Source organism: Bombyx mandarina, chromosome 23, assembly GCF_030267445.1.
Source record: "Bombyx mandarina strain Sakado chromosome 23, ASM3026744v2".
NCBI lineage: Eukaryota > Metazoa > Arthropoda > Insecta > Lepidoptera > Bombycidae > Bombyx > Bombyx mandarina.
Genome location: NC_143229.1, coordinates 6377300 through 6498789, shown reverse-complemented (window position 1 = coordinate 6498789; position 121490 = coordinate 6377300). Strand labels below are relative to the sequence as shown.

At 35.6% G+C, this 121490-nt stretch overlaps 7 protein-coding genes across 9 annotated transcripts; 4 read left to right on the top strand and 3 right to left on the bottom strand.

Annotated features, from left to right (window-relative positions):
* The first annotated feature begins 1324 nt into the window (after positions 1-1324).
* Positions 1325-38254, top strand: LOC114248276 (D-beta-hydroxybutyrate dehydrogenase, mitochondrial). Of its 3 annotated transcripts, none has more exons than XM_089737358.1 (8): positions 1325-1436; positions 8937-9076; positions 14252-14431; positions 27360-27563; positions 29336-29489; positions 31813-32000; positions 34222-34395; positions 36431-38254. In XM_089737358.1, exons 2-8 carry the CDS (start codon positions 8966-8968, stop codon positions 36587-36589), a joined length of 1170 nt encoding a protein of 389 aa, XP_089593484.1. In that variant the 5' UTR covers positions 1325-1436; positions 8937-8965; the 3' UTR covers positions 36590-38254. The 3 variants fall into 3 exon arrangements, with proteins under 3 accessions (XP_089593484.1, XP_089593485.1, XP_089593486.1); XM_089737359.1 differs by having other exon boundaries at positions 1343-1505; XM_089737360.1 differs by having other exon boundaries at positions 1343-1518.
* Positions 38255-50729: 12475 nt separating this feature from the next.
* Drep1 (DNA fragmentation factor-related protein 1) lies at positions 50730-54388 on the top strand. The gene is made up of 3 exons (XM_028181484.2): positions 50730-51530; positions 51611-51746; positions 52643-54388. The coding sequence occupies exons 1-2, from the start codon at positions 51052-51054 to the stop codon at positions 51723-51725; spliced, it is 594 nt and encodes a 197-aa protein (XP_028037285.1). The 5' UTR covers positions 50730-51051; the 3' UTR covers positions 51726-51746; positions 52643-54388.
* On the bottom strand, positions 54381-55108 carry Ggamma1 (guanine nucleotide-binding protein subunit gamma-1). Its single transcript, XM_028181488.2, has 2 exons — positions 54974-55108; positions 54381-54889 (listed from the first exon to the last, which is right to left on the bottom strand). The coding sequence occupies exon 2, from the start codon at positions 54798-54800 to the stop codon at positions 54588-54590; it is 213 nt and encodes a 70-aa protein (XP_028037289.1). The 5' UTR covers positions 54801-54889; positions 54974-55108; the 3' UTR covers positions 54381-54587.
* Positions 55109-61726: 6618 nt separating this feature from the next.
* On the bottom strand, positions 61727-67053 carry mgr (prefoldin subunit mgr). Its single transcript, XM_028181485.2, has 4 exons — positions 66805-67053; positions 66284-66526; positions 65307-65461; positions 61727-63576 (listed from the first exon to the last, which is right to left on the bottom strand). Exons 1-4 carry the CDS (start codon positions 66871-66873, stop codon positions 63480-63482), a joined length of 564 nt encoding a protein of 187 aa, XP_028037286.2. The 5' UTR covers positions 66874-67053; the 3' UTR covers positions 61727-63479.
* Positions 67054-67631: 578 nt separating this feature from the next.
* On the top strand, positions 67632-80870 carry Ufl1 (UFM1 specific ligase 1). The gene is made up of 6 exons (XM_089737357.1): positions 67632-67956; positions 68124-69109; positions 69720-70158; positions 75569-76027; positions 78802-79013; positions 80552-80870. The coding sequence occupies exons 1-6, from the start codon at positions 67874-67876 to the stop codon at positions 80668-80670; spliced, it is 2298 nt and encodes a 765-aa protein (XP_089593483.1). The 5' UTR covers positions 67632-67873; the 3' UTR covers positions 80671-80870.
* A 2948-nt stretch (positions 80871-83818) lies between these two features.
* kar (monocarboxylate transporter 10-like protein kar) lies at positions 83819-95542 on the top strand. Its single transcript, XM_028181478.2, has 3 exons — positions 83819-84378; positions 90874-91974; positions 92048-95542. Exons 1-3 carry the CDS (start codon positions 84123-84125, stop codon positions 92104-92106), a joined length of 1416 nt encoding a protein of 471 aa, XP_028037279.2. The 5' UTR covers positions 83819-84122; the 3' UTR covers positions 92107-95542.
* A 4236-nt stretch (positions 95543-99778) lies between these two features.
* On the bottom strand, positions 99779-118291 carry LOC114248264 (uncharacterized). Its single transcript, XM_089737650.1, has 9 exons — positions 118284-118291; positions 117897-118182; positions 117473-117576; positions 116876-117030; positions 114679-114847; positions 113541-113676; positions 102561-102906; positions 100640-100970; positions 99779-100268 (listed from the first exon to the last, which is right to left on the bottom strand). The coding sequence occupies exons 1-9, from the start codon at positions 118289-118291 to the stop codon at positions 100064-100066; spliced, it is 1740 nt and encodes a 579-aa protein (XP_089593776.1). The 3' UTR covers positions 99779-100063.
* Between the last annotated feature and the right edge of the window lie 3199 nt (positions 118292-121490).

Genomic DNA, 121490 nt, shown 5'->3' with positions numbered 1-121490 from the left:
GTTAAGTAGTCATCGGAGCCTATAGATAACAACGGAAATACCCCCAATCACTTTGAGATATGACTTCCGTTTCTGTAGTAAAAAAGATGCCCTTTGAAACGAAAGGCACTACTGCTTCGCGGCAAAAAGGCTCACAAGACGTCCCACCACCTGCAATTATACAAATTATAATTTTTACAAGTTTGATTGAAGAGGCAGTGGACAGGGCGAGCACATTGCTCGTAGATCGTATGGTCGCTAGGGCCAGAAAGTTCTTGAGTGGCGACCGCGTACCGGAAGACGGTTAGACCTCCTACAAGATGGGCCGACGACCTATTGAGGTTCACGTGGATCCAGACGATGCAGGCAGCGCGGGACCGGTCTTTGTGGCGAGACGTGGGGGAGGCCTATGTCTAGCAGTGGTCGTCTGTGGGCTGATAAGAAGATCTTTATTACATATCTTATTATCATGTTAATACATTAACGTGGGAGATTCGTGAACACCGTATTTTATTACAAAAATGAGTAATTTAGTGCGAAATTCAAAGACCAGTACATTAAAGTACATTGTATAATTCAAACATCAGTACAGAGTGTACATTGTTACGATTATAACGGACGTTTTATCCTTTGGGCCACGATGACTTGATTTTGTTCTTTCAGTTTGTATACATGTATGTATTCCATATAATAATATTCTAGCGTCATTTATCCGAATAAGTAGAAAATTGTTTAGTTTTCATTTTAAACCGAGCTTCACTTCACAACGATAATAAGACTAAAAATGACTTTCAATCTCATCATCATCAAAATCATCTGTGATGTCGGAAACCAAACTACCAAACACAAAATCATATTTTAACCAATTAGTGTTATCTAGTGGACTGTGTGCCGAAGATCCTAAAATAGGTTCTTAAAAACTTTAAAATGTCAATGTAAGCTTCGTTTCTCAACCTTGATTTTTGACCCCTTTGAAACTTGTCAGTAAATATAAATGAATAAAAACAATACATTAGCCGGAGATGCGGCAGCTGTTTTACAATAAATTGTACATTTTATTCGATGCAATCTGAAAATCACTGCAATTATTTTGCACTTACGGACTACGTTTAGTAAACAAAATGTTTTTTGCTTATTCTTTTCGGAAATTATATTATTGTTGAATTTCGTCGATTTAATGCATTTGTGGATTGCCAAGATGTACTCTGAAGCTTCGAGTGAATATCTGATTTTACCATCTACGCGAAAACGGGGTAATAAATAATAATGCGCATGTGTTCTAATTTCGGACTATGCTTGTACGCGTGAATGCGTCGGAGCAGAGCATAGCCGTCGGTGCTTTTCGGTACAGTAGAATCTGATAGTTGCGTAGTACCGGTCGCTGCACGCGAGCTACGTCTGACACGAGCTTATATCTCGCGAGTTTCTCGGCAATTCAAAGACATCCTTTTTCAAATGTACGTGATTATTTAATTGATTCACACTTTTTTGTTTGTGAAAATTAGAAAGAGTTTTTTTGTGGTGTGGTAAGATATTTTTGTGAGTGTCTCTGGTTGTCTTTACGTCCAACAATATTGAAAGTTGTTAATCTAAAATATGCCTCACATTATAGCTTATATCTCAATATCCATACTCGATTAAATAAAATTTACATATTGAATTGATTTTAATACTATACTCAGGTAAATTACAAGTCTTCAGATTAATCTAGAACCACTTATTGTCTGTTAAGTAAATGTGAGTAATATTCTGTACTGTATTGTACTGTATTTTAGCGGTAGGCAGCGGCTTGGCTCTGCCCCTGGCATTGCTGAAGTCCATGGGCGACGGTAACCACTCACCATCAGGTGGGCCGTATGCTCGTCTGCCTACAAGGGCAATAAAAAAAAAAAAAAAAAACGTAATGCAGAATACGTTAATGCTGGTTGATGTAACGGCGTAAGCTAATTGAAATATTTTGAAACATGTTTTCTGTCCCTTTTGAAACTGTAATTACAAGTACATGCGTTAAATTATGCTTTGTATGCCTTGAAAGGATTTTTTTCCAAGAATATGTAAGCAAAATAAAATTACTAAACAATAAAAATTCAGTTTATACACCGCACTCTCACTTACAAAAGAACAATAACTTAGTAAAAACAATCGAAACAATTTTTTTATGAAAGACCATGGCAGAAAAGAACAGCGATCATATATAATACCTTCAACTGAAAGAGTAAAGCTTATAAAGCTTCATGTAATTCAAAAGTTATAAGCGTGAAAAGAAATGAAATAATAAACATTATTTTGTAAACTTTTCAGGAAACACTAAGAGAAAGAAAAAATGAGTTCCTTTATATGTAATAGAAGCATTTCAAACAACATCATTCTTTTCATTATTTTCCTCGTGAAGCTGAATTTTTTAAAGACGGTCTCATTTCAATAAACAGAAAACATCGCGATTAAAGCAAAGAAACAAACAAACCCAAAATGAATCGTTTGAAAATAACAACAAACTCAATCAGCAATCTTTTTACAACATAAAATTTTCACAAACATTTCTCATTTTATATTACTATATTATATTTTATCCAACAAATGATGTTAATGAATAGTACTAAGGTTTATTTCTAAAGACAGAAACAAAATCTAAATTTACTTTAAAGCCCAGACTATGAACTCAGAATTAGATACGATTTGGGTCTATGCCAGTTTTCTGATTCCGTCATCGATATTGATTTCCAGTGAATATTGACGTTTAATAATAAACTATTCCTCTGAGGTGTACCTTCAAGTCTAATATCAATTTATCGAGAAACTTGTATAAATAAACAACGCCTACGAAAAAAAATAACACATTTTAAACATTGAGTAACAAATACATAATAATATGTATATTTTAAAAGTCAAACATAGTATGGATACGAACCATTACTTTTTTTTTTATTAAGCTATTAATAGTTAATTAGTGTTGACAAATATATATCTTTATTCGTCTTGTGTCTGTCACATTACATCAAAAATCGATACAACAATTCAGAAATTTACGCTGGTACTCGCAAAGCAGTATTCTTTACAGGAAAATGATAACGGAGTTCTTGTGGCCTCATCTGGGCATCTCATAGATCCGTACGACACGTGATTTCAACAAGACATCGTAATCTGTCACACTGTGCATGAAACAATCTATATGATCAATCGATTGCGATTTATTTCTATGGGATTTTATAAATCAGGCTTATGCGAATAAAACGGGAACAATTACTGAGTTTAAAGTTCAGGCCCCAATACGTCATAGATGAGATACAAGTTATTTAAAATTTCATAAAAGCAACAAAGGCCTAACATCAAAGCCGCGGTGGGCATTTATCTGATATTTTATTACATACTTATGTACATAAATGGAACATGTTTACATTATATTGCAATTAAAAAAAAAATGTTTTATTTTTTAATGAAAAGTTTGAGACGGCCTGGATACTGGGTGGTAATGATACCTTGATAAATGATAGTTTAAGTAGTAATTAATTCAACTAGTCGAAAACTGACCAGCTCTTCGACGACCACAAAAACTGCAAGGTATTCGAAACGTCGCAAATATTATTCCACCAAATAAAAATATGTTCGCGTTCATTAACCCAAAATACATTCGAGACAAGAATAAGTACAACCAGATCCCGATTCAGGTTCCGTAGTACAATAGAGTTTATAGGTATTTTAAAATAACAACGTGATCTTACACAACATTCTTTTTTCAAACAATGAAATGGTTTTTTAAAAAATGTATCACTGATCCTCTAACGATTGTTTATTGATCCCGGCGACCTCTCACGGCCGGCGTCCCGGAAAGCTTCATCCTCTCTCCCCTCCTCTTTAGTTTGTTTACTAACGGCATTCTCCAGTCGCCGCTGACCCGACTAGCCATATTTTCTGACGACACGAGCATTTACTACTCGAGTAGAAACAAGTCCCTAATCGCGAGACAACTCCAGAGCGCAGCCTGTAACATCAACATATTTGAAAGGGCAAATTCATAATAATCGCCTTATCGTTGCCGCCGCTGACTACTCCCTGAATCCTGATCACGCAGGAGCCAGTCACCGTTGATGCCACGTCCTTACGGATCCATCAGATCCAGTAACCCTGGCTTCTACGCTTTTAATCAGTCCAGTAGTTCAGGAGAAATGTGTGAATAAAAAATATATTTATTACTTGCTCTTCTTTAGTTGTCCTTTTTATGTATGTAAATATTAATGCTTATATGAGCCGAGCCAGTGGGTCACCTGATGTTAGTTACCGAAGCCAACGTAAACTGCTTGAGACTCGAGTTTTAAGGCTCAGTTTTTTAGGAAAAAGGGCTAATCCACCCTTCAAACAGAAACGCATTACTGCTTCACGGCAGAAATAGGCGGGGTGGTTGTACTTAGATCTGCCGGCTCACAAGACGCCGTGACAAGATATGTATTTTTATTTAATGTAAAATAGACACTTCGTTTTCCGTAGTTTTGTTTTCATTTCGTTTCATTTTCTTTTAAAATACTTTCAAATCAAAGTTGCTTTTATTAGGACTGATTTTTAATTAAATGAAACTTATTATATACAAGCTACTTTGAAAACCTGATTGGATATACTCGTATTATAAAAATACAAACACTGAAGTATTTATTTTCAACAATGTCCGTTTTGTTTGTATTTCATTTTATCTTGTGAATAATTTGTAAAATAATTGAAAATTAATAATGAATATTTATCCTTCAGTCAGACAATCGACATTAGTCGAAGTTGATTTCAATCTAATTAATCTACTGTAGAATTTGTGTATACTAGGCTGCACTAAAAGTATCGGGAATGGAATATTTCCACTGTTCCTGTCATATTAAAATCTTTTTAATTGAAAACTCCTTGGTTTTAAAAATCGAATACCATTTATTTATTTAAAAAAAGATTCTCGGTCTTGTCACGAGGTTTTGTCAAACTTGTTTAGTCGTTGAGAAAATGGAATTGACTCGAGAAAATTCAAGAGCGATGATTTATTATGACTTTCGAAGTGGTTTAACACAAAAACAGTGTGTTGACCGGATGATTTCTGCATTTGGTGATGAAGCCCCATCCAAAACCACAATTTATCGCTGGTTTGCTGAGTTTCAACGTGGACGTGTCAAGCTCAGTGATGATCCCCGTCAAGGTCGTCCAAAAACTGCAGTCACCCAAGAAAACGTTGATGATGTGCGTAAGCTGATTGAGGAAGATCGACATGTGACATACCTTGAAATTCAGGCAACTTTAGACATTGGCATGAGTTAAATACAAATAATCTTGCATGAACAATTAGGTGTAAAAAAGTTGTTTTCCCGATGGATACCGCATTCGCTCTGTGAAGAGCAAAAAGCGGCTCGCGTTACTTGGTGCGTCAGAACTCTCGAAAGATTCCACGCAGGATCCTCAAATGCTGTATACAACATTGTATCAGGTGACGAATCCTGGATATACGCGTACGAACCCGAAACAAAAAACTAGTCACGAGTTTGGGTGTTCGAAAATGAGTTAAAGCCAACAAAAATTGTTCGTTCACGGAGTGTTGCAAAAAAAATGGTGGCCACGTTTGTCTTCAAAACCGGCCACGTTACGACTATTCCTCTTGAGTGACAAAGAACGGTTAATGCAGAATGGTATGCTAACATTTGTTTGCCACAGGTCGTTTCTGAACTCCGTAAAGAGAACTGCAACCGCCGCATCATCCTCCATCACGACAATGCGAGTTCTCACACCGCGCACAGAACAAAAGAGTTTTTAGAGCAATAAAACATAGAATTATTAGACCATCCGCCGTACATCCCCGACCTAAGCCTTAATGATTTCTATACTTTCCCTAAAATAAAGAATAAATTGCGTGGACAGAGATTTTCATCACCTGAAGAAGCTGTGGACGCCTACAAAACGGCCATTTTGGAGACCCCAACTTCCGAATGGAATGGTTGCTTCAATGATTGCTTCCATCGTATGGAAAAATTTGTCAAATTTCGCGGAGAATACTTCGAAAAGCAATAAATACATTTTTAAATAGTAATGTTGTGTCACTTCGTTAATTCCCGAAATATTCAGTGCCGCCCTCGTAGTTCTGATAATTTTTGGGTGGGTTAAAGTATACGGTACTGATTACATTTTACTGTAACACGAACGCTGTATCATGACGCTGCTAAAAGCTGCGTTTGTTTTCAGTGAATCTTTGAGTGGATGACTTATAGAAAAATATCTTGAACACAATTTTACTTTTATTTCTACTATGTTTAAAATTTCAAATTATTTTACTAGCAGTCACAACCCATTATGATTCTACGACGAATCTAACTATTCCGGGCTTGAAAAAGCCTTTGTTTCAGTACCAGTGAGATATTGCTCAATTAATGAAATATCACATCACATGTAAATCTCTATGAGCTCCGCTCAAGAACAGGCATCAAGTGACTTAATCCATCAAAAATAATACACACAAGACGTCTGAAAGCCCCCATAATACGAAAACCTCACAGCGATCGTTATCAGAAAGACTATTAAATTTATGGGAGCTCAAATAAAATCTTTTCGCGTTTGGTATTCTTGTAACAAATCGTTCGGGTAATGGTTACAACCTTTTGAATGACGGTCACATTTCGATCGTATGTTAAATCGAGGATCGCCCACACGTCATCTATCAAAATTCATATAAATCTGGCAATGGCGGGTTTTAGGTCGGCCGGCGCACGGAGACCGTTCGTTTAAAAATAAACTTGCGTCCGAACTGGGCCCGCCCGCTGTGCTCGCCACAGAACGATTCGCGACATTTACATCCACTGCACTTTCTATTTACAGCACAACACCCGGGCATCAAACAAGATTTTTTTTATCTATTACAGTCATGATCAAAACATTTTTTTTCTCCTTGATTTAGGTTTATAACAGATTTAATTCCGAAAAGTGTATTAAAATACCCCTTAAATGCTGATAATCTCCAATTCCGTTTTTAGTATATTTATTATCGTTTTTTGTATACCGTACATTTTAAAAACTGGTATAAATTAATATTATTTTATGTTCTATTGAAATGTTCGCTGTTTTCAATTCCAAGTGCTGTATTTGTCTTTTATTAGATATATGTCTTTGTTCATATAATCGTAAATTGTTGTCGTTGTGTATATTTAAAAACAATCAAAATCATGAGCTTATTTTGTTGTGAAAACATAGCTTATGAATAATTTAATTAGGAATCTGGAATACAGTAAGTAAGAAAAATAAGTAAGGGTCATTTGAAATCTTAAATAGGCAATAAACTGATGCAAAGGAAGTAACCCTTTACCCTCTTAGCTTGGCACTCTTGACATTTATTAAAGTAATTTGGCACAGGTTGAATAGTGCATCTTCAATCTAGATACTTTTTATTTGGAATGAAGGCATTGTCATATACAAGAGGCCTTTCCATCTATCTACGGGTTAAGTTTCACGTAGACGAGTTTAACGAGTAAGGTATTTTGTATTTTGTCTGCTGTGATCGATCAGTTTCAATCAATTGTACTTTTCATCAAACTGCCTTTCACCTTTCATATATAAAAGCAGAGACAAACTAGTTACGTACCATTGTCTCCTCTGAGTGTCAACTGATTTTTTTGTTGTTTACATTTTTCACCAACCATTGTCTCCTCTGAGTGTCAACCGATTTTTTTGTTGTTTACATTTTTCACCAACCATTGTCTCCTCTGAGTGTCAACCGATTTTTTTGTTGTTTACATTTTTTTGCAACTGATCTTTTTTGTTCAAAATTTGCACTGTCAGAGGTTATGGTGGAATTTCAACTTATAAATAAACATTCACATCACATCGCACGATACACAACACATCATCATCCGATAGCCATTTAATAGACTGTCCACCTCTGGACTTAGGTATCACTAATATAAAACTACTGTGAAAAAATTGAGTTCACCCCCCGCTATAAATACCATCTTAAGCTTTATCAAAATACATTTATTACGTTTCGAGATGATTTTTTTTTTTTGTCAGGAGGAAATCGCCGGACTCCCACCCTCCACTGGGGATGGAGGGTGAGGCATGTCGGAGTCGAACCGACTAAAACCCCCTGTCGCTCAACAACCAACGTCCAACCCTCGCATGAGACAGAACTCATGAAAAGGCAAGGGGAGGAGAGTGAAGCGTTTAGTGCGGAGCACATCTCTCCCATCATCCTCCCCCTCGGGACGCCGGGCCAGCGATCGTCGGCGCCACGACCACCAGCCCTCTCGGTCGGCAGGCTGTCCGAAGCCCGCTTAGATGGCGCCGGTTTGAATAGGTTATCCTACGAAATACCCCGCTGGGTGAGAACCAGCGTGGGTCGAGGATAGCCTGCCTTCCATCACCCGGATGCTCTTGCGTAAAACGCGTGCAGAGCAGCTTGCACGTCGTCTTCTTAGGCCCCCTTCGCCGGGCCCCAGACCGACATATGAGGGGGACCTGAAACACTTAGAGGGCCAGGGCTAGGGCGACATCCGCCTCCCTGGCACCTCTCGACGGCGGCGGGCTTGTGCGTCTCTCACGCGCCCCGCCGCCTCCTTCTGCTAGATGGTGCACTCGCAGAAGTCGAGCATCGCCTTCCACGACTCGTCGTTGCCGAGCATCGATGCCACAACACTCGGCAACGACAAGTCGTTTCCTATTTTTGCGACCAGGACACGGCGCCACCCCTCCCATGCGGGACAGGCAACGAGCGTGTGCTCCGCCGTGTCCAAGTCGCAACCACAATGGTAACACTCTGCCGTCGGCTCGGCTCCGATCCGGTGCAGGAACTCACCGAAGCTTCGAGATGATAATGACAAAAGCAACATAGCGGGTAACAGTATACATCGCAGCTACGCCACTTTGATTTTCGAACAAATAACAAATTTTCTAGTTTTAAATGTATATGTATTTCTTTTACAAAAGTGTAATAAAGAGATTAATTTTGTTGACAGTGTCGTGCTCGGAGCAGTAAGTGGGAATTATGGTTGCCGGGGACGTAACTCGGCGAGCGTCGATCACGGCGCCGTCGATGCATCGTCGGCCTTCAGCACGTCGAGGCTCCCTGATTAAAGGCCCGTCGAACCCGTCTCAGGTAAGATAAGGCATATTTTTTGTATGAGCACACAGCCCATAACATTATTGGCCATAACACTTTTGGATCTGTTAATAAATTTGTATATCTTAATTCTCTAATAATGACGTAACAGCAGAAATAGTTAATAAAGAAATACTGTCAGCGAATAAATACTACTTCGGCCTGCTTAAATATTTCTGTTCCAAAATTCTATCACGAAATATCAAAATTATTCTTTATAAAAACCTACCGACACCCATTCTTACTTATGGCTCAGAGACATGGGTACTCAGCAAAAAGGATGAGAACCGTCTACTTGTATTCGTGCGTAAGATTCTAAGGCGGATATTCAGTGCTGTGCAGGAAAACGATATATGGAGGACACTCTATAACCACGAGTTGTATGATATTTACATAGATCCTAATATCGTAAAAACTATAAAAATTGGACGCCTACGATGGGCAGGATATGTAGTTCGAAATGAGGAAACCAAATTTCCAAGACAACTACTATATGATAAACCAGAGGACAGCAGAAGTCGTGGCAGGCCCAAACTCCGATGGTTAGATGGCGGTAAGCAGGACTTCAAAGTTGTCGGTGTTAAAAACTGGAAAGAGAAAGCCCTGAACAGAGCAGTCTAGAGAGACATACTGGACTGGGCTAAGGGCCAGCCTAGGATGTAAGGCCTAAGATCAAGATGATGATGAGTCGATATTTTTGGTAACATAAAAAACTCCTTCAAATACTGCCGAATCTTTATAGAACACAATCACTAATTACGAAATTTCCTTAGTCACTGAGTTATGAACCCCCTGAGACATGGAACCAAACGAAAAACAATTACGGCGACGATGCTTGCGCTAACATTTATGTGCAAACTTTTCACATAGGTAAACGTATTTTTAAATTGAAACGTTTATTAAAACCTTATTTATAAAACCTTTAAACTTTATTTTTATTAAAACCTTATTTATAAAACCTTTAAACCTTATTTATAAAACCTTTAAAACCTTATTTTTATTAAAACCTGAAACATTCTATAGCATATTTATATTACTCCACCGAGGATCACTAGATAAAATAATACTTTGCAAATGTTACATGATATTTTTTGTTTCTATTTCCGAAGATATTTTCAAATGGAGCTCGGGTAAAAAAATTATATGATTCAATTTTTACAATTCTTCGAAATTATTTTAACTGAACAATGAAATGTCTTTCAAGGGATTTAGATATTTTTCCAGTATCTAAAATGTTTCTTGTGAAAATCTTAAATCAGCCCAGCGTGTGTAACCCAAATATGTTTATTGTTTTGAATTTTATCATGTCGATTCTGGCGCTCGGATGAGAAAACGAAAATAACTTGAGTTTGCAAGAGAAATAAGTAGATTAATAAAAGCATTTGTATTTGAGCAAACATCTAATAAAAATGAAAAAAACATTTTACAAACTGAAAAGTACTGAAATTTTTCGACGTCTATCTATTAACCTCTTTTTGTGGGACGCCTCGACTAAAACTAGATTAAAATAACACTTAGGCAAACATTATGGTACAGTTTTTAAAATTAGCGGTCTCATGGCAGTTATACATGTAATTGCTCAGATATAAACTTAAGTACGTTCATAATTAAAGAATATTTTTTCGAAATAGGACACTTTGTTGCATTCCAAAAATAGCTACACTATAAAATATATTACTCGGTGCTCATATCACTAAAAGCTATCTCTTTCTGGCAACCATTATAGCGAATGTCATAATTCATAAGACAATACAGAATATATATATTATGTTGTAGTATTACATAGTCCTATTTTTGTTTCATTGAGAAATGATAAGAAGTAAATGATACGTGCCCTAAATGATACACGAAAAGCATATATGACGGAGAGGTTGGTTCCATTATGTTTTAAAATGATGACGTCAGCGTTGCTGACGCCGTTCTCTTCATGATTACCATTGCCTTCCATAGTGACAGTAAGTAGTATTCACTTTTCCAATGAGTTCCATATATTTAAAGTGTATAACAATAATAGCAGAGCGCTCCGCCTCGTTCGACTGCTCGAGCCGGAATGTTTTGTACATACAATTGACACTCGTATTAATAGTAGAAAGTGGGGATAGCTTAGACACGAATTCTCTTGAATACAGTCTTAAACAGTTGTTGACATGCGTAACATTAAGGAAAAAGATAACTTTAACTATTTTTAGTTAACTAAATAGTGACGTTGCGCCGACGTATAGAATAAAAATATAACATATAATACAACTCCTGCAAAAGGAAACCAAAGGAGTAATGAACAGTAATAGGCAAGTAAGGTTTCTTGTACATTCTTTTCAAAGAAGATTGTTAAGTACATTTATGGACTGTATTTAAAAAATACAAAATGTGTGCAATTCACACGTGGTAGAAGTGAAACCTTCCAAAATTAAAATACAATTATCCTAAACGTCTTAAGTATATGTAAAATTTTGTCATTAGTAAATAATTGTAAGGTAGCGCCCTCTGTGAATTGATATTTTAATTTCACGTATAATCCTAAATTAAAATTCACTACAAGAGCTTTCATGCACACGTTAGTATTAAAAAATCTCACAGATGGCGCTGTATTAAATAGTATGTATATTTCTGTCTCATTCTTTGCTGGCTTCATCCTACACATTTTTGTATTTGTGTCTCTTACCTGTCGTTTTTTCCGTTGCATCCGGTTTGAAATCACAACGATTCTAAAGAAGTTTTCACTTCAAAAAGTCAAGCTAAATAAACACACATAAGTATCTTAAATGAAATCTAAACATTATTTACGATAAGAGGGAGTATAATTCGTAGCCAGTCGAGCTAAGTACTGAATTCTGATACAAGTACATGTATGTATATAAATTAAAAACTTGTGCAAATAATTTTAAGCATTTTTTCTAAATGCTTGTGTTTTATCAAGATAGACATCGGTACGTACGGGGATGCGGGTACTGTGATGAAGCTGTGCTTTCAGTCTTTTCTTTAGCAAACATTTACGCGTCTCTTGTATAGTCCTAAGGATCCTGTGTATGTAAACATCTATCAGTAATTAGACAATTTGTTAATAAGCACGATTCTAGTTATGGCTAAAGTTAAGTCAGAAATGTATAAACTTGCGACGGTTGTTAAAATATTTAAGTAATGAGGTGTTGTTTTCAGTTCTGTAGATGACGTAGTGTCACATATACTAAATATCTTTGACTATCTGAAAACTTTATTTAATAATAATAGGAATGATCCGGGTGATTAGTTCTATTAGCTAAAATCGTAACCACAACCGTAGTGTCTCGATCCCTGAAACAGATTAGTCATTTTATTTAAACATATCTGTATATAAAAGTGGGGCTTACCCAATGGTCTAAGATATCATTATAATGTGCGGTCAATAAGTTGCCAGAACACCGGAACATTTTACTACAAGACGGACGATATTTCATCTATTTCCTGTGATAAGGGAAAATATTCAACAACAAAACATACATCATAAAAATATAAGCGTAAATCAAAAAAAATTTTATTCTTCAATTTCATTGAAAAACTGATTTACGATGAGATCGTGCTATTATGTTGAGGACAATACCTTTCCTTTCAATACGAAAAGATATAACGGACTGCCTATTTCTTTATTTATTTATTTAATCAACAATGTTTCAACAGCATTTAACTAGACACAAGGTACAGAGGATGTTTTCACAAACATGAGCCAATTAGAGAAACACATTATGTTTCCAAAAAATGTTAACATGATTAATGAACACAGGTAGTCCAACTAAGGTAAAGGTAAGGCAGTTAAATAGGTAGATAAATTTTGTCAAATGATAACTTGCAGAATAAGTTTGAATCTGATTGTGTTGTGTCGATGTGTAAGTGCGTGTGAGTGTATAAAGTGGTTGGTTTACATGGACGCTCGAATTGATTATGAACGTTGATTGTTAATTGTAGAACACCCAATTTATTTATTATAATTTATGTTTACGCTAGATTTATAAGCAGTGATACTGCAATATTTTTATGGGTTAAAATACTCGTAGATTCAGGGATAAAGTTTAGGAATTATAGCATGTTTTTGAAGTTTTGCGTGAGACGTTTAGACGTTGAAAAAAATCGAAAATTTTAGGATTTAACGCTTTTATGATAGTTCATTTTGGTGAAACGTATATAGAGCGTAATTCACAATTCAAAATAAAAAATATATATTAAATTCTCCCGATACATACAGGTCCAATATTTTAAGTTAATTCATTAGTCTTTTATAATCTTTAAGTTCGCCATTATATGTACTAACTTAATCAACACTTAATCATTACTTAATCAAATGTTAAGTTTGCTTATGACACTTAATAAGGATCAAGCATCACGGCATCACGAAATAAGAAATCACAAGCATATTACAAGCACAAGTTTACGTTTTTTTTATTTTCGTTCGTTGACAGAAGAGCTCACGCTTCGCCTAATAAAAATCGATCCCATCACTGCTAACGTACACGTAACTTAAATGCTCACCTTAACACCTTGGCTGCGGCAAGTAAAATCATAAAACTTCATCTGGTGTGGCGCCGGGTCAAAATGCGCCCCCGGCGATATTTCCACAAAGGCGGGGAAGGTCTTTCTCGAAGCACCATCACTAGGATAGATTCAAATGCTATAAGTTTGCGAGTACATACTGTATACAATTTATAGTATATAGTTGTCGATGTCGAAATCTTACAAACACTTGTAATAATCGGTCCGCACAGCGAGAGAGACAGTCTTCTTTGTCCGCACTAGCTGAAAATACCGCGGCGGGCCGATATGAGCATGTCCCGCAGTAAACATGTTAAGCTGAAGTTTTAGTTGTATTTTAATGTCAACTATTGCGCTCTTCAAACCTAATTATTAATTTATTCCTGGATAAAAATAAGCAAAGCTGCGGTGACGATGCGTACGGAAACCCAACACTTCAGTCAAGACATAAATTAGTACAAAAAAAAACAAAGTTAAAATAACCATGAAATACGACCTAGTATTGGTACATGATTTGGAAAAAATCTAGTAGTAAAGTTGGGTTCCTATACTCATGGGACTGTGTATTATTATAGAGAATCAGAAAAAAATTCAATAAAACGTTATAAAGAACTCCAACTATTTCAAAAATATGTACTTTTGACGATTACTTTAATCTTGATTGTTGAACAGGAAGTTCCATGGGATATCATCGACCGCTGTGCACTGCCCATTGTCTTATGCCACGCCCTCGCCGTCGTACTCTCCACGATCCTGAACTCCCTGCATATCAGTCAAGTGTCGGTCTTCACGCTATTCTTATGGTTTGCAATTTCCGTAACTGGATCCTTGTGGTTCTACCATAATTTACAGGTACGTAACTTCAATAAATTATTAATTTTCTGATTAACTTACTGTACTGTAATTAAAGGATTTTCATTCTGCAGCCAGCAATGGAATGAACAGCTATTTTGTGACTATCTAGGTATATATTAATACGTGAAGCAACTTTGTATCCCTTTTTACGAAAATTGCGCGGACAGAGGAGTATGAAATTTTCCACACTTATAGAGAATATAGAGAAGAAGTGCACAATGCTAATTTTTTTTTAAATAATGCGTAAAAGATACTTTAAATCAATAAAGAAAACATTACACAACATACCATGTATTTGACGCAGCACACACGCATGAATACCATTTATTGTCAAACTTTTGTTCTTGACGTCTGTTGTCAAATTGAGAATAGATTAAATATTGTCTGTATTTGTTAATATTTGTTATAGTGTAGTCTTAGCGAAATTTGTGATTATAGAATTATAAAATACAATCATAATAGTGTACAAACTTACAATTCCAATTGATTATAGTCGAATTTCGACTACCGCGGGACCTCTAGTATTTTTAATTGGTTAAAACGGAACTGTTTTGATCTTCCATGTTCTTCTGTCCGTACGTCAAAGTATTTTTAGTCAGCGACCATTGTCGTATAAATCACAGTATATACGCTACGGCCTACCGTCTATAAGCCTATATGTTCAAATGTTTAACCACAAAACTTTCGTTTCACGTCGTCATGGTGTCTCCTAAAGACAACTACGCAACGACATTGATAAGACTTACGTTCATCTTCAAAAACATTTATAGCAAAATACTTCAAGAAAGATATATAAAAAATAAACAAAAGTGACAGATATGTATTTAAATTTTAAATACATATCTGTCACGTCTGCCATTCGCATTTTTTTTTTTTGATTTTGTATAGGTGCTGTTGTGGTAGACCAGCACACGGCCCATTTAGTGTTAAGTGTTAACTGGGGCCCATAGACATAAACAACATAATTGCCACCACTAACCATGAAACATGAGTTCTGAGTCTCAGTTTTAAACTATAACTTATACAAGGGCTACCCCACACTTCTACCATGCCCCACCACTAGACCCAAAGTGGATCACGTCATTGACGTTTTAATGTCAACGGGCTCCGGTAACCACTTTACTACACCAAATAATAAAATGGAAACAATAATTAAATAGAACCTCTTACCCTTGCATAAGCCTTCAGCTCTAACGCTAGGAGAAGGCTTACGGACCCCGGTAGCCGTATTCGTCGAACTTTGCAAAGAGTTCGACGTGCAACGTAACCCATGCATTAGCCCGCTGAGTTTCTCGCCGGATCTTCTAAACAGGTCGCGATTCCGATCCGGTAGTAGATTAATTCGCGAAACAGTCGCTCTTGAGTTGTTAGGTCTCCTTTGGAGGCGCTCTGGCAGCTGTTAGGAAGTCCCACCTATCCTGGTGAAATTGGAAAGGCCACTGGGCCACCAGTAATCAAACATTAATAAAAAAAAAAACCTGTCACACACACCAGCATTTTACCTATTAGCCGACGATCACTTCAATGGCCTTGCTCTTAATTCTTAAGTAGATAATGGCAATTATAAATAACTAACATTAATCAATACCGTATTTATAGACAGTTGAGTTACAAAAAATAGTTAGCTACCGGGAAAATAGTAGTGATACAAAAATTCATCATGCGAACGCACACGTATCGATTATGTTTGAGAATTCTTTGATTTTTCAGTAATATATTTATTCATAAAACCTCTAACAATCAAAATGATAAAGAAGGTCACCTAAATGCAGTACTTAACCAGTGATCACCATTTTAGTATAAAATAACACTTAAATCTTTATTGCGAACAATAAATTCTCTTTCTGTTTTAAAACTACACGCGATCTCGTATATCTTGAGCTCTGCAATCGTAAATGAGGTGTTTAATTTGACGCTCACGTGTTCCCGAACATATTACCATATTACCATAAATGGCTTCAATACAAAAATTGAACCTGTACATTTATATATGTTCGCCACTGAAAATTTACATGTGAAGCGGGTTCATAATGTCAGATTCAATAAAGAAAGCGCCCGGAGAACCTTATTAGTCACATGAATATTCATAAACAGGTCCAGAATTCCCTCGTGCAACAATTTCAACTCTAACGTATGTGTTGTTTCCGATTTGGTAGCTTCCGGGTAACGTTTAATGCTTTGGACTTTCGCTTGATTGCGCAGCCGCGTGCTATCATCCTTACATTTAGATATTTTTTTTTATGTTTACTTATCTGAAATATCGGGAAACATTATAAAGTCACCATTATATACCACCATAAGGCTATAAATTTGTCAGTTTTATTGAAAAGTCATGATATCTATCGCTTTGTATAAAATGAAAACACAATACGTATCGAATAAATTTTCCTTAAAGAAAGACGTTAACGCCCACGCTATCTCTTTAACTGATAGCTTACGTGAAGCTACTCCCACTACGTCAAGACTAAATGCCAAAACAACCTTAAGATTATACACATTACAGGCAGTTTTTTTACGACACAAAAGTTTCTACATCTGACAATATACATAACAGTGTCCTCGTATTATGGTAAAATAGTAAATTTAGCAATTCTGAAAATATGCATAAAAACATTTATAATTTACTTTAGTTCTACAAGAATTACCAAATTGAAAAATAATTTAATGATCAATTTTAGTGTATATTATCATAGTTGTAATATTATTATTATATATTATATATTTACTTATTTTGTAGTTTCGGTGCTCGGATAAAGAGTCGTATATAAACTATATTTCTAGCTTCGTCTCCAAGGTGTAATTCGCCGTTGTGTAACTCGCCCTAATAGTTAGAAGGCTAAAACATAGTAACGCCCATAATTCTGCGTGAAATCTTAGTTACGACTTTCGAGTCATAGCCGGGTCTGGCGCTTGGAAACCATTATTTAGCTACGGATGACAAGTGCGTAGGTGGGCAAATACGTTAAGAACTTTGTCTGAGCATTTTATGGTTACTCTATTTTTCTGGATGACTATTGTTGGAAAGCATGAAGATATGTCATTTACTGTCTCTTGCTTATAACAATTAAACATGATTTACCATGACATGAACTTAAGAATGAAATTAAAATCACTTTAAGTTTCTTCTTTAAATCGCTTACTAATTCTATTGCATTGTTATATATCTTATACCTTTAAACGAGCAATTCTTAATTCTAATACTATTTTTCGAATAATAATACTATTTTTCTTAATTGAGGGCAACTAACCGCTTTAAAGACACAACAAGATGGCGTTATCAAAAAAAAAAACCGAGCAAAGCAAAGCAAGTCATCATCTAGTTTTTATTAAAAATCAACACTTGTAAAGCTCGACTGTCTGCTAGGATAAACCAATTATGAACGTTAATATAAATAAATTTAATATTTTCTTTGTATTCCGCGAGTTGTAGATTTACTTAAAATTACTTTTACAGTTTAATCTCGAGTTTTGTTTGTCATTTTGTTATTTCCAACCGAACTTCGAATGCTTTACACTTTTCGTGAAGAGAGACTAGAAACCAAAGTATCCCTGGTTTTAATTATTTCGAGGGGTGAAAACCTATTTGTTTTAAGCGAAATCCCGCGACATTTATCTTTTTAATTAAAGGTGCGTTTGATTTGGTATTAGCATCAACAATTCGATATTGTTAATTGAACTTCAATTAAGATTACTACATTCAAATAGCTAAAAAAGTTTTTTCTTATCATATTTTTTCAACATTTTAATCTTTTCATGGCTCTCCTGTAACGTAGCAAAAATTTTCCCTTAATCCGAATAACCTTTTACTCCTCGATTCGATTAAATTGTCATTTTCATCAATTTCATAAAATATCTCCGATTAACCCTTACATGCTATACTCTCGTCGGGTATTATAACTGATTAGTGGTTAGTACTGTAGAGCATTTTTAATACGCTTTCATTAGCTTCAGATGTATTTATTTATTAAATACTAGCTGACCCGGCAGACTTCGTAATGCCTCAATGGATAAATAAAAGACCTAAAATTTATTTAATTCCGGGAATTTTCATATTTATCTACCTTTTAAGCCTTCTCTGGACTTTTAGCGTTTTAGCGAGACTAACGAACAGCAATTCATTTTTATATATACCTATATAGACTAGCTGACCCGGCAGACTTCGTAGTGCCTCAATCGAGAAATAAAAGACCTAAACTTTTGTATAAAATAAACATATGAAAACAAAATTGTTATTTTTAGTTAATTCCGAGAATTTTCATATTTATTTACCTTTTAAACCTTCTCTGGAGCTCCACCAATAATTCAAGACCAAAATTAACCAAATCGGTCCAGCCGTTCTCGAGTTTTAGCGAGACTAACGAACAGCAATTCATTTTTATATATATAGATTATAGATAGATGAATGATTTACAACCCACATGGTGTCACATAGCACACAAATCACAACGTGAAAACCAATACCCTCTTGAAACACGAGCAGTCTAAATCTCATTTACAAATAAATATAAAAAATATATCTTCAAAGCTGAACGCATTACTGCTTCTCGTCAGAAACAGAAGAGGTGCTAGTATCTACCCATACGAGCTCATGTACATTAATTAAATTTATACGAGTATTAGGCAGTAGCTTGGCTATGCATTTGACATCAATTAACCTATATGCTCGTCCGTCTACCAGGGCAATAAAAAAATACCTTAATTGAGTAATTAATGTGCGCCGAGTTTCTAGTGGATTCTTCTCAGTAATGAAACTGCATTTCGAATCGGCGAAAAAGTTCTCAGGATATTAAGTGCTAGTGAAGGCCTACTTTTTTTTTATTGCTTAGATGGGTGGACGAGCTCACAACCTACCTGGTGTTAAGTGGTTACTGAAGCCCATAAACATCTACAACGTAAATGCGCCGCTCACCTTGAGATATAAGTTCTAAGGTCTCAATTATAGTTATAACGACTGCCCCACCCTTCAAACCGAAACGCATTGCTGCTTCACGGCAGAAATAGGCGGAGTGGTGGTACCTACCAGTGCGGACTCACAAGAGGTCCTACCACCAGTAAACTTACAGTCCTACTTGAATAAATACACGGACTTTTATATTAAGTATCACGTATTATCGATTTCACGTCCGCTACGTCCATGTAACTTCATATTGAACAGAGTAATTCAGGAGCTTAAAGGACATTGACGATAACTCTAAAGGCTAACTTTGATAAATAACTAATGTTTAATTATTATAATTTTTTTGTGGGATTTATAATTTTCTCGGTTTTTCCTTATTTATGGTTCTTTTAGGATACTTATTTTTTAAGTAGAAGACTTATTATTTTCAATAATGAAACGTAATACTTTAGTTTTCCAATTAATCTTACATACGGTTCATTGTTTTTACGTTAATTACGTATTTAAGGCGGGAAAACTTTTTAAAAGATTCATTTTCAGGCAATGCACGTGATCAACTTTTTTTTTTATTATACGACGAATTACTTTTCCTTTGACTGTTTTATTACAATGTAGGTACCCTTTAAAAAACCCTTGTACGTCAGTCCACTTTCTATAACTATTATAGGCAGAAAGTTGTCCGGTTTCGCCAAATCTGCGACAAAGACATTAAGTTTCGACCATTAGGATAATAGCTATGCCGTTTTTTTCTTCTTTGCCGGTATCACTCTTGACAGAGCGGTCGTGGTCATCAGTTCAGGTACTAGTGGCAAGCTTCACAACACGCTGCAACTCCTCTCTGATGGCCGCAGTCCGTGCGTTTATATAGTGATGATGAGCCGTTTACTGCCGCTTTTATTAGGTCAGTTCACAATGCCGCACCAGTTTTTAAATCGATCTAAAACAGTGTCTACTAAAATACGTACGGTTCATACGGGAGCTCAGTTGAACGGCACACTCACAAAAAAATTATTTCTTATCATTTAACGAAGATCTTTATTTCAAAAACAAGAACTATGTGATTTATTTAATCTAGACACTCTATCAAGTCACAAGAATCTGTATATTTAGTTTAATGAAGCTTTTTATTGCATAGGTGGGTGAGTGAGTGAACCAGATCACGGCCCACCAGGTTTTTCGTAGTTCTCGGAACCCATGGATAATAATATAGTAATGTGAATACCATCACCCAGAAGTTGTTGAAATTATCTTCTAGAGCATTTGAGATTTCAACGCTAGACCTCGATAGCCACTTAATACCAAATGACCCGTCAGCTCGTTCCCTCATCTAAAACAACAATAAGAAAAAGATGTGGTTAAAGCTCCATTTTATGTATTATCTGGCCGCTGGCGGTGGTTTATTTGCTTTTTATGTTGCTAATCTCTCTGAATATATGACACTCAATTACTGTGAAACGCCAAAAACATTTTTAATGCATACTTTTGCTAGTAGTCTCGACAGAATATGATAGCTTCACTGAACGTGTTAGCGAGCTCACGGGACTCAGCCTGGGAGACTATACTAACATCTACCCTAGCAAAGCAGTACTTTGTTGAATCTACGTCATTTCGGATCCTTCCGATCCACTAACGGTATTTTTCACTAACGGTCACCGTCCACATCGAACCCGTCGCTTGCGACGACTGGTTCGGTGAGTAAATTAACCCATAGACATAGCCCACTGAGTTTCTCGTCGGATCTTCTTAGTGGGTCGCGTTTCCGATCCGGTACATTCTGCGAAGCACTGCACACTTGGGGACTTAGCAAGCTAGGGCTAGTGTTAGCAACGTCCCCAAGTTGGGGCCCCGAGAGCTCACCTACTCGCTCGGTTACGCTGATACAGCCTCTCAAGGCTACCGGTTTGGTAGGAAAAATAAAGTTGAATCTACCACCGGATCGGAATTGCGACCCACTGAGAAGATCCGGCGAGAAACTCAGTGGGCAAAATCTTGCTCTACATCTTTCTTGACCTACTAAATGTAACGTATTTTATAAATAGAATACTCAAAAGCATTACAGACTTATTTAGTTTAGATCTTCCATGATCTTTAAACAGGCAATTATTTAGCGTCCCATTCGAAAATCCCATTCTTCAAAAGCTTTTTTCTCTAAGAACCATTTCTTTCTTTAACTAACTGAAATTCCAACGAGGGAACGCACTGTTTTCCTTCATTTTGTGTATAGCAACCACCCACAAGTGATTACCTCAATGTTTGAAACTCAATTTTATGTATACCTCACGGGAATCGTTTCCTACTTTTGTATAAATGTTTGAAATTGTAATTACCGGTAATACAATCCTAATGTACATACGTATTGTTTCTTAATACGCTCTTATTAGCTTCAGACGTATGTATATAACGGAATCTTTGAACATGATTTTGATCCCCTTCAAAACGTCGGATTAACTCGATATTTGGTATACTTAATAAGGACCGATGAAAATACAATATTTTAAAGAAAAATTGAAAAAAAAATTGATAAAAATTGAATTTCAACTAAAAAATTTTAAATAAATAATAGTTTAAAAAAACTAACAAAATACGCTTTTATAGAAAATCCAACTAAAAATAGAAAATAAATTTTAATAAATTTGAATTAAAAATAGTGTAAGAAAAATGATTTTATTGTAAAAAAAGCGTGGGGTGCATAGTATCAGTAGTTATAAATATTTTATGAACAAATATGAGTAGAAGGGTTATTTTGACAATATCCTGAAAAGCACCCTACGCTTTTTTACAATAAAATCATTCTTCCTTTTTTTTATTGCTTATATGGTTTGACGAGCTCACAGCCCACCTGGTGTTAAATGGTTACTGGAGCCAATAGACATTTGCAACGTAAATGCGCCACCCACCTTGAGATATAAGTTCTAAGATCTTAGTATAGTTACAACGGCTGCCCTACCCTTCAAACCGAAACGCATTACTGCTTCACGGCAGAAATAGGCAGGGCGGTGATACCTACCCGCGCGGACTCACGCGAGGTCCTACCACCAGTAAACTATTTACAGTATTTTTAATTAAAATTTATTAAAATTTATTTTCTATTTTTTAGTTGGATTCTCTATAAAAGCGTATTTTGTTAGTTTTTTTAAACCATTAAATTATTTATGTTTGCTACTTTGTTTACAATTAGATATAATTTCAGAAATACTATATTAACATATACCAGGTTTTTCTTACTTTTTACCTTAAGTGCCTGCCTGTCTTAAACAAAACGAATGAGACATAAACTGAGAGGCTGTCCCATAATATCAATGTAGGAAAAAATATATTGACATTAACTTGAAAAAACATAACAAATGAATGCTTTGGAAACGTGCAAAAATTTCTTTTAAACACAATGTACAAGGAAACGTGTTTTTCAACAAAGGGAAGCTGAGAAATGTCGGAATATATTTCTATTTCTGTACAAACTGAAGATATACGGGAAACTTGGAATTTCCAACCTACGAATTTAACGAGAAGTCAAACATTTATTGTTTATTTAAATAAGTCTGGTTCTTACTGGTGGTAGGACCTCTTGTGAGTCCGCCCGGGTAGGTACCACCACCCTGCCTATTTCTGCCGTGAAGCAGTAATGCGTTTCAGTTTGAAGGGTGGGTCAGCCGTTGTAACTATACTTGAGACCTTAGAACTTATATCTCAAGATGGGTGGCGCATTTACGTCGTAGATGTCTATGGGCTCCAATAACCACTTAACACCCATCGTCCACCCATCTAAGCAATAAAAAAAAAAAGTCAACCGACTGTAATATTTTATTGAATATATTAAATGAATAATAAATGTTCTTTGGTTTTCGCAAGTCGCTAAGCTATTTAAAATTACTTTTACGCTTTGATCATGCGTTTCACATTCGTTCATGGTTACACTAAACTAACAAAAACTTTATGTTAAATTTACAAAATAGAAATCTAGCATATTGGTAAATAATTCAATTTTGTTGTCAATTATAAAAATCATTTAGTTCATAACAATAAATAAAATTAATGGAAATAGTTATAGCCAAACATGAAATAGCATCCTTAACTTATAATATGACATTCAAACGCTTGAAAAATTACTCATAAAAGTCGTAATTTATTGCAAACTCAATTCTTCGAAAAGCCATTCTTAACCTATAAATGTCAATGAATGTAACTTCTTATAACCCCTATTCTGGCTCTAAAGCAACTATTATTACATAATATTATATAATATTACGCCATAAATGTCTGTGAAAATGTATCCCATTATAAATTGCCAAAAACGATTGCAACAATCGTATCATTGTGCCAGCCTTGGCGTTTGCGTCATCCGATTTCAAGTAGGCTAATTATTATATTTACACTACAGTCACACGGCAACAACAATGCAAATTGTTGTTTAATGTGTACTTATTAGTATATAAAAAGATTTATTTCAAAATATTTAAATTGTGAACTGTTTCTTCAACTAATAAAATAAAATATAAAAATAAATAACGATTCGCCCTCGCTTCGCTTCGTGGACTATAATTTACTATTGATTTTATTGAATTTTCTTTTATACAAATACGAACCTCAGAGAATGATGTAATATAGGATATTGTATAGCGTAGTACCACCACGAAGCTCTACCAACGTGGATCTCACAATACTTGGTGAGCACAGCCATTCCCCTATCAACTTTTTTAAACACACTCACGAAGTATTGGCTGCATCTGGCAATTCATAGGGTTACAAACGTACTTTATACCTTTTCAATTGATACACCATTTCAATTGAAACCTACAAAAGTATTTTGCATCAGACACGACGTGTTGGTAAAAGTTCATTGTTTTTCAATATACTTACCTTGAAAGTTGGCATAAAATTTTCTTGAATAACTTTTGTTGCTCCAAATAACGTCATTTGAAGTTGCTGAGCCCTTGCTCGCCCACCTGTCCTTGTGAAACTGGAAAGGCCTCAGGGCCACCAGTAAACTCTCAATCATAAAAAAAACACCTATTGAGCTTAAAGTGGACTACAGTGCACTAAATTGTCTAGTAGTTTCCTTCGTTCAACACGAACATCACAAGAGAACACTCCGATACTGAAATAATCGCGTAGCACAATGCGGTTGAAGTTTATTTAATAGACCAATTGCAATATATTTATTGGTATATTGGTGGCTCTAATTGTGAATAAATGTAGGGTTCCGATACTATTATAGCTATTATAGCAATATATGAGCAACTCTGGCTCCGTCGATTCTATTTAATGTTTTTAATGTTAATGATGTATATCGCACGGTTATATACAATGTTTTTGCCGTAACGTACGAAACGCTACATTAATTCCGTCACTGGATCTGTTTTTTTTAAATTAATATACGAGTATATTAAAACCTTTAAAAAATATTCGGGCTTTATTAATCATTTTAAATTCAATGTCGTATTCGTTTTCATTTTTAAGACATTTGCCTTTATTTACATTATTGTTTACGGAACTGTGCCAGAATACAAGTGCCCTAGGAAATATCATTTTTCTCAGTAAACGTTCACGAAAGAGTTCTACGATAAAATAATGGTATCGTATAACAAAAACAAATCTGATTACTGATAGTAGAGCATACATTTCGATCATCCCAAAATAGAATAATTCTCATTACTGTCCTAACCTACGAACGAGAACACATGGGTACTTCGCGGTTGAATTAGGTAAAATGATGGTACGTATGTGGCCGGATTTTTCAAGATACATCTAGAAACATCTATCTTTTTCGTGCACTCTAGTTATAACATCCATGAAAACTCATATATATAATTGTAACTTTTACACAGAGTGTCACTGATGTTCATATATAATAGGAAAAAATGTATCGCTCGGAAATACCATTTTCTTCTATACGGAAGGTACCCCTTTTCCTATGTTGAACTGAGTAATAGGACGCGAAAGCGTAAGAATCAAACAAATAAACCCACTTTCGTCAACCTATTAAAAATAATCTCGAATTTTGAGTCAATGAGAGAGCGCGAAGCTTAAGAATTACCATCAGGTAGATTTGAAATAGTTAACCTCGAAATTCAATGCGTCACGCATATCCATGTAGATCCTTACTTTCCAAAGCTTGAATAAAATATGAACTCTACTGTTATTATGCCGAACATTAATCAAGCTGTCATCGTCTATTTTCGAGGTAAATTTAATTTCGTCACTCGACCCATTACATCTGATACAGTGGTACGTTAATTCTCTGATGAGATATAATTAACCTATACATTAAAACGAAACAACGGGAGTATACTGATAAGACCTTTTTCAGTATCCCGTTATAATTTAATAGTTTGAAATCTTAATAAATGAAATGAATGTCAAACATTACACTTTTTGTTAATTTACTATGAGGTTTCTGATAAGTTTAAAGCCTTCGTCAAACAGAACGCGTAATTAGCTAAATTGACGCCGCGCTATGACGCCGAGAGGTGTTGTACTAATATAGTAACATACCGTCTAACAGAGCCCTACGCAGCGCTATGGCGCGGCGTTAGGACGCTTTGACGTCTTTTGTCATCGTTTGGCGTTGTAATTTTTTACAAATTTTATTTTAGCGTCCGAGTGAATGTGTATTAAAATACTAGATAATGCCCGAAAAAATTATATAAATAGTTAGAAAATACCCATGCATATACAATGCTATATCTGAATCACTCGATTTCTTAATACTTTTAAATTTTCACACTGCTATCGAAAGGCACTATGATTTGGCGAATGCGTTGCGTCAAGGAGCGTTAGACTCATCTAGTCAATTGGTGTGACATGAAAAGAGCGCGACGTTAAGTACGCGGCGCTAAGTACGCGTTCTGTTTGACGAAGGCTTAACTATTTTCAACATTTAGTACAACACTACATTGTTCAAAAAGCGATTGTGTTTCGAATTTAAAATGAATTAATATCATTGTTTTGTTCGGAATGCTTTATCTTGATTAATGGTTTAGTAATTAAGGTTTCTCGCATAGTCATAGTAAAGAACATTAAATTTTATATTTTATAATTTAGAAAATTGTACTCGCTGTTGTAAAGTTTTAGATAAAATTAACAAACTCTAGTGTTTATTTTAAAAGCAGCAGTTCAATTTTTTTTCACTCAATATATTATGTGGTTTGTTTTTGGTAAATAATTAAATTCGCTTAAATTATTCGCCGATACAGATTGTTTACATAAAACTAAAGCTAGGATGAATCTTAATCTAATGGACAGGTAATCACATGGTATAGCTAGCACGGGACAGCCGATCATGTCATTCACCTTAAAATGTATCAGGGCTTAATACAAGTTGGGCCATAAATTATTTATCTACTCATCTATTCCACTAAAGATAATTCCCACCTAGATTAGCTGTTCTTTCTTGTCAAAATGCTGGTTTTATTGTAAAATTACAACGATTATATTTTAAAAGGGAAATCGTGTATTTGATAAATATAAATTTACTTATATATCTATCAAGTACACAATAATGTTAACTATAAAGACTCATGAATGTTTCATTCATTGTAATATATTTAATATTATTAAATACATCGTGTAATAAAAATCAAACCCGCAAAATTATAATTTACGTAACTACTGGTGGTAGGACCTCTTGTGAGTCCGCGTGGGCAGGTACCACCACCCTGTCTATTTCTGCCGTGAAGCAGTAATGCGTTTTGGTTTGAAGGGCAGAGCAGCTCTTGTAACTATACTGATACCTTTAGAACTTACATCTCAAGGTGGGTGGCGCATTTACGTTGTAGATGTATATGAGCTCCAGTATCCACGTAACACCAGGTGGGCTGTTAGCTCGTCCATCCATCCAAGCAATAAATAAATAAAAAATACCATTTTAATTTTGTCAAGACCCTTAAATAGTAAATCTTCTAAAATTAAACTCAAAATATCACAAAAAAAGCATGAAATAAACCCAACCTAACTCAAACTAAGGACATAAAATTTAGTTTTGACAACTCTCGTTTGATGAAATGCTGATTAAGTTTTTTAACGAATAAGGTAACGGCTGCCGGCAAAGCAGTACTTGTCACTGGGTGTGACAATGTATTAGGCAACGCACTGGCCCGAAGACTGGACGATATGGGATATCATGTATTTGCTGGATTTCAAACTAAAGCGGGCAACATCGATGCAGATATGCTGAAAGAAGATTGCTCTGGAAGGTTACATACCCTACAACTTGACATTACGTCCGAAACCCAGGTATCATATTCAACACTTTGAATCTCCCATGTACATGTAGTACTTACTATCTTATCGTACAAATATTATAAAGTTGTATGTTTAATTTTAACCAATAAACTTGCCCAATTAAAAATGCTTATAATACGTAAACTTCATACTAGAACGTTAAATTTAAACTGCACATTATCGAATTAGATCGAATTTACTTTATTATTTGATAGGAGATAGATATATATAGGAGGTTGATATATTATATTATCTCCTATCAAATAATAAAGTAAATTCGATCTAATTCGATAATGTGTAGTTTAAATTTAACGTTCTGGTATGAAGCTTATATATATGCATATATATTATATATATATATAATCTCCTATCAAAAAATAAGATATTTAATTCTCTCGATAATTAACAAAGAAAATTCGGTTAGTAATAAATATTTCAAATTCGTGAAATCAACATATGTTATCCTTGCTACCCCTAGTAAGCTACTATTTACCAACGTTACTGTAAGGAAAAAAGTTGGGCGTCTAGTCAAAAGGAAGCTACTCACGAAAAATCAGCCTGTTAGTAATAAATGATGAAAAGTGTACCAGGGATCCTGTACCATAATGGAAAGATGCAAATAATTCTAATTTGTCAAAATTAAAGGATCGTGTTAAATGTTAAGCGGCTTCAGTTTTAATTGGTTACTTTTATAACTCTCAAGTTCCACCCGGCGAATCTAATTAAACATATTTCTTCATTGAGAATGTACTGAAAAATAAATAAAATATGTTTTATTTTTATTTTGTATTTGAATATCGAAATTATAGTGTAAATGTTAATAATAATGAAATGCGATTCATAGAACAAAAAACTGATGAAAAAGAAAGAGAAACGCCAAAAGAAGAAAGAGAAAATGTTAGTCCATATGACACGTTACAATCGATATGACCCAGGAGGGTTGACGTCAGGCAGGTTACCGATCGTAAAACTCCGACTAAAATTTATATGCAGCATGTTAAGAGGACATCCTGCACTAACTCCACATAATGTAGGTTACAGGCAAGAAGGCAGTCTATATAAAGTACTCGAACAATACGACTGAACTTATTAAGAACCTAAGCCGCTATTTCGCACCGATAACTTTTTACAACTCATTATAATACTCCCACTTTAATTCTTTATAAATGTTGTACATGTATCGCTCGCAGCAAACACCAATTTAGGGATGTATACGCCTCAAAATTAATCCCATTTGCCAACGAAAAAGAAAGTCTTACAATCAGGAGATCGTACCGCCCACGTTTTTAAAACATTGAAACGGTACTGCTTCGAACTTGTAAATTTACGTAATTTGGGTGTACATTAATTTAAAAAAGGACCTTTTTTCTTTTATCTAAAATCTATGTCAGTATGAACCTTTACAATGTACGCTAATTATAATTAAACTTCTGTCTTTGTTTCTTTAGAGAAGTAACCTGAGAGCTATTTCGAAGGTTTTCTGTGGTTAATAAAAGTTATTCTTTTAATTTAATTTCTAATTTAATGGTCTTTCTGATTCATATTTATTTATATTTAGTTTATAATAATGTGTTACTTTTTTACGAATTATGTACAACAGCAATAACAATTAATAACATAAATTAATTGAGTGAAATAGGAAAGAATATTAAAGTTTTTTTTTTCTTTATATTAATGAAATTTTAAATATATAGGCTGATGGGTAAATTGTCGAATCGATACAAGTTGTGAACTCTAGTGGCAAGAATAGACTTCATCCATTAAGCTGAAACCATTGTTGAAAGATCCTATCGGCCTCCTTGTACATCGTGGACCATCTACCAGAGGGCGCCCAGGGTTTGTGGGCGATTATTAACTGCGAGTGTTGGTGCGCTTTAGGAGAACTTGAATGGGTTCCCTTTTCCGTTATCAAACGATCCATGGATGTCAACCTTTTGGGTGAGTTTCTGAAATTACTTAAAAAAAACACATACGCTTAGTCGTTGAAATTTAACTAAAATATACTAGATGGCGCTACTGGTTTTGCGTTCAGATGCTTGTTAATTATATAAGTTACATTTTAATTAAAATCTAATTGTTATATTGAATGCTTTAGGTTGTTTTACTAACAATATTAATATTAAATAAATTTTATTGCCTAAATGATAAATATTTACGTTGCTTATCCTCTAAATCCTATTCACTTTAATCTCTTTCACATATAAATTTATAAAGATTGATGAAGTCTTAAAATTAGATTTATACGCTTTGTTTGATAACGACAGATTGGTATATGAAGTTGTTTAATTTGCCATTACAACAAAGGGCAATACTATAAATAACGGTAAAATTACGAAAGAGTAGAAAGTAAAGTCTAATAGAAGATAATACAGGAAAAATATTTTAAATTAAGTATTCGTGTGATTATTTTGTACAGTTTGCCTCAAAGTGAAATTGGAGACGCTTGTAACAAAATAACATCTTAAACTTTTATACCATTGATAAATAAGAAGGAATCAAAGAAAGGAATGTTGTCTTTATGATAGGAATGTGTTTGAACGATAAAATCAATATTTCTATCTCTTTCCAGAGAGCTCAGTATAACTTGTTGTAGTTTAATGGGATTTACGATCCTAAGATTGAACGCCTACCAAGGGACAGATCTAGAGCTTAGTGTTAACGTTAACGTTGGCGCTGATTGCGATTAGGGTAAGAATTAGGGCGAGGCTGTAGACGGTCGAGACTCATAATTTACTTTACTTTATCTAGTGAATGCAAATGTGTTCTAGTGATTAACTTTTTTCTGTAACTGCATGTACGCGAAATTTCTATTATCAAAATTAGGTCTCAACTTAAAGACGGACATCCATATTTTTCAACTTGTTCAAATTGTTGTTGTTTTTCAAATTGTAATTCATTGTAAAAAAAATTATTTTAAATTAATTAAATTAAATATGATCGTCTAGATGGTTCAAGGAAAAATATAAAAAAAACTACACAAGAATGTCTACATGTTACAGAAACAGCCTTGTACACAATGTTGCCAGCTAATTTTGAATGAGGTTACTGGAATTTCAATCGTGTGTGTTTAATAAGCTTTCTTAGTTTCGAATAGATGAAACCTCAGTGGATTTTGTAAACATTACAGTGCACAGTTTTAAACACAATCATTCAAACTGACAGCGTAATTTAGTAGTCAATGTAAGATAACATCAATTTCATTGTAGTTAATGTTTGTTCTTAGTTCATTCATTAACCAAAATAACATTAAGCTGTAGTTTGTCTGTCTTTTATCGAACTAACCCCTGTATATATATTGTGTGCGTCTTATTTGTTTTAGGTAAATCAACAGAGATCCTGTCATCAAACATTCTTAGCTACTCACATAATTCTTAGTGAATATCTGTGACCTTGCTCGTTCACGAAGCCCGCTATAGAAAGCAGAGTATTATATACACTTGACATTGGCGAAATCTAAAAGGAAACGCCATAAACCTAAGAGATAGATAGATAGATAGATAGATAATGTTTGTTATTGAAAATTGAATGTTAATTAAGTTGTTGATGACTTAGCTTTTGAATTTTCTCAAGAAACTGGTGTAAATTCGTTTTCACATTAGGAATAAGGAATCATAAAGCGTATGTACGTGGAAATAATAACATGCCGTTTTATTGCCTTCATCAAATGAGGTTTGAGAGGTGTCTTCAGAAGTAGGCAGTGACTTGGTGTTGTCCATGAACGACGCTACTCCCGTCAGGTGGTCCTAACGCTTGCCTGCATACAAAAGCAACAGAGAAAACCTGGTTTTTTTTTACTTTAAACTATAACAGTAGTCATGATACATACATGAATTCATACAGTCGCTGTGTGATATAGATTCGGATAACACAAGATCTACAAAATAACTAAATTGTACATAATTATTTTTTTTATTGCTTAGTTGGGCTCACAGCCCACCTGGTGTTAAGTGGTTACTGGAGCCCCTAGACATCCACAACGTAAATGCGCCACCCACCTTGAGATATAAGTTCTAAGGTCTCAAGTATAGTTACAACGGCTGCCCCACCCTTCAAACGTGAAGCAGTAATGCGTTTCGACGCATTACTGCTTCACGACAGAAATAGGCAGGGTGGTGGTACCCACCCGCGCGGATTCACAAGTGGTCCTACCACCAGTATATGATTTTTCGATAAAAAAATGTTGACACATCTTACTTAAAGCTAGTATCAGATTACTAAGATTTTGAGGATGACAAAATTAATGAATTATTGTTGACTGCAGGTCCAGCTCGTCTGGTGCAAGTGATGCTGCCTCTGGTACGACGTGCTCGCGGTCGTATTGTACTGGCTTCCTCCATTTTGACGCACGTCGCGGCCCCTGTACGCGGGGTCCATGCCGCTTCTCTCGCAGCCCTCGACGCTATGGCTGCCTGCTTGCGTCGTGAGCTCAAACCACGAGGTGTCGATGTTGTAAGTATAATATTATGAATCAATTGAATATGCAATTTCGAAAAGGGCACATGTCGCATATTTTGTCAAATACGTTTTTTCATATACCATACCATTACCATACCATTTCATATCCATTTTGTAATAATTCCAGTAATTTTCAATTGCTAATTAACACTAAAATATATCTCAAAAGTTAATATTTTAAATTTTACACTGCTTTAGAAAATAATCAGTTTTTTTCATTTCCTGAACATTTTCAGAGATGTGCCCTTTTCGAAATTGCATATTCAGTTCTTTTTCGAGTCACACAATTTTAACGATATATAGCCCTGCATTGATTAAATGTTTTTTTTTGAAGTTATACTTCTTTAGGCGCGTTATGAAAAATTGATGAGAGTGAAATTTTACGATGCGCGCGCACCGTGACACAAAATTAACAGAATGAAGTTGCCCACTAGTTCGCTCATTACAATACGACCGACGTAACTTGGCGAGTCTGAATATAGCCGCAGGTGAACTTTCCGAACCATACCAATATGCGTGTTTGAGGATGTTGTTTAATCGATTTTTTTTCAAATTGATTAGAATTTAAATAAATAAAAAAAGAAATAAATTTAATAAAAATAAAGTATAACTTCTTACGTGCGTACACGCACCCTTTTTTTATTATCAAACAATATGTCGAAAAGACGTTTTCAATATGGACTAAAAGAAAATAAGATTTATTAATTTATCCTGTGTCTTATGTGTAAGTTAATCAATTATTGTTATAAAAATGAACGGCTAACTATAGCTACTACTGATACTAATACTACTAAGCTAATACTAATTCAGAGTCTGTGTCACTAAAACCGTGTAAAGTTTCTGTTTGCCATCATCGATGTTGTTAGTTAGAAAAACAATTAGTAACGAAATTAGAAAAATAAATAAACGATATCCTAAAAGGTCGATGAGGATCAATAAAAATCGTTGTTCCTGTATTTTTCTTTTGTAAAAACAATGTTTTCTTTGCAAGATAAGTCGACTGTAAATGTTCTTCGACACGAGAAATAAATTTTTAAATTCTAATTCAAATGGTAAGAGTTGCATCTCGATCTCATCAGAATTCACAATGGAGTTTACACAAAATGTTATTCTATCCGTATTTCCATATAATTTATATGCCAACATATTACCAGGATCTTCGCAAAAAATATAAGAATATAGATATTTCATGAAACTAATAAATAAATCTGTCGCGTTTCTTGTGTACATTATTAATATTTTCGGCATATCAGATTAAATCTAATATGCCTAAAATATTGATCGGGGGATCGGTATAGAATTATAATATATCCAATACTACAATCTACAATATCCATTATTACATCCAATACACTACCAATTTGTAATATTTGTCGAACAGACATTTTTAATACCAATACAGTTAGGACCTTAAGTATCAAACTGGATCCTGGTATTCAAATCATGACTATGGTTTATGGGCACTACTATTCACTTACTAGTAGATAATACGTAGCATACGTATTTACTTATCCCGTAAAAACGCAAAGTATATAATAGAAACTGCATAAACGGCGATAATACTTTCACCGATAAAACAAAAATAAACAACGTAGACCTTTTGATATTAACCCACAACTTTTTGATGATATTTAATTATTTAATTTTATTTTCAAACAAAAACTAAAAAAAAAAACTCAATATTTTTGAACCGACTCAAAGGTTTAATATATTTCAAATTGATGGCAGTTATCAATCTTAACATAGCGCATAGAGAGATCTACAAAGCACGTCCAATAATTGTTTTCTCTTGGTCTAATCTAGTCCAAACAATCTATTTATTGTATATGTATATCCATAAACGTATATTCGTGTTCTACAGAACTCGTCTGCCTAACTCTAGTCTATTAGATTACTGGGTGATGTAGTACGGACCGAATTATTATGAGTTGCTCAATTTGCCTCACCAATGTCTTGTTAGCCCGTATTCAATTTATGACACAGTTATATTCTAGATCTCTGACACTAATTGGTTTTACTTTTCTAAATATGGATCGTTTTTTTTTTACAATATATTTGTTAATATATTGTAAAAAAAAAAGATACTTATACTTTACTGAAATATTTTAAACAATATTTCGGGGTTATACACTGAACCAATAATAACTGTATTAAAAACTTAACTCTTAAAGTCATAGTTAACTCTACTGAATCAATAACCCTTGAAATTCCATAGGTTGTAGTAGCCGCCGGAGAGTATACGACAGGTAGCGCTTGGTTATCCGAAGAGAAACTCCTGGAACAAGCCCGTGAGATGTGGAAACGACTCAGTGATGAACAGAAAGGAGCTTATGGCGAAGACTATTTCGAGCAGGCTCTCCGAAGCCTCGAAAAATACACTAAAAGCGCTGTGAGTACCCTCGCTCCTCGTATAGAAACGTGACGTCGCCTAATACCGCAGCATGAATTCAGTAAACAAGTTGTATCCTTTCATCAAATTTTAGGGTTGCATTCATCAATAATTTATAGGAAAATTAAGATTTTCAACTATATTTCCGTAAACGTTTTGAAATGAAATAGCGCACACAATTCTTTTATTCAAAACCTTGTTGAGAAAACATGGTGGTAGGACCTCTTGTAAGTCCGCGCGGGTGGGTACCACCGCCCTGCCTATTTCTGCCGTGAAGCAGTAATGCGTTTCGGTTTGAAGGGTGGGGCAGCCGTTGTAACTTATAGTGAGACCTTAGAACTTAAATCTCAAGGTGGGTGGCGCATTTACGTTGTGGATGTCTATGGGCTCCAGTAGGTAACCACTTAACACCAGGTGGGCTGTGAGCTCGTCCACCAATCTAAGCAATAAAAAAAATTAAAATAAAAAAACATGTTCGCTTTGGTATCACTTTCATTTACTTTACAAATAATCGCGAATGCTAAGAAAATTAAGAACAAAATACATATACGATTTTTGTTAATGTTTCTCTGAGAGGGCTTACTTCTTGTGACGTGTTGTTTAGAGTACGTTTCAGAAAACGTTATTGTCTTGTGGAAAACCCAATACCCCTACAAATCACGCATGAACTAAATATTGAGCCTGTTTTTTAACATCAGTCTATTTTATAGCATTTCTTACATAACGCAATTATGTTCTATTTACGAAACCATATTTTAATGAATCATAAGAATTCTGTAGGCTATTAAACCATATTAATGTTGTTGTTTTTTTTCTAATCAAACGTCCTGATATACATATGTTTAATAATACTTTTTAAATTTATGATATAACAATAAAATAAATTTACAACCGGATGTGGCGAGTCTCGTAAATTCGTTATCTTTAAAATTAGCGATGATATTTAACGCTAATACATATAATGAAACAGAAACAAACTGTACAATATTTTATGGCTTGTTTATCGTCATAAAACATTAGTTTTCATAATTTTAACAAAGCTTTTAATTAAAACGCGCATACCATAAATTTTATTTTCTAAATTTATTCAAATTAGGTCTAGTTAATGTTGTGCATTTACATCGGATTAGTTTTTCATGTAGATTATTGCATGAACATCCGTGGTAACATACTAACCTGTGGTAAGTTCAGGATCTAATGCATAATGTAAGAGAGTTCTGTAAACAAAAACTTCTCAAAGTCGTAATCGGATTTTATAAATAACTGAAATTCCGAATGACCAAAAGTCGTTTTCATTAATATACCACGCGCATGCCGGTAAGGTTCATTGCCCACAAGTAATCACTTTTTTTGTGTTTTACAATTCGGTCAACCGAATTTACCTAATATAACAGTATTAATAGAATTTGAAGGATTTTTTATTTATTTCAGGTGCAATAGTCAAATATTTATATTTTATCAAAACTGTACATACTTAAATTTAGATGAGAAACTGTTATCTATAGTGCCTAAACTGAATAGCAGGATCGGATAATGGCAATATTTCGTGGAAACCATTTTATGTTGATATGCTTCGTCCAATATTCAAGATAAAAATCAGAGGGAGATTTGAGTAGGAAAATAGACTAAGTAGTGACAGTGGTAGCACGGAAGCTAAGGTCTTATATGGGCGCGCATTCTGATTAAGTTTGTTAAATTTTATCTTTTATCTTTAAACTAGCTGACCCGGCAGACTTCGTAGTGCCTCAATCGATAAATAAAAGACCGACGGGGGACACATCAAAGGAAAAACAAAAATTATTTAATTCCGAACATTTTACATTCTTATTTACCTTTTAAACCTTCTCTGGACTTCCACAAATCATTTAAGACCAAAATTAGCCAAATCGGTCCAGCCGTTCTCGAGTTTTAGCGAGACTGACGAACAGCAATTCATTTTTATATATATAGATAAGATCGCACGTGCGAGCGGGTGTGTGTGTGTGTATGTGTGTTATTTTTCCTAATTTAGATACGTTATTTCTTTTCCTCTCAGGATGCCGATTTATCAGCGGTTACTCGCGCTCTAAGTGACGGTGTGACACGTACATTCCCGCTGTCTCGTTACACGCCGGTCTCTCCAAGAGAGAAACTGAAGTCTCTACTCGCAGAGCACATGCCACGCTCCCTCTACGAAGGTCTATACACAGATTAAAAAATAATTTGCTCAAATTTTTACAATGCCAACGATGAACAACTACATCGAGCTACTTACGAAAAATATTTGAGCTTTGATTTTTTTACACCGATATTAACATCGATATTTCAAAGAAGAAAGAATGAATATGGATAATCCGCATTGCGCACAGTGTCACACTAATTAACAATGAACATTTTTTTAATGTCAAATTTTACAGGAAATAATTTGTCAAAGCTACTTTCATGAGTGAGTAAATGTTTTATAGATGAGAACTTCAACAAACCAAGGCCACGTCTGACGTAGCGAGTGCTAAAAGTTATTACTGTTCATCTATGAAGAATTTACAAAGTATTAAGAAGTATGTGCATACGTAATTCATTAAGATTTAACTCGATACTGCCACAGTATGAAATATATCAAAGCTAGGCCACTACACATGAAAGACAAAGTTTCAGAAGCTCACCGGATGGAAGGAGTTTGCTGATCGTTTAAGCTGACTTCTATCCACTTGGACACGTATTTATGGAGAGGCTTCGTTTGTGAAAAATGTTTTTCCGCGGACACTTGAAACGGATGGGTAATATATAAATACAAAGCTCGTAAATTTCCCAGCCGCTCCATTTCCATTTACATGAAATTTTCACGAGAGTCGCTGCATTTGACGTATTCAATTAAAAGAGATGCAGACACAAAGGTTTTGATTTTATACGGCGCTCACCTTGCAGTGCCCGCGAGAAAAATACTATACATTTAGAATAAATACGAACTACCATTTTTACTTGGGTAGCATAAATGCTAATGGGTGTTGATCTTGAATATTTAAATTAGACAACCATCATGTAAATGAGGAATCGCGTCGTACACAAAAATTCTTTGAGGCAACGATATAAATAAATTTCAACGACAGACTCTTTCAAGCCTAGCTATTTTTATTATAAATAAATAATAAATAGTGCATACTAGTAGCCATAGCCAGGTCGTTTTGTCTTCGGCTTATAAGTTGGCACTCGATCAATTTTGTCACCATCATAAAACGCTGATCCCATTTCGCATTTAAACGAACGAACATTGGTAGGCACTTATAAATAAAACAATTTATAAATGATATCTTGATTTCATGTACAGCTCTAAAAATAATTTATTGTTTTATTATTTGTGTTAAAAGTTATGCGCTTTATTTTTGTAGTTAGTTAGACGTGTTTTTCAAATATACTTTAGTTTATCTTTAAGAAACATTTTAATCCGATGTTGTTCAAGTAGATAAATAGTGATTTAAGTTAATAAAATGTGTAGGTAATAGCTCCGGCTATTATGTTTTAATGTTCATGTTCCTAGAATATTATAATAAATTAGTACACTAGAAAATGAATTTGAACCCGATTTTTTTTTCGTAAAAACTTTGTAACATACGTTGTAATTAGTATACTTAAGTTTTAAGTGTTATTTGTAGATTTTGAATGTCGCTTATGTTAAATTAATAAAAGCACAGCATTTTTTTAATATTCTTGACCTTCATTTTACTGAAACTAGAACCAGTGTAAGTATTGTTTGATAAATTCTGAAAATGCTGTACTTAAAAAAAAATTTTTTTTGTTGCTATGGGTTTGTAACGAAAACCTATTAGGCTTAACAGCGTGATTTTAATGAATTGTTGTTTTTTTAATAAACCATCAAACAATTTATGATTATTATTTATTAAGAACAAACCATAAAAACATATTATTTTAGTTTTAGTAATAAAAAAACTCTAACTTAAAACTCTTTTCCTCATTTTCGTGTCGAAGTCACAAATCGAGATGTACAAAACAGGCAAATCCTTATTTCTCGACCGAATTATTATATCGATCCAATTAATATACATAAATGATCAACATTCAAAGCTGATTTAAGTCTGTATAAGCTGGATTATCACTGATTTACAATATTGTTGTGTTAGGTAAGCATTCCGTGAAAGTACTATTTTTTCACAGCAATACAGAAATTGGAATGCAACTTACGAAATTTATTTAATTTCTTAAATAAAACTCATTAGTCGCCTGGGTCTTATCACAGTTGGGACTTATTGTTAATTATTAGTTTATACTCACAGATGACGTCGTCTTTAAACCTTTGAAAAAGTACAAAATACTGTACACTATAACAATACTGTCCACCACTGAAGCCTGTTGCATTTATTACTATTATTTATTATTAGGAAGTTATTATCAGAAGACTAGCTGACCCGGTAGACTTCGTAGTGCCTAAACTTTTGTATAAAGAAACTTAAAACAAACAAAAGGAATCCGTCCGACGGGGGACACATCAAAAGAATAAGAAAATTGTTATTTTTATTTAATTCCGAAGATTTTCATATTTATCTACCTTTTAAGCCTTCTCTGGACTTCCACGAATAATTCAAGACCAAAATTAGCCAAATCGGTTCAGCCGTTCTCGAGTTTTAGCGAGACTAACGAACAGCAATTCATTTATATATATGTCGTGGATAACGACTTTTAGTTGTCGTGGATAACGACTTTTAGTAATATTAAGACGGTGGTTTTGATTATTATTTTAAATGATGAAATGTTGTTTTGATAAATATCACAAAATGAAGGGTAGACTCCGTAACGCCACAGTATAAAATGGCGGTACGTGGACAGAGTCGTGGCCACTTCGATAAAGCGGCACGACATGAGAACCCTCTCATCGTGGCCGCCGGTAACTACATTCCCGATCCTGCGGACAGAATGGAAAGCAGTCGACGTCGCCCAAAACACGTCATCTCGGATCCTCCCGATCCACTAACGGTGCTTCTAGGTACTTCAAGCACCGGTCACCGTTCTTGTCGAACCCGTCGCTTGCGACGAAGGGCTCGACGAGTAAATTAACTCTCAGACACAGCCCACTGAGTTTCTCGCTGGATCTTCTCAGTGGGTCGCGTTTCCGATCCGGTGGTAGATTCTGCGAAGCACGACTCTTGCTAGGGTTTGTGTTAGCAACGTCATCAGGTTTGAGCCCCGTGAGCTCACCTACAAAAGTTAGGGTTACGCTGATATAGCCTCTCAAGGCTCTCAGCTTAGGTAGGAAAAAAAAAAAAAAAAAGAGTCGTGGCATTACGTGTCAGACAGTCATTCCGTCCGTCTCAGTCAGTCAGTCAGTCAGTCGGTCTGTCGGTATGTGCAACGAAACTGTCGGTTTATCCTGTCATTGTGAAAGTTGTGTGTGTTGAGTTTCAATAATTATTATTCAAAAGGTTTTATTGACTTTTTATAAACTGAGTTCAACCAAATACGAGTGATGACGGAAACTACCGCTCAGCCATCCCTGACGTGTGCTGACATATATATATAGATAACAAGATTTGTATGATGGTATTAGACAGTCGATCTCATGGTATAGGTACTGGTGGTTACAACGACTTACACCATTGCATGCGATTCGTTTGAAGTCGTCGTGGCCTAAAGGATAACACGTCCGGTGCGTTCGTATCTAGCGATGCACCGGTGTTCGGATCCCGCAAGCGGGTACCAATTTCTCTAATCAAATACGTAACTACATATGTATAATACTTAACAAATGTTCACCATTGACTTCACACGGGGAAGGATTTTTTATTATACATGTTTAAAAACGTAACGTGTAACGTGTAAAAAAATCAAACCCGCAAAATTATAATTTGCGTAATAACTGGTGGTAGGACATCTGGTCGCTGGTACCACCGCCCTACCTATTTCTGCCGTGAAGCAGTAATGTGTTTTGGTTTGAAGGGTGAGGCAGCCGTTGAACTATACTTGAGCCCTTAGAACTCATATCTCATGGTGGGTGGCGGCATTCACGTTGTAGATATCTATGAGCTCCGGTAACCACTTAACATCAGGTGGGCCGTGAGCTCATCCACATAAACAATAAATAAATAAAGGATGCCACTGTACTCTTTGAGAGACAGGAGATGGAAGTTTCATTAGTTATTCTACAAACTAAAACACTATATAATGGTGGAATTATGAAAATATTTATATTTTATAAAAATTAACTGATATTAAAAAAGATTTTATCCTTATTAATGTTAAATGCGTAGGAATTCTTAAAGGTGAAATGTAATATTCCGTGGTATTTATTATCGAACATTGATCGAGAAATAACAGATTAATAAAGTGTAATGTGATATCTTCATTTATACAGCCCTCTTTTTTGTTCGAAAACATCAATCTGTAACCCAGAACTAGTGAGATTAATGACTTTCTGGACCACTTACGTCAGCCCACTTCAATTCTATTTTTAACGTGTATATCTGACTCAGGAAAATAAATTACATTTACATAAACTACAAATGTCTGTGGGAATAAAAATAGGCATCAAACTGTAGGTTCCGTCGAGTATGGATAAATGAGTTTTACGCCATAGAAGCTTTTCATTCAAAAACTCTTAAATTTTTTTCTTTTCTTAATTTCGAAGAGCTTAAAAAATGTTTTGTGTTGGGAGGGACAGGTTAAAAACAAGAGTTCACGTTTTGAAAGTCAGTCACTTTATGGTGATGTTTATGGTTTTCAGAATTCTATAAAATAATTACAGTTTCATCATCGGATGTTTATTCTTTTCATAAAAAAAATTCCTAGAGGCATTGAAATTAAAAAATACCCTAAATTCAATAGCAGGAGTTTGAGGTTTATATAACACCTGGGTTCTTCTTATCATGAAAATGAAACCTCAAGCCACTATTGGAATAGTTGATTGCATTGCAGTCAACCCAATGTTCAAATGCCGAAGAATCATAATCCTCGACCGCGAAAACCAAATTACTGGTGGTAGGACCTCTTGAGAGTCCGCGCGGATAGGTACCACCACCCTGCTTATTTCTGCCGTGAAGCAGTAATGCATTTCGGTTTGAAGGGTGGGGCAGCCGTTGTAACTAATAAAAAAAAAATTACAAAACGCGAGATTAATAACTAAAAACGCTTTATATTATTCGCTAAAAGGCTAATTACACTTGGCTGAATTTAGTCGACTGAAATCAGAAGCAAATTTAGAAGCTTCTGATTACACTGTTCTAAATTCAGTTACTGAATCAATTGTCAGTTTAAGCGCGACGAAGTAAGACGTGTCGTATGCGTAAGAGGATGGCCCCAGTATTGTCTACACAACAAAAAAATTGTTTTTTTTTGTTTTGTATTATTTTGTTTTTGTTTTGTGTTTCAATTTCTCAAAAAAAAAAAAATTAAAACTATCGGTGAAGAAATATTTCTTGCTGTGCGGAATGTTAGCAAATATGAACATTATGAGTGATTTAGAACCAGCAGACTTCAGAAATTATCTACGAATGGATTCGAGATCACTTGACCTAATATTAAACCTTGTGACACCGTTTATCCAAAAGCAGGATACTATCCTACGATATTCTATTATAAATATCTACTATATAGCTATTACATATCTAATCCTACGATATTATAAGTACAAAAGGAAGATTGGTTCCAACATGAAGATTTCTTGCAACAGGAAATTCGTATCAAGATTTAAAATTTAGTTCTTCAATATCCCAACCCCTAATGACAAAAATTATCCCTGAAACATGTCGGGCTAACCATTAAGTAACTAAATGCGATTACACTTTCCTAAATGCGTTTCTAATTAGGCTTCTAAATGATTTAGTTAGTCAGAAACCATCCTTGCTACTGAATTCAGTAGACTAACTTAATGCTATTACACTTCACTGAATTGAGTAGCGACTGAATTCACTCGACTAAATTTAGCCATGTGTAATAAGACTTTGATTCAAACAGTACGCATGAATGTGTGTCTAATCTAATATGTTTATGTATGTATAATATACGAATAAATCTTATGACGAAATTGAATACTTGAGATGACGTTAGATTAGTTAGATTGTGGGACTGCCTTATAGCTTATTATTTTAAAATGATATTGAATATTTCTTCAGCAATTGAAATAAATTTCGTATTAATGGACAATAGTTATAGCTAAAATTTGTTATTTTCAGAAAATCTGAAGTGTTAATGGGCTGTTTCATCTATCTCAAACTTGAATTAGGTTTCCTCCACTTTTGCGATATTAGCTTCAGTTGTAGAGGTTGATGGCCATCAGAGCAAAGCAAATCTTCCGTCACATCGAGACTGCTTTGTACCACTCATAAGCACGTGTTTTTGACAAAGTCCATCCAACGTAAGCCTTCTGTAACATTTTCAGTGACTCCGAACATGATATTCTATTGGAGATGCAAAATTAGAGGCAAACACTTTGTTCGTGTTGTAATTCGCAATACACACTAGATATGATATAACTAAAAAGACAACTGTATTAAATCTAAATAACAAATTCAACTCAAGCCCCGCGCCAAAATTGAATACAGTTGTGCCAATCTAACAACAAAAAATAAAATTGTTTTAACCATAATTAAATCATTCATTCCCGATATTTATTGGACTGAATCTAATTTTGTTAAAACTAAATTTTAACATATTCATTTTGAGTACATATTAAAAAGGGTCAGTTGTCTATTGTTCTAGCTATAGCTTAAGAACAAAAAGAGCTTAAGAACAAAAATGAACGAGGAAAGAATTGTGTTGATTCAAATTCTGCTCAATTTATTGTTAAGCGATATTACTAAACACATACGTGAAGTGTTACACTCATTCTTATTTAAAAGGGTACATTGTTTATCAGGTCCTCGAGCATGAAATGGTAATAAGCTCGTGTAAAATGTATTTCAGTCAGAGGTCAGATGCGACCTCGACCTAAATACCATGCTACAAAGGTCGTGCAGTTGTATAGTAAATGCAGCTCACAAGAATTATGAAAGGTGAAACACGGTTTAACGTAAGCAAATGTAGATTTTTAAGATTTTTTATTTTCATTTTTGTACTTTTACCAAAAATCGATTCTAAGTGCAAAGATCATAACTTTTTTTTTTATATTACAGGTTTTATCGGCTAAAGATACAAATTGGCTTATTATTTTTACTTTATTTTATTATATATATTATATATCAGTACCTACGCAAATTTCAATGATAGGAAAATTTGTGGCTAGTATTAATAATTATTAGACACTGTTTTTAATGATTCATTTGTAAGCATTTGTTCACAATCAAGTTATACTTTCATTAAAAAAACTGCCTGAACGTAGTTTCGGATCTTATATAATGGAGCACATGTCTTTTATCAAGTTGTAAACCTTTTCTAAAAAATCAGTTATCTTGATTGGAATTGTTTTTTTCGGCAGAAATTTGAACAATGCTAACGTCAATTAGAATCTAACCACAACTCTTTATTTATTTTATATCAGACTGAATATTTATTTTGTATCAGAAACACAATAAAAAATTACCATATTTAAGTATTATTATAAAGATAATCCAAATAAAGTTCAAGTTTTGAAAGCTAAGGGATGAATTGAGTATTATGAATATGCAAGAATCATGTCCAACTGACTTGCAACACCCCGTAGAGACCGTCTGTCAAGTTTCGTTGCTCATACTGGTATGTTGTGAGTTTGTTTAGAAGCTTTTAGTTTGTAACAAAATATATAATAGATCATTATTTGTTACAAAGCGTTTATCATCTAATGGAAAATCCAGACCCCGTAATACCTACTGTACCATATGTTCACTAGCATAGCACTAACCTAACCTGGCCACATACTTCTTCTCAGTCGTATGCACTCTTGGCAGAGTGGTCGTTGTCATCACTTCGGGTGGTGGTGCGCTTCACCAGACGTCGCCATTCCCGTCCCGTCGCCATTCAACATTTATGAAATAAATTATTTTGTTCAGTGTCAATTGCGAAATGAAAATGTGAAGGTTAACATAAATTATACACATGTAATTAAGTTTAACAGTTACTAATACGGATTTTTTTCTGCAAATCTTTTGATTCAGACAATTTTTATCTGGTACTTTTTACATCTTTTACTTTTTATTTTCGGCTTTTTGTAAAATATAACCTTGTCATTGTTATCATAGTATATAATTGTTTTTTTTTTCAATTTAAGTACCTCAGACTTTTAAAATGCCAATGAGATGATTCCATCATTTCGTTTTTACCATCGCACCGCCCGCCACCGGAGCAGAGTTCATCCATACTACCTGGAGCCACTGCGTTCAGCCACAATGCGTTTCCAGAGATCTTTTTTGCCACGTACCATGCGGCTTTGAAATGAGCTTCCCACCACGGTATTTCCCCAGCGCTATAACATGTCCTTCTTCAAACGAGGCTTGTAGAGAGTACTTAACGGCAGGCAGCGGCTTTGCTCTGCCCCTGACATTGCTGAAGTCCATGGGCGACGGTAACCACTCACCATCAGGTGGACCGTATGCACGTATGCTTGCAAGGGCAATAAAAAAGATGCTAGTAACGCATTTATTTATCTTTGAGAAAATCTAAGTTTTGTTAAAATGATGTAGTTCTTGAATTATACTCTGCCGTGCCTACATAAGTAAGTATAGTTAATAGCACGGGAAACATACTGTAAAAGTTAATATTTTTCAACAACATGATATTAAAAATACATTTTTTGAGTAATTTATCTTAGTCTGGTCATGACTTTGAATTATATTTTGAATAAGCTTTGTTCTTATTGATTACTTAAACGGCTAAAATCTTTTGCTCATATTGAATTGCTTGTAATATATGTTTGTATGCTCTCACACCTAACCGTAAACTGTAATAAATATATACTTGAACCAATAAATCATAATGTGATTGCCACTCTACACCTTGAGATATTAGGTCTGAAATGTATTGTGCAATGAATATGCCCCCCTTCAAACTTGCGTATAACTGTTTCGCAACAGTAAGAGACAGTGTGACACCAAATTCTACCATCACGAATAAAGACTGTGAACCAGTCGAGCGTAGAAGAATTGAAATGGCGGTATGCCATGTAAGCTTGACGATAGAATAATATATCTTTCGAGACAAAGCTTGTGCGCACCCTCGTTTTCTCAATTTTGACCCTAAAATCTGCAGACAGCAAACGGCTCGATATCTTCGATATATGTTGGAGAATACTACGGATCCTGTGGACTGCAGCGACGCATCCATACTCGCTAAACTCAAAATAAAAACCAGGCTTGCTAGTGTCTGGCCAAAGAGAATTTATTAATTTAATCCTAGAGTACTTCAGTCAGCCAAGAAATATGGGAGGTAATATTGAAAAACTGGCTGTTACTGGCAAAGTGGAAGCAGAAAGATCGCAGGGCCGCTGTCCATTGTTTGATCAGATCCGCACTTTATCGTCGTGGCCTAAAGGATAAGACGTAAGACGCATTCGTGTTGAGCGATGCACCGGTGTTCGAATCTCAGGCGAATGAAATACGTACTCAATAAATGTTCACGATTGACTTCCACGGTGAAAGAATAACATCTATACTAATATTATAAAGAGGAAAGATTTGTTTGTTTGTTTGTTTCGAATAGGCTCCGAAACTACTGGACCGATTTGAAAAATTCTTTTTCCATTAGAAGCCGACATTGTCCCTGATGAACATAAGCTATTTTTTTTTTTTTTTTTGGTTTCATGTGTGTTTTAATGTTTCCGAAGCGAAGCGAGGGCGGGTCGCTAGTCGAGTAATAAAAATCAAACCTGCAAAATTATAATTTGCGTAATTATTGGTGGTAGGACCTCTTGTGAGTCCGCACGCTATGTTGAATAAAAAAAAAACATTTTTGATTTGATTTGTAACTATACTGTGAACTTAGAACTAATATCTCAAGGTGGGTGGCGCATTTACGTTGTAGATGTCTATGGGCTCCAGTAACCACTTAACACCAGGTGGGCTGTGAGCTCGTCCAAATATCTAAGCTATAAAAAAAAATACGTGATTTCAGATCCTACGATGCTCTCCAAGTAGCCGAGATAGGATGAGAAGGCATAACATCGTAAGGCTGAAAATCATTGATGAAGAAGGTCACGATCCTTAGCCACGAGGAGCACCACTGGAGGATAGGCTGACAATATGCGGAATTTATGTATCAGTACATCGTTTGATACCACTATACCAGCAGCCATAATTTTCAGGACACGTCTTCACATTAAAAGTGAATTAAGTTTACAAATATTTAGCCATTTACTTCTTGTGAACTTTTCTTAAACTAAAAACTATAACACATTTATTTGACGTGTGAGAAAAACTGTCATATGTTAAATCGATATAAAAAATTATTAAATATAATATTCCATAAATGTTTTAGTTAAAAAATATGCTTGAACATACTTTTTAAATTGCGATATTTTACAATCTCAATGTAAACTTGCCAAAATTTGTTAGTATCTATCTCATATGGCAAATATTATCAATATTACTATTATATTCTATACTATTAAACTACTACTGTTATCATCATCATCATTATCCTGCCTTTCTCCCAGTTACCTGGGGTCGGCGCAACATGTTTTCTCCTTCCATACTCTTCTATCATATACCATTTCTTCGCTCACCCCTCTTACCCATATTTTCTTTCACGCAATCCATCCATTTCTTCTTAGGTCTACTTCTTCCTCTATATCCTTCCACATTCATAGTTAACATTTACTTACCAACCTAATTTTCATTTCGTCTCATCACATGTCCATATCATCCCAGACGCGCACTTCTCAGCTTTTCTGTCACAGGTGCCACTTTCAGACTTCCTCTAACATATTCATTCCGTATTCTATCCATTCTCGTTACTCCACACATCCATCGCAACATTCGCATCTCTGCTGCTGCAATCGCCTTTCATCATCTACTACTGTTATATTCGTAGCTTAATCAAAGTATTTTTTTTGTGCCTATCGTAATAATATAAAAGAAGTTTGTAGTTGTTAAACAACTCAATAATAGTTAAAAACGACTAAGATAAATTGGGTAGACAATTTGTGAGTTTAAATTGCATGCTACGTCAGGTAAGTAAGCTGCGAGGCAGCGCGAACACATTATTGATCCTCGGCTGTCGCGCCGTTCTGTGACCGATCATGACCCGTGACCGCCCTTGCAGGTATGCCTAGTTCTATACCTATAGGTAGTTTCTAACCACAGACATGTTCACAAGGCAATTTGAGACACACTTTGAAATAATTAATGTAATCTTATTATTCATATTGGTTGGTTGCGACACACAAAGATCTTTGATTAGTAGTAGTTGGATTTTAAAATAATTCAAGAAGTTGTCTACAAGAAAACTCATACAATAGTTGCTAGAAAAGTTGGCCAGAGCATTGTTACATTGTTTAGGCAGCGAATTGGTACTCCCCCTGGCATTGCTGAAGTCCATGGGCAACGGTAACTATTCACAATCAGGTAGGGCGTATGATCGCTGCCTACAAGGACAATAAAAATAATTTTCAAAAATAACATGTTACTAAATACCTGTTTACAAAGTAAATGCATTACAAAAAACCAAGATTATTGACGTCACTAGCCTATCGAATAATTCACTAATTAATTAAACAGTTTACAGAAAAGTACTTGGGCATAACAGAAACGTGCATTTCAATTGCGGCCAGAGAGTTGCACATATTGCATTCCTTCATATACTACTCATATGAAATTTAGCTTTGGTAGTCGTTCTTTATTGAATTGAATTTCATGGTATAAATATTTCGAGCAGTGTTCAGTATTGGAGTAATTTTGATGACTTTTGTTTGTAACTATAGAGATTAAGTCGAGCCCATGGTGCACCTGATATTTAACACTGAAGACCATGGACAACACAAATATGAGGTCGATATCTCACATTAATATTAATTTATACATATAATATTGTTTATAAGATTAGTTGGCCTCCAAAACACTAGGAATCCTCAATAAAGCGAAGCGTACATCACACCTGGAGAATTGATTCACTTTTTTTCCCTACCTATTCGCTGGTAGGCAAAGAGGCTATTCCAGCCACGCGCTACGTCCGGTAGGTGAGTTCACGGGCTCAACCTGGGAGAGTTTGCTAACACTATCCCTAGCAAGAGCAGTGCTTCGCAGAATCTACCACGGGATCGGAATCGCGACCCACTGAGAAGATCTGGCGAGAAACTCACTGGGCTGTGTCTATGAGCTAGTTCGCTCGTCGAACTTTTCGTCGGAGTCGACGAGTTCGACGAAGATTGTGATCGGTGCTTGAAAAGCCAAAAAGCACCGAGAGTGCTTTGTTTTGACTCGTCGCCTGGGTTGGATATGTAATCAGCGGTGGCCACGATAAGAGGGTTATCGTGCCGCGTTGATTTTTAAACGCAGCGTTCTGGCGCTTCTCTAAGATACTTGCGTATTGATTCTAGATTTAGGTCGTCGTGAAGATCTACTTCTCACATACCCTGGTGCTCCGTCAGCTATTCTGCAGAAACAGGATTGGATGATCTAGAGAGAATTAATGCGTGTCGAGCCGCGTGAGTAAACCCTACGCTTGCATAGGTAATGACAGAACGTATGCAAGTTTTGTAAAGTGTTATAAAGATTTACTTCGCTTGCAGATCATGGGGTAGAGTCGACCGAGTAGGAACGCGGCACGGTCGTGTACTGACTTAATGTAGACGACCAACGACGTCGGTCACCGCGGTACGGCGGCCCTACCAGGCCGCCCGGGCGATGCCGCTGGTGTTCCGGGATACCCCGCTGGGCCAGAACCAGCCTGCCGGGTGGAACACGATACATCGCCGACCGGGTTGCTCTTCCACAGTATGTTCGGCGACGACAGCGACGACGACAATGCGGACCGCATCGCAGTCCGCAGCCGCTGACGCGTCGTCCTGTCCTCTTGGTGCCAGCGCGCTAGAGTCACGGCAGCGCGCAGCGAAGCCTCAACCCCCTTAGGTTGCCCCGTGACCATCACCGGGAGGAGACTGCCTCCTCATAGGAGCCGGAGCTGGACAAACGCCCTCCTCCAACCCCCGGCACAGCGGCGGCGGCACGGCGCCGAGAGGGAAAAAGAGCTCTCCCTCTCCCGTTCCGCCGCCTCCTTCTGCCAGATGGTGGATTCGCAGAAGTCAAGCATGCCTACCAGGACTCATCGTTGCCGAGCATCGTAGCCACGACGGACAGCGTGAAAGCGCGCAAAATGTCGCGAAAGTGGGACAGTACGCGAGCGTGTGCTCCGCCGTGTCCTCGTTGCAGCCACTGCAGTGGTGGCACTTCGGCGTCGGCTCCTTCCGGGCGACGAGGTGCAGGTAGCGGCCGAAATAGCCGTATTCCGTGAGCACCTGCGTCGCTCGGAAGGTGAGACGTCCTCGGTCGCGATTCACCCAGTCCGTAAGGACCGGGCAGATCCCCTCGACGGTCCGTTGCCCGTAGGCCGGGTCCGCCAGGCGGGGAGACCACGCCTCGAGCACGGCACGCCGAGATTGGAGCTTCCACGCTCGAACTTCCGCAGTGAGTGTCGGGAGGGATAGATTAACCTTCGCGCGAGATACCTACAGCTGATCTCGTAATTTAATAAATTGTTAAAATTGAAAGGCATATTCTTCTCTAAGCGGATGAACAGCCGCAATACGACAAGTCACACGATTTACTACAGTAAAAAATGGTAATACCTACTCATTTCGAATGAATTGTACTATGTTACAGTGTCCAGTTTCTCGTATTTTCAATGCAAGGTTGCATCTACTCTCTCCAATGGAATCCCACTATATTACCTTCTCTCACTCTCCCTCATTTCTATTCTAATGGTGGTAAGTAATATTGCGATTACTTACCAACACGTGTAAAGATTATTTGAAAACTACTTCGTGTAGTAGCTGTATTCATTATTTTAAATTTCTAAAGGCTTAAAATTATTGAAACATAAAATTAGAATATATTAGCAAAAAGTTAATAAAAGGTTAAGGATACCATTAAGGTATGTTCCAACGTAGTTAATTTCATTTTTATTACTATTTTTATTTATTTACAAAAAAAATCTGGAGGCATCAAATTATTGAAATACTATCTTTACATAAATATAGTTTTTATAGTTCGTTTCTTGAGCTTACTCAAGAGAGCCTTAGCTCGAGAACGCTTAAACATAAATTAAGCATAGTCAAAGCTTTTATTCTACTTGAGAAACAGTGAAGCTTGATGTAGAGTAAATATAGTCGGGCCTTAGTCGAGAACTTAGTCTGTAACATAAAATTTTACATAATTATAATATGCATTACATATATAGTGTTATTCGGTCGGGAAACCTCGACATTACTCGGCAGTCAAGTAGCATCTCGCGATAGTTCCGAGTCTGGCCGACGAACGAAAGCGCCAGACTTACATTTGCGAAGCTGTGGGAGACAGTCGTTAGTTGTATGCGATTTTGATTTTCGAGTACCTAATCGTTTTTCGTCTGTGATTAAAGAAGTGGCAAATTCAACTCTAGATTTTTTTGTATGCTGGCAATTACCGAAAAGCTTTAGACAAAAAAAAATACAATATTTCAACCCTTGTCAAACAGTGTTTCTTGGGAATCGCGATTTCATCATCTGTTTTTACTTTGTAATCGAAATAAGTAAACAATCTTCTTTTACGTTCAGTATATTATCAAAAAAACATGGAAAACGACATTAACAAACCATATAAAATTTGCGATGTTAATCGCGAAAAGAAGAAAGGAATTGTCGCTATGTCGCTTGAAGACTTACTCACAAAAGTGCCGGAAAAGCTAGGAATGCCTTCTGAAAATTTAACTGTTGTATTGGAATCAGATGGTACAGAAGTTGATGATGAAGAATACTTCTCTACGTTAGACCCAGACACGTCCCTCATGATTTTGCACGGAAATGAAAAGTGGGTCCCGAACATGCCTAAGTGTCAGGTATCGTTAGATCAGACCGATGATATAGCTTTGGGTGATAAAGAGCAAGTGGCGAGTCTTGTTGGTCGACTGCAGCATAACCTATGTCACATCTCGTTGCTTGGAGGCCAAGACCTAGAATTGTTATCTGATATGGATCCTGACAGCTTGGCTGACATTGTTACTGATCGAGATAATAGAATAATTTTGGAACATATTAAAGAAGCATCTGGAAGGCATGTATAATTCACATATAGTTTGTTGCTACATGGAAACCTAAAGCTGACTTACTAAATTATCTTGATTTCAATTTTAGAATTCTTCTGGAAAAACGTCAAGCCCAAGATGCTATGGAATTGCTAAAATTATACCATCAGAGTGTCTCCAATGGTCCAGAAGACGTGTCCTCCCCAAAGCAGGAGAGGGTTTAAATCAACCCAGTTGAACATCTGGTAATATTAAGAAGTTTTTTCATTGTATACCCTCATTTTACTTTTTGGGGATGGTGAATCTCAAAAGTTTACAAATATTATTATTACAATTCATAATATGGCTTGTACGTGGGGTGACATGCATGCTCTCTGTAAATGCCAGAGTATTTCAGCTTTAAAACAACAAAATGTTTACTTAGATTTGCCTAGAATCATAACAATTAAATCTGAATGTAATGATTGCTCCTCCCGTTTTATTGTTTTGTACTTTGTATGTGAATTAATATATAGGCACCAAACTTTCCAAGTAATAAAATAGACTACTTATAGTATTGTTAATGTTTGAACACTTTATCCACAGTTAAAAAGCATGAAGCTTAAATATTGCCAAGAAGCTATTTATCTTGCAAAATAGCTGTAAGATATAGATGTAAATAGATTGGCTGAGTTTTTTTGTTTAGAGGAATGATTACTGTCTTGGTGAAACAGTGTTATGACAAAAACATTAATGTATGTGCATATTCTACACAAAGAATTTCAATGTCACTACAATATAGTTATTTTTAAGCCATCAATTGACCAGGGTTGAAAATCCTGAAAGTTTCTAAGTAAGTCTAAGTAAAAAATTTAGCAATACTCTTGTAATTTGAGGTACTGTTCATCCAATGCATAAGCATTTTTAATAAATGTATTTTATAGTAGATTCATGCCTCCTCTACACCGTCTTGCCTACACACTCAATAATTGATACAGTATCTAAACAACCAAATAAATTCATAGACTATTAAAACTGTGCTAAATGAGAGCTGTGATTCAATGCCATGTTAATCATAAACTCCTAAGTCACAAGATTGAACTTGCACAAGTGATTGTGTTCCCATACTTAGAAATTTTAACCAATGTAAACTTTTTTACAGGTCTGCACACAGGCAAGACGGAACTTATTAATCTAAACTTTGATAAAGTTATTTGTACACAGTATTATATTATTCCAGCATTAAAGCTATTGGAATATTAATGTACAATTATTATTAATATCAAACAATGTTTGTATTACGATACATAAATAAAAATTGTAGTATTAAAACGCTAATCTTATGAATATGAGCTAATAATATTAATATGTGGATAATGGTTTGATATGATAGTGATGATAATCTTAAGTAGGCAGGCATGTGTACATAGATATGCATGAGACTTAAATGATTTCTTGCTCTCTGTCTTTACTTTCTCATTCACTACTATAAAATTCAATTCGGTAGTGACCTTTGCATACTTTTAACCAAATGGGTATGATTTGGTATTTTAACCATAAGTTGTATAGTTTTTAAAGAGATCCATATTTGGATAAACATTTGGTAATATAGTTTGTTTTGAAAAGAGATTATAGTGTTAAGAATTTAAGGCCTTCTGCATCATTATGTCACAATGTTTTATTTTGTAAACTTTTGAGAGACGATTTGCCACAAGGTTGATAATCAACATCAATTTAAAAGACTGATAGTTGGTAAATTTTTTTTTATATAGTTTTACCCTTAGATTAAGATGCATTATTTTATTCCAAATTTGCTCAAAATTTACAATTATTGAATAAATTCCTCTGCAATTCTGTTCTATCCACTGCTATACCATTTTGTAATCTTAGTGGTTACTTATTATTCAGAATCCCAAGTTTCACTTTGCCCTTCATATGAAATATCAGTAGGAAAAACAATATACGATTTTGTTAAAATTAAGTAATTCTGTTTTATTAAAAAAATGTAAGAGTCAAACAGTTTCATTAGAAACATGCACCGTACATATTTCTGAACAACAAAACAAAAAAAAATTCATTGAATAATATTAGGTATTCATGTTATGATTAATCATGTTTTCTGTAAAAATTTATGAAAATTGAGGAGCTAGAGCAGGGTTGTTTACCAGAAATTAATAAGTGAATTCTGTTAGTATATGTTCTTATTCCTCTATTCTGATTTCAAATCTAAACAACAATTATACTATGTAGTTGTAAATTGTAAAAGAAGTGTGCACTAAAAATGTGAAAAAAAACACTAAAACCTATGTCAACAATACTAAATTGTTTGCAAAGTATTGATTAACATGCCTACCCAATAAAAATATTCTGCATAGTGGTTTATAATAAATATGGTTCAAATTTATTATAAATGTGTAAAGTGTATAATCTGAATACAATTTGAAACACCAAATAGATTAAGTTTTTTTTATAAAATGTGGACTGTGGCAAATTTATTCCTACGAAAAACTGGAATGTGCAGCAAATAGTTTAATTTAGATTGTTGCTTTATTTTATTTTAATTAACTTTTACGATAGCAAGATTTTAAAATATTTTGCTGTATAGATTTGTGAAGTACTAGTGGAAGTGTAGTCTAAAATGTGCCATGACTGTGTCCATTTGTACTTTATAGCAATCTTGTATTGTGGTATAAGGGTGGGCCAACCTGACAGTGTAATAATAATTGAGACTGACGAGTCTCAGAGTACGTGGAAATATTCTGTTGTGATGTCTATGGGTTAATCAATGTGGTAAAATGTTTAACACAAAACAAGTTGTATTGTAATGGAATTGTAAATTTAATTTGTGGAATTGATAACAGAATATTGTTTTTTTATTTGATGCACAAATAAACACTGAATTGCATAATTTCTTTATTTATTTTTTAATACATCAAAATTTAATACAAACATCAAAACACAATCCATGAACATTTTAATTAACAATAAAATGCGAAATCGGATATATTAATCATGGAAACAGAAATAATCTAAACGTTAATAATAAATTAGTAACTAGAGAAGTTTCCATTATGGGTGACTCCAAATATATTCGGGGTAAAGATAATTTAAAGGACAGTACATGAACTTTTTTCACGGAATGGATTTACTTTCTGACTCGAAAACCCAACCAAAAGGCAATCTTCTTGCTCGTGTTCATTGATATACTTGATGATATCTGAAACTGCTACAGATACCGGGATTCTCTTTATTGCTGCTTCTCTGCGGAGCTGCTCAGTTACAGCCCGCTGCTGCTGTAACGTTGATACCATCATATCCATTACGGCTGTGTCCGAGAGGCCTATGTTGAAAACAAAAGCAAAACTAAAGGACTGAAACTGGGCGTCGCCTTGCACTCGTTGTGAGTCACCTACAAAAAAAGTATACTTTAATTTCAGAACATATGTTTCCTATTTATATTAGGAACTTTTTAAAAAGTATACTACATACTTACCCGAGGATTTTATTTTTTCTGGATAATAAATTAAGATTTACTGAAAATTGTCAAAGTCAATTAATGGCAGCAGATCGCCCATAGATTATATAAACACATAATGGATTCCCCATAGATAATGCACCTAGAAAGACTCAGGGTCAGACTGTTTTTACATTTAATTCCGGCCATTGGTAACTGGCTTTTTTGATCCGTTTTAGTTTGTGGGGCGCTGAGGTATACTGGAAGGACTGAAAAAAGAAAACTCGCGGATACATCATTCATATTCTTTAAACAACAAAAAATTTACTTGACAAGTATTAATAGCAAAGAGACAAAAAAAATCTGACACCCAACAGTATAAAATTTAAAAGACGTAGTCATTTATCAGAATTCAAGCAAATAATTAAGGGCAGGAATTAGAGTACAACTGATAGGATTCCTCTGAGTCCTCTCAGTGTGTTCGAACTACCTGGCTTACAAATGTATTTATCCTTCGATTCGAGTCTATCTATCACTATTGGGTCCGAATCTTAAGCCTGTTTCAATCAATCTAAAAGACTGCACTGGGAATCACCTTAAGTTTCACTTTCTTCTTGAAGTCGTCGTGGCCTAAAGGATAAGACGTCCGGTGCATTCGTATGAAGCGATGCACCGATGTTCGAATCCCGCAGGCGGGGTACCAATTTTTCTAATGAAATACGTACTTAACAATTGTTCACGATTGACTTCCACGATGAAAGAACAACATCGTGTAATAAAAATCAAACCCGCAAAATTATAATTTGCGTAATTACTGGTAGTGGGACCTCTTGTGAGTCCGCACGGGTAGGTACCACCGCCCCGCCTATTTCTGCCATGAAGCAGTAATGCGTTTCGGTTTGAAGGGTGGGGCAGCTGTTGTAACTATACGAGACTTTAACTTATATCTCAAGGTTGGTGGCGCATTTACGTCGTAGATTTCTATGGGCTCCAGTAATCACTTAATATCAGGTGGGCTGTGAGCTCGTCCACCCATAGTCGCCCGCTGAGTTTCTCGCCGGTGTGCTTAGTGCGAGTTTTGTAACGTTCTCACTAGCGAGCCAGTTTGCTCAAATTTGTATGCAATTGGAACAGCGCCCCTAGCGGCAAACGTACTCGGTGTTATTTTGTGAGTGCGAGTTCATATTAACGTTGTGATCTCGTAACCGAGTAATTTTACCGAAATGAGTACTACGAATGACATTTGTGCGAGTGCGTGTTACAAATTAGTGGATTTTAACGTTTCGATCGACTATTTCTTTAGTAGTTTTATTTTTCCAACTAGAGAGGCAAAAATATCATGCCATAGAACCTAATTTTTTTTAATGAAAAATGATAATATGGAGTGAAATGGATTTGATTAATTTGAAGCATTAATCAATTGGCATGGAATGAAATGAAATGAGATCAGATAATATGGGATAAAATATAATCTCTGCAAAATGCTGATTATATACTGAGATTTTTTTCAGTGGACCTTTTCGAAGACTTCGAGAAGCTACGTCCAGCGGTTTTGTTTAATTTTTTTAAATTTTCGCACTTTCACAGATACTAAACAGTTAATAAACCCACGTTACTTTGTTATTGCACAGATGGGTGGACGAGCTCCCGGCCCACCTAATCTTAAGTGGTTACCGGAGCCCATAGACATCTACAACGCAAATGCCGCCTCCCACCTTGAGATATTAGTTCTAAGGTCTCAGTATAGTTACAACGGTTGTCCTACCCTTCAAACCGAAACGCATTACTGCTTCACGGCAAAAATAGGCAGGGTGGTGATACCTACCCGTGCGGACTCACAAGACGTCCTACCACCAGTAATTACAAAAATTAATTTTGCGGGTTTGATTTTTATTACATGATGCTATTCCTTTACAGTGAAAGTCAATCGTAAACATTTGATAAGTACGTATTTCATTAGAAAAATTTATACCCGCCGGCGGGATTAGAACACCGGTGCATTGCAAGATACGAATACACCGGACGCCTTAACCTTTAAGCCAGGACGGTCTCAAAATTACACTTATACACGAAGAAATATTAAATACGCATTAACTAAGAAACATTAAATAGACAAAATAAAACAATTCACACAATTTAGCTCCTCGCGGTCCCTCCAAAATGTCTTTTCACCTTTTTTTCCTAGTTGTTCAATTGTAAATGAATAAATCAAAATCAAATCGAGTTTACGTTCTATACGGTGAAAAATGAAGAATTGTGAGTGTGAGTTGAGATATGCTACTCGCTTCGCAGGGCGTTTAATCACCGAGAGCAGCAATAATATTATTTCTCGTATATTGGTAGCACGTGATGTTTTGGCATTAGACCGTCTAAATGAAATACAACGCATTTTAACAGCATTTTAATGAGAACCTACTACTTTCAAAATTATTCGGGTAATGTCACGTGTTCAATACTATTTTGTACCTTTAGAATTAAAGTGGCTCAACCCAAAATTCTTAGTTTCTGGTAAACTTCAATATTGTAATACAATAATTGTATTTTTTTAGTTTTTCGGTTTAAACACTTTAAGGCATGCCATTTTATTTGAAAAAGACAGAAAGAGTACTTTGTCTTTTTCTAGACTAAAAGAGACTGTTTAATTTTATAAGCTGATAGAATAATATAGAAAAGAATAATAGGATACCCTCTAATCGTCACATTGGAAAAAGGTATGGCTTTATCATTTTATCATTTAAATTATTTTTTATTGCACTTATAAAACTAATTTAATTTACAATATGTAACTACATATATCTATAACTAATCCGTACTTGTCAAATTCCTCATAAATTGTCAATATTCTTAATAAAATTCCTATTAATAATATACAAGTGCAAATGTTGAGCTGCTTGCCAGAAATGATATAATAGTGCTTTGTTTTTTTGTTGTTTCCTTGTAGGCTGCCTGTAATAATCTAAATCTGTGTGAAAGGCGTCAATTCTCGATCGGGTACGGCCCTTGAGGGTCCACGTCTCAGAAGCGTACAAGAATATGGAGAAGATAAGGGTTCTCATGAGCTTTATCTTAGTTTTTTTGCTTATGCTGCGATTTCTCCAAATCTTCTCCAATCGCTTCACGGCTGATTTTGACATCTGGGCCCTCCTGATCACCTCCCTGTCACAATCACAATCGGCCGTACCCGATCGAGAATTGACGCATTTGAAATGTGGTGTTGGCGCAAAATGTTGGGCGTATCATGGACGGAGCGCCGAACAAATGTGTCAATTCTCGAGGAGCTAAACGTCAAGACCCGTCTATCTGCAATTTGTATGCAGCGTCTCCTCAAGTACTTCGGACACGTGGCCCGACAAAATCCTGAGAACTTGGAAAAATTAATAGTTGTAGGTCACGTGGAAGGAAAGAGAAGTCGAGGAAGATTGCCAACCAGGTGGACGGACATTATCAGGGAGGCCACAAACACCAGCGTCCCGGGCGCCATTAAGCAGGCCGAATGCAGGCAGCATTGGAGGAAGCTGGTGCAAAAACTGGACCAAGGTGGTCACGACCCTCAGTAATGAGGAAACGACAGAGAAGAAGAAGTGTGAAAGGCAATAAATGATTTTATTATTATCTACTAATGGTAGTCCAGTGGTCGAAATTTGACCATAATTTATTTAAATTTTAAGTTTGAACATTATAATAGTTCTATTGTCACCTTTCTATTATCATCATTTCTATAATAATCATTGCTCTATGTCGCCAAGGCTACATTATAGAAAAATAATATTAAAGACAAAAAATATTAATCTATTCTCAATTTGACCACAGATTGATAAATCAATAAACAAAAAAAGTATAAATGCATGTGTGTGTGTGTGTGTCAAATACATGGTAATGTGTGTAAGGTTTTTTTATTCATTTAGTTTATTTTTTTATTGTTTATGCACTATTAAAAAAAAAAATTAGCAATCTGCACTACTTCTCTATATTCTCTATGAGTGTGGGAAATTTCGTACTTCTCCGTCCGCGCAATTTTCGTAAAAAGGAGTCCAACATTTTTGCTGCACGTATTACCTACTTAAAATGTAGGTTCTTAATAATAATACATAAGTGTTTTGAAATATAAAACGAATCTTAAATTTTTTAGTTATACCACTTCCATTCTAAGGGTGCAATTTCGTAAACAAACTTTGCCGTAATGGCGTAACCTTTAAAATACACGAAAACTGCCCAGCATAAACATATTTTTTTAGTAACTTTAATAGAAGTATTAGAATTAGAAGTTTATTATAGAATTTATTTAATTGTAATTACATATTTAGACATACTTAACATAATTAATCTTGGAATAGGTAATTATTGCAGCTTTTTTTAATTAAAGAAATTATGTTTTACATAGGTTTAATCTTTTACCCGTTGAACGTTTATAAAATGATTGTATTTACGGTAATAGTGTTGATGATCTTCATTAGGTGGCCCAAATATACTAAAATTATTACGAGCATCCATCCTTATTTATAAATGTGTAAAGAAGCAAAATTATTATTACATTGTTCAAATTTCTATATAATTTATAAATATAAATCTGTACGTATGTACCTGTAAATATGTATATTGCGCGCGTGTGTGTGTGTGTGTGCGCGTGTGTATGTGCGTGTGTGTATATATTTCTATAATAGATAGATACACAGTGTGCAATTCATTTCGAAATTATTCTTGCCCATCTAATGGTTGTCTGGAAGAGATCACTCTTAGCGATAAGACCAAGAAAAAATGTTTCACAATATTTATTCATTTTGTGTACAATAAAGAATACTCTTTCACTGGTGGTAGGACCTCTTGGGAGTCCACACGGGTAGGTACCACCACCCCGCCTATTTCCGCCGTGAAGCAATAATGCGTTTCGGTTCGAAGGGTGGGGTAGCCGTTGTAACTATACTGAGACCTTAGAACTTATATCTCGAGGTGGGTGGCGCATTTACGTTGTAGATGTCTATGGGCTCCAGTAACCACTTAACATCAGGTGGGCTGTGAGCTCGTCCATCCATCTAAGCAATAAAAAAAAAACAACTCTATCTCGCTCTCTCTCTCTCATCAAACAACTCTTTAAAAAAAAGCAATGATTTAATAAGAATTAAATGAAAAAGCAAAGAATTAATATGTATTTACAACTAGCTAGACGTCTATAAAATTTTCTAACCGAAAAAATATATGTGTATAAACCATTAGAATAGATAAAACCTTAAAAAATAACATTATTATTAAAAACGAAAGAAAAAATCTTGATATTGTATTGGTTTCACGGCAAAATTTTTAGTGACTACTTAACTTGCTTGAAAGTGAAGAAATACTCTCAAAATCCATTAATTTGCAACTCGCACTCGCACATACAATAATCGAGAGCCTCACTTCGGTAAAGCTATTCGATACATGAGACAGCAACATAAACAAACCTTCTCTCTCCCACAAAATGAGATTCATAAGCTTACCACTAGGTGGCACTGATACAAACTCACACAAATTAAACATAACATTAACATCGACTGAGTAATTAAAAAAACTCGCACTAAGCACAGGTACATTACCCATTACCCGACTAATTATAAATATCGTTAGAAAGCTTGGCATTTCAATTAAACGCCTTAAAAAAAACCTTGCGTGTTACCAATATAAAAGAAAAAATTATTGCTTCTCAAGATGAATAAACGTCCTGCAAATCGAGTAACTCGCACTCAGAGCTCCGCACGTTTCACCGTGAAGAGCGTACACTCGATGCGAGTCATTCGATTCGATTTTTGAAACTCGCACTAAGCCTACTGATCTCAGTGGGTCGTGATTCCGATCCAGTAGTAGATTCAGTCACGAAGCAGCTATTCTTGAGTTGTTAGGTTTCCTTTGGAGGCGCTCGGGTAGTTGTAAGCAAATACCACTCCTAGTTCAGCCCTTGCTCGCCCACATGTCCTGGTTAAATTGGAAAGGCTTCCAGGCCACTAGGAATTCCTCAATCATAAAAAAAACTCTTATCCGGTGACGACGTGTTAGAGTTTGTATATTAAATGTAATGGCAGGCAACACTTGACACTTGATTAGATTTCGAATATTAGAATTATTTTAAATGTTTAAAAACAGATCATTGTATTCTTGTAAGAAAATGTCAGAACTTCTCATCTAGACACGGCAAGAGAAACATGTAATAGTTTTATAAAAAATATAAAGATAATAATTGTATAATGCTGTAAAAGTGTTCAAGCTATCTGCAATATAATTATAATGAAGCAGTTGTGTTTTTAAATAGCCCCTCATCAACCTAAAGAACCCAATCCCCTCAAATTTAACCGTCCAACACGACGACTACACGTTTTTAAATTATTTGTTTAATCCGAAAAGGTTATGCTAATTTAGAAAAAAGTTGATATTTAAAACTGTGTGAGTGAAGACATACACGATAGCCGTGTCATCATCTCTGAGCGATAGTTTGGGTCAAACGCTTTCATATCATAGACCTCCCGTGTTCTGGCCTAATTTGAGTGTGTAATTTATGATCGGTGCCGGGACTATTAACAATAAATGGATATAGAGGTTCCGCACGAATAGCGAGAAATCTCCTGAAATATTCAATAACAAATAACGTGAATGCGGTAATTCAACTTGAGAAACTAGGTTGGAGTCTCAGTCACTCAGTCGCATTGGACTTTATAATAATGACTGGACCATGCTGACTTCTTCAAATTCACATTTTTAGTGTAGTAATCTTTTCTTCTATAAGCCAAAATGACAGAACTACATTAGGGTTTTGAAACCAAATGCATATTTTAAATTAATATGATTTAATAAAAAGAAAACATCCATTAGTTTAGTTAACCCTTAATCAAATAACGGGAAGTATTTTCCCACCTCCAAAAATCTTTGTTTTTTCATAAACAGCAACATTGACCAATACCAGTCTTAACAAAATAAATCTCGGATGTAATTCTTTTTTTTTTGTTTGGCAGCACTTTAGTGACGGTTAGTTTATGTCGCCGTGAGCTAATGTCAAAGTCAAAAATTGCCCGTTTTTTTGAAAGTGGTCGGAGTGCAACGTTATTTTTTTGGAAATTGTTAAGAAAAAAATCTGGTAAGTACATGAACTTATTGTCAACTTAAACTAGACTCATTTTTCAAGGTTTTGGCTGTAAAATAACATTGATAACGTTATAATTTGACGGAAAAATATACTATTTAAAATGTGGGAATTTATTTCCCCTTGTCTGTTACTGACATGAAAAAATTCAAACTATATATATAAAATGTTTATCTGTCCAATGGGAATCACTTTGTATGTTTTGGTTTTTTTATTTTGTTATTATATATGATTTTTTATGATTTTCAGCTATTTCAAAATGGAAAAAATAAATAAAATACCACTCTCAAAGAAAGAACTCGAAATATGCATAGAAAATTTAGCGGATCTTTCAGATTTGTCCGAATGCGATGAAGAAGACGATCCTTGTTACGAAAATAGTATCCATTCTCCTTCTGTACACCTAGACCAACCAGATGCTCAGACAGAAAGTCAAGGAAGTACTGGATGAGACTTTTGTTTTTCTTTTTTGACGCCTCAATAATAAATGCGTATATCACCTACAATCATACACATATACCAACGCTGCATGGACATCGCGAATTCAGGTTGCGTTTAGCACGTTCACTGATCAATAGCTACACCACCAGAAAAGAAAACATCCAAAGTGTCGTTTATAAAAACAAAAAAGGTGGAGTTTTCGGAGTGCCGGATGAAATCCGTCTGATGAATGTGGGTATTCACATGCCGGACGTAATACAAACTTATAAGAGATGCAGGTTTTGTAGCACGAAAAAAATAGAAAAGAGGACCAATATACAGTGTTCAACGTGTCAAGTAGCCCTGTGTGCCAAAATATGCTTTAAATCTTTTCACGCTGCTCCTTCTCAGTAATTTATCTAACCTATTTTGTGTTTTTTTCTTTCCTATTATTGTCCCACTGCTGGACAAAGATCTCATCCAAACATAGTATATATGTTATACGTATAAGAGTACTTATTATTAATTGTATCTTTGTAAAGCTTAGTAAGTAATGAAATATTTCTGAATAATTATTGTTTTTTATTGTCTAAAAAAAAAATATTTACAAAAATCTGTGGCAAATCCGAGGTACTAACTAGTCTAAAAAATACTCCAAAACAATCTTAAGTGGTAACGGATAACGGGAACTATTTTCCCATTTGGCGATTTTTGTGTTTGCGAATACGAATAAGGGGAAATAATTTCCCACCGAAAAACACCCCCTTCCCTCCACTTTTTCGAAATTCCACTAAGATTTTTGGAATCTACGGACCTATTTTACTTAAAAACCAACCTTACTTTTAATTTATCTCACAAAAAGTTCCGTGTTTGATTAAGGGTTAATATCAATTTTATAAATATGTTACTCATTTAGACATTGCTGTAGTAGTTCCTCATGACATTGCATACTTGCAAATGTGTTTTGTATTCATAATGAATCTATTATACTGGAGCAGTCAACACATTCAGTTGTTGTTAAACTTAACAAGCGGTAATGCGACCAGAAGCTGCCTGGCGTTTCTTCACATCCCAGTTGTAAACTCTAGCCATATTCACTTCGGTAGTGGTACACTGATCTCTGTAAACAAATCCGAATTAATTTTAATTTTAAACATAACATCAATTATATTAGACAGATATTGTTTTTCGAGATTATATTAAACTAGCGACCCGCCCTCGCTTCGCTTCTCAAACCCTCAGACACAGCCCACTGAGTTTCTCGCCGGATCTTCTCAGTGGGTCGCGTTTCCGATCCGGTGGTAGATTCTGTGAAGCACGGCTCTTGCTAGGGTTCGTGTTAGCAACGTCATCAGGTTTGAGCCCCGTGAGCTCACCTACTAGTTAAAGCGACGCTGATATAGCCTCTCAAGGCTATCAGCTTAGGTAGGAAAAAAAAAGCTTCGCTTCGGAAACTGTACTTTATTATTGATTTCTCCACTATTTAATGGATGTTATTATACATATTATAAACCTTCCTCTTCAATCACTTTATCTATTAAAAAAAACCGCATCAGAATCCGCGTAGTTTTAAAGATTTAAGCATACATAGGGATATAGGGACAGAGAAAGCGACTTTGTTTTATACTATGTAGTGATACTCCCACATGTATCGGCCTACCTAGTGTTTTAAGTTTTAACGGTTCCTAACTAAAAATTAATGCTAGGTGGAGCAATAAGTTTTTATGCAGTTTTGAAACTAATTTACTGGCCATCTTTTTCGTGTGCTTTTTTAAATTTCAAATTCAGAATTATAAAAAAGAAAATTCGAGTCTGTTCATTGTTTTCAACAATCCAAGGGAGGAGAAAACTATTTCATTCGCGAAAGTTGGATTTTTTTATTGATGTTTCTGATTATTGGTTCCATGAAAAGGCTAGTCTAAGCTTTGTTTATTTGTTATAGCCAGTTTTGACCAAAAAATATGGATACTCGGCCTGAAATTGCCACCCAAGCTATCTATTCTGCAGGCCGGGCATAGCCAAAGAAATGTGAGTGCACAACTGAATTTAAGCGGTACTATTGTCCGAGCTTATAGAAGGTACTTAGAGACTGGCGGCTTCGTTCGTCGTCAAGGAAGACCGCAAACTCGTGTGACAACTGAAAGGCAAGACCGATTTATCTTTACGACCAGCTTGAGAAACCGTCAGTTGACTTCAGTTCAGATACAAAATCAACTACGCAACTTCCATGAAGTATCTGTGTGCCCTCGAACTGTTCGAAGGAGACTTAAAGAACGTAACATGGTACCACAAAAGAAAGCTAATGGCGCAAATTAACGCGAGCTCACCGAAAATCGCGCCTTTAGTTTGCACGAACTTATTTGCAGTGGTCTCAGCAACAGTGGAGCCAAGTATTGTTTATCGACGAATCGAAAATTACTTTATGTGGGAATGATGGAAGGAATAAGGTGTACCGAAGACAAGCAAAACGTTTTGCTCAATGGATAGAAGAGAGGGTTTCTTTTGGCATGACAGTTTGGGGAGGAATTTCGGCAAATGCAAAAACCGAACTTGAAGTCATTAGTGGACCACGACTTCAATCATTAGATGGTCACAGGTTCATATGCCAGTGCTTAGAAAGTGATGCCATTCGCTGTATGTGTCGGCCCAAATTAAATACTACATACAGTCCACTTAAAACCAAATGATGGGGTTGTGAGCTCATGTAAGCAGATTATATTATACATATGTCATGTACATAGATAATTCCATAAAAATAATGATCAAATAGATCCAGTGAGCTGAATGGTGTAAATTGATCTTCCTGTGAATGTTATATGATTATTAATTTTTAAAAAACATTTTGTAAACCTTAAGAAATCCAAATCATGTTCTACTTGATTTAAATTTTCTTGAGCTGTTTCCATATTTGTAGTCAGTAATTTTTCAGCATCTTCAAGACTATACTCCAACATTACATTAGCTCCAAGCCACAAACATACTGACTTTGTTGGTGGTACATTAGCCTAAAATTTAAATACAACACAAAATTATTCTCTAATAAGATTAAGGAGGCAAATAACTCTTGATTATTAATTTATTGATTCTCTATGTTTAAAGATGATGACAAACCAAAAAAATTGAGAGAAGACATAAGCGTGGGGGAAAATGATTGCAGTTTTTATTCCAGATAGGTTTGGTTTCTACAGTCTGCACTAACACACACACATGTAGCATCAGATAATGCTTCATGAAAATATCATGGACAATGTATTAAAAAGCTATTAATAACATACATAACATATAAAGGGTTAGATTTATGAATTCAAATTTTCAGTGTCTCACACATTAGTAGAAGATCACTTCAATGACCGCAGAATTAAGCTGAGTTGCAGCTCATCTCTTTTCAAATCTTGTTTTAAGAGAGACATGTATTATCACAGACAGGGTGTAAGTAGGAAAAATATTTTAGTTGGTGTATTAGATAAAGGAATTCGGAAATCATTCTAGGACACAGAAGAAAACAAGAAACACAGAGTTCATGAATAGACCCAGATTCTCCACAAAATTTTCATGCTTTCATTTTAATGACACTCATTTTGGGGCTCGGAGTGTTGGTGCTCAGTGTTTTATGTGAAAAGTGTTAAGCACTATGCTTTATTCATAAACAATGTTACCCAAAGAGTAATACTTTGTTGCATAAAAAATATTATGTGGTGTTTCATAACCAGTGAAGAATGCAGTTCAATCATGAGGGTTGGTTGATAGCTTAATTAGGATAAAGATGGCATCCAATACATGTTTTTCTTAAATAATGACAATTGATAGAAAAAAAAATTGTAACAAACCTTCACGAATACTTGATCACTAAGAAGGAACTGTGTTTCTACTTCCTCTTTTTGTTCTTTTAATTTTTCAATTACTTCAATTGTCCGCGCTAAGTCTGGGATTTGTTGCCGTAATCGCCTTCTTTTAGTAGCCAACGTGTATTCCATCACCTTATACTTACGGTGCTTTTCATCTAGACTCTTCAAAACTACATCGACTCCTTCAGCATTGATCGGTGATTTCATAAATTCGTCTACATTATCCTTAAAAAGTGTGAGGTTAATATTCTATACATTTATACTGACGGATTTATTTGAACCCCGACCTTTTGTAATATTATGGTTTATTATTTCATTAAATTACAAGGCTTCCAATTTCAAATGTAAATTAGGCAAAATCTACAAGGAATTTGAAACAGGTGAAATACGCCATAACCTCCAAATGCATGACGCCCAGGGCATTGGAGCTGAACAATTTTAAATACGTGGAAAACCTATAAATAAATTAACTTTACAGTTACTTAATAATAGTTAGTACTTACTACAAATTCAGCTTCTGGTATTCCAGAATACGACTTAGGGTTCGAGGGTTCTACTCCGTCTCCTTCCATTTTTATTTATTGTGAAGTTTATATTCAATTTCTAGAAAATTATTCGAAATTGATTTGAAATTTGAATGATATTTTGGAGTTTGATTAATTTTGTTGATTATTTTTAATTATCAAAATTTTTACGTTGAATGAATTACATAGATTACATTTGTTTTTTTGGGATTTATGACCTGGTAACTAAGACTTTTAAGTTATGTCTTATTTTAATTTATATTCTGATTTTTATGAAAAATGATAATATGGAGTGAAATGAAATGAAATGAAGTTGACTAATTTGAGACATTAATCAACTGGGATGAAATTAAATGAAATAAGATAAAATATAATCTCAGTAAAATGGTAGTCATTTACTGAGATTTTTTTCAGTGGACTTTTTGTAGGAACTCGGGAAGTTACGTCCAGCGGCTTTGTTTCATTTTCCTACATTTGATATTTGTGAAAGTGCACAAATGTGGGAAAATAAAACAAAGGCAGTGAACGTAACTTCTCAGAATCCTCCAAAAAGTCCACTGAAAAAGTCTTAGTAAATGACCACCATTTTACTGAGATTATTTTTCATCCCATATCATCTCATCTCAATTCATTTCAAGCCATGTTTCATATTAATCAACAACATTTCATTTCTTAATATCATTTTTCTTTTAAAAAACTTTTTATTTAAATTAAAATAAGACTTGACCAAAAACTAAGCAACTTGAACTAAAGATCTTAGTTACCTACCAGATAAGATCACTTTAAAAAAAAATCGCCTTGGCCAATGTTGCCATTGCCAGGGCTGCCACCATAGATATTACACTTAATTTGAAAGAGTTGCCACGACGTACCTATCGTAAAGGTCATATTTATGTGTATTAAAATTAGCGAAAAATTGTCGACACAATTCCATATTTTGAAAGCTTAATACCAGTACGTAGTATCTCTTTTGAAACTGTGATCAAAATACTCTAATTATTTTACGAGAACAATACTTAAATAGTTGTTATCAAAACAATATTCAACAATGGCTCCAGCTACTGATTGGGACGAAATTAAAAGGCTAGCAGCTGATTTTCAAAAAGCTCAATTGAGTACTACAGCTCAAAGGTAAACAAATATGTGTTAAACTTCGGTTTTGTCATAAGTTCATTAATGAATAATAAAATGAACATTTAAACAAGAAAAAAATATGCGTTTTCTTTAAGATTTACTTATTTCTGCTTAAATTACGTGTAACTTTAACCTTTATCTCAAAGCTTTACTTTATTCCACAGATTATCAGAACGAAACTGTATTGAGATCGTCACAAAATTAATTGAACTTAAATTAATAGATGTTATTTTTACAAATGATGGCAAAGAATATCTCACTTCGCTCCAACTTATAAAGGAAATGAAAGATGAGTTGTATGTGCATGGAGGCCGAATAAACACTGTTGATTTAGCCAAAGAGTTAAATGTGGATTTTAACCACATTACAACGCACATTCCGGAAATTGTAAAAGGCAAAGATGTTCAGTTGATATCTGGTTATTTGATTACAAATTATTATTTGGAAAAAATTGCCAGAGAAGTAAACGAAAAGTTACAGCTTCAAGGCTACATATCTGTTGGGGAATTAACCTTGCATTATGATTTACCAGCAGATTTGATCCAGCACAGTGTTCTTGAAAAATTTTTGGGTAAAATCATCATTGGAAAGCAAGATCCATCTGAGCCTAGAACCTTTTACACTGATGAATACATAACCAGGACAAAAGCTAAGATAAGGGGTGCATTAATGGGCCTCTTAAAACCAACTCCAATTGCTGTTATAGTAAATCATTGCAATTTATCTGACCGTTTGTTTTTGTCACTTTTTGATCAATTAAATGCTCCTGGTGTATTAACAGGCAAGCAAGCTGGAGCTATTTATGTGCCATCTAGTTACACAAAGTCACAAAATGATTGGGTAATAAATTTCTACAAACAGAACAACTACCTTGAATATGATGCTCTCTCAAGATTAGGAGTTTCAGATCCAAAAGGATATGTTAAAAGGATTCTTTTAAATGAAGAGCTCACATTTCTTAGCAGCTGTGTAATTGGATCACAGATTAAGGAGCAATTGGAAACCGCACTAGAAGAATGCATAGCATCTAAAAGTTATTTAGATGTTGTTACTTTGTTGCCATCAATTTTTTCAGATAGTGATATTGAAAGCATTTTAGATGAGTTATTGAGAAACAATGTTAAATCAACAGTTCTCTTTGAAAACACTGGTAATTACATTTTAAAATTTTAAATGTTAATGTAAATAATGATGTTTACATTTTGATGTGAACAATTATGTGTATACTCTTACATTTTGCTGGAAGTACTAATGGTTCCCCAGTAGTCGAAATTTGACTATAATTAATTGAAATTATAAATTTGAACATTATTATGGTTCAATTGTCAAAGAATATTATATGTCTTTAATCACAGATTTCTCCAAGACTACATACACTATAGACAATTTTAATTTGATCACAGACTTTAGGCAATAACAAGAGTTTGACATTAAACAAAGTCTAAATATGTGTTGTGTCAAATACATGATATTGTGTGAAATGTTTTTTTCTGCATTTAATGTATTTTTTATGAAAATTAAAAAAAATAGCTTTCTTAACTCCTCTATATTCTCTTTAAGTGTGGGAAATTTCGTATTTCTGCACAATTTTTGTAAAAAGGTACAAAGTTTTTGCTTCACTTATTAATATATAGATTATAACATACAACTTAGCACATATGTTTATAAAATAAATTTCTGACCATCATCTTTATGTTATATCATGAATCAAGAGAAATTGGCTGGAACAGGTTATTTAACAGGTTTGGTCTTTTTTTCAGTATTCAGCTGTCATTATATTGAAGATTTGAAACAGACTTGCATGCCAATAACGCAAAAAAATGCAGAGGCTTTGGTTAAATCTGGTAGATATCAACAGTTTTATCTTGAGAAGCAGCTTTCTAAAAACTTTGATATGGTACAATCAGGTCCTGCTGATCACAAAGCCGAGAGAAGGGAAGAACGCAGAAGAAAGGCTGCTTCAGGTAAAGGTGGCGGTGGAACTCAGGGTAGAGAAACTAAAACCAAGACTGTTAAAAAGCACAACAGGTCAAAACAGGTAGCCCAGGATTCAGATTCTGATGATGGACATGCAGTTTCAAGAAAACCAGCACAATTAGAAGTAGTTTCAGTGGAAGATATAGAAAAAGTAATTAAAGAACCATTGGAAAATGAAGGTCTAGATGACCTAGTTACTAGGATTGCAGAACATCTACAAGGGTAAATAAGTATTAATAATGTTCCCAAAAATAAATTTAAGTGAATCATTTCTGGAACTTTATTAACTATGTCTGGCCAGGGCTTTATTTTGAAGTACATAGATTTCTATTCAATTAAATATACATTTGAACCATGAACCACAAACAGTTGTTGAATATCAAAATATTAAACATTAATTCTACCACCAGATTGAACTCCCTGTAATAGGTATTTTAAATTTTTTTTTTTTTTTTTCTCTTTTGTTTTAATGTCTCGTAGCGATCTGTTTCAGTTAACAATGAGCTATTCCTTTGACTGATTTTAATCTTAGTAGTGTGATATAAACAGAATCAGTTGTCCAGTGACATCTTTATCTTTTGTTGTACGATTTAATTTCTGTTCTGTAATGTAGGTATACTGTGCCTCCTCAATCTAGTAAACTGCACAGCTCCTGTGCCTCCTAGGTCCGACGCCAATTTATTGACGTGTGTCAATAACCTGGCTTGGTATTTTTTGCTGTAAGCTACTATTTCCTCTTTCACTGTGGGAATATTTAGGTCCATTTGTATGATCTTGTTGCTTATGTAATGCGGTATTCTTAGCATTGTTCTGAAAGTTTTATTTTGAAACCTTTCAAGGATCTCGACATTGCTATTGCTGGCAGTTCCCCAAAGCTGTATGCCATATGTCCATATTGGCTTTAAGATGGTTTTGTAAATTAAAATTTTACTTTCCGGCGAAAGTTGGGATTTCCCTCCAGTCAACCAGTACATATTTCTTAGCTTTATGTCCAATTGTTTTCGCTTAGACCAGATGTGCTTTTGCCCTGTAAGTCTTCGATCCAGATGTATGCCAAGATATTTTGCATCTTCCGCTTGCGGTATGTTTTCGTTGTATAAGCTTACAGGTGGACAGGTGTGTTTCCTGAGGCTGAAGGTAACGTGGGATGATTTGCTTTGGTTTACTTTAATTCGCCACATATTAAACCATTTCTCAAGGTCATCTAGATGTGATTGTAAGTTTTCAGAGGCTGTTGTAGGGTCGTCATGAACAGACATTATAGCTGTATCATCTGCGTATGTTGCAATGATAGTGTTTCTGTTGGTTGGTAAGTCTTCTGTGTAGATGAGGTACAGGACAGGGCCGAGTATGCTGCCTTGTGGCACACCAGAAGTAATCTCATGCATTTGTGATAATTCTCGGTTATGTTTAATCTCAAAACATCGTCTATTAAGATATGACTTAATAATAACGTAATAGCTATGTGGCAACATTTTTTTCAATTTGCATCGTGAGGTGGTTTTCCAGGCTTTGGTACCATCACCACTTGGGCTATTTTCCATTGACAAGGAAAGCACTCCAGTCTGATGCATGCATTAAAAATGATAGTCATGAATGTTATGCCTTTTTTAGGAAGATGTTTAAGCACAGTTGCGTCGATTTCATCATAACCTGGCGATTTTCCGTTTTTCAGGCTCTTGATTTCATTAGTTACTTCCGTCGGACTTGTGTACATTAACGGTAGGCACATCTGCAGTGGAGAATCCAGATAGTTCAAAACTTCATCGTTGTGCGTTGAGTTTAATCCCGGGAAAGGCTTAAACACTAATTTGAGGTGCTCTGCGAAAGTTGAGGCCTTCTCAAAATCAGATCTGGCCCAGCTTCCAGTAGGTATTCTAATAGGTGGTACATGCATTTTCGGTCTTTTCATTTTACTAGTAGCTTTCCATAGAGAATAGTTGGTGTCTGGACTTGGCTTTAAATTTCTTAAGAACGATTGTAGCTCCTCTTCTTTCATTGCTTTAGTTAGGTATTTTAATTCCTCAGAAGCTTTATTAAAAGCGGTTTTATCAGCAGGATAGCCAGTGTTATGCCATATTTTGCGCAGATTCCGCCTCCTAGCTACCATATCCTTAATGTGTTTGGGGTAATGGTGCAAAACCACAGATGGGAATTTTCTTTGCGGCGTAGATCCGTCTAGTGCCTTGTGAATAAGTTGATTTAGGTTTTCTACAGCATTCTCTACATCACCAGTGGATTTCAAAGGGATGTTTAAATTCACATTATTGTTGATGTACTCTTGGTAGGTTTCCCAATTGGTATTCTTGTTATATAATTTAGGTGGGTATTCATTCAACAAGATAGTAGAGTTTATGTTAAGAATCACTGGAGTATGATCAGAGGATAGATCAGTACAAGATTTGACGCTCAGCTGTGTTTGGGTCACGTTCTTGGTGATAAAGAAGTCAAGTAAATCCGGCGTTTTCTTTCGATCAGTCGGCCAGTAGGTTGGCTCACCTTGAGACAAGCAATATAAAGACAGTTCTATAGTCGTCTGGAATAGCTGCCTGCCTCGTGGTAGAGTCAGCCTTGAGCCCCAGTAGGTGTGTTTAGCGTTCCAATCGCCGCCACAGACAAATCTACTCCCCAAACTTGAGAAGTAATCCTTGAAGTCATCAGCATTAATATTGTGTCTTGGAGGACAGTATATAGCAGATAAAGTTGTTTCACTGTTTTTGTCTTGTATTCTGATAGATGTAGCCTGTATTTTTTCAGTTCTGTATTCTTCTAGCGGGTGGTGCTTAATACTTTTTTTAATTATAACTGCTGTTCCACCGTGGGAGTTACCAGAGGGATGATTTGTAGAATGAACAACATAATCTTTTATTCTAATGTGAGTTCTATGAGTAAATCTCGTTTCAGAAATAAGTGCTACATCTATTTTTTCTGTCCTTAGGAATAATTCTAATTCTAGACATCTGTCTGATAACCCATTGGCATTCCAAGTAACTATACGTAAATTATTGATCATTTGGACACTAGGCGGGATATTAATTGAATCATCCGATTCATCATGCTGTCTATCATGTTAGTCATGATGGTTTGAAATTTATTAAACATGCTGTCTATGAGCTTATTCAATTCGCTGCTATCAATAAAGTGGGATTCAGTCTGTTGTTTATTATTATTGGAGTTTACTGCATCTGCATAAGTTTTAAATATGTTTTTAGTATATTCTGCTTTCCTGGGCTTTTCCTTGTTTGTTTGTGAGGCTGAGGTATCTTTGATTACATTTTTGGGCTTAACCTTTAAAATTTGTTGTTTATATTGTTTGTATTTGGTACAGCCTTTGTAACTTGCAGGATGTTTCTCTTGGCAGTTAACACATGTTGCTTCAGTATCTGGTGTCTTTTTACAGTTTACAGTGGGATGATCTTCTCCACACTTTACACATCTATGTGGTCTATAACATTGGTTTTTACTATGACCAAACCTCTGACATCTCTTACACTGTAGAATCTCTGTTGTTTTGTAAGGAGCTTCAAAAGATACTTTCATATTATTTAATCTGTTTACCTTGAATACCTCTTTGTTATTATGTTTAGGTTCAAGGTCAATATAGAACAACGGCAAGTCTTGTTTAGTAGTTTTATGTCGAACATTAACAATATTTCTGACTTCATGGCCTAGATCTCTTAATTCAGATTTGATAACTTCCGTGTCCTCAGTTGAGTGAAGCCCACGGAGAACGACTCTATAAAGCCCTTTCGCTTTTGAGCTTATATGTATAATGACTGATGTTGTTTGTAATAAAATTATCCCTGATCTTCTTGTACATTTCTATATCTCTTGGTAAGATTTTTACTACATGTCCTGACCTCAAAGTGGTCATAGTATATGTCGTTGTGTCATCATTGGTAATTTTGTTCAGTATGTCCTTGAGGGTTTTTATGTATGCCACACCCGTAACAAATATAGGTTCGGGTCTAGATATTTTTGGTTTAGGATCGCTTCCGTCTTCGTCGAGTATCTCTAATGTTTCAAATTGATTATGGGTTGGTATCGGATATGTGGTTTTCTGTAACTTATTACTGTTTCCTTTTAAATCTGAGTGCGATTCAGTTCTCTTCCTTTTTATTAGAGGAACCTGGTCACTCTGCCATGTACTATGTTCAAGGTCTTTAGTTGTGGTTAGGAATAGCGTAGGTTCTTGTTCTTTATTTATGGCACTTAATGAGTTACTTCGTGTTCTTTCAAACATGTGAAAAGTTTGTTGTACCATATTAGGTAATTTTGGTTTATTCGTAGGGTTGATTCCATATCCATCAGATCGCAAAGTTGTGCCCCCCCCAGAATACGAGGGGCTGCCTGAGTTAGACTCAGGGAGGGATTCTCCGGTATTACCGGTACCCTCCTGGGGTAGTTTCTTTTTCAAATTTGCATTCATTTGGCTTCCTTATTCTTCCTACTACTCTAGACGTTTTAGAGATTATTTAGATCCCCAGGCTTGCCATAGCCTCTTCCAACCAATTGCTTGGCAGGTTGTATGGTTATACCGCCATTTCTCGGTCGCCATTGCCTCGTTTGTTATCTAGCAGGGAGCACCACGGAAACCGATTGGTTTCCGCCGCCATCCGGCGTGCGCAGGTGAGGGTGACTGTAGGGTCGGTGAAGATGTTGTTACCGTTCTCCCCTAACTCCCCTTGGTATTTTAATAAAACATATTTCTGACATGCTACCCACGATGCTAAATGGGGATTTACTCATAGAGATCTTTATTACCCAATAAAGATCAAAGCAAAGCTTAGAAGATAAGAAGAAAAAAATTATGTATACAAAAATGTATAAAAAATACTGTCGTGTGGACATACTCGAGCGTGTCAAATATTGATAGCACCCATGTCCTACGTATTTTTAATAATGTACGTATGTTGATTTGGTCATTTGCATGATGGGGGGGTGGTCGTACGTAAGAGTTGAAAATGAAAAAAATAAATAAAAAATAATCGAGTGCATCAGATTTTCTAAGGAATGTTAAGTGAACCTAAAAAAACTCTCAGTCAATAATCTGACGATTTTAATGTGACGCAAATTCGCGTTAATGAATAAAACGTGCAAAAAAATTTGCCATTTTGATATACTCAAGCGCGTCTGATCAAGGTATATATGGTTCATCTTAAGACGTGCTCTTTCTTTATCTGACGATTATCTGGAGGGATTCGCCTAATTTGAGAATAAAAAGAGATATATATTTTTTTACTTTTTTAAATCATTAAACTTAATTAATTGAAAAGCCCAGGAAACGATTATTAATTAACTTTAAACTATAATTCACTTTTTTCTGTTTATTTTTATTGGTGCGATGGGTGGACGAGCTCACAGCCCATCTGGTGTTAAGTGGTTATTGGAGCCCGTAGACATCTACAACGTAAATGCCGCCACCCACCTTGAGATATGAGTTCTAAGGTCTTAGTATAATTACAACGGCTGTCCTACCCTTCAAACCGAAACGCATTACTGCTTCACGACAGGAATAGCCGGTACCTACCCGTGCGGACTCACAAGAGGTTCTACCACCAATAATAAACTATTATTAACCACTATAATCAAGATATTTCTATCCATTAATAACATGTATTTATGTTTGTAGAAGCCTCAATCAAATTGGTCTGGCTATTGCCAAAGAAACGGCCGAAAAATTGCTTCAAGATTCAACACAAAACAGGAAACAAACTCATTCATCAGCTCAGGACAAAATTAATATCTTAGTGAACGATATAAAACTATATGAAAAAGGAATAAAGACCTTTGCAGCTGAGCAACAAGCACCCTTTATTAAATATTTATTAAAATCTTTAGGAGGTGACATACTATCTGAGTTTTGCAAATATGCTGCGAGTCAGTGTAATCTTTCTGTGCAAAACGAAACTCTCTCAATTGAACAGAGGAACAAAATAATAAATGACGTTACTGAGGAATTCAAGAAACCATTAACAATATTAAGTGCGTCTATAAATGAACAAAGCATGGAATCATTTTTTCAAGCTATTGATGTCGCTTTATCTGACTTTGGGATGATATTGAAAAAGGTGGATAAGAAGAAAGACAAGTTAGTATTTTTAAAAGTTAAAATGTAAAGTCGGGAACGATTCTTATACACATAAATAATTATAACACATCTTCACTAATTTAAAGTAAATAAACTTTCATTGTATTATATATACTGGTAAAGTTAATTTCCAAAACACCAGTTTACTACATTGGGTAGGGTAACCAGTAAAATGAAATGACCAAGAATATAAATAATATGAATTATACTTTCTGTATTACTTGCTTGAACTGTCTGTGCCTATAACTAATGCACACCTACATAAGGATTGAATCCAAGTTCATGTCAGAATCTTTGTTAAAGAAGAATTTTGTATTCATGGTTTGACTACAATAATTTTTCTCTTAATTTGTTCTGCACCAATAAATACACATCAAAATCAAGAAGTTTTAACAATTAGTTAGGTAGGTAACATGCTTAGCTTAGAGCGATCAGCTCAATGCTACCATATTGTATTATCCATAAAGGCACAATTACCAAGTAATTCTAATGTTGATATGTTAGAAATTATGAAAATTGAATATAAAGACTGATTTGGTCAATCAAATTCATACACACACAGGTGGTTTAAAACCGGTTTTGAAAACGAAGACAGATAGTTGGTTGACCGCGTCCAGTTGATGACGCAATATTACTAATAGCATAAATTGGGTTGCATCGAATCAGTTTCACTACCCGATGATATGCAGGCGAAGTAAAATGTCCCTTAGAAATAAGGTGACACCCTACAAAACTTGCATACGCCCCGTCATGACCTATGCAAGTGTTGTGTTCGCTCACGCGGCCCGCACTCACTGAAAATCCTTCCAGATTATTCAATCCCGTTTTTGCAGGATAGCCGTCGGAGCCCCGTGGTTCGTCAGGAACGTCGACCTCCATGACGACCTGGACTTAGAGTCCGTCAGTAAGTATTTGCAGTCGGCGTCGATGCGCCACTTCGATAAAGCGGCACGACACGAGAACCCTCTCATCGTGGCCGCCGGTAACTACATTCCCGATCCTGCGGACAGAATGGAAAGCAGTCGACGTCGCCCAAAACACGTCATCTCGGATCCTCCTGATCCACTAACGGTGCTTTTAGGTACTTCAAGCACCGGTCACCGTTCTCGTCGAACCCGTTGCTTGCGACAAAGGGCTCGACGAGTAAATTAACTCTCAGACACAGCAAATTCAAATTCAAATTCAAAATCATTTATTTCAACTTAGATGTCAGTATGACACACTTGTTGAATGTCAAAATACAAATAACAATGATAACTCTACCACCGGTTCCAAAAAAAGCCACAGTCCTGAGAAGAACCGGCGAAACAAACTCAGCGGGCTTTTTTTTTTTTGTTTTTTCTCAAATATTTTCTTTTTTTTAAATAAATAGAAATATTCACAATAAAAGAAAAAACAAGTCTAAAATAATAATAATAATAATGAAAAATGAAAAGGCCAGGAGCGAGCGCCTCATTCCCACGTAGTGCCATCTAGTAAATAATCCTTAACTTTATAATATGCCTTGTTGCACAAACGTTCCTTAACAGTTTTCTTAAATCTATGAACAGGTAGTAGTTGAACGTTTAGTGGGATCTTGTTGAAAAGCTGTACACCCAGCCCCCTAAAAGAGTTGCTTATTTTCATAATTCGAGCCGCCGGCAACGAAGCCTATGTTTGTTCCTAGTGTTCACATTGTGCAAATCGCAGACTCTGGGGAATTCTTCAATGTTTTTACGCACGTACAATAAATTTTCAAAAATGTATTGGGACGCTAAAGTTAGAATTTTGATTTCCTTAAACTTGTCCCTCAAGGATTCCCTCGGGTGCATATTATAAATAGCACGAATAGCCCTCTTCTACAGGATGAAAATCGTTTCGACATCGGCAGCATTGCCCCATAGCAAAATGCCATAGGACATAACACTATGAAAATAACTAAAACAAACCAGGCGTGCCGTATATTCATTAATATACATTCGTATTTTTTTTACCGCAAACGCTGCAGAACTAAGCCTACTCGCTAACTTGCATATGTGAGGACCCCACTGCAGCTTAGAATCAACTGTTATACCAAGAAAAACTGTCGAATCCACAAGCTCCAGTGTCTCTCCACTTACAGTAATATTAGTGTCAACTTGTCTAACATTAGGTGTGGTAAATTTTATACATTTTGTTTTTTTGTTATTTAATAACAGATTATTAACACTAAGCCAATGTACCACGCGCGAGATAGCATCATTCACATCGTCATAATCTTCCAAATGTCGTTTAATTTTAAACAATAATGATGTATCATCAGCGAATAATACGACCTCGTGACGGGTTTCAATAAACTTAAGTAAATCATTGATATATACAAGAAATAGGAAGGGACCCAATATGGAACCCTGAGGAGCTATGGAGCCCACTGAGTTTCTCGCCGGATCTTCTCAGTGGGTCGCGTTTCCGATCCGGTGGTAGATTCTGCGAAGCACGGCTCTTGCTAGGGTTCGTGTTAGCATCGTCGTCAGGTTTGAGCCCCGTGAGCTCACCTACTAGCCCCGGTTACGCTGAAATAGCCTCTCAAGGCTATCAGCTTAGGTAGGAAAAAAAAATCAATTTCATTTAAACGAATATACTTGCGGAATTTGAATCATACGTGTCTGATGTTTTCCTTGATTTATTGTCATTTCTGTGTTGAAATCGGTTTATTTTACTCGCTGTATATTATTTTTACACAATGAAGTTTATAATGCATGAAAAAAGTTATTGTTTTTGTATAACGCTACCCATGTTATTGTATTGTATTTCAGGATGCTAGTGCAAAATCATAGAGAGAAATTAATTTCGGAGTTGGAAAACTGTGATGACCCAGCACTGTGCTTGCACATGGCTGTGTTATCGATATTCACAATCGTCACTCAAACCATGTTACATGCATCTGGCAGACAAGTTGCTGTTATTATTAATTATTTGAAAAACCACATAAGAGAGGAAGATTTTGAAAAATTACACTCATATCATGGTGAGTTGTTTTTAAAGAACTAAAATATTATAACAAAAATTAATAATAAAACTTCCGCAAACTAGTCGTGTGAATTATGTAAATTCGTAACCCATAGACACAGTCCACTGATTTTTTTTGCGATTTCGATCCGTTGGTGGATTCTCCGAAGCACTGCTCTTGCTAGGGCTAGTGCTAGCAAATTCTCTCTTTGAGCTCGTGAGCTCACCTATCCGTCCGGGCGTAGCCGGAATAACCTCTAAGGCTACCAGCGAAGAGGTAGGAAAAAAATGTAAATTGGAATCCATTATTTAAGATGCTGTCAGATGAAGCTTTGAATTGATCATTGTTCATCCCGCAATGAGTGTTGCGCTTTTTTTCTAACTAATCGTTGGTATCTTAACGTACTATTAAAACTACGCGCGGTTTGGTAAGTGACGTCACAGTGCTTAACCTGGGAGGAATTGAGTTGTAACAGCAGTGCTTTGTTGAATATACCAGCGGATTGGAATCGCAATCATTTATGAAGATCCGACGAGAAACTCAGTGGGCTATGTCTATAGACTAGGTTGAACGTAGAACTCTTCGAAGCATCGGAAGGAAGCGATAGGATGTGCTTGGAGCGAAGGCGGCTTTGCGTTGCCCCGTCCTCACAAGGGTAGGTACCACCATCCACGGTGAAGGAATAACATCGTGTAATAAAAAAATCAAACTGCAAAATTATAATTTGCGTAATTACTGGTGGTAGGACCACCACCTCCCGCCTATTTCTGCCGTGAAGCAGTAATGCGTTTCGGTTTGAGGGGGGGGGAGGGGGGGGCAACTGTTAGAATTCATATCTCAAGGTGGGTGGTGGAATTTAGGTTGTTGATGTTTATGGACTCTGGTAACCACTTAACATCAGGTGGGCCGTTAGCTCGTCCACCCATCAATACAATAAAAAAGTAGTAATACAAAATTCTGATGACTAACTTTTAACAACTATCCTAGATTGTGATTGACCTTGTCTAATGCTCTTCGATCATTTGTGGGTACTATGCTGCTTCGATAGTATAAGTATTGTTTTTTCAATGTATCCGTTATTTATGTAATTTCGAACAGTACTACAAATGAGATAATATAGAAATAATGCGATACTATAATAAAACGAGAACATACCGTATAACTCTTGACTCAACCTTAGAAATGAAATGCCCTCCGAAATACTCTGTGCATTTCAAAAATTATGTTATAACACCGATAGTTGTTATACTAAACCAAAGAAAATGTTACTTAACACTTAACGTCTTTGCTTGTTTGTTTATGGATTATTATTAATTCAATTTCAATTTACACTACACTACTACAATGTACACTATTTTGTTTCACTTGGTTAAGTAGATTATAATGCATCAAAGTGTTCTTCATTTTGTGATCGGAGTGCATCTTAATTATGTTAACGATATGTTATAGATTTCTAACAAATTCATAAGTTTTTTATTTATTTATTAGATTTAGAAGAAGCCTGTTATATAAATTAAGAATAACTTTACTAACAATATAACAATTTATTTTTACAGAATTAGTTACCAAGTTTTTGACTTCAAATGGAGATGACAGAACGGAAATTGAAGATAAGTTAAGAAGTGAATTGACAACTTTAAAAAATGTTGTTCACGACATCAAGAAGTACAAATAAGCTTTGACGTCAATTCAAATATTGTCTTTATTGATTCTGGGTTTATACTATGTGGTAATACTAGTATTGCGTTGATGCCTAGCTTAAAACAAAAATGAAACCTCCTTTTTTCTGTCAATATTGCATTATATCCAATTAATTAAAACTGGATTTATAAACAATGAGAAATTTAAAAAATATATCGTTTTATATTATTAAAACATTTTTAATTGCGATTGCAAGTATACAAACCTACATTTCTTGATGTTATGATTGTGTGTACTGCGCATCCATCGTTCTATTCCATTCATAGAACTTACATAATAGGAAAACCTACCACGAATTTCAACCGACTTAATATGAAGAGTGATAAACACGCGAATGTGATAGAATACTATTGGAATGGTGGTTACCAGAGCCCATACATGCATAACATGTATACCGCCAGAGTTAGAGTAAGTCTCAATTAGATTGTATAATGGCTGTTGCATCCTACAAACCGGAAACCATTAATACTTTGCTGCAGAAATAGGCAAGTTGTTGATATATAGACTTGAGGGCTCATGTGACGCGCTACCATCAATATTTGTACTAATACCATTTATAATAAAATATAATCATTGTTCACTACGTGTTAAGTAGGTATGTATTTCATAAAAAATATATCCCTCCCTACGGATACGCTGGGCGGTTTAACCCTTAAGCCACGACGTCTTGCAAAATTGGATTCCCAATGTTATTATTAGGGAACCCAGAAATAATTCAAGTTATCTTAATTAGAAGAAAATTAATATACCTATATATTATTATACATAATTTTAACGAATTTTACTTCAAACCGAGAAATGCCAATTATCTAACCATACGATCCTGCGATCAGCCTAATTGTAAGAGCTTGATATTATGGGCGAGAAAAATGCAAAGATCATGTCTTCTAGAAGGTTACCGACAGTACAGATGAATACTACAACAGCGGAGCGCTGAAAAATAGAAGATTATACCATTTTAAACAGTTTCTCTGCTACTCCAGTTTGTTAGACGGGTTCCTGTAAATCAATTTGCGTTTCTGAAAAGCCTCAAATGGAAGGAGCTCCTATTTTCCTCAGACCAACAGTGGAAGCAGTGCTCCAGGCGTGTACTGATTAGCAGTTAGCGTTACAGTACAATTTTAAGGTCGGGTGTGACCAAATATGTCTAGCCATCTTGCGCCCGTGTGAAATAATTACCCTATTAGCCTCTAGTAAGCACTCGATCAAAATGGCATATGTACAAGTGTATCAGGTTATTGAAAGTACTGAAGTCCGTGTGTAACGCACACCTTGTGCCTTAAGTAAAAGCCGCCTCTCAGCATAATTTAGGTACAGTTTCACCCTGTAGAGTCTCCAATATTTTTAAAGTTGATTTAATTTCTTTACCTGGTTCGACAATTCGATTCCGAGGATCTCGGTACTCTCAGCCCTTTCTGCAGACTTGGAGCTCAGGCGCTATGAGAAATGAACCCCGTTTGGTATTAAAAACGCAAGCCTGTGTCGCAATTATTGTTAATTGTATAATATGAAAAATCAAGCCGAATGAATGAAATCGATTTATTTGAAATTGTAATTGGACTGAAATTAGATCAATTCAGATGAGAAGAAACAAAATGATGTCCTGGTAAAATGGTGGGAATTAACCTTGATTTTAGTGCGCTTTTGGAAGAAACCGAAAAGCCACGCCTATCAATTTTATTTCATTGTGGGAAAATGTGCCCTATCGCAACATAATAGACCACCATTATTACACCCCTGAACCTTAAAGAAACACCAAATAACAAAATATAATAATTTACACTTCCCTCCTTGCGTTCCCGCCAGTTCTCGCTCACAGACACGAACTACTGAGTTTATCACCAGATCTTCTCAGTGGATCGCGATTCCGATCCTGTCATAGATTCAACGAAGCACTTCTCTTATTAGGGCTAGTTTTGGCAAGTTCCATTTATGGTATAGCCCCTTAGCTACTAAAGAATAGATAGGTAAAAAAGCCAGATCTCGATTTCTTACTTACAACAACAGACAATCTACGACAAAACACTATATCTGCAGTGGCGGATTTGCAGTCCCGGCCGCCCTAGGCCCAAGCTATCAGCCGCTCCTTTCTCAGCACCCCGTAGAGACTACATAATGAACTTACTTTATTGCCAACTTTTTTCTAAATAGATTTAGAAATTTAGGAAAATAATAATTTTATGCGGTATAGATTGCACCATGCTGTGCAGTCCGCCCGCCATACGTTATATTTAATAAGTTTTTTGACACGATTGGGGCCGCCCCTAAATCTGGCTGCCCTAGGTCCGGGCCTACCGGGCCTTAGGGTAAGTCCGCCACTGGATATCTGTCTTAACCTTAACTAGTAGGTGAGCTCACGGAGCTCAAACCTGACGACGTTGCTAACACCCTAGCAAGAGCCGTGTTCGCAGAATCTACCACCGAATCGGAAACGCGAACGCGATCCACTTAGAAGATCCGGCGAGAAACTCAGTGGGCTGTGTCTGAAGGTTAATTTACTTGTTGAGCCCTTCGTCGCAAGCGCAAGGGATAGGCATGAAATAGTGTTAAGCTATTTAATTACTCGTAGTAATAAAAACCTCTGAAACTAAAAAAAATTGATCTAACGAACGAATATTTTTATTATTAAACGAATTTTTAATCGTTTAGATCGATTCTGCACACCATACATACTTAAACACTATAGTAGCGATGTGAACCGATTACAATTTCTGGCTTCGGTTTATTACCGATTTTTATCTCAAAAAACCGGTTTTGTAAGGTATTTTTAGGTTTTTCCATAAAGCCTAAATAATCACTAAATAAAACAAATTTATATGCAAACGAAAATTTTTCTTCATACAATTAATAGGGGAGCATATTTTATATAGGCTTAACGATCATATTTATATTATCCACTAATAAAAAACTCTTTATTTTTATTTAATTCTGATGTAATTTGTTCAAAAGTAATTTTTTCTTATATTTTACATGGTAATGGCACTGTAGTTTTTAAATGTAATGCACGGTAATTTGAGTTTGAAACAAGGTATTTTTTATTTAGCAGCACGGTAGTTTGTATACTTGATCTGTTAGCACTGGTGTGAACTGTAAACGTAACGCGAACTTAATTAAAAACCGATATTCTTAATTAAAAACCGGTGTTTATTGGTATCTCTAAAAACCGGTTTTTCTTTGGACCGGCTACATCCCTACTAGACAGACAGCAAGCATGGATTTGATTAGTTTGATCTTGTTTATTTGTTACAGAATTTTAATTTAAAAATAAAAATCTATGTACAGATATTAGTGGAATTAAAGAGATATTCGTTTATGTGTGTTATCGTAAATTTATATACAAAATAGGGTTTATTTTTATTAAAAATTTTAGGACATGTTCATGAATTAGTGATATCTATTTACAATCGTATTAACTGAAATTATTTTATGAAAATGAACCTCGACCCAAAAGAAAATTCAGACCTACTTCAAGAAAGGAGCAAGGTAGATACCAACGGTAATGCTAATCAGGAAGAAGTCCGAGAGCCTCCTGATGGTGGTTTCCGAGCTTACGCGGTTGTTCTCGCATCATTTTTTACCAACGGACTGCTTTTTGGGGTAATAAATTCCTGCAGTGTTGTATATCCCGTTCTCGAGATAATATTAAAAGAACAGGGTGCCACAAATGAAGAGAGCCGTGCTGGTAAGTATTTAAACCTGAACACCTAATTAACACTTGCTACTAGTTCACTGTAAAATCGTTCGATCGAAATAAAATCTATTCATTTATATTTTACCGACCCTAATTCATCCTAAGAGCAATAACTTATGATTGTTATTAAATTCTATAAGTCACACACAAGCTGTTTACAATTATCAATTTTATTAATCTGAATAGATTAAGAACCAATTTTATCCAACCAATGTTATTATTAACCCAATTTTATTAATCTAAATAGATTATTCATTAGATTAGAGATTCATCAATAGATTATTTATTAATCTGAATAAAATCTTTGTGTATGACTTGATTGCATCATTGACTGACAATGATTTCACGAAGCCTCAAAAGGAACAGCTGAATATAGAATGAGGATTTCAGTTTGATTTTTTAGAATTGCACTGTTCAAGTTACCAAGTACCGTCAAGATAGTTATATAAAGGTATATTCCCCATCCTTAAAGGACAGAGAAGGATTTAAAATGTCTTAATGGAAAGTTCTATTCTCTTGTTATATTTTGCAAAATTTGCTGCATTTACTTTTGCAGCATTGGTTGCCATGGACTAGGATCTATACCTGGTTGTAGTTAGTACTTATGTTAAAGATACAAAATTCAGATCTGACTTTTCTGGTGTCATAATTCTAATGGCAGGCTGTTAAATGTGGAATGCTTAACTTTATTTCTTGTAAAATAATAAATAGAACATTATTAAAAATAATTTCAATAGCATTACCTGAAGGAGGCGTATTTTGGCAAAATCAATCAAGTTAGCATTATAGTATAATTTAAATGCCTACCTGTGAATTACATAGCCTGCCAATGCAGATTGTTGAAATAAGACAAACATAACATGCTGTGAATGCTAAAACAGTTACCTTGTCAAATGGTAATCGGTAAAGGTATCAGTGATATATAAACTGCAGAAAAATTGATGCTGCTGCATGGCTTCAAATATGAGAAATACACTGCGGCCTAAAAGTTTAAGACTACCTTAATTAAAGTAGGAAAATAAAATAAAACTCCAATAAAATATGCAATGCTTAATTAGTCTGTTTAGTCCTCTAATAAAGCACTGATTGAGGAACAATATACTTTAACACTTGAAGGACATACAGCCCTCCCATTTGGGCCAACCCAAAATCAGGGAATCCGTAGTTTTTATCAACATGAGATTTTCATTCTAAAATTTATAAAATGCGACAATTTGCACGGAAGATAAAAATTAGTGACTTTTATCACATAGTTTTCAATATATTTTAAAAGGATATAATCTTGATTAATACTATAACTTTCTATTGGATTTGAAAATTCGGCGTTCGGTTCAGCTCACTTCCATATGCGTTTTGTTAGATAGTCGCAATCTGTAGCTTGAAGGAAGCGTTTACGTTGAAACCCTCATGTGGCTCACGGGTGACCCTCATGGCCCGAACGGTACAGTGAGATAAGGCTCACTGGTGAACACTGTGGCCTAAATGAAAATACTCGATTTTTCATGTGGCGATCAACGTGTTAAAAGCGTAAAGAAATAATAACTGTCCATGCTAATAAGGCTATAGTTATCTAAAGTGGTTTTTCATCAAAAAAACCTTCTTTAAATTCTGAATTTTTCAGAAGTTTCGGCATACGGCAATTAATTTGTTAATGGTGTCTTGTGATATATTGCTCTAATTTTCGCATAAAGCGTTCCACATTTCTTCTTGCGAGGATGGGCCACGATTACGGACGTTCCTATCAAGCTCTTCCCACAAAAGTTCAATGGGATAGATTTTCGGGCTCTGATGAGGCCAAACCATGTTTTTAACACCTCATTCTTTGGATAATATTGTTGGAAAATGAATCCATCTCCAATTAATCGCAATCCGGAAGGAATGGCAATTTGCTCTCAAAATTTTTGGAACTGTTCCTTTTTGGCTACAGAAGCAACCTTAGACCATAATTGAGCCACCTCCATAATTGATTGTAAGGACTACACAGTCTGGAAACAATCTTTTCTTGGACACTGCGTCGAACGTAAATTCTTCGTTTTGAATCGAATAGTTCAAACTTGGATTCATTGCTCCAAATAACTTTTTTATAATCTTTTTCAGTCCAATCTCAATGGGCAAAAGCCCATTGCATCCGTTTTTTCTTGTTTTGTGCCCGTAGCAGAGGTTTTCGAACGCCGACGCGACTATAAACTTAGCATTTCTCAATCGCCGTCTTACTGTAGTCAATGATAAAGGTTTTACTCGGGTTTTGTTTACTTCAACGCGGATTTCTGATGCTGTTAAGCGTCTATTTCGCTCGCTGGTAACAATAATGAAATTATCTTCACTAGACGTGGCAGCTCTCGGCCTTCCCGAGCGTGGACTATCCTGAAAATGGTCCGTATCCCTATATCGAGTTATTGTGTTATGAACACAAGCCTTCAAAAACTTCAGTTTTGAAGCAATCTCACGTTCGTGTAAAATAACGATGGCAAAACGCACTTCACTGCTAAGTTCGCGTGCTTTCCCCATTTTAAGATATCTTTACTGTAGAAACCACAAGTTTCAAGACTAATTGAGATTGTGAAGAAACCCAAGTAAACTCAGGTAATAAGAAGTCGGAAACACGTGTTTTCACCAGCTAAAAAATCCTAATTATTGACAAATGCGAAACAAAAGCAAAGTAATTAGTAATGAGCACATCATAAAATTATTTTTATGACTCTACCACCTCGCTCTAGAAAAAGGACGATTGACTGAGCATAACTCTAGTTTTTCAGGTTTCATACCTGTATTGAAAATAAAGACATTATTTTCAATCGAGAAATGTGCCAATGCGTCTATACCTTTACGTCTTTTGTAAGCATTAATGGGTTTACGTTTTCGTGGTAAATTTCTATGTTCACTGTATCGCCGGAGTTACAAGTCCTGGTTTTCTAAGGGGAAGGAGTGGGTCAATTGTATAATTTAATTTTTTAATCAAACTATTCATTCGGGTGTAGTTGATGTAAAATATCCAAATCTATATACCTAGTCAGGTCATAAATTCTGTCACATGTTTAATGTAAAATAATTGAAACAAGTTTTGTCATTATGTAACCATTCATATACCAAAATGAACTTAACAAAACATAGATTCTTATGACACTAAAGTTTATTCAAAATGACCTCCGTGATTTGAATACAGGCCTTCAATCTGCGCGGCCAGTCGTCTATCGCAGCACGAACGAGGTCCATGTCAATATCGGCGGCTGCCTTAATCAAGGATGTCTTGAGTGACTCCAAATTGGGATGAGGCTTTGAGCACGCCTTTTCCTCGCAAGTGTTGCCATATCTTGTAATCTAACGGATTCAAATCTGGACTGGAGGAGGGCCAGTCTTCGTGCCGGATGAAGTCGATTTCACGTGCCGCCAGCTAGTCTTGTGTGCTCTTCGCTCTATGAGCTGGCGCCGAATCTTGTTGGAATACCCAGTGCCTGTTATTGAACATGGTATGAGAAACAGGTTCCACAAGGTTCGTCAGGACTGTATTTTGATACACAACTGCATTCGTTTTTACACCTTTCTCACAAAAATGTACCTCTGTTAAGCCCCAATAAGAAACTCCCAACCATACCATGAGCGAGGATGGAAAATGACCTCGTTGGACACGCGGAATACGGTTGCTCGCTTCTTCACTACTGTGTGCGTACACCTTATCATTTTGTTTGTTGTAGCTCTCTTTTACGGTAAAAAATTTTTCATCCGAAAAAAGAATTTCCCGATATTTTTTTCCCGCGTACCGCTTCAACAAAGCGCGGCATCTCTTCAGTCTCAGGTCCATTAGACGAGCATTTAAACGATGTCCTGTTTTTCTTCGATATGCCCGAAGCCCTAAGTCTTCATTTAACACCCTTTTCACCGTGGTTCTACTTAACCCCATCTGAAGGGCCAACAGTTTCTGCTTACGTTTGGGATTTCTTTGAATTCGCGCCTTCACAGCTTTTATCACTGCTGGAGTCCTAACAGACCGAGGGCGACCACTTCTTGACCTGTCATCTACACTAGAGTCTTCATTGTATCGTTTGATGGTACGATAAACGAATCTTTTGGTTATATTCAAATTTTTCAGTATGTTAAAAATTTGAATTGGCGCGTAACCGCAACGATGCAACGCAATAACTGCAACACGGTCTTCTTTAAACGTCCACTCCATATTTAAAAATGAGTAAAATTCTAAAAGTATACATTTTTATTTTCATGAACAATTCGAAATTCGAATTCAATAAACTTTTTTGTGGCCAGCATTCTAAAAGAAAAGTTTTTACTGTGTGACAATACTTATGACCTGACTAGGTATATAAAAATGAATTGCTGTTTGTTAGTCTCGCTAAAACTCGAGAACGGCTGGACTGATTTGGCTAATTTTGGTCTTGAATTATTTGTAGAAGTCCAGAGAAGGTTTAAAAGGTAGATAAATATGAAAATGCTCGGAGTTAAATAAAAATAAAAATTTTGTTTTTCGTTTGATGTGTCCCCCGTCGGACAGATTCCTTTTGTTTGTTTTTATTTTTTTATTTTTTTTTATACAAAAGTTTTTATACTTCTATTCATCGATTGAGGCACTACGAAGTCTGCCGGGTCAGCTAGTGTTTAATATAAATAAGATTACGTTTCTTTAATTTTAATAACTGATGTAAAATATGTTGACTAAAATCATCTCGTCAATATTGTTGTTTTCAAAACAGTACTTACTGCTCTGCCGAAATGATTTTGCAATCGAATCAATTACGATGTATTGTTATTTGGCCTTGAAATCATTACTCGAATTTCATAGTCTGTGTGTGATAAGGTAGTGTCCAGGAAAATTTGGTTTACATTTATTATTTACATTATTTTGAAGTCGTCGTGGCCTAAAGGATAAGACGTCCGGTGCATTTGTATCTAGCGATGCACCGGTGTTCGAATCCCGCAGGCGGGTACCAATTTTTCTAATGAATTATGTACTTAACCAATGTTCACGATCGGCTTCCACGGTGAAGGAATAACATCGTGTAATAAAAATCAAACCCGCAAAATTATAATTTGCGTAATTACTGGTGGTAGGACCTCATGTGAGTCCGCACGGGTAGGTACCACCACCCCGCCTATTTCTGCCGTGAAGCAGTAATGTGTTTCGGCTTGAAGGGTGGGGCAGCCGTTGTAACTATACTGAGATTTTAGAACTTATATCTCAAGGTGGGTGGCGCATTTGCGTTGTAAATGTCTATGGTCTCCAGTAACCACTTAACACCAGGTGGGCTGTGAGCTAGTCCACCCATCTAAGCATAAAAAAAAATTACATTTATTGTCGAATCACTACGTGGCATACCGAGAAAAACTAAAAAGAATAATAACTTTTCATATTGTTTCTAATATCGTTAATAATATCGTTTTTTTTCGAACTACCGTTTACTTATTAGCTGACTTTGAGGTTAAAGCATTTTTTCCGACTGGCGTTGATGACCGTCGTGACTTATGACCTTCGACACCCAATATGACTGAAGTCGATATATAATCTTTGTGAACCCCATTATCTTGCAGAAATAAGGCAGCGGAGTATGAGAGCAAGACTTCTGGATTTTTTCACACCTATCAGGCCCAGCCTATTTCTCATGATCGGAAATAAGTACCAAACAAAGTCCCTCTTTTTGCTTAGTTCCTATACTCATAAATCTTTTTTTCTTATTGTTTAGCCGAGTGGACGATCTAGTTCACTCGGTGTTAAGTGGTTACCGGAACCTATAGACATCAACAACGTAAATGCCGCAACCCACTTTGAGACATGAGTTTTAAGTCTCAGGTCAATTATACAACGGCTCTACTCTTGAAACTGAAACGCATTACTGCTTCACGGCAGAAATGGCAGAGTGGTAGCACCTACCCGTGTGGACTCACAAGAAGTCCTACCACCAGTTATTACGCAAATTATAATTTTCGCGAGTTTGATTTTTATTGCATGATTTTATTCCTTCATTGTGCTAGTCATTCTTGAATATATGTTAAGTACGTATTTCATTAGAAAAAACGGTACCTGCTTTAGGGATTCTAACTCCGCCGCAGTCGCATCGCTCGATACAAATGCACTGGGTGTCTTATCTTTTAGGCAAGATGAATTCGTTTTGGGAAATATCCTACGAAGCGCACTCTTACTTTAATGTCACAACGTTAAAAGAGCTCAAAATCTGGCCATTGGCCTAGAATTTTAGCAGTGTAACCCAGAAATTGTGGGCACTGATGAGATGGGCTAATATGAAGCTCTCATTCGTTTCGGTTCGAAGGATAGAATTAGAATATCTAGTCAAAATCTCGTATACAGTTAAATACATAATAATATGATACAGAGAAACAGAAAGTTGTTAGAGGATCTCTAATTCTAAATTTGTTCAGCTAATGATCAAAGTTACGGGATCCTGGCCCCAAGCCACTATAACTATTTTTTTGTCTTTATATCATAATATGTGAAATATTGAAAACTTATTTTGTTCGCAGCTCTGGTTGGTGCCTTGACTATGGGTATGACGTTTTTGCTGTCGCCTTTGTCTGGAGTGCTGACAGGAATAGTGGGAATACGCTTGACGGCGGTATTAGGCGGAACCATCGCCGCACTTGGTTTAATTGTATCTTCGTTCGTCATTGACAACATCAATGCTCTCTATTTTACATATAGTATTATGTATGGTCTGGGAGCATCTTTTGCTTATACCCCGTCTCTAGCAATATTGGGACACTATTTCAAAAAACACTTGGGCTTAGTTAACGGTCTTGTAACAGTAGGAAGCTCTGTTTTCACTGCGTTCATACCTTCCCTCATGGAGTATATGCTGAATAATTACGGTTTGCACTGGTTGTTTCGGTTCTTAGGTCTTTTGACATTCGGCGTTGCTCTTTGCGGCTTGCTGTTTAAGCCCTTGATGAATATTCCAAAACCTTCGAGGAGAGATGGAAATCTCAAATCCTTTTTAACGAAAATAATCAATATACAAATTTGGAAAAACAGAAAGTATAGATTTTGGGCATTATCGATGCCTGTAGCTTTGTTTGGCTATTTTGTGAGTTACGTTCACATTAAAAAGTTTATGAATAATAATTTTCCCGGTGCTAATTACAATGTGCCTTTACAGTGCATAGCGATAACATCTGGTATGGGTAGATTATTGTTTGGAGTTTTAGCTGATAAACCAAGAATAAACAAAATTTTGTTGCAACAAATTTCTTTTTATGTAATAGGAATTCTGACAATAGCTTTGCCATTTGTTAGATCTTTCTCCATGGTAGTGGTCATTTCACTTGGAATGGGTATATTTGATGGAGCGTTCATCGCCCTCATAGGGCCAATCGCTATTCAGTTATGTGGTAGAGCATACGCAGCTCAAGCAATAGGTTGCATGTTAGGGATGTCTGCAATGCCACTTTCCGCGGGTCCACCGATCGCTGCTTATATATATCGATTAAGTGGATCTTATACGTTACCTTTCGTTTTGGCGGGAATATCGCCTATTGTTGGAGCAACTTTAATGTTTTCCGTACATTTCCAACGGCAAAATGGAGAGACTGAAATTGTTACTAATGGCCAAGCTCCTTCAGATGTTGGTGAGTTGCGTTATAATACATTTTAAATAATATTAATAATTTCAGTATAAATCATGGTTTTACTACATTACAGAAAAATCGATACCGCTGCTAGTTTCAAATGGGAATGCTAAGCAACAGACAGCTTTATAACAACTAGAGTACATTTGCGGCCGTTGTTTTATGAGCAAGAAATTTCTGTTTTATACCACATTTTTCATGTATGCAATTTACCTTGTAAGTAACATGAAACTGTTCATTTTCTTGGCATTATGCGTGTAATTTATTTCGTACATGTCTATTTCTGCATTTAAATGCATTGTTTTAGTTACCATTTAAAGTTCCTAGTTTATTATGTTTAGTTTTATTTATATAGTTTTTAATTATATTTTTAATACCGTGTTACCATGTTATTATTTTGAAAAATTAAATATTTTCAATGGAAATATTGCAAACTGAAATTTTATTTGAATAGGTATATTAAGTGTTGAAACGAGACGCTATAATAAATTTATTTCGGACAGTGCCACAATTGTACCTACAGTAAAACAGTTCAAACTAGAGTTAAAATATTTTAGATTGTTTTTTTTTTAATAGTGACTTCCTTCAATTTTCTCCACAATGTTGGTTGTTACTGATTAGAGTCTATAATTATAATAATATTCTCATAGTGCATAATGTGTATACAGGTTACCCTCCTATAAAGCGGTAGATACGTTCCTACAAAATCATGTGTTGTGCGAAGCCGTGTTATATGAGATTAGAAGCCAGCACAAAAAAGAGAGTAATTTTTCTGAATGAAACATCATACTCATAATACTCTAAATACTCATAATCATCATCATGTAAATTTTCGGATATTCCCATATATTGTGTGTTCATAGTGCTTAATGTAATTTTTTTAATAATTTTAAAGAAAAATCTCGTTATCGTGTTGTAGAAGTACCGTGTTATAAGAGGGTTTTGGGGAATTTTGCTTTTCGTGTTAGAGTGGAACCGTATTATAAAATACCGTGATATGGGAGGGTTATCTGTATTATTGATTCGAATTACCTTATTTTCACGGTGTGACATGTACACCATGCAACTATACTTTCTAACTAATAGAAAAGTTGACGGGATATTGGGACCTTCTAGTATATAATTATATTTTTTTAACACGTCCCTGTATTAAATTATCTATTGTGCCATTGTACATCTTCAGAACAATAAATTGCGGTACAACTAAATTAATACCTATTTTTTCTTACTCATAAATATTTTAACCGAACTAAATACGTAATCAGCGTTTTAAAATTCCATGAAAATTTAACGATCTAAATTTTATTGCTGTAAAAGTTTTTTTTTGTGAGAAATACAACCGCAGTTTATTCTGTCTGTTATTTTCTTCATATCTATGTCGGGATCACGACGGTCAATATGTTGTTATTTGGCTATTTTCGTCCCGATCATAAGTGTCACACTTTAAATATTAAAGAAGGAATACTAAATTTGAGATGGATATTTAGTAAAGTCAAATTATTGTCGAGCCACATTCCCATAGTTTTCAAATACTATAAATACACTATGAAATTGTTCAGCCAATCTTAGTTTACTTTGGCGTTTTTTAATTATTTTTTATTATTCTAATCGGAAATTTTAAAAATATAGTAATATAGTCGGTAATATATTCGAAATAATTCGAACATAGAATTAATATTAGCAGTAGAATAAATAAATTTTGTACAACTGTAATTTTTGTTGTCGACACTATGTTTCAAAAGTGGTTTTTATTACGCACCTACAGTGAAATTTCGTTGCGATCTTCAAAATTATATATGTATAATAATATACCGAGAGGTGAAAGACTATTTGGTTTAAGCGACATTTTTGCAACTTTACATGAGAGCCATAGTTCAAAATTTGGAAAAAATATCTAGAAAAAAACTTCTTCAGATATTTGAATGGGGTAGCCAAAATTGAAGTTCAGTTAAAAACATTGGAACTGTTGATGCTAATACCAAATCAAACGCATCTTTAATTATAAAGATAAATATTGCGTATTAAGCAAAATTTATAGCTGATATAGAAGGTCAATCTTGCGTGGAGTAGGACTAAGCATGAAACATGACAAAATAATTGTAGAAAAATACAAATGTGTTCTACAAATTACTGTGCATTTTCTCTCTGTAAGGCTATACTATTCTATATATATATATATATACTATTCTTAAGGTCATTAGATTATTCAATGCCTCTCAAACTAAACATAAACAATTTAGACACGAATATTATTAAGGCGATTAAAGTAAAAATATTACTATATATGGTAATATGCATTATATATCATATTATTGCCGTATTTACATTGAATTTGTGTAGTTTATAAATATTTTATGGAATAATATCTCATAGACACTTAACGTTAGGGAACCGTGTCTGTAAGCAATAGGTAGTAATTACGGTGATTCCGAATTGATTGAGTGCGGGTTCATATGAAGTTACTAAATTTTACCAATTAGACAAGTATTTTTTGTTAATAAAGTTTAATAATAAAGTTAATAAAATTTCTAGTGCTCGTATCTTACGGATTACAGCCCGTTTCCTCTAATAAATAGGTACGTAATACGTAAAGAATGTATTTATTTAAAAGTGCTTCTATAGTAGACATTAGTCGATGAGGTTAGGTAGGTAAGAGGTCATTTGTTTTATTAAATAGTGCATTTTTTTATTCATGATGTCATGATCATAATATATTTTAAATAAATGTTTTTTAAAGTCTAACGAAGTTGAATCGTTATAGTCCAGTATGAATTTCAATTATAAAAAAATTAGCAATAATTTAACAAAATCACAACGATGTGTGATAATTAAATTGCATGCATAATCAGATGAAGATGAATTATTCAATAAAATTGATTAAGTATATATATTTTTAAAATGATAAATTTTTACGGTAACTACATATTGTTAAGTGATAATGTGCCTTCATATCTACAATAATGCGTCACATGTTTGTATTACAGTTGAATTGATTTACGCATCAAATAATTGCTAATGATAATGGTTCTTTGTTCAAATTAGTGGATGTTAATATTTTGCGATGGTTTATTGTATAGGTTTTTATCATTTATACGTTTATTTATCAAAAGTACGTTAGGTATATTGACTGTGATAGTGAAACCATAATCATTGATCATTAACTTAGATAATCTATGTAAATCATAGGTATGTAAGAATAAAATTACATGTAACTCTTGTTATTTTTAGTAACCTAGTAACAATTATAAAATGTAATTTGCATACTGTTGAAGTTTTATATGAATATGTAAATATATATTTTTTTCACGGTCAGAAGTATTTATTTATTTAAATCAAAAAAATATCGGCATTGACAAATTTAACGAATCTTTACTCGAATTTTGAATTGCTCGAAATAACAAAATTATATCGATATATCTAGCTTACATTGAAATGTACAAAATTACTAAATAATAAAATTGTGCATTGCTAAAAAAATAGAACTATGAATACATATGTATTTGATTTACTATGTTAAGGCTCCCAAGCGCAACGTGCCGATATACTAAATAAAATTTTATTAAATAAATATCTTGTTTTATTGTTTGTTTTATTTTGTAAACTCCATTTTGTGTGAAGTAAGTGCAAGCATTTATTGTACTTTTATCTCTAGCGGACAAACTGTCCAGTAGAGATAAAAATTACGCATTGAGCGAGAATAACACTGAAGTATGAATCTGTGGAGAATAACAACTAATGGTATAAACAAACAAGCATCTCCGCTGCTCTACCATATTTTGAGAGTTCGCAATTCGTAGCAGAAATGTCGATAAAGTAGTCGTTATTTTCAATTAACCTAATAGACCAAAATAGTAAATTGTTCTGACGGTACTTTACCAATAAGCAAGCTTATTAAGTGGAAACGTCATCCTGTGACTGGTCGTCTTTTCTAGTATGATTTAAGCGATACTGGTTTAAGACTTCAAAATTGTTTTACATAGATGATATTTACATCCGAAAAAATCTACGTATACATAATTCGTCCAATGGTAATTTTAAAAGTAAAGAAAAGTAGGTGCTGATATTTTTTAATTGATCTAATATAATTCCTCACATGAAAGGGATTTATCTACTTAAATGATATCCATTGCCGAACAGTTATTGGTATTATATATTTGTAACTTTTGTAGGCAGAGGAGTATACGGCATAGTGAATTGCTAGGGACATACCTATGTGTAGATGACTATAATATTCTTTATATTCTGTGAGTTCTCGTTCATAATTTTTGACTGATGTTCTCAGTAATAATAATCTTAAAATCAAGTCCGTACCAAATACATAATTTAAGCCAGTGGTGATTTTTTATATTGAGAATGACTTCCTAAATTAAACACTTAAAATATTGGTGAGAGTTTCTAAACTACGTTAGAAATAAAACTGAACTGTCTTAGTAAAGTAGTGATTCTAATTTATGTTACTTCTACGGTTTTATCCGACTATTTCCGATGTTTCTAATACTTGACAATTTTCGATCAGAACTGTCGAGGATTTGTGAAACCGAAGTGAATAATGAAAATAATATGTTATGTTATTAGTTAACGGAACTCTATTCCCATGTGATCATATTAATAAATAATAATTATTAGGTATGTTATGTTATTAGTTAACGGAACTCTATTCCCATGTGATCATATTAATAAATTATTATTATTAGGTATGTTATGTTATTAGTTAACGGAATTCTATTCCCATGTGATCATATTAATAAATAATAATTATTAGGTATGTTATGTTATTAGTTAACGGAACTCTATTCCCATGTGATCATATTAATTAATAATTATTATTAGGTATGTTATGTTATTAGTTAACGGAACTCTATTCCCATGTAATCATATTAATAAATAATTATTATTAGGTATGTTATGTTATTAGTTAACGGAACTCTATTCCCATGTGATCATATTAATAAATAATAATTATTAGGTATGTTATGTTATTAGTTAACGGAACTCTATTCCCATGTGATCATATTAATAAATAATAATTATTAGGTATGTTATGTTATTAGGAACTGTATTTCCATGTGATTATATTAATAAATAATTATTATTAGGTATGTTATGTTATTAGTTAACGGAACTCTATTCCCATGTGATCATATTAATAAATAATTATTATTAGGTATGTTATGTTATTAGTTAACGGAATTCTATTCCCATGTGATCATATTAATAAATAATAATTATTAGGTATGTTATGTTATTAGTTAACGGAACTCTATTCCCATGTGATCATATTAATAAATAATTATTATTAGGTATGTTATGTTATTAGTTAACGGAACTCTATTCCCATGTGATCATATTAATAAATAATTATTATTAGGTATGTTATGTTATTAGTTAACGGAACTCTATTCCCATGTGATCATATTAATAAATAATTATTATTAGGTATGTTATGTTATTAGTTAACGGAACTCTATTCCCATGTGATCATATTAATAAATAATTATTATTAGGTATATAATGTTATTAGTTAACGGAACTCTATTCCCATGTGATCATATTAATAAATTATTATTATTAGGTATGTTATGTTATTAGTTAACGGAATTCTATTCCCATGTGATCATATTAATAAATAATAATTATTAGGTATGTTATGTTATTAGTTAACGGAACTCTATTCCCATGTGATCATATTAATAAATAATTATTATTAGGTATGTTATGTTATTAGTTAACGGAACTCTATTCCCATGTGATCATATTAATAAATAATTATTATTAGGTATGTAATGTTATTAGTTAACGGAACTCTATTCCCATGTGATCATATTAATAAATAATTATTATTAGGTATGTTATGTTATTAGTTAACGGAACTCTATTCCCATGTGATCATATTAATAAATAATAATTATTAGGTATGTTATGTTATTAGTTAACGGAACTCTATTCCCATGTGATCATATTAATAAATAATTATTATTAGGTATGTTATGTTATTAGTTAACGGAACTCTATTCCCATGTGATCATATTAATAAATAATTATTATTAGGTATGTTATGTTATTAGTTAACGGAATTCTATTCCCATGTGATCATATTAATAAATTATTATTATTAGGTATGTTATGTTATTAGGAACTGTATTTCCATGTGATTATATTAATAAATAATTATTATTAGGTATGTTATGTTATTAGTGAACGGAACTCTATTCCCATGTGATCATATTAATAAATAATTATTATTAGGTATGTTATGTTATTAGTTAACGGAACTCTATTTCCATGTGATCATATTAATAAATAATTATTATTAGGTATGTTATGTTATTAGTTAACGGAATTCTATTCCCATGTGATCATATTAATAAATAATAATTATTAGGTATGTTATGTTATTAGTTAACGGAACTCTATTCCCATGTGATCATATTAATAAATAATTATTATTAGGTATGTTATGTTATTAGTTAACGGAACTCTATTCCCATGTGATCATATTAATAAATAATTATTATTAGGTATGTTATGTTATTAGTTAACGGAACTCTATTCCCATGTGATCATATTAATAAATAATAATTATTAGGTATGTTATGTTATTAGTTAACGGAACTCTATTCCCATGTGATCATATTAATAAATAATTATTATTAGGTATGTTATGTTATTAGGAACTGTATTTCCATGTGATTATATTAATAAATAATTATTATTAGGTATGTTATGTTATTAGTTAACGGAACTCTATTCCCATGTGATCATATTAATAAATAATAATTATTAGGTATGTTATGTTATTAGTTAACGGAACTCTATTCCCATGTGATCATATTAATAAATAATTATTATTAGGTATGTAATGTTATTAGTTAACGGAACTCTATTCCCATGTGATCATATTAATAAATTATTATGATTAGGTATGTTATGTTATTAGTTAACGGAATTCTATTCCCATGTGATCATATTAATAAATAATAATTATTAGGTATGTTATGTTATTAGTTAACGGAACTCTATTCCCATGTGATCATATTAATAAATAATTATTATTAGGTATGTTATGTTATTAGTTAACGGAACTCTATTCCCATGTGATCATATTAATAAATAATTATTATTAGGTATGTTATGTTATTAGTTAACGGAACTCTATTCCCATGTGATCATATTAATAAATAATTATTATTAGGTATGTTATGTTATTAGGAACTGTATTTCCATGTGATTATATTAATAAATAATTATTATTAGGTATGTTATGTTATTAGTTAACGGAACTCTATTCCCATGTGATCATATTAATAAATAATAATTATTAGGTATGTTATGTTATTAGTTAACGGAACTCTATTTCCATGTGATCATATTAATAAATAATTATTATTAGGTAACCGTAGAAAATACGATTTCTAGTTAAGTCAAATCATATCAATAGACAACAAACGCTACGGCAATATAAATGATCTTAAATATGAAATTATTCAGTATTAGAAACATAAATGCTAAAGGTGTTTATTTTAAAATACACAAAAGAAGAAACAATATTAATTAGTACCTGAAGCATTTAAAGCAAAATATCAAAAGCTAAATTACGTATACTATAATAGACTTATTGTTTTAAAGTAAAAATTAAATCTCACGCGTCAGAACTTGCCTCTTCTGTTATCTTTGCTTATAATTAATACATTTTATGTTTAAGGAAAATATACAACAGATGCGTATGTACCTTAGGCAGATGTGTAAATTTCTAAAATTCTTGTTAGTGATGTGAAGCTACCATTCAAAATATAATAGATTATTTTGTCAGACGTCCTACCACGAAGAAAAACTGGAAAAAACCTAGAATCCGATCGCAGTACGATATATATCGGGTCTATCCTTGAATTCAGTATTTCTTTACTAAGAGCGCAAACACACACAAACTGTTTATCAAGGTATGTATGTGGATCTCCGTCTTGATTAATTGCATACCCAATAATAATTGAATATTGAACTAAGTCACTATAGTACATCTAACAATTTGGCGTGAAATGGCTGCACTAACGTAAAAGTAATATGGACGAAAACATAACTGCTTTTTGAGGTTTTAATGTAATCGCCTTAAATGGTGTATAATCCCGGAAAACAATTTCCAAATTCGTGCACATCCAATAGGTTTTGCCGGTTGGCGATCCTCAAAGATCATCGATGTAACTTGAGCTGCACTTCCAAAAGAATGGACTCTAATTTCTGTTTCTTCTTGAGAAGGCGAATTCGTCTTTTGTGTGGCCCAACGAAGTGGCTTCGATAACCTAATAGTCATATATTTATTGTAAAAAATGTAAAGTTTTTGTACTATGATGTGAGTAATCATTTAGAAAGGAGCTTTTCAAAGAGTTCTTAGCGCTATAGCAGCGGCTTGACTATGTCTAAGAGCAATAGAAGCACATTTCTTCGATCTGGCACATGCATGTTGGCTATAAGCAGTATGATTTTTTTTATATTACTTGACTGAAATTTTGGAATTATAATCCGTTTATTTTTTTGTATTCTATATACAACAACCTCATTATTTCAAATACAATATCAGGTACTAAGTAGCTTACGACTCGAGGATCGTATGGGTCGGTTTAGTAAACTAGTTGACGAAGGTACCTCTCGAGATTACAAACATGGAACCTACTCTGAAAAGTAATCCATGTCTTCCAAGACATCTGGTAGCTCTCGTCTATCCACGTCGAGAACCATAAAGCACAGTCCTATGAGCACAATCGTTACCAACACCTCAGTACATATCTGTGTTACGTTATTTGTTGGTGTTAAAAGAAGAATAGTATAACTTATTATAGATCCCAGTTGACCAGCCGCATGACAACAACCGAAGATAGTAGCTCTTATATTGATGGCGAATAAGCGCGGAGTGACATTCAAAATTAAAGCATGAACTGTGATTCCGGATCCAAGTGCAATTGAAAGTAACAACCGTCTACTTGTATTCTGCGGGAAGAGAAAAAGATGTTTCGAATGAAATCAATAATATATAACCGATTAATTCTATTTACTAAAATCTTCACTGAAACGAGCCGTTTAGTTAAAAGAAATAAAACTAAAACTTTTCTAAAATGGGTAATTGATTATGTTCATGTTTTATTATTTTCAAATCTACTTATACGAGTATGTATGTATACTTGATCGTCGTGTCTTTAAATTAGATGCCGGCGCAACGTCACTATTTAGTTAACTAAAAATAGTTAAAGTTAACTGTTGCCTTAATTTTACGCATGTCAACAACTGTTTAAGACGGTATTCAACATAATGACTAAGCTACCTCCACTTTCTCCTATCTGAGCTCTTGAAATAGCCTACTGGTTTTAGTGGAATCGGAATGGCCTCTGGGCTACCAGAATTCAGAAATTCTCCAATTCCAAAACCATTATTATATTATTTAGGTACAATTAATATTAGGTACGTATGTATGTACATTAGATAACATTTGTTTTATCATTCCGAGCTTTGTTCTAATTTGTTCAAACAATATCTTAGGCTATCAATAAGTAATTAAAGTTCAGGTCACGACAAAGTACACTGTGGATTGGATTTACACAAATTCGTAAAGGAATGATTGATAACATTGTTATGTATCTACGTCTTAACTCATCTTTTTTGTATTATTTAACTCATATTATTTGCATTATTAGTTGTATTTAAATGAAATGGGTAACATTACACGATATTCTATCATCGAGGAAGGCGATCTAAAATATTGCATAAGTATATATTTGCGTAATAAAATTGTTATCTTGCTTGCTTGGATATGAACTCCGACTCGCATCATACAATACGACCTTGTGTTACTCGGACAATAATGACGATAATTAATTGAAATAGCAGTTATCCCCTATTTCGTACTGAACTCGTGGTCATTTCTCAATAGAAATGAAAAATACAGTGGTACCAATTCACAGGCACATGGACCATGACAGCGGTACCTATTCAAGTAACAATTTAGGGAAAATGTGTAAATGAGTTCCAGTAGGATGTTTCGGCGATTATGATTCTTTTTTATTGCTTAAATAGGTGGACGAGTTCACAGCTCGCCTGGTGTTAAGCGGTTACTGGAGCCCATGAACATCTACAAAGTAAATGCGCCACCCACCTTGAGATATAAGTTCTAAGATCTCAGTATAGTTATAACAGCTGCCCCACCCTTCAAACCGAAACGCATTACTGCTTCACGGCAGAAATAGGCGGGGGGGTGGTACCTACCCGCGCGGACTCACAAGAGGTCCAGTAATTACGCAAATTATAATTTTGCGGGTTTTTTTTTATTACACGATGCTATTCCTTCACCGTGGAAGTCAATCTTGAACAATTGTTGAGTACGTAATTCATTAGAAAAATTGGTACCTGCCTGGGATTCGAACATCGGACGTCTTATCTCTTAGGCCACGACGACTTAAAGAGACTATAAAATGTGAGTCTATGAAGACCGACATAGCCATAAAGCTTGGTTTTTTTACTGTTGCTATACCCATTAGCATACCTGATGTATTTTAGTGTGAATTACTTTTGAGTACCGTATTAAATTATGTGACTAAATTAACATAACGTCATAACAAAATTAATGTATTTATAAAATCGAATTACCTTATCAAAAAGTTTAACGCACGCTGTCAATGCTCCAGTAACAACTACGTGAATGAATAGCAAATGTTTGAAAGGAATCTTGGCGGATAGTATAATTGTCAGGCACGCGACCAAACATCCCAAGCAGAACACTTCCAGTAAAAAGAGACTCGTGATAACTTCACTGAAGATTTGAACATATAAACAGCTCCATAGAAAATTGTACAGGATCCAAAATATAACAATCACTATGCACGTTACTCTGACGTTGTGTGTGGTTAGAAATCCTAGGCATGTTGTTACTTGATCCAAACAATAATAAGCCTGAAACATGATCTGCGTATTTATGCAATTGTGCTTATAGAATCGAGACTGAACAGAGACATGAAATGTTTGAACAATTGATAAACCACACGGCCTAAGTTCTCGTGGCCAGCTCTTACCGGAAACCACAATCGGTTATATTTCAACCAGAATAAATATTGCTCTCATCAACATGAGGAGATTACATACAAATTTATACGATTTATTGTTTATCTTGGGCGTTTAAAGACATATTGCAATAAATAGAATTGTTTTTATATACTCGTAGATGTCTAACTTTCGTAAATGACCGAAGGAAATATTTAGATCATCGATCAACAATATTAAGCACGTTCATTGACGGTTGAAGTAGGGACAGCGAGAGCAATGCCTACATATTGCAACGGACCGTGCTAAAAATGCGCTAGTCTGATGCCTTGCCACACATTTTTTTTTTGTTTTGTTTTTTATTACCTTTGTAGGCAGACGGGCATACGGCCCACCTGATGGTGAGTGGTTACCGTCGCCCATGGACTTCAGCAATGCCAGCCATGCCATGCAATGAGCCAAGCCGCTGCCTACCGCTTAATACTCTCCACAAGCCTCGTTAGAAGAAGGACATGTCATAGCGCTCGGGAAACACCGTGGAGGGGAGCTCATTCCATAGCCGGATGGTACGTGGCAGAAAATATCTCTGGAAACGCACTGTGGATGACCGCAGTGGCTCCAGGTAGTATGGATGAACTCTACTCCGGTGGCGGGCGGTGCGATGGTAAAAACGAGATGCTGGTATCATCTCGAACAACTCCTCAGAGCACTTCCCATGGAACATACGGTACAAAATACAGAGGGAACTGAAGTCCCTCCGCAGACCCAGAGGCTCCAAACGATCCGAGAGAATGGGATTATCGACAATCCGAACGGCCCTCCTCTGTATGGAGTCAAATAGAAGAAGCTGGTATTTGGGAGCCCCGGCCCAGAGATGGGAGCAGTACTCCACGCGAGGCCGGACTTGTGCTTTATAAAGCAAAAGCCTTTGTCCAGGCGTGAAGTACCGCTTCGCTCTGTTGAGGACTCCCAGCATTTTGGACGCCAACTTGGCTTTGCCTTCCAAATGACTCCGAAACTGGACATCGCTCGAAATGTCGACCCCAAGTATCCCGGTACTCTCGGAAGGTTGCAGGGATACTCTTTGGAATTGCGGCGCCATGACAAAGGGGTCCTTCTTCGCAGTGAACGCGCAAACTTGTGTCTTTATCGGGTTGAATTGAACCAAGTTCAATTCACCCCATTCGGAGACTCGCCCCAGAGAGTTCTCCACTTCAGACACAAGTTTTGATCGTCTCTCTTGCACCACGCTCCGAGAAAGACTCTGATGGCCGATATATCGCGCATCCCTCGTGCTGTCATCCGCATAGCAATGCATGCCATCAATAGACAGCATGTCATTGATATACAGGATGAAAAGCGTGGGGGAGAGCACCGAACCTTGTGGAACGCCAGCGTTAATGGTCATGGTATCAGAGCAGTCACCGTCTACAACGACCGTGATGCTCCGCCCATCCAAAAAGCTAGCGATCCACTTGCAGAGACCCTCGGGGATTCCGTAAGATGGTAGCTTCGATAGAAGTGCCCTATGCCAGACCCTGTCGAAGGCCTTCGCGATATCAAGGCTCACAGCAAGAGCCTCGCCCTTGCTCTCCAAGGCTTCAGCCCACCTGTGAGTAAGGTATACAAGAAGATCGCCAGCTGAGCGACCATGACGGAAACCGTACTGTCGGTCACTGATCAGCTGGCGATCTTCAAGATACTGGTGGTAGGACCTCTTGTGAGTCCGCGCGGGTGGGTACCACCACCCTGCCTATTTCTGCCGTGAAGCAGTAATGCGTTTCGGTTTGAAGGGTGGGGCAGCCGTTGTAACTATACTTGAGACCTTAGAACTTGTATCTCAAGGTGGGTGGCGCATTTACGTTGTGGATGTCTATGGGCTCCAGTAACCACTTAACACCAGGTGGGCTGTGAGCTCGTCCACCCATCTAAGCAATAAAAATAAAAAATAAAAAATTCAGGAGTTGTGTATTTATTATTCGCTCCATCACCTTGGAAAGCAAAGAAGTTATCGCGATAGGCCTATAGCTCGTTGGGTCCGACCGGTCACCCTTCTTGGGGATAGGGTGGACGTGGGCGGTCTTCCATGAAGACGGAACCCTGTTAGTGCAATAAGAGAGGCGATACAAACGCGTTAGTGCAGGTGTCAGCTCAGGGGCGCACGTTTTCAGAACCACTGCGGGGATGCCGTCTGGCCCACTCGACTTATGGACGTCCAGGAGTCGGAGCTCCCGCCTGACTGCACACTGTGTGGAGCAGATATCGGGCAGGGAGCTATCATACCGGGGGATGTTCGGTGGTGTGGCACCCCCGTCGTCCACAGTCGAGTTCGAGGCGAAGACTTTGACCAGAAGGTCAGCCTTCTCTTTCGCGCTGTGGGCCAGATTGTCATCGGACTTGCGCAGTGGTGGGAGACTAGACCTGCAAAAGTTTCCTTCTGCAGCTTTGGCGAGCGACCAAAAAGCACGGCTCCCGGAGGGATAGCTCTTCAATCGCTCGCCAACTCTAGCAACGTGCTCCGACTTCGCCTTGGCAATTACCTTCTTGTAGGACCTGGAAGCGGCGTTACATTTCCGCCTTTCCCTTGAGATGTTAGGATCCCAACGTCTCCTGGCATTATCCCATGCCACGTATGCGCCTTGAGGTGTGCAGCATCTCTGCTGGCATTGTACCAGGGTCTGCTGCGACCCCCAACGGGCACTTCAGAGGAGGGAATAAACAATTCCATCCCCTGGAGCACCACGTCTTTAAGACGGTCCGCACAAACGTCAGGATCAGCAGAAGAAAAGCAGAACCGCCCCCATGGGTAGGATGCGTAAAATTCACGCAATCCATCCCAATCTGCTGACATATACCGCCAAACTCTTCGATACCCGGTCGTCGTTCGACGATCAGGACGAGAGAGTGGTACGGCAGCACGAATAAGGCAGTGATCAGACGATCCAAGCGGAGCGTCGACCACCACACTGTATCCGGCCGGATCTGTGGTCAGCAGAAGGTCCAACAAAGAAGGCTCGTGCCCCTCGATATCTGGGACACGGGTGGGCTGTGTCACCAGCTGGGAGAAGCCGTAGGCCAAGGCGAAATCGTAGGCAGTTCGACCAGGGAGGTCAGTGGTTCTGGACCCCAACCATTCTTGGTGGTGAGCGTTAAAGTCTCCAAGAACCACCACCTCCGCAGATGGGTACTGCTCAAGCACGCGGTTAGTCCCCTCTTGCACATGCTCAAACAGAGCTGAACCTGCATCACTGCTGTGGGACCTGTACAGGCACGCGTAGATTCGGCTACGGCCCCCGTGATCTACGCGCAGCCACAAGAGGGACAGGTCCCGTTGTTCGAGGCCCCGAAGACGGCGACAACAGACATCAGCCCGGACGAATACGCACACCCCGGCTTTACGCAGGAAGTTGTGCTCCAATACGTAGCCGGGGTATTCAAGGTATGAGGTATCATCCGGAGCAGATATCTGCGTCTCCGTTAAAAAAAGCAGGGCAGGCTGCGCCGTCTCAAGGTGGTGGTGTACGGCGTCAAGGTTGCTATGTAGGCCCCTGATATTGCTGAAATCCACATTAAATGTGGAATGGGGGACCGCCTGTGAAACCCTTTTTTTTTTGTCGACTTCATAAATCTTAAATTTTCGGAGAGTAGGATTAGGAGAGATAGGATGTTGGAGGTGAGATCGAGGCAACACCTGAATGAAGCGCGGAACATAGTACGTGTTCGACCACGGTTTGCGTGAGAGACTGACGCAGGGCATGGAAGGGCCCCCAGTCCACTCTGCGTGCGATCGCCGGGATCCACTCCGGTCTCCGACTCCGGCACGACGACCGCATGACAGGATTTTTCACGGTTGGCGGGACAGCTTCCCGGGGCGGAGTTTAGTAGAGACACCCGGGTTCAGGTCCCCTACTGACCGGCGGGCGGCAGCGGGTACCGTTTCACTGGGTCTCCCTATACCCCCGTCAAACAATCACGCCCCGTGAGCTCGCACGCACGTCTGCTCCGCAAGTTCCAGGCGTCACCAAGACTCACCCCCAACAAGGAAGGGGAAAGGGAAGGAATAGAACTGGCTCTCCAACCCACACGCCGGAACACAGCTAGGCTATTTGGCGGCGGACTCTAGTTGGAGGGTGGTCGCCAGCCAGTCGGACTAGGTCCTACTACCGGTTATGTTTTCGGCTCCCGTTTAGCACCACCCAGGGGTCACTTGTAGGGAATCGCGGATTAAACCTACGGAAGCGGGAAGCACCAAACCCCAAAGTGGATCCATCCTGATGGATCCACTCTGAGTGCTGTTAGACGCTTCCAACACTAGCAGCAGTCATCGCGTAAAACATAATAGCACATTTTCTTTTAATGTAGTATTATTTTGTACAATAAAGTAGGTATACTATAATCTATGTTTTATTTTTTGCTTTCATGAAGTAGCTTACAGCTAATCCGGTGTTAAGTAGTAACTGGAGCCTATAGAAATCAACAACGTAAATGCCGCCACCTTCCCCGAAACATGAGTTCTAAGTCACGGTTCTATAGCCCAACGACCCAGCAAGGACTGGAAGTACGACCATTCGGCCTGTTCTCTAGCTATCATCTTCTAGTACAATGGGGAATTCGATATCATATCTCAAATTAGTCGGCGGCATTCACTTCTCTATGGACCCTGGCCAGTCCTCAACTAAAATAATATTAAATTTAATGTTGATGTCGCACCAATCTTTATTTGCTAGATGATAATGCAGCCACGATAGATAGATGGCGCTAGTGCACACAAAACGAACATGTTGAGTTTCGATCGTAAAGAAATTTAATTGAGCATGATACGTTTAAAAATGGAGAATAATTATAAATACATTAACTAATCTATATCAAATTATTAAGTACAAATTGTTTGTTTTCTCGACATGTAATATGCTGTAAAGTATTTATTTGTATTAGGAGTGGGTAATATCGGTTTTGCCGCGTATCGAATCGTATCTATATATCGAGGATCAATATCGGATATTGAATCTATATATTTTCTGAATCTATATATTGATGGATGCTAGTAGATTTTCTCGATTCATGATATTTGAGATTTGAAACGATACGCTGATATAATATCGTAGTAGATATAGATTTAAGTCAACGTTATACGGTTGGTTTTCTGATATCAATTTATAATATGATCTTAAAGTAATAAAAAGAACATGAAAATAAAAATATCAAAAAAACTTTCCTTCATGCTTTTACCAGGCTTAGGACTGGCTACATTATTTTCAGTTTTTAGTATTTTGTGTCTTAATTTAAAATTACAAAATATACCAAAAGAGTGTAGATTTCAAAAGTTTAATACAAACACAAGAAATAAACTCAATTATTTGGATTCAACTAAAAATAGAAAAATGTGTACTTTAAAAATCAAACACAAAAAACTTTTAAGTATTTATAAACACTTGTCCAAAAATTCTAGTTCAAGGTCAAAGCGCGTGAAATTAAATTCAACGATGCAAATAGGCTATACTGCATTCAAGTTAGGGTTGAAAGTTGAAACTTCTTTCCTTAATTGTATCCTGCTGATACGCTAAGAATAATCTACAGACATATGGACTTAAATATAAGGTTTACAATTGTATGGATAATGCCTGTTTCTGTTTCATTCATCACATGATATCCCTATCGTGCGCTCACTCACTCTGGCCGATTCGATACGAACCAAACGAATATTGCTGATATTAACGAATCGGTACGATATGCCGATGCGCATCACATCGAGCGATATCGTGTATCGACTGATATCGAAATATAGATGTCGATTCACGAATCGGTACGATATGGCGATGCGCATCACATCGAGCAATATCGTGTATCGGCTGATATCGATATATAGATTTCGTGCGGGGCGATATCGGATTCAACGATATTGCTGCGATATATAGATATTGAATCTATATACGATTTATATCACCCACTCCTAATTTGTATTATCTACATCATGAAGGTGTTAATTAACATGCTTCCTTACGTATCTAGCGGTAAATTCAGAAACTCTGTACACCACCATCTATCGAGCATGGATGTAAGTATTTTCTTACATTTTTGCCTTTTGCATCCAGACCGAATGTGAATATACATTGATTTGCACGTCTTATTTTAGGTACTTTGCAGTATATGTATGTTTATTTTAATTCACATTTTAATATTAATTAAGTTTATAATTCATATAATAATATGTGCTGATTAATATTTTTTTAAATTGCCATTGCTAGATGAGCTTACACGATCTGTGTGCTTAGTGCGAGTTTTGTAACGTTCTCGATAGCGAGCCAGTTTGTGCAAATTTGTATGCAATTGGAACAGCGCCCCTAGCGGCAAACGTACCCGTTGTTATTTTGTGAGTGCGAGCTCATATTAACGTTGTGATCTCGTAACCGAGTAATTTTACCGAAATGAGTACCACGAATGACATTTGTGCGAGTGCGTGTTACAAATTAGTGGGTTTTAACGTTTCGATCGAGTATTTCTTTAGTAGTTCTATTTTTCCAACTAGAGAAGCAAAAGTATCATGCCATAAAAGTATCTTTTTTTATGAAAAATGATAATATGGAGTGAAATAGATTTGATTAATTTGAAACATTAATCAATTGGCATGGAATGAAAGGAAATGAGATCAGATAATATGGGATAAAATATAATCTCAGTAAAATGCTGATTATTTACTGAGATTTTTTTCAGTGGACTATTCCGAAGACTTCGCGAAGCTACGTCCAGCGGTTTTGTTTAATTTTTTTACATTTTTGCACTTTCACAGATACTAAACAGTTATTAAACCAACGTTATTTTTTTATTGCATAGATGGGTAGACGAGCTCTCGGCCTACCTAATCTTAAGTGGTTACCGGAGCCCATAGACATCTACAACGCAAATGCCACCTCCCACCTTGAGATACTAGTTCTAAGGTCTCAGTATAGTTACAACGGTTGTCCCACCCTTCAAACCGAAACGCATTACTGCTTCACGGCAAAAATAGGCAGGGTGGTGATACCTACCCGTGCAGAATCACAAGACTTCCTACCACCAGTAATTACGCAAATTAATTTTGCGGGTTTGATTATTATTACATGATGCTATTCCTTTACAGTGAAAGTCAATCGTAAACATTTGATAAGTACGTATTTCATTAGAAAAATTGATACCCGCCGGCGGCATTAGAACACCAGTGCATCGTAAGATACGAATACACCGGACGTCTTAACCTTTAGGCCAAGACGATCTCAAAATTACACCTATACCCGAAGAAATATTAAGTACGCATTAACTAAGAAACATTAAATAGGCAAAATAAAACAATTCACACAATTTAGCTCCTCGCAGTCCCTCCAAAATGTCTTTTCATCTTTTTTTCCTAGTTGTTCAATTGTAAATGAATAAATCAAAATCAAATCGAGTTAACGTTCTATACGGTGAAAAATTAAGAATTGTGAGTGAGTTGAGATGCTACTCGATTCGCAGGACGTTTATTCACCGAGAGCAGCAATAATATTATTTCTCGTATATTGGTAGCACGTGGTGTTTTGGCTTTAGACCATCTAAATGAAATACAACGCATTTTAACAGTATTTTAATAGGAACCAACTACTTTGAAAATTATTCGGGTAATGTCACGTGTTCAATACTATTTTGTACCTTTAGAATGAAAGTGGCTCAACCCAAAATTATTATTTTCTGGTAAACTTCAATATTGTAATATTTTATGTAATGTTTATTATTATCTACTAATGGTAGTCCAGTGGTCGAAATTAGACCATCATTTATTTAAATTTTAAGTTTGAACATTATTATAGTTCTATTGTCACCTTTCTATTATCATCATTTCTATAATAATCATTGCTCTATGTCAAGGCTACATTATAGAAAAATAATATTAAAGACAAAAAATATCAATCTATTCTCTCAATAAATGTATGTGTGTGTCAAATACATGGTAATGTGTGTAAGGTTTTTTTATTGATTTAGTTTATTTTTTATTGTTTATGCATAATTAAAAAAAAATTATTAGCAATCTGCACTACTTCTCTATATTCTCTATAAGTTGGGAAATTTCATACTTCTCCGTCCGCGCAATTTTCGTAAAAAGGGGTACAACATTTTTGCTTCACGTATTACTTAAAATGTAGGTTCTCAATAATAATTCATGAGTTTTGAAATATAAAACTAATCTTACATTTTTTAGTTATACCACTTCCATTCTAAGGGTGCTATTTCGTAAGCAAACTCTGCCGTAATGGCGTAACCTTTAAAATACACGAAAACTGCCCAGCATAAACATATTTTTTTAGTAACTTTTAGAAGTATTAGAATTAGAAGTTTATTATAGAATTTATTTTATTGTAATTACATATTTAGACATACTTAACATAATTAATCTTGGAATAGGTAATTATTTCAGCTTTTTTTTAATTAAAGAAATTATGTTTTATGTAGGTTTAATGATTTACCCGTTGAACATTTATAAAATGATTGTATTTACGATAATAGTGTTGATGATCTTCATTAGGTGGCCCAAATATACTAAAATTACTACGAGCATCCTTATTTATAAATGTGTAAAAAAGCAAAATTATTATTACATTGTTCAAATTTCTATATAATTTATAAATATATATCTGTATGTATGTATGTGTAAATATGTAAATGTATGTGTGTGTGTATGTGTATGTGTGTGTTTATATATTTCAATAGCTAGGTTTTTTTTTATACACAGTGTGCAATTCATTTCGAAATTATTCTTGTCCATCTAATGGTTGTCTGGAAGAGATCACTCTTAGCGATAAGACCAAGAATTGTACTCTTTTTTTTTTTTGTTAATATTGTTTCACAATATTTATTCATTTTGTGTACAATAAAGAATACTCTATCTCACTCTCTCTCTCAGCAAGCAACTCTAAAAAAAAGCAATGGTTTAATAAGTATTAAATGAGAAAGCAAAGAATTTATATATATTTACAACTAGCTAGACGTCTATAAAATTTTCTAACCGAAAAAATATATGTGTAGGTATAAACCATTAGAATAGATAAAACCTTAAAAAACAACATTATTATTAAAAGCGAAAGAAAAAAATCTTGATATTGTATTGGTTTCACGGCAAAATTTTTAGTGACTACTTAACTTGCTTGAAAGTGAAGAAATACTCTCAAAATCCATTAATTTGAAACTCGCACTCGCACATACATTAATCGAGAGGCTCACTTCGGTGAAACTATTCGATACATGAGACAGCAACATAAACAAACCTTCTCTCTCCCACAAAATGAGATTCATAAGCTTACCACTAGGTGGCACTGATACAAACTCACACCAATTAAACATAAAATTAACATCGACTGAGTAATTAAAAAAAACTCGCACTAAGCACAGGTACATTACCCATTACCCGACTAATTATAACTATCGTTGGAAAGCTTGGCATTTCAATTAAACGCCTTAAAAAAAACCTTGCATGCTACCAATATAAAAGAAAAAATTATTGCTTCTCAAGATAAATAAACGTCCTGCAAATCGAGTAACTCGCACTCAGAGCTCCGCACGATTCACCGTGAAGAGCGTCCACTCGATGCGAGTCATTCGATTCGATTTTTGAAACTCGCACTAAGCCTACTGGTCACGTGTGATCATAAAAGACAGGGGTACGTAGATACAACTAGGTCGTTGCCTACTATTAAGTATTCTGTTCTGTAATCTTGATTTGAAGTATGTTATGTCATAACGCCTTGAAAAAACTGAAGACAAAGCTCATTTTAGAGCCGGATGGTATCTCTGTGGCGATTAATGAACTTTACGAATGCTCAGTAAATGAATGCTATGGTTCTAGGTCGTAAAGACGAACTCTCGCCCGAAGGTGGATAGTGCGATGTTCATCGTGAAAGCGACGCGCCACGATAACCCTCTTATCGTGGCCGCCTTTAATTACATATCCGACCCAGAGGACGGGGCAACGAACAGCCGCCGGATCTAACGATTTCGGATCCTCTCAGGTCTGTTAGGCATTCTAAGCACTAGTTACCGTTTTCTTTATACTCTTCGAATGCAACTCTAAGAGTTCAGCGTGCAACTTAACCTCCAGAGACCACTCACTCGGTTTCTCGCTGGATCTGCTCAGTGGATCGCGATTCCGACCCGGTGGTAAATTCAGCGAAGCACTATTCTTATTAGGGCAGAAATTAATAAACCTCTCAGGCTGAGCCTTGTGAGTTCGCCATCACTTAAGGTAAAGCCAGAATAGTCCCTTGAGAATACCGACGGATAGGTAGCCAGAAAAAGCTGTGATGAAATAATGGTGTGGTGATCTCACAGTTTCGATGTGTTTTGATATTTTTGCGGTATATTGTCTTATTATGCTATATTTGACAAATTACAATTACTTTTGCTCATTTAACCCTCGCTGTACCTACGTAAAAGAGACAAAACATACCATGCATTCTTTGATGCAAAGGGTATAACTTCCATTACCCTGAACGTAATAAAAATGACATCGAATTATAACGATATACCGGATCGAGTGCACGTACTTTGTGGTCTGCAGGTTTTATCTTAAAATCATTGCATAGTTTAATGCCATTCCTCTTTGCGGCCATGAATAACAGCTTTTCTGTTTTGTGAATCATTCCATTGAACAGTAACCATTGTGGTGATTCTGGATACCATCTGAAAATTCAAAGAATCCCTGGAATTGAAGTCCTGTTTTCGTAAATAATTTTCTTAGTATTTATTTCTTATTATAAAAAAAAAACTATTCAATTGAATTAAATTATGGTTCATCGGGTATCCTTTCTCATTTGATGGGCCCGCTAGCTGTGCAATCCTGATAAATATAGAAATGGGCCCCGCCTCCAACGTTTCTGCTTATTATATTATAGATGGACCGAATATGAATTATGTCATTGACGATACGCACTTTTGAAGTGATGGAAATTATTTTAGAAGTGCGATTGATTTGGAATTTTATGTTTTCTGCCTTAAACGTGTGTGTACATTTCTAAACCTGTTTTTATTTGTTATGCAGATATGGAGGCTCTCGTGCATTTATAACGGTAGTAAGTACCAACACGTAGATACAAATGTACGAGCAGATATTTAATAGCTGGAAACACACAGTATTACAGTACAATTAATGAATTTTAACAGTAGAAACACAAAAATGGCTAAGTATATGGTTTATATCATAAGTTTCCAGTGAAGACAAACCACAATAATAAGACATAGTCGCTGAAAACAGGCGTTATCACAAAACTATCGTCACTAAATGATAAATAGTGAGAACTATACTCGAAATATCCCTGCCAGAGCCAATCAAAAATAAGGTCACAGAAGTACCAAGGTAACTGATATAGCCCGAAGAATTACGAGGTTTGAGTGGCAGTGGTTAGACACATTTGTCGAAGAATAAATGGCCGCTGGGACCAAAAAATTCTAGAGTGGTAATCATACAATGGAAAATGCAGAGTGGGTAGGCCTCCCAGGAGTTGGAGCAAGGACCTTTTAAAGGCAGCGAGAAACCGATGGATTCGGGCTGCGTAGGACCGGTCATTGTGGCGAACCTTGAGGGAGGCTAAGTCCAGCAGTGGACGTCCGTGGGCTGATGATGATAACATAAGTAGTCAAAGTAATATAGCATCAACATTATTTACGGAATGTTTGGAAAATTACCTGAGTAAAATTAGGTATAGTAGTCCCAGCATGCTTCCGATCAGGCTGTAAGTTTCAATATTAGGAAGGTTGTTTGTTAAAGGAACCATATACACGTAGGCGAGTAATCGTAGCATTGCTACTATGAAGCAGAGACGGGAGCGCCATTCATTGCTTGCAATTTCGCAAACTGTTTGGAATAATAACTAATTAAAATACTTGTGATTGAAATAAGTAAACGTGCAGCTATATATGTATACGATCTCTGCATTAACATTCGGTGTCTTCAGAATTTATCAACAATATTAAATTATGAAAAAAATATCTCTTAAATAATATAACTTTCAATCTGTATTTCTACTTGTATTATGTATCTACTTGTATTTTTAATGTTTTTCAAATACTAAGAATCGATTAAATACAAACAATGCATTGTAAGTCAAAAAAAAACCTTGGCCTGTTAGCAATCACTAAAAAATAATCGTTTGCGATATCATTATGAAGACAATACACTATATTGAATACAGTAAGTACAACGTACCTGTAATATAATATTATAGTCTTATTTTTAACCTAATAAATAATATTTAATACTTGATATGATAAAGCTTTTAATTCAAGTAAACAAACACATTAATCTAGTGAATGAACCCAAGTTTTTAGTGAATTATATTTTTAATGTCTCGATAAGTAGACGACCGTTTGATGAGTAGAGGAAGGGCGGTCACATCATACATGATCATCAGTTTCGACATTGCTAATTTTAATTAAGAGGTAGTCAACAAGAAATTGGCAGCGGAAAACGCATAAGTTTCTACGACTATCGTATTTGCCTGAAGTTGAATATATTTGGGCCTGAAGTTATAATTCACTATGCTTAGTGCGAGTTTTTTAACGTTCTCGATGGCGTAAAAGTTCACCCAATTTTGTAAGTAGTTGGAACAGCGCCCCTAGCGGCAAACGTAGGCAAACTATCCCATGCCATACAAATGTGAGCTAACTTTTACGCTATCGAGAACGTTAAAAAACTCGCACTAAGCTCACAGAATAAGATATGTGTTTCTAAATCGGTAACTTCTTCTTTTTAAGGGTATGCTTTTTGAGTGTTAGGTAGATTTTGTAAGCTGGAAGGATGGCTTCAGATGAGAATGCGTGACTGTCGAAAAATAGGACGGAAGTACTTACTAAAGCCGGCCATAACGTCTTTCCAACAAAAACTTTGTTGGTAATCACATACATAATTGACGTTCAATCGGTGTTTGATGTCGAGGTGTGAAAGGCTATTTGGTTTAAGCGACATTTTTGCAACTTTACAGGAGAGCCATTTAAAGTTTGAAATTTGGAAAAAATATCATAACAAAAAACTTCCTCGTGGACATTCTGAACGGAGTAAATTTAATTGATGTTCAAATAAAAACATCGAGCTGTTGATGCTAATATCTACCTATATCTAAAAAATTTTATATGAATTGCTGTTCGTTAGTCTCGCTAAAACTCTGAGAACGGCTGGACCGATTTGGTAGGACCTCTTGTGAGTCCGCGCGGGTAGGCACCACCGCCCTGTCTATTTCTGTGAAGCAGTAATGCGTTTCGGTTTGAAGGGTGGGGCAGCCGTTGTAACTATACTTGAGACCTTAGAACTTAGGTAGGTATATTTCAAGGTGGCTGGCTCATTTACGCTGTAGATGTCTATGGGCTCCAGTAACCACTTGACACCGGGTGAGATGTGAGCTCGTCCACCCATCTAAGCAATAAAAAAATAAATTTTGGTCTTGAATTATTTGTGGAAGTCCAGAAAAGGTTTAAAAGGTAGATAAATATGAAAATGCTCGGAATATAAATAAAAATAACAATTTTGTTTTTCCTTTTATGTGGGGACATTTAAATCACGTCGGACGGATTCCTTTTGTTTCTTTTAAGTTTATTTTATACAATAGTTTAGGTATTTTGTTTTTCGATTGAGGCACTACGAAGTCTGCCGGGTAAGCTAGTACCAAATAAAACGCACCTTTAACTACAAAGGTAAATGTCGCGTATTGAGCGAAATGTCGCTTAAACCAAATAGCCCGTTATCCCTCGATGTAATTATTGAATTATAAGTATAATTTACCTGTACTTTAAAATTATATGTACCTCACGTACACTTTATTCATTCACACAGCGTATTTTAGAAATACCTGCCTATAACTAAGCGTATGCAAAAATTACAAATTCTTACCAGTAACTAAACTTAAGTAAATATTGGCGCTTGCAAATAAAGATTTAAGAAAAACAAACAAGAAGGACCATAATTTTGAATCGCAAAACATAAGCACCGCTCCAAGTGTAATCTCAGATATTACATTTATGATTATTGGAATTTTTCTTCCAAATCTGAAAAGAATAACCTTTTAAATTATGATTTAATAAAAACCAAACCTATTTAGGATAACATATTCATATCTAGGCTAGATGGGTAAGAACAGGGGTACATGGGTAAGATCCATTGTTAGTATAATACTTTGAAGAAAGGTGATTTAAAAAAGTCTAAACTTTTGGTAACTTAAAGACGGTGTTGGTGGTGATGATGGAATATTTTATTATCCCGAAATTCTGCAATAGGTAGTTAGGTACGTGTGAATTAAATATTTAACTCAAATCTTATTAAAAAAAACGTGAATGAATGATTGTTACTTGTTCATGTTTTATAATAATACTATTCTCTAAAATTCCGTTGCAGAAAGGGTTAAAGATGTTTAAAATATTGATAAATATGTATTTATAAATATTTCGTAAATATTGACAGGACAAAAACATAAATGGAAAAAATTATTACCTATCTGCAATTAAACCATAAATTATGCATCCAAGCGCTGAACCTAAGCGGCTCAATAAGGCTGCCGAAATCAGTGTTAATTTGTGATCACAGAAAATTAACCACTGCAAATATTAATAAAATACAGTTATATTTAATTAGCTACAATTATGAATATGAGGCTGATAAAGTTCATTATAATAATATGCTCTGTATCACAATGGAAGAACAATGACCGATAAAATGCATTATTTGTCTTTAATTCATTTTTTAGCGTTACAATTACGAGTGTGGTGACAGACTTATTACTTTCATTGATAACTAGTTATTTTTGTAAACATTTTCATTATCAATATATATATTCAAAAACTTAACTTTGAAACTTAACTGGGAACTTTAATATATACTAATAATTTATTATTAAATGTCATTGGAAGGTACTAACTGTTTTCTCAAGGTTGATAAAACCCATTACTTTGATTTGCCACTCTTTACACTTCAATATCTCGGTTTTGTTATTAAAATAGGTCACAGAACATAACGTATTGTTGTACACTCCTATTTTATCTGTTACACACAAAGCATTAGGCGGCTGAAGAAGGAACATGTCTTCGTGTTGATTAAAGAAGGCGGTAAATAACATTGTAGCGGAAACCATAGTAACTAGCCATTGCCATGACCCAATTTTACCAAGGACGTCCGTAGTTACATCTTCATGAATTGTTCCAATACTGAAACGATCACAACCAATTTAATATGACGTGTCACTTAGCTTACTTAGAATGATTTTTTTCATTTTATCCTAATGAATTAAGCTTATGAAAAAACTAACATTGACATATTTCACATTGTATAGCCGCATAGATTTCACAAGTCGGTTCTTCACTGTATATCATGTTTGAAAACTGTGATAAATAATTAAGTTTTTGTTTTAGAATGTGGTTAACATTTTAGTTATTTTTTAAATTAATTCCGTTCATTAAGTCCTTATCAACTACATAATATTTTAACAGGTTTTATGCATGCTTGTTGTCGAAAAAAGATAATTCTTTTTACAAAATTGCTATTGTTTCCAATGTTCTGATCCAAAAACAGATACTAAAATGTAACGTATGAAAATGTTTATTTCTACATTATATTTTGGGACAGACCGTTAACTATTTTGGCTAGAAACGTGGTAACATGCTGCTTATGGACACCTTCGGTATAGACACTGACAATTATAAATACACAATCCTCAATTCTAATGTTATTAATTTCCATGCAACAGAGCACCTTAGTAATGGGCCACGCCAAGTTTACTTTCGTTTTTTTCCCTACTTATTCGTCGGTTGTCTAAAGGGCTATTATAATTACGCCCGGGCGCGATACTTAGGAGTGACGTAATTTCGGCTTAAATAAAAGGTGGGATAATCTAAATTTTAAATTGACTGAATGCATATGCATCCAATTTCACCAGGACAAGTGGCCCAGTATGGGCTCAGCTAGGAGGGGTGGTATTTGCTAAAAGCCTTCAGAGTTCCTCCGAAGGAGACCTAGCATCTTCTAGCGGGCAGTTGCTTCGCGAATGCATCTACTACCGTATCGTTAACGCGACCCCCTGAAAAGATCTGGGTAGAAACTCAGCGGACTTATGTATGGGTTAGGTTTCACGTCTTACTTTTCGACGAGTTCAACCAGGGTTACTATACCTATTCATAGCGCAAACGTTCAATAACAGTGTTAGTGGATCGGATGGATACGTATGGACGTGTCTAGAGCGTCGTCGGTGACTGGCTTGTACACGAGCCGGACTCAGGTATTTCAGGTATTTTCTAATGGATTGGAAGACCAGATCGTCGTGAAGATTGATGTCACAAAACAGGGCGCTTCGAAGGCTGTCCTATAAAAATTGGATTGAAGGGACTGAAGGCTATTTATATGGCTGCGGGCCGCGTGAGTGAATACCACACACGCATAGATCATTATGGGCTGTATCCAAGTTTTGTAAATTATCACCTTGTTACGAATGGGCATTTTACTTCGCTTGTAGATCATGGGGATTGTGATTCTGATCCGGTGGCATACTCCCGAAGTACCTGCCCTTGAGCTATTAAGCGTCCTCTGGGAGCGCTCGGATTTTTGTTAGCTAACTTTCCCCTTGGCTCGGTGAATTTGGAAAGGGCTACGATCAAAAATCCTTTCATCCTTAAAAAGACGTATCCTACTGACCTTGGAAGATAATAAGTAGCAATTGTAATGCGTTTTTCATTTTTCAATAACCTGTATGGTGATCACAAAAAGTTGAAAATATTACAATCTATAATATTCGTATAATATCTAAACGGGTCAATCATATTTGATTTAAAGTATTAGTCGGCTGAAAATTAAGTTCACTTATAACTTATAAAGTCTCAAGGGATTCCCCTACATTTTGTTGATCTTCTAATTTTATTCTTTTGGTGAGTCAGTCTGGTTTGAATCATGCAGCACTTATTAAATGCGGTACATTCAATCCGAAGATATAGAAACAAGTACAATTTGTGTGACCACATGAGAATAACCAAATAAAAAAGAACGATGGAAAAATATCTGAGGTCGTCCACATTAATTATATTGTAGTCGAAGTGAGATCATACTACTCTTTTTGAAGTCAGTTAAAAAGAGGATTGTTTGTTAAGTACGTAGATTTTATTTACATGTAACTATACTTGAGACCTTAGAACTTGTATCTCAAGGTGAGTGGCGCGTTGTAGATGTCTATGGGCTCCAGTAACCACTTAACGCCAGGTGGGCTGTGAGCTCGTCCACCCAACTAAGCAAAAAAAAAAGCAACATGTATTTCTACTATGGTATCTTGTTGTATAAACTACCCTTTTTGTAGCAACTGTAGCAGGGTAGTTACTGGTTTCCCTGATGGTAAGTGGTCGCATTATCCGTAGACAAATCTAATAGCATACATAAAAGTACGTTTAGTGTTATAAACTTATTCGTGTAATAAAAAAGTGTGGCGGGTAGCCATCATACAACGCAAGATAATTGACAGATGCCTGAATCTCGCTTACGACATTTTCAAGATAAAGCGAATATATACAAGTTCCGAACAACAACATTCGGACCCGCTCGCTACGCGAGATTCCTCCTCCTTGGCGTCCAGGTTGCCGGTCAGGACTAAGCTCGGCATTTATAAGACGTATGTCCGTTCCCGTATCACGTACGCAGCTGAGGCCTGGTATCACCTCATCCCGCAGGTTATGCGGGCGAGGTTACAGGTCCAGCAAAATCTGGCTCTTCGCACGATAGTCGGAGCAGGCCGTTACGTCAGAAATGACGTAATCGCCCGGGATCTGGATGTGGAGTCGCTCGAGGAGTTCATCCGGAGGCTAGCTCGTAATCTTTACGAGCGGGCTGACGGAGGACCCCACGAGCATCTTCACAATATAGCTCCCTTGCACGCCAGACCACCTGATGGTCGGGCGCTACCAAGGGAGCTACTGGAACCCCCGTCTATGGTAAGATAATCGGCTTAACCGGAGTGATATGGCAGTGCTCATAATGAGTGCCCCCATGGGACTGAGCTGTCCACACTCTTCACTTCCCCCCACATCGTTGGGGTGCCCCCCTATGGGGACCCATTTTCCACCCCCGTTGGGTGGACCACTCCCCCGTCTGGGGAGTGTTTGATGTCGTTCCCTCCCCGCAATGGTCTTCCCCCTTTGGGGAGCCCGGAGCGGGTGAGCGCCTTACTAGTGCCGCGGTTCCCCCTCTGGTTTGTAGAGGTGGGGCCGCGGCACGGGGCCGGTGGCGGGCCCCACGGTTGCTGACTGTTGTCCCTGTCTGTAAATAGTAGTTTAGTTAGCTTTAATTTAGTTGTAGTTAGATAGTAAGGAAAAAAAAAAAAAAAAAAAAAGAAAACCATAGGACACAGAGGACAGCAGCCGGCGCCGGGGTGACTCCTCCGCGGGCATCAAGCCGTCACCAAACCAGCCCATCGTTATTATATATATGTATATATGTTTTGTCGATGTAGTGTAGCCGTGCACGCTACGAACAGCACCCC

Bases quoted from the DNA above. Each gene is read 5' to 3' on its own strand.
- Drep1 (XM_028181484.2), top strand. From the start codon at position 51,052: ATGGAAAACGACATTAACAAACCATATAAAATTTGCGATGTTAATCGC. The intron at 51,531-51,610 runs GCATGTATAATT...TTTCAATTTTAG, and splicing joins ATTAAAGAAGCATCTGGAAG to AATTCTTCTGGAAAAACGTC.
- LOC114248276 (XM_089737358.1), top strand. From the start codon at position 8,966: ATGGTTGCCGGGGACGTAACTCGGCGAGCGTCGATCACGGCGCCGTCG. The intron at 9,077-14,251 runs GTAAGATAAGGC...ATTGTTGAACAG, and splicing joins GCCCGTCGAACCCGTCTCAG to GAAGTTCCATGGGATATCAT. The intron at 32,001-34,221 runs GTAAGTATAATA...GAAATTCCATAG, and splicing joins AACCACGAGGTGTCGATGTT to GTTGTAGTAGCCGCCGGAGA.
- LOC114248264 (XM_089737650.1), bottom strand. The intron at 117,577-117,896 runs GTTAGTACCTTC...TAATATTTGCAG, and splicing joins TTATCAACCTTGAGAAAACA to TGGTTAATTTTCTGTGATCA. The intron at 114,848-116,875 runs GTAAGAATTTGT...TATTCCAAACAG, and splicing joins TTACTTAAGTTTAGTTACTG to TTTGCGAAATTGCAAGCAAT.
- Ufl1 (XM_089737357.1), top strand. From the start codon at position 67,874: ATGGCTCCAGCTACTGATTGGGACGAAATTAAAAGGCTAGCAGCTGAT. The intron at 67,957-68,123 runs GTAAACAAATAT...TTTATTCCACAG, and splicing joins TTGAGTACTACAGCTCAAAG to ATTATCAGAACGAAACTGTA. The intron at 69,110-69,719 runs GTAATTACATTT...TCTTTTTTTCAG, and splicing joins AGTTCTCTTTGAAAACACTG to TATTCAGCTGTCATTATATT.
- mgr (XM_028181485.2), bottom strand. From the start codon at position 66,873: ATGGAAGGAGACGGAGTAGAACCCTCGAACCCTAAGTCGTATTCTGGA. The intron at 66,527-66,804 runs GTAAGTACTAAC...ACACTTTTTAAG, and splicing joins TACCAGAAGCTGAATTTGTA to GATAATGTAGACGAATTTAT. The intron at 63,577-65,306 runs GTTTACAAAATG...ATTTGTTTACAG, and splicing joins CATGATTTGGATTTCTTAAG to AGATCAGTGTACCACTACCG.
- Ggamma1 (XM_028181488.2), bottom strand. From the start codon at position 54,800: ATGGATATGATGGTATCAACGTTACAGCAGCAGCGGGCTGTAACTGAG.
- kar (XM_028181478.2), top strand. From the start codon at position 84,123: ATGAAAATGAACCTCGACCCAAAAGAAAATTCAGACCTACTTCAAGAA. The intron at 84,379-90,873 runs GTAAGTATTTAA...TTTTGTTCGCAG, and splicing joins AAATGAAGAGAGCCGTGCTG to CTCTGGTTGGTGCCTTGACT. The intron at 91,975-92,047 runs GTGAGTTGCGTT...ACTACATTACAG, and splicing joins CCAAGCTCCTTCAGATGTTG to AAAAATCGATACCGCTGCTA.